Source organism: Epinephelus lanceolatus, chromosome 6 (genome assembly GCF_041903045.1).
Source record: "Epinephelus lanceolatus isolate andai-2023 chromosome 6, ASM4190304v1, whole genome shotgun sequence".
NCBI lineage: Eukaryota > Metazoa > Chordata > Actinopteri > Perciformes > Serranidae > Epinephelus > Epinephelus lanceolatus.
Window position 1 is genome coordinate 24,386,660 of NC_135739.1, and position 144,179 is coordinate 24,530,838.

At 40.6% G+C, this 144,179-nt stretch overlaps 6 protein-coding genes, 1 long non-coding RNA gene and 4 other non-coding genes across 14 annotated transcripts; 4 read left to right on the forward strand and 7 right to left on the reverse strand.

Moving 5' to 3' along the window:
• Window positions 1-19,946: 19,946 nt before the first annotated feature.
• mfsd8l1 (major facilitator superfamily domain containing 8-like 1) lies at window positions 19,947-29,900 on the reverse strand. The gene is made up of 12 exons (XM_033620877.2): window positions 29,482-29,900; window positions 27,422-27,607; window positions 27,246-27,308; window positions 26,156-26,275; window positions 25,787-25,866; window positions 25,342-25,690; window positions 25,141-25,214; window positions 24,648-24,861; window positions 23,849-23,971; window positions 23,527-23,657; window positions 21,448-21,549; window positions 19,947-21,195 (listed from the first exon to the last, which is right to left on the reverse strand). Exons 1-11 carry the CDS (start codon window positions 29,555-29,557, stop codon window positions 21,469-21,471), a joined length of 1,497 nt encoding a protein of 498 aa, XP_033476768.1. The 5' UTR covers window positions 29,558-29,900; the 3' UTR covers window positions 19,947-21,195; window positions 21,448-21,468.
• A 3,401-nt stretch (window positions 29,901-33,301) lies between these two features.
• polr2h (RNA polymerase II, I and III subunit H) lies at window positions 33,302-37,264 on the reverse strand. Of its 2 annotated transcripts, none has more exons than XM_033622366.2 (6): window positions 37,088-37,264; window positions 35,696-35,787; window positions 35,448-35,531; window positions 34,972-35,065; window positions 34,322-34,405; window positions 33,302-33,688 (listed from the first exon to the last, which is right to left on the reverse strand). In XM_033622366.2, exons 2-6 carry the CDS (start codon window positions 35,766-35,768, stop codon window positions 33,571-33,573), a joined length of 453 nt encoding a protein of 150 aa, XP_033478257.2. In that variant the 5' UTR covers window positions 35,769-35,787; window positions 37,088-37,264; the 3' UTR covers window positions 33,302-33,570. The 2 variants fall into 2 exon arrangements, with proteins under 2 accessions (XP_033478257.2, XP_078024969.1); XM_078168843.1 differs by having other exon boundaries at window positions 37,219-37,252.
• Window positions 37,265-37,651: 387 nt separating this feature from the next.
• On the forward strand, window positions 37,652-71,888 carry armc9 (armadillo repeat containing 9). Of its 3 annotated transcripts, XM_033622320.2 has the most exons (26): window positions 37,652-37,790; window positions 38,128-38,274; window positions 38,514-38,639; window positions 38,918-39,088; window positions 39,511-39,666; window positions 39,868-39,960; window positions 41,314-41,338; window positions 43,843-44,000; window positions 44,334-44,432; window positions 45,067-45,102; window positions 48,184-48,218; window positions 48,317-48,428; window positions 48,788-48,880; window positions 51,370-51,460; window positions 52,073-52,196; window positions 53,525-53,664; window positions 55,264-55,340; window positions 55,880-55,954; window positions 56,296-56,386; window positions 56,493-56,545; window positions 57,408-57,506; window positions 59,189-59,304; window positions 60,119-60,288; window positions 60,772-60,877; window positions 64,608-64,801; window positions 70,732-71,888. In XM_033622320.2, exons 2-26 carry the CDS (start codon window positions 38,200-38,202, stop codon window positions 70,752-70,754), a joined length of 2,538 nt encoding a protein of 845 aa, XP_033478211.1. In that variant the 5' UTR covers window positions 37,652-37,790; window positions 38,128-38,199; the 3' UTR covers window positions 70,755-71,888. The 3 variants fall into 3 exon arrangements, with proteins under 3 accessions (XP_033478211.1, XP_033478212.1, XP_033478213.1); XM_033622321.2 differs by lacking the exon at window positions 45,067-45,102; XM_033622322.2 differs by lacking the exons at window positions 60,119-60,288; window positions 60,772-60,877; window positions 64,608-64,801; window positions 70,732-71,888 and having other exon boundaries at window positions 59,189-59,308.
• Window positions 71,889-77,457: 5,569 nt separating this feature from the next.
• trnah-gug (transfer RNA histidin (anticodon GUG)) lies at window positions 77,458-77,529 on the forward strand. The gene has a single exon. It is a non-coding gene; the product is annotated as a tRNA-His (tRNA).
• Window positions 77,530-85,987: 8,458 nt separating this feature from the next.
• b3gnt7 (UDP-GlcNAc:betaGal beta-1,3-N-acetylglucosaminyltransferase 7) lies at window positions 85,988-89,939 on the forward strand. The gene is made up of 2 exons (XM_033621044.2): window positions 85,988-86,234; window positions 87,285-89,939. Coding segments are annotated over exons 1-2 (1,257 nt in total). The 5' UTR covers window positions 85,988-86,232; the 3' UTR covers window positions 88,540-89,939.
• Window positions 89,940-96,581: 6,642 nt separating this feature from the next.
• On the reverse strand, window positions 96,582-106,173 carry ncl (nucleolin). The gene is made up of 16 exons (XM_033622184.2): window positions 105,976-106,173; window positions 104,852-104,953; window positions 104,645-104,759; window positions 103,836-103,964; window positions 103,199-103,447; window positions 102,801-102,944; window positions 102,327-102,410; window positions 102,026-102,149; window positions 101,488-101,624; window positions 100,908-101,034; window positions 99,581-99,717; window positions 98,977-99,109; window positions 98,475-98,614; window positions 98,074-98,200; window positions 97,546-97,823; window positions 96,582-97,353 (listed from the first exon to the last, which is right to left on the reverse strand). The coding sequence occupies exons 1-16, from the start codon at window positions 105,991-105,993 to the stop codon at window positions 97,292-97,294; spliced, it is 2,106 nt and encodes a 701-aa protein (XP_033478075.1). The 5' UTR covers window positions 105,994-106,173; the 3' UTR covers window positions 96,582-97,291.
• On the reverse strand, window positions 98,766-98,899 carry LOC117254525 (small nucleolar RNA SNORA75). The gene has a single exon (XR_004501482.1). It is a non-coding gene; the product is annotated as a small nucleolar RNA SNORA75 (small nucleolar RNA).
• Window positions 101,220-101,357, reverse strand: LOC117254514 (small nucleolar RNA SNORA57). The gene has a single exon (XR_004501472.1). It is a non-coding gene; the product is annotated as a small nucleolar RNA SNORA57 (small nucleolar RNA).
• Window positions 103,550-103,689, reverse strand: LOC117254527 (small nucleolar RNA SNORA57). Its single transcript, XR_004501484.1, has one exon. It is a non-coding gene; the product is annotated as a small nucleolar RNA SNORA57 (small nucleolar RNA).
• A 10,478-nt stretch (window positions 106,174-116,651) lies between the features above and the next one.
• nppc (natriuretic peptide C) lies at window positions 116,652-120,307 on the reverse strand. The gene is made up of 3 exons (XM_033622550.2): window positions 120,083-120,307; window positions 118,680-118,973; window positions 116,652-117,183 (listed from the first exon to the last, which is right to left on the reverse strand). The coding sequence occupies exons 1-2, from the start codon at window positions 120,173-120,175 to the stop codon at window positions 118,701-118,703; spliced, it is 366 nt and encodes a 121-aa protein (XP_033478441.1). The 5' UTR covers window positions 120,176-120,307; the 3' UTR covers window positions 116,652-117,183; window positions 118,680-118,700.
• A 14,113-nt stretch (window positions 120,308-134,420) lies between these two features.
• On the forward strand, window positions 134,421-138,375 carry LOC117253734 (uncharacterized). The gene is made up of 3 exons (XR_004501421.2): window positions 134,421-134,486; window positions 134,571-134,696; window positions 137,404-138,375. It is a non-coding gene; the product is annotated as an uncharacterized LOC117253734 (long non-coding RNA).
• Window positions 138,376-144,179: the final 5,804 nt, after the last annotated feature.

Below are 144,179 nucleotides of genomic sequence, written 5' to 3' on the forward strand. Positions count from 1 at the left end.
AAGCGCCAGATTTTGATGACTTCGGGTTGATTGAACTCATATGGCATCATCATTTGTTAAAGGTTCAGTGTGAAGGATTTAGGGGGGAGTATGTTAATAATAAGTTTGTTTTCTTTAGGGCATAATCACCTTAGAAAATAGAATCTCTGTGTTTTCTTTCTCTTAGAATGAGCCATTATGGAGATCGCAATGTTGCCATGTTTCTACAGTAGTAAGAATGTACAAACCAAACACTGAATCCAGATGGGGCCATTCGCATTTTCACGTTTTCATGTTGGCCGCCATAGTTAGAAGCCAATCTGCAACAAGCAGAGTAAAAAAACAACAACACTAATTTATAATGTTTAACTGCTTCATTCAGTGTTTTAACTGGTTTAAATCATCAGGTCTGTCTATTTATTTATTTAGACCTCTGCGGATAATTTGGCTCCTGGTAATAACCTCCTGAAGGTCTGGATCAGAGTAATGTTGCACACAGATTAAGTTATCAAAGGAAAAACATGAACATAGAATAGCATGTGGTGGGCAAGTTACCCATCTCAGAGTTGCCAAACAACATTGAAGAAGATAATTAAGATAAATAAGACCGCTGATAATTCGGCGTCCAGTGAAAACCTACTGAACAATGAATACTGAAGGAATTCTAGCTGGGAGAAGTTTCAGCTGGTTGCAATCTGCAATCTACACAGCTATATACCTCTAACTCTCCCTAAATCTTATGCACTGGGCCTTGAAGTCACAAGCCTCACAGGTATGACAGGGTAGTTGTGTATCCTGCCCTTCCCCTGCAATACCTCCCCCTCCCTAAAGGTCCTTACGGTAAACAAGCGTGTTCTTGCCGGACTTGTCAGGTTAAATAAGGGGTTAACCAAAAGAGGGGTGGTGCTGAAGCTGCCAAGTGTTTGACGCTGGAGAACTGTCAGACTATTGGCAGGAAACCCCATGTGGCTGTTGTCTCAAATCCAATGGCAGCATCCCAAGTGTTTACTGCCTGCGAAGTCTGTGTACTGCGGTGGGCATGCTATCACTCCACTAGCTTAATGGCCACAAACCATCCTTTAGCCACTGACAACCTGCTAGGTACTTGTTTTCTGGGTCAGGGATGGCCCTTGGGGAAGGAGGGCATGTTCTGTGAGCATGCAGGTGTCCCCACAGTTTTCCTGTTCTGTTTTTGTTTTCCTTTTTTTTTTTTCCATTTTGTTTCCCTTGTTACCGCCATCATATCTGCACAGTTTTGCAGTCCACCCAAACCCCCCCACCCGCTGCCCCCCACCCCCCACAGCCTGCCAACTCATGTCACTGCGATAAAGTCGAAACAAGCTGGGGTACCTTGCCAAAACAAATTCAGTGGCATAGCCAATCATAAAATTCCTCCTTCATTTAACGAAAACCCACAGAAAACACACTGCTCACTGACAGAGTGTATTAGCAGTGACAAGTGCAAGTGTGTGTCTGCATTGTATGTTTATATTTTTTCGCGTGAGTCTGTGCATTCGAGTCTCTGTGTCTGGGGGCCGCGAAGGCAGAAAATATGGCAGGCAGAGCCCATTCCCTAATCCCCATGTCTGCCCTGCCTCTCTTAACCTCAGCCTTCTCTCCACGCTCGTCGGTTGTTTCCGTCACACTGCAGACGTCTCAGCTGTCCTGCTCCTTCACTGTCAAGGTGCTAACAAACCATGAAAGGTGTCAATATGGAGGTCCTCTGATCAGAGTTTGGCTCGCACATGAAAGCTGTCATACATGTGTGTGCTCAGAGCTCGCCTGGCCCCGGAGCGCTGTGCGTGATGGCAGGTCTACGACTCTGCGAGGAGAAACTGATGGTGGGCCAAACGGCTCTCTCACTCGGGTTCTCAGCGACCCACTCACCATGCAGATGTGAGCAATACTTTGGCTCCAGCCCGCACGGTGCTGATCCAAACCTGTGAATCTGATACCAATTAGTGGCAGCCTAATCATGTGCCTCCCGGTCCTGGCTTTTGTTAGGGAACGAAATAAAGAGATGGAGAAAAGTAAGGAAAGAGAGCCAGAAAACGTGGGGTAAAAAAAGTCCAAAAATGGAGCAAGATGAGAGGCCAAGGGATTGTTTAGAGAAGTGATCTGGCAGCAAAAGGCTTAAATAGTCTCATTTTAATCTGTGAGGAAAATGTTCGGCGGGCTTCATCTGTAGCAGTAAGGAGGGATATGACACAGTGGACAAAGCTGAAATGAGGGATGTACAAGACCTTGTTTTTGCTGCACTGCTGGCCACATGTTAGCATGATTAACCACACCTAGAAACTCAACAAATGCTCACTTACAGAAGAATGCAAATACAAACACATGGACAAGGAATCGCCGTCGCTCACACGCATACAGATGCATAATTGTCACTGTTCTCCTCTCGCAGGTGGAGGGTTGGCATTTAACCAGTCAGCAATGCCCCGCTGAGCTCCCAGCAGATTTGCAGTTCATCACAGGGTCATATCTCTCTCACTCTCCTTCTCTATTCATTCATTACTCTGCCCTTAACAGCAGCACGGCCCAACATGAGGTAATACACTGCCCCCTAGTGGATTGTATCTGTCACATAACAAATAGCCCCAGTCGGCCCTGCAGAATCTTTCAGCTAATTTGAACCAATAACCTCTGGGTGAACCCTGTGTCAGTCAGAGTTCATGGTGTCTGAGTTTACAGATAAGCTTCTTTTTATACTCGAATAATACAGCTTAGACACGTGTCTTGCACACTGTATGAGTTGGGAGCTTTTGTTTGTTAGTTTAAAGCATCCAATCTGTTGGTGATGATGTGAGTGGACAGTGTTCTCATGCTCCCAGGCTCAGCCCGCTGCATGGATGCATGGAATACACACACAGATCAGAGAAAGAAGAGACCATTACATTTACAGTATTTGGAATATCTGTATTTAGAAACAGTCTCCTGAGTTATCTTCTATCTCCTCCAGTCAATCCATGTAATTCAATACAGAATTTTTACCAAAAGCACATCTAAATTTTCTTACTTATTTCCAAATTTTCTGATTTATTGTTATTAATTATTTGTGAGCCTAAATAAGACATGTTTTTTATTTAGAATTAAAACAAAATAGGCTCAGAACTCTTCTAAAGAAACTGAGTTATATTACAAGAACACATGCCTACACAATTTAACATTTTGATGTGGTTTCATCTAATTCTACTTCTAGTTGTCTGTTTTTAGTATTTAGTATTAATATACAAGTAGGACGTAAGTACATATATTATGCAGAGACTGGATGAGTGCATCCCATGTATATGTCCTTGTTTATGTATGGACATATACAGTACATGTATATATGTTTTGTAAATGCATGAGGCAGAGGCACTGTGCACTATCAATGAGAGTTTATTAATTATTATTTATTTCAAAGCTATTATTACTAGTATTGTCTTTTTTAGCACAATATTTAATTAAAATTCTCCATATGAGTTACTTCTGTCTTAAAATATATCAATTTATTGCTTACTTGATTATTTTAGCTGTACAGAATTTTGAATTTTGCTTTAGAAATGTGATTAGAGACACACACAAAAGAGAAACATCAATAAAATTGACACATGACAGAGAATCCAAACAGGCTTTTACTGAACAAAAGCAAAAAGCAAAAGTAATTCTATTGAAAAAGATTTAGTGGCAAATTACCTCTGCTTTTAAACTCTTCAAAGGTTCATTGTGTTTCATTGTGCGCTGTCAGCTTTTATAACAAAGCAAAACAGTGAATACACTTTTAAGAGATGAACTTCAACATATATTTATAATTTCTCGTATTTCTATTGAAAGTCATGCCTTATTTGATCATATCTTAAAAACGGTCCTTTCCATCTAACTTCCATTTGTGTTTGCAGTTGTGTTGTTTGTATTTTATATTATTTCAATATACATTAGCCTGGTACACTTTGAAACCATAAGCTTGAAACTGTGTTTTAAATAAGCAGGTGTTATTCAATATTCATTAACATTTAAAATTCTGGACTATAAAAAGGAAGAAGAAAAAGGACATTGATTTATTTCTAATTATTGTTGCTGCGGTAAATAAAATAGAATAAAATGAAATAAATACATAAGATCTATACTATGGGGTGTAATTTGTGTGGAGTTTTTTAGAGGTTGTCAGTGTTGTTTGTCCTGATTCTTTAAAAAATATTATTACTATTTGTTGATGTCACTTGTTGTATGTACTCTCAAAGTAGCTGCTCAAAAAGTGCTGTATAAATTAAACTGCCTTGCCTTAAATATACTCTAATTTTTTTTTTTTTTTTTGCAAAAAGCTGTTGCACTTGTATATGACATGCATAACAATGTTGTAAAATTACTATTGTATTTGATGTGAATTTATTTTATGAGAAAATACACAAACATAATAAATATTAAAAAGTAAAACACAACTTTTTTTTTCATTAATAAACGTTTTAATCCCATTATTATTGTGCCAGCTTCATTTGTGGGATAAAAACTATTTTTATTTTTATAATAGCTGATCATAATGATGTTGGTGGTTTTATATATTGTTTATAAACAGCACTGAAATTCTTGTGCTTTTAATTTGTAACAGGAGACACAACTGGAGACAAATTATTGCTCAATTTAAAGATACTAAAACTGAAATAGTTAAACAACAAGCAAACAGTATGTTGATGTTTACAAGTTTGCCAAATTGCGATGTGGAACATTCTGTCTAATACTGTTGTCGAGAGTGAGCTGACCTGGGAAACAAAAATTATAGTTTTATTTTTGAATTTGCAGAAACAAGTGTTTTTTGGGGGTAGTTTGTTAGACCCAGCTTCTCGGTATTACTTCTGCTCTGTGGCACATCAGGAAAACAGCCGGGCCTATTTGTCAATGTTTATTATTGCTTTCCCACTCCTGTCCTGACATATACACATGACCGGCAGCGATGTGGACGTGATGAAGGGGAATGGAGGGGAGATGCTGATGAGCATGCTCAGTACTAGCAAAGACATATGATGCACTGGAAAGGCACACAGCTATTTAGAGAGAGAGCAAAGAAAATGGGCCATTGCCTCTCGGCGGCCTCTCTGACAGCATTTTCACATAACAACTGGTCTGCTTTCGTGGACACTCTTATCTTAATGAGGCCCAATCCTTTGTTTAGCCCACAGTGGATCCACAGATAGGATTGTTTTTAAATAGGTCTCCCCCCGCCCCCCCTCCCAGCTTTGCTCGTGTACCTATGTTGGCTCGCTGCCTGCGCTGTATCAAGCCTAGGCAGGCTGCCTTCCATGTCTGAACTACTGAGACATGATACATCAGTGTCAAAGTTGTCATCTATTCTGGGACAAAGAGCCTGTTAGGAAAGATCTCTCTACTTTTCTTGAAAGACTGACAAAGACATTTTGGCATAACTGTCCCCCTCAGCCATCCTGATACATATTCAGGAAAAGAAGGCGAGACAGTGCGCTGAATATGCTGAGAAACCCCAGAGAGCCAACTTTGGGTCGATTATGATGTTACACATGAAGAGGAGTTTGTCAAGTGCTGTGTCTGTTTTTTAGAGGATCAAGAGCCCAGTGAACACAGCACAGAATGGCAGAGGTCAAGAAAAGGTTACGACGACTGTTGACTTTTATTGTGACTCCGTAGGCCTGGAGGACTTCTTCAGTGGGCACAGAAAGACGTATATCCCTATGCAACTAGGGCACCAAGTCATCCATAAAAGGCACAGCGAGCTCAGTCTATGTTCCTTGTGCACAAGTCACCACTTCCACCTTGACTCTGCTGCCCACTGATCCAAGACCTCTGCAAACCTCCTTTATCTCTGTTCTGCTAGCTGGCGGCCATTTACAGACGACAGCCTAACCACCGTCGGCGAAAAACGCAGGGTGAATAGTTCATTCAGAGTGTGGCACTTGAGGTCTTTTCTCCCTGTATTTATACTAACACTTACTGAAGGCAGCCAGCACTGGTGCCATGGAGTGAGATGTTAACTCCGAGGCACAGTGTGCTCAAAAGAAGCACAACCCTAAAGAACCCCTTTTACTGTATCGTCTGTGAGATACCTTCATGTGAGAGCATTTAGAGACAGAAATGTGTCTTCTCAAATGCTTTTAAGCCACCCAGTGAGATTATAGTGGAGACAACCTGTCCTGTTCGGGGCCAGTGGACTCAGGGTGGGAACACTTGACTTTCTGGCTGCAGGACTTAGTTTTCAAAACTTCACAGTTAAATGGTCAGGGGCTAATGTTTCAGATACAGTGCAGCACTACAGTCTCGTCATGGGGAGGGTTGTTCGGGGGATATTGAGTTTCTCTGCAAAATGTTTGAGCCTCTACTTGAGTGATAAATGTTGTTACAATAAAGGCATTAGGACAAATAATAGTACAGACAATGCATGGCGGGTATGTACATCAAATACACTTACTGCCAGCGATATTAAATTACAAGTATATACAACTGAGTTGGCACGACACCAACACAACTTTAGGATACTGCACAGTTTTAGAAAATTAGGTATGTGGATTTATTATCTTATATCATAATATATCAAAACAATAAAATTACATGAAACTTCAAACCAAGAACTGTTAATCTGTTTTATTCCACATCACTGTGTAATATTAAATGTTGAATATATGTCTGTAGAAAAGCACAGAAAATGTAATATGACTACTTATGAAAATATAATGTAACACAGTACAGAGCACTGGAAATAAGTCTTTGACTGCACCTTGCCATATTTTTTTTTATTACATTTTGATTTAGTAATTTAATAAAGTTTGAACGAATGTATTGTAATTGTAAATTATTTATTCGTTTGTAGGTGGGTATTTTATTAATTTATTTATTTGTATCAAAAGTTGTAAAGTAAATGTATTAAGTTAATGTTAAAATGTGCAAATTATTCTAATTATTATTTTTTATCATATGAATTGCCTCACAAATGATCTGCAACTGTGCAGTATATATTAAAACTGTACTGCACTCATGGCTATAATAAATAAACATGTTCAAATAATTTTGTAGATTGTAGTAATATGCTGTGTTTTTTAAATATAATTATTTCTTAATATTTTTTTACATTATTATTTTTTAATATATACTGTATATAATAATATAAACTATTATCTAGCATTATGTGAGAGGATGGTGGTAATTTTTTTATTTTTTAAAATACCCTCTAACTTATCTTCAGAAAATGCACAACATATAAAAATTACAATATGTGCAAATATTTTAAAATAAAAATAAAAACACAACAAGATCAGAACTAGCTAAACTGCACTATAGATGCACCAGTCAGAAACAATATTCCTGTTATATCAGCAGGCTCCTGAGCCAAATGCAATTACATTTTTAATTTAAAAAAAAAAACAATTAAAAATACCAAGTTGGCCATCAGATCTCTTGCTGACCATTCAAAATTATCAAGAGACACCAGAACTTTGAGTTTTAAATCATTTTCCTGTGGCTCCTACAAGAGGAAAGAGAACCTAAGAACATTTCTGCCAGAAGTAATTCAGCCTGACCGAAGGGACAGATAACCAAAGCAGCTCCTTATGCCATAAAAAGTCATTTAAACCAATGATTTTAAAGATATAAAAGCCCAATATAATCTACATACAGACACAGAAGGAACCAGTAAATGTCTATACATAGTAAGGTGAGTGAACGTTTTACAGTCTGTGATAAACATGCACCAGTAAAACGAAGACATTATAAAGGAAGACTATGATCAGAACGCAGATAGTGAAGAATTAACCGGAGTGCATTAAACAGGAAAAGGCAAATTTGTTAAATGAAAACCAGACGGGCTCAACATGTCCTGCATCCCAAGTTTCCATAAAGTATGTGGGTCTAATATTGTATTTAAAAAAAGCCATATTAAAAAATACAGTCAATATGATATAACGTTAACCAGCAAATAAAAATAAATTCCAGTTGCAATATAAAAGCCAGTAAACATAAGGATTGCTTATAAACACTGTGATAATTTCTCACCACAGTCTTACTTTTCTCACAAAATATAACTTAAATGCTTCAGTTGTGCACCCAGAAACTTTCTGACAGTAATTAGTCACCTCATCTCAACTCTGTCTGTGCCATTTATCCTGATTTCACTCTGTTTAGTTGACACAAAAATGGAACAAAATTTGTCATTAAATATTTATTGAAGTGCTCAAGAGGAAAGTCTTTCATGTGTATGGTCTTGGGCAGAAATGGATTTTCTCAGGGATATTATAAATGCAGTCTTCCCTCGAGAATATGTTACCACACAGTACAACATGATAGAGTCAGAGGTGTTCCACAAGGCTTCACCATTGGCCCTTTGCACTTATGAAAAAAGTAGTTAGTAAAATGTTTTGACATTCTGTATGGAGGTTCATTTAAGACACAGTGTAAATCTTGCCATAATTAAGTAGCCTTTATACGCAATAATAGAGTTAAAGGGAGTTATGGGGAGACAAGGAGAAATGTCACCCCACAAATCATTTGTCCCTCTTAACTATCGTGTGACAAATTTTCCAATCCCCCACTGTATGGGAGAAAAACAGATAAAGACATAAGCATAGATTTCAGTGGGGGGTGCAAGGGACATGTCTCCTTTAATATTTGGAACAATAATATATGAAAGTAGCAGAGGACTTCTGTTTTGACAAAATTAAAGACATTTACATCATAAATTGATTACATTACATGTACACACATGTACATTACATGACATTTAGCGTGCTTTATTGACTGAATACAAATTAAATTAAATACAAATACACAAATATTTCTCTTATCTACATAGTGTTTCTGGAATCACTGTGGTAGAAAATTAAGAAAATTAATTTGGAGACCTGAAATACAGCTCACATTTTATCCTTTAGAGTTCAACATAGAGGGTTTTTAAAAATGAGGTACCAGTATATTTTAGACAGAAATTTGAAGCAAGAAATATTAGAAAATATTGGCCAATTAAAACCAATTTTACATGGGCAAAAAGGTGTACACAAATTATTTTTAATAAAAAAATCTGAATTACTAATTAATGAATTACTATAAACTTTTCATACATTTTCATATATTTTTTAGGCTTCTTCAGAAAATATTTGCTGGACATACAGTACATGGCCTAGGTATTCCTGTTTGCCAAAAGCTGATGAAAAACAACCTTTGGCAAACATTCACATACAGTAAATACAGTAAAATAGTGCCTGACTGAATTGCCTCATCCATTGTTGATTACCAACAATACCAGAATGTTCCAGCTGTATTTGATTACATTCAGAGGCCACTGCATAGGACAAACTTTCCTGGTGTCACTTTGACGTCAAAGGCGTTTCAGTTACCAGTGTACAGCTGGTTATTTTTCCAAGGCAATTTAAATATTTTGAATACTTGAACAATTGTAAATGTAGTTAGACAAGCAGGTCCACTCTGAAAGTATTTTTCGTGCCAAGGTCTTAGGAGTGGGGTAAAATACCTTTGACAAAAGGGCAGAGGATTTGGATTAGAGAGGACAGGCAACACAGAGATGTGATGCATGAATCACAGATAAGGGACAAACAATGGAACAAGAGTTGGAAAAACAATGTGCATTAGAGCAGCAGTGTTGTGACAGTCTGGGAAGTAAACAAGAATGAACTCACAGATCACCAAACCAAATGAGACTTCATGAGAAGAATGACTAAGTTGTCAAAGTCTCTCGTAATCCATCCTTGTTTGTTTGTGCCTCAAACCATGGCACTCCATTTCAGAGACAAAAACATTATAAACCATGAAAACTGGAGAGAAAGATTAAGTTGGGAAGAAAGTGAAAAGGAGAATGGGCTAAACTGTGGATGGATTATTAAATCCTGGAGGGTTAGGGCATTTGTCCACGGTTAACTTCTTGTGTGAAAGTTTAGAGCGAGGTTACGGAAAGGCCACAGCGGGATGGTGTTATGCTGTGCAATTGTGTGGCATTTGTCTTGGCAATGCTCTGGTGTGACTGTAGTGTCTCAGCACCACATGAGAGCAACACTCAGGCTGTAGTTTCCTTTAATTTGATGAGACATTAATTGGCTTGACAGTGTATTTCGCATGTAAGGCTGGTTGGGCTGATTGCTGTTTGACGTGTCAGCTGTGTCGCAGGATTGTCCAGCGCCCTCACACCTCACTGCACAGCTCAAAGGCAGGAGAGGTCGCAGGTGAACGTGGTGAGTGGGCAGCTGAGAAAGAACAAGGGGAGGAGAAGAAGGGTGAAAAGGAGCGAAGAAGTGGGGAGTCCCATGGCTAGGTCAGGAGTTCGGAGTTTGAGTTTGTCACCTGCTCGGCTTGGCACGCAATCCCCCTCAGGAGCAGCGAGATTTAAGCTCCACTGCGTCCTACACACCCCTCCATCCTGTCTCCCTCTACCTCCCGCTAATTGGATTTAATGAGCGATTTAACAACACAGCTCCGCCCGATCAAATCAAACTGCTACTGTCCGCTGCGCTTAATCCTGGGTCACTGCTTTGTAACACTAGCATGTCCCAGGACCCTCCTTTCATTGCAACATTCCTGCAGCCTCCTTGCTAGCTCATACATGCTCTTGCTGTCTGTTCCTCTTAATGTCCACCTTGTCCAACCTAGAACAGACTGCGTAACACCCTGTCCAAAAGATGCACTGGCAAAGTTCTCACAAGACTGGTCATATTTGAAAAAGGGCGTCCTTGACTGTTTGTTGTTCAGCTCAGGGTGAGATCACACCTACAGGTCAAAAGGAATCTGATCTCCGGCCTTGCGACTTGAGCTCAGCAAAGCTGGAGATGCACCTTAAAAAGAGTTCAGAACAAACTGAGGTAAAAACTTAGCTGAGGAAACTGTGCTATTCCAGCCTACCCAAGGGGGATCAACTGATGCGTAAAATATGTCAGCTACTGCCCTGATATGCCCGGGTTTCAGCTGTTGTTTTTAGTTCAGGTTAATTTCTCACATCTAATTAACTACCCTGCGGTCCAGCTTTTTATTTTGTTCTCTAAAAATATCAGACTAGCAATGTTCTCACTTGACTAAACAAGATGAAGTGAGTTAACACCCCAGAAATCTAACGGAATCTGCCCAAACAATGCAAGATATACTTCCCCAAAACAAAGTCTCCATATAGGAACATCAATATTTTATATTTTTAGCCATTTGATACCCAAGTCAACACATCATCGCTATAGTTTATCCTTTTGCTTAGATTACTGGGAGCATTCATGCATGTTTTAACTCCTTAGAGGAATACTTTACACCGCGAAATGACCATTCGTAAATCAGTTAGTCATGCTGTGCTACTTTGAATTCTTAAAGAAAACTTTGTTTGCCTCCACAGAAAACCACAAACGTATTGATTTACTGATTGACTGGAGACTACATTTAACAACAAAACTATATCAAAACATTCCTCTACAAACTCTCATGCAACTCAAGTTTCATTTGTCCAGTCATATGCTCAGTTCTTCCCAGACACATGCATTTTCGGTAAAACATTACGATTTAAAATTAAAGTTAAACTTATCTATGTTCTCTTCAAAGCCAGACTCCAATACTGAAGTTTTTTTAAATGACAATGGATGCGTTTGGGAAGCACTTAGCATGAAACTGGATAAAACACACTTAGATTATACTGCACGACTTGTGTGAGAGTTTAGAAACTGATGTTTTAATATGGTTTTGCTGTTGTTGAATGTGGTCCTCGAGCACGGTTGGATCCTCCATTAGCCAATGCACAATCAAAAAACCTTGCAACAGACTGTTCAGAACTCAGCCGCAAGGCTTTTAACCAAAACCAAGACCACATCACACCAGTTTTAGCCTCTTTGCATAAGCTCCCTGTTTGACTTTAAAATCTTATGAATTACTTTTGAGGCTCTTCATGGCCTGGCTCCAGACTACATTTCAGACCTGTTAAGGCTAGCTCACATTACACGATTTTCACCCTGATTTTGCATCATGGAGACTATCGTAATGTTTTGGTTGTTCATACCTGGAGACGTGTGTTTCTGTCATCGGGAGTCTCACCAACTGCATTACGACCTGTGTGTGCACACCACAAGATTTCTCCGCTGAGCCCTCGCTGACAGAGCCCCAAATAACACGGTGATGTCACCAAAATTGGAGACAACACATTATAAAGGCATGGATATTCTTCCCAGTGTTGAATCAGATCTGCCACCAGATATCCAGTCCCAGTCGCAGACGAGGGGGCGACTTGCTCATAGGCTTGTTCACACATGAGGACTCGTCGTGGCAGACTATCTGCCGACTCACCTCCGACCCAAGGTGGCTCTCAAGATCCTCTGCAATGTCAAAATCACGGTGAAAATCGTGTTATGAGAACTAGGCTTTAGTCTCTTATGAACCTTTACGTAGTTTGAGATCCTCAGGCAGAGGTCTTCTGCTTGTCCCAGAGTCCAGGCTGAAGACCAAGGGAGACAGAGCGGTCTACTTAATTGGTATCTTAATGATTTTAATGACCATTTATTATCCTGATTTTAGCTTTGGCCTTCCTTGTTTTATCTTTTACTCAATGACATTTTATGACATGTTATTTGTTTTATTCTTCTTGTGTTTTAATTGTGTTTAGTTTTATTGTACGGCACTTTGTAACTGTGTTTTGAAAGGTGCTATATAAATAAAGTTTATTATTATTATTATTTTAATCATATAAACACATGCACACGCATATGCATTAAGTGCAATGCTTGGACATACATGTGTGGACATGTACACATAGAGACAAACACGCACAGATCTCATACTTAAATAACATTCATTGATGGTTGTTTTTTGTCACAGACTGAAGCAATGTCAGTTGCATGTGTTCTTGTCTAATAAACAAGTAAATAATAAAATAATAATAAATATGATTACCATTTTCCATGGAGGCATCCAAGAAAGACAGTTTCCTTCATGATTTTAAGTTAACACTGCATGACCAATTGATTCACAAATTTGTGGGTGAAATGTTGCTTTAAACGATGTTTACTTAACATTCATGCAGATCATTTTGCAAACTGTGCAGCACTGTTTCAATAAAGGAACAATGAACAATAAAGTAACTCTATTGAAATCAGTGACTGTGATAGATTATATAACTTAAGCAAGTTTAAAGAGTCTGCAACTGATTTTTCTGCCATATGGAATTGAATGGAAACCAAAGGCTGCCTAGAAGGCAAAGTACAGAATCTGAAACACTACACTATAATTTGCACAAATGGTTTCTCATAATAAAAGGGATGTTTGATCTGAGATAAATGGGCAAAACATGCTAAATCACTGGATCACACACACTGGAAGTTGTGACGTTCAAACTTGTGACTATTTCGTTACTGCACACACCATCTAACCACCATGTCCTCCACCTTTTTCCATCTTCCTCATACTTTTCTTTGCCTTTACTCTAATTTTAATGACTTTCAGTAGATGCAGACTCCTGATACAACACAGCTATCACTCACACACTCATGTGGGCAATGAGGTAAAAATACCTCATTAAAATTTCTCACATTTACAACACGAAACACACTCCGCACTTGGCTGTTTATGATATTTTTGCGCTCATTCTCACAGATTCCAAATGTAGGATTACGTCCTCAGTGGGATGATAAAAGATTTTGGAGGTTAACAAGGGAGCGGGGAAGCATCCATGCATTGCAAGTAAGACAGAGGCAGCCTCCGCAAAGCAGTGGTTCGGTTGAGAGAGATTTGTCACCGCAGTTGGGCAAAGCTGCTTCTCAACTTATAATGCCGCAAGCTGCTTAATTATTAGGTCAAAGGAGAAATAGCCAGGGAGCTGAGGGAGGGAGGGGCCTGCTGGGGTTGTTGCAGGGTTCAACATGTTATTATCTCTGCATTTGTTTGGGGGTGTCATCGCAAATACACTTAAGGTATTACTTTCTTAAAGGGTGCAATAACAACATCCTGAAAGCTGCATGTAAATAAGTTGATTTTAAAGCTCCTTTTCCCCTTTGACACATATATTATTTATAGATTTTATACAAATTCTCTAGCATGCATAAATGAAAACTTTTTTTAATACAAGTATATACATAAATGCAAATGCAACATGATTAAATCTAATACAGCTTCAAATTTAAATTTTGCAAACATTTCAAAGTGTCATTTCGTTTTAAGAGAAAAACTGAAACTGCATTTAAAAATAAAATAAAATGAAATAAAATAAAATAATATAAAATTACATTAAATTAAGTTAAAATTCTACATAAAATAAAATAAAAATAAAATGAATTTTTTTTTAGTAAAAATAAATTTAAAAAATTAAATAAATCGAATTAAATTAAATTGAATTGAAGTGAATTAAATTAAATTAAATCAAATCAAATCAAATTCAATTGAATTCAATTGAATTAAAATGATTACACATTTATTTTAGATAGAAACAGACTAAACAGGAATGCTTGGATTTTATAAATTTATAGGTGCACTTTTATGGGGGGGACTGGTAGACATGTCACACTAGTTATATTCCATACATAATGCATGTCTTTCAATCAAGTGTCAGTTATAATCTTACGCTTAAATTGACATAGCAATAGATACAAATGGACAAAGATGCACTGCAGTCCGTGAACTCATTCTTTCACACATCATGTTTGTTCACACTTTTGTCAAACACAGCTGCACAGAGGAGCTGTGGGTTAATCACAGAGGAAAATGTCACAAGGTCGTTCAGTCAAATGGCTGTGGACATGGCGTTAACCACACAGCTGTGTTCAGCACATTTGTATCCGTCATGAACATTTACTTATTATTCATCTGTTTGAATAACGTGAACAGTTGACCACTCCCCGAAATATAAAATTAAAATTGCATATATTTAATAAATGTCTACCATAAGAATTAAAAACATTTGTTTTTTTGCCTCTAAACCATATGTGCTTAAAATCAGCACTGGAACATTCCCTCATTCAAGTGCAACAGAGCTTGTAGGTTGAACATCATTATGTAAAAACACACTGGCCCATATTCTGTTGTATTTTTTTTTTACATTGAGCTGGAATTCAAACACACAAGACCAAATCCTGCCAGGCAACATGCATGATGACTTCCTGCCAGCTTGGTCCAGCAATATGTCACAACCAAAATATCAAAGCTGGCATCACCGTTGACATATGGTCTAACTTGACCTTTCAAAATGAGCCATTGGCGGTGACGGATTTCAAGGTACAAAAGTACATTTTGCAAAAGCACCTTAGTGTGCGAACAATAACAATTTCAAGCTCATCCGTGAGGAATCACACAGAGGTCATCCAACTGAAAAGCATTTAATAGATCATTATCCTTGGCACAGTGATGATTTAATAAGAAGTGTTATATGGAGTCTGTGCTCGTGTAAAAAGTTCAAATGTCAGCTGACAAGGAATTTCACTGTGTTTAATTATTTAACGCTCCATGTAAAAATATTCCAGAATAACCAAGATATGAACATAATGGTGTTTTTACAAGAGAAATGCATTTGAATTTCATATCATGTTATGTCATGCCTCGGGGATAAGACATGACTGAATTAATATGCGGAGTAAAGTGAACCGTGTATGCAACTCCATATGTCCCCATCTTTAAACTATGCTCCAGTTCATGCTATGCAGCACACATCTACACTGTCTTCTCTGAGTAATGATAATCTCACTGTAGTAGTTATAACTGAATCTTTGATGTCCTCTGTTGCACCCAGCAGCTCTACAGGAGCCCACCACTGGGGCCCTGAAAGTCATAACAATTTATGTTTTACCACCGGAGCCCATATCGTAACTGACACCCAGTTTTTACAGCACTAAAACAGAGAAAGATATTCATGTGCATATATCCGTTCCTCCTGTTTAATCTTTAGTAGAAGCTTCAAGCCGCCTTAATCTCTCTGCTATCGCTCTGTCTCTCTTTTTTATTCCGTTTTTACTCCTCTTTTTTTCTCTCTCCTGGCTCCCGTTCTCACCCGCCCTCCCCAAGTTTGCCCAATTCCCCCTCGGTTCAGCGGCAGGGCACTGGGTCACGGCACTGGCTTGATTTTCACACTGTTCCCTCTACTGAACGCCACATCAAGTTAATCAGGGTTAACAATTGCGGCGGTGCCTTGCTGAGCAGGGCTCCCATCGGCTTAGCGTGGCCTGGCTCTGGTGATGCAGATGGGCTAGTAATCTCTGCTCTGGGAGCAGAGGGGATGGGTGAGGGTGGAGGTACGTTGCACCCATTTGGGTGGGTGCAGGTGCTGCGTGGTGGTGGTCAGGACACAATTAAATCACAGGATAGAGTTTGTCATAAAATAAGGAGATGAGAGTTTATGATATTTACTGAAAGCAGGGCTGATGCAGAGTAACGGAACTTGAAAAGAAGATAATCCCCCTTTTTCGAGAAATACTGCATGCTAGCTTTCTAAACAACAAAAGACCGCTAGACACATTATATCTCAGCTCAGTGCTTCACCAGAAACACTTCTTTTTGGCTCCATTCATCAAATAAGTTTATTTTCATGCATCCAAAGCAGACCTATCTTCAAAACACATCTACTAAATTTTTAATGTTGGGAATTGAGTAGAGACGCATCAAGAGAAATGAAAAAAGTGAGCATATAGCTACAGTGATGAGCACTAATTAGTATTCTTGTCACAGACTTTGAAAACCGGCCAAAATAAAGAGTTTGAAAAGGTGTCAAATGTGGCCTAAGTATCTCTAATCCCTCATGTGCCGCTGTGCCCTCGTTGACCACGTGGGTCAAGACTTGAAACAGAACTAGTGTGATGTCAAGGGTCAAAAAGACCATCAGAATTTCAAATCCAGAGAAAAAGTGTGTGATGTTTTATGATCAAAGACACGGGGGAAGAAGAACATTGTGAGAAGAAAAGCTTGCAGCGCTGAAGATGACTGAAGCGTGACTCATTTGGAAAAACAGGACTCTCAGTGCTACAGCAGCTGGCTAGCTTGCACAACACAGCCCAGGGTGCCCCAGCTATAGGCTACAGTCTTAATTATTCATTCAGACAGAAGAAGCATTACACAACCGCACTTCCCCGATAGGACCAGTGGAGAAAGAATCCTCTCTGCTTGTCACACAGCCTTGGGTGACAGAAATGGAGCTGTTGGACTTCAATTTCTTACCCCAACTGAAGCAAACTCTCCAGATGACCTTTTCAACTTTAAAAAAAACTAGGTTAAAGTCGAACTTTGGTATGAGATTGTCTTGTATTTTACTGTCGTGTTACGGCAGACTTCCTGTCGCATCTCTCCTTCCCCATTACTCCACAACTCAAGCACTCTGCTTCTCCATTTTTCCCCCATAACCGCCTTGCTTTTCCAGATGTCGCACCTCTTCGGAGTGACACATGTATTATTAACACAAGATTCAAGTGCTACCTATGCAGGGACACTCACAGACTTTCACAGGTTTCTGTCGGTGCCACCATTTTGATTTGACTGCGGCTCGGATGGTTTTTGCAGAAACATTAAGAATCCGTGACACCAGTGCACAAACTGAATATTTCATACGCTTGAAAAGCTTCGCAGCCTAGGTTTGAGAGCGCTCCTGTCCATTTATTACCCATCTCAACTAGCATCGTGAAAGTCTTATAATGACCAAGTTATAGGTGTTATTCTCGAAACTGCTAAGTTGTGCCATGAAAAGCGGGAAGGGTCTTGTAAAGTGCACGTGAAAGGGCAAGAAAAGTGGCTGCTGATGCTGCAGAGTGGCTTTGTCCACACTCCCACGAGTAAAATATGTATGTTAGGCTGAGCTGCGATGTCCCACAAGCCCCGGTGTCGCAGCGCATCACCCAGATTCATTCCTGCACTACCCCAGCCCAGTTTGTGAGGGTCAACCAGTGATCAAGCCTGGGGAATGAGATTAAAAAAAACCCAAAACGTTTGAGTCCCATTGAACTCCACTTGCCCTCACTGCCCTCTCTCGTCAAAGAAAAACACAGTTCAGCAAAAGTTCACATCCATTATCGTCGTTGAATTTGGACGTATAAGCCTCATCACGTATCCCTGTGATTGGTGGGGAAGGAGGACGAGCAAGCTTACCAAACTTACCCCGACAACCACTGCTGATATGACACACGACGTGTTCTACACTTCTGACCCTGATACGCAGGGTCACTGTTCGGTCAGACTGCCGCTGTAGGCTGTGTATCTGTGTATGTGTGTGTGTGTGTGTGTGTGTGTGTGTGTGATGGGTGGTGGTGGCGGTGGTGGGGGGTGCAGTTAGGAAAAGAAAAAAAAAGCAGAACCCCAAAATATCTCTGTTACTGGCCCTGTGTCGTAACATTTCTGAGCCTGCCCCGCCCAACGTCAAAATGGGTTCAACTAGAGTTCATGTCTGAGGCCACGCCCCCTCGCCACCGCGTCACCAGGCAGACGGCATGTCGTCATGAGTGAGAAAGACCCCAACTATGCCCTAATTTCTGGTTCGGTTGGTGAGGTCACAGCGTCCCCCAGTGGGGCCTGGTCCACTTGGCTTTTAACCATTTCTACTCCAAGAGCACCAAACTAAATGTGCTGGTTTGCATTTAATTTTTGTAAAAACATGTTGCGGCCTCTGTTCTACTAATTTAATCAAATTCCTTGTATGTAAAAGAAATATTTTACAACATATAAATCTTGTAAATTATGTGAATTTGACATAAACCACCTGCTAAATAAAATATATTTTTCATTTTTCACATTTAATCTAGCATGCTATTTTGAAATATTATTGTACAGACACCATGAAAATATATTTTTAATGTCATAAACACAACTAGTAATTCAATTAATTCTGCATTTAACAAATCATGATGAGGAAAATAAATTAAAGGTAAATATCTGCAATATATTTTCACACTCTAAATTAAACATTTAATTTTTGGACTATTTTATATACATATTATACATTTGTAGATTTGTATTTAAACAATATCCATATTGAAATGACTAAAAATGTATCTTAACTTGAAAAATTATTTTACACGTTATTATTTTAAATTATTTTACATTATCTTACTATCGTGAATTTAATGTTGTGGTATATGAAACATGATGTATAAGGAAAATACTAAAAAAAAAAACAACCCCAAAACTAATTTAATTAGACATTACCCAAACATTTTGACTTTGGTTCTTTATATTTTACAGTACATTTTAAATGTTTTATTGTATTTGAAAATACTAGTCTTATTTACTATTTTTTTTAGTATTTTAGAAAATTTGTATTTTATGGGAAAAAAAAAAAAAAAGAGTTAATTGTGACTGCAGCTGTATATGAGCCCTGGCATAAGCCTGATAAAATTTGTTTAACATAAATAACACTTTTGTTTAATATTTTGATTCATGGTCCATGGAAATTAAATAATAAAAGAATGTAATAAATCATAAAGTAAATATAAAATAACATTAAAAAATAAATGCATAAAATTTATGTATTTGTATATCTTTAAAAGCAAGGAGGCAACTTTATTACATTTTATCATTATTGTTAAGCCAGTTTACATCCTAAATTTAATTCTGAAAATAATCTTTGTATGTTTTTTAAATAACAGTTAGAAAAAATATTAAAATGTCAATGACATCAACACACATAAAAACACACATAAAATGCATAAATAAACAAAAGAAAGAAAGAAAAAAGATGAATTCATAGTCATGCAACAGCATTATCTTTGACACACAGCACTGTTTAATGCTGTCATGGACGGGGGGTTAAGAGGAGTTGTTTTTTTTTTTACAGTATTTTAGCTAAGTATTTACATTGGCAATTTTAGTTTAGTTAAATACGTAATAATATGTTCTAAATATCTAAATATGCATAAATATATTGTCGTTTCAATTTGTAGGCCATGCATTTACGCATTATATCAAATATAAATGTATAAAACTCCTACTTTTTTCTCGTGAATTCTATCATAATTATGTTTTTTAAATGTAATTTATTGCACACACACACACACACACTTGCTGTTTTCAAGAGAATAATGAAACACAAGCCAGTGAAGTATGGTGGAAGATTTTCTTTTCTGTTAAGAGACAAATAATACAAAAAAAAGTTAACGTACATGTTAGATGCCCACATGTTATCTAATAAATAAATGCATAATAAATAATAAATAAATAGTCCCATGGTACATAACCTATTTTTGGTTTTAATGATTAAAAAAACGGAACAAATTATCAGGAGTTACAAAACATAATGTAAAGCCTTTGGGTTTGCATTTTCTGTACTGTCACCTAAAACAAATACAAAAATATTTTTGTCCAACAAGTTCCCAAAAAGTTCCCTAAATGTGTATTTGCAATTGTGCACTCGACCTTATGCACTGAGATCAGACGTACAGATATTCTTTGGTAGGAAGACTAAGAGCGCCCACTAGTGTTTAAAATATGTACGACATCAGCCTCAATCAATTTGAAATTTGTCCTTTTAAAGTCAGGGAACTTGAGATTTAAATTTTAATAATCACCTTCAATTAGGGCCTAACAGATATCCATTGTATTTAGTGTTTCCCTGCGAATTTTATTACGGTGAGGTTTCAACTGCCACTGAAAGTGCATCTTAATCACAAACACGTACAACCCACATTGTTTCAATTTTTAGTGTTAGTTCTCTAAGACAGTGACCCCACGTGTTGCTTTAATAGTAGAGGCCAGTATCAAGTCATAAAAGCACATAATTAAAATCTGAAATGAATAAATACAACTTACAGAGAAAATAAAATACAATTTTGCAAATATTTAGAAAGAGAAACCTTCATAATGTCATGTGTAGATGGAATGAACGAATCCTTCTGACACATCAGCAAAGTCTAAACTCTAAGTACTTCACTTCAGAGGGCAATAAAGCCTCATTTTCTACCTGGAGTATCAAGTATCAAAGCTGAACAGCTAATTCATTCTCCTGCAGGTCAGCTAAATCCACAACCGTTTGGCATGTTCGTTAATGGCTGAATGTGCAGCTGGTGCTTGGTGCGGAACACAAAAGGGCGGAAACAATTTTCGCCCCACAGCTTGCACACGTGGCGTCAGCAGGATTCCATATTTCCATGGGAAATGTACATATACGCCATATCAGTACTTTGATCAGCCTCTCTGCGCAAAGCTGACAAGTCCAAGTTTAAGGTAAAGCCCTCGGGTAGGTGGTGAGGTTTGTGCTGTTGGTATGTGTGTGTTGTCACCCTGCATGCTGGTCCCCAGTGCAGAGAGTGAGACTGTGGAGGGACTGGAAGGTGCTGGACAGAGAAGCTCCCGCTGTGCACAGAAGATGAGAAGCAGTCAGGAAGTTATGTGACAAAAGTGCTGTCTACCACGTGACCAATAACATGGAATATATCAGATTATCATTACAAAAAACAGCGTCCAAAATCCCGTTGTGACTTTTACTGGCTTATGTATGCATGCAAAAACAAAAATGTTTTTTTCATTTCTACAGTGCAGGTCTTATTGTAAGCCTCTTTGGATAAATAAATGTAATGTAATGCCTCTATATTTGTAAAAAGCTACCTTTCGTAACCATCGGGTGGATTAGCCGCTGTTGTCCGAATCATCCACTTGCTCCTCTGTCGCAGGTGCAACCAGCCGGTCATATGAGAAAGCCAGCATCATCTATGATAGACAATATTAGATAAGTTTTAACACAAGAAAGACAAGAAGGGAGGAAGTGTTTAGCAGGGAAGCTCATGGAGTTGGATTCGCTTTTGTGTTTCTTCCATTTCTATCATTCTCTGAAATCTGTCTCCCTCAGGTGCAAAGTGAATCCTGAGCACAGATTTAGAGAAACCCTGAACCCTGACACGCCGCCTCAGACCCGTCAGTGATGTAACAGCATGTCCTTTCAATGAAAATAATGAAAGACGGGGCTGTGAAAGGAGCTTCCTGGTGGACCTCATTTGAAAGAAAGATAAGAAAGGTGCACTCCCGTTCACCTGTTTGGAGGCGCACACGCCGAGCCCTTCTCACACGGGCTCATGCTCAGGTTTTGTTTTCTTCTTTCCCAATGATAGTGGAAACATTTGGTTGCCGGGCTGCGGTTTAGCCCACGCTTCATTACAGGCATTACAAGGATTTTATTATGCTTGTTTGTTCCCGAATGTAAGAGGAGCTGCTGGCTATAAGATGTCAACTTGCATCTCCTGTTCCTTACTTTAAATGCTTTTCTGTGGTTTGTTTGTTTCTTATTTGTTCTAATTAGATTCTCACTGCCAGAGAAAAAAAAGACCTCACGATTTAGTTTGAAACCGAAATGAGACCACATTTTTACAGATAATGAAGCGTAATTTTAACCATTCCGAGGGCTGTGTCTGATGCACATGGATAATGACGGTGAATCAAACAGTAATTGTTATCTATTCAGGCGCAGTGCAAAAGGGATTTGGGTGAAAAGAGGGTGTGGTGATGACTCATGACCAGTCACATTACTCATACTTAATAAATGGAAACTGGAAACCTACTAAAGAGCGTAATATTATTGTCACACACAAGGCGCCATATGGAGCACATAAACGGTTCTTCTGTAAACTGAATTTACATTAATGGAGATACTAAAAGTGACCACAGATCCACTGACCCACAAAATGTACAATATATGTAACTCTGTAGTCAAGTAATTATATAAAATAAAAGTAAAAACTGAATTATGTTACATTATTTTTCAGATTTTCTAATTCTGATTCTGATTACTGATTGTGATTCTAATAACTGAGTTACAATACTTTGTCTACATCTTAGTTTGGAGAAATAAAAACGTGTTCACCAATTTTTTTATTCAACAAAATAAACTTCTCAATTTTCCTAATGCTGTTTAATAAAGAACACTGCCTGTATAAGAAACACTCTCAAGTTCGAGAATGAGTTCTCTTCATCCAAGATTAAGTAAAAACCAAGCCTAAGAATTTGGCTGAGCATTTGATGACAACCTTGATACCTGACACCCTGATTCTTGATGCTATGGACACATTATGTAATAAATGTATTGAGATGTGATTCTAAGCTCAAGTGGCTGATTGAGTTTAATTAAATTAATCCATTAAATTAAATTAGATTTGGTTGAATTTAGTGGAGAACGTGTTTGTTTTAGTCCTCACGTGATTGCATAAACTACAATTCCCCAAAACACTTATCATGATCTATACCATAAAACTTAAATTAGTAGCCCGGGCTATTATGAAAAACCCTTTTGATTCTTTTGATCTGAGGACCCTTAAGGAGGACTAAAGTAATATGAATATGTACAGGGTAATCGAGGATTGGACACATAATTTAAGTCATCCAACAATTCCGTCTTATACGTCCAAAGAACTTCTACAAAAATGAACTGCTTGGCAACTAGACCAGGCGTCTAATTGAGACTGACCTTTATTTGTCAAAATGTGTAGCCACACCGGGCTAGTAAAAGGCACTGGGTGTTTAATTGGGACTAGGCTTTAAATTAAATTATTACTGTCGTACTTGTCTTATCTACATGTCTAGTTCCATCACATCAGGTTTTCATCACAAATTAAAGTCCATCTCCTTCACTCAATCACAGACATGATGATTTGGACATAGACACATTCTCTGTTCTCTCAGTTGTCTTTTACATACCGATAGCAGTGCCAGCAGTGCCATCATCACCCCCATCATGATGTACAAGTTCTCAGTGAGGCCGCCAGCCCACAGCGGGCCCAGGATGGTGGCTAGACCTCCCACCGAGCGACGCACTCCCTGACTGAAACCTGCAATACGATCAAGACACGAAGACATAGGGGCTTCATACACCTACAGGGTAAAGGACTTAAAAAAGTTACATGTTGAAAATGTGCAGTCCATGTCAGCCTGAATGAGCTTCAGGGAAAGAGCAACAAAATCAAACACCTCCAAACATGCAGTTCCACCTCTTTACCCACAAGATGGTGCTGTTTCTCACCTTGTGTTTTCTCAGAAGTGACTTTGGAGAAGAGGGAAACCTGAGCCACAGCTACAAATGGCAAACCCAACACCTGCAGGAACACCCCAATGATGAATTCAGTCAGCGGCCAGGGGAAACCACCTACAGGACAGACACAGTGCAACAGAAAACACCACATTAATATGCATGATACAGCCAAGTTCAAATGGAGCATTTAAGACATTTGATTTTGATGATTGTCATAGAATTTAGATTTGAGGATGTTCTATACTTAGCCAAGTTATTTATATAAACATGTAAAACTTCTTAAAGGTAGGGTCTGGAGGATTTTCCAGTTGCTGTTTGTAAACACACATTCAAATTTGGCCCCTCCTATCAGGCTCAACTCTCCCAGGTGTACGGAGCCCGGAGGTACGGAAGAAGGCTTCACAGAAGAGGTTCAGGCAAGGTTCGCGGTGGTGCACGCTCGGACACGCTCGGGCACGGCACCTGCGCTCTCTCATTGGCTGGGGAAATCTCCGCCCAGAAGCGGTCCGAGCTCACAAAAACATCAAAATACAGTTAAAGGGCAGGAGCTCTGCAAACAGAGTCACCGCCACACGTGAGTAGAAGCCCATAGGTGATGATTAAGCAGGATTTCATTTGTATATGTCTATATTTTGTTTTGTTTGAAAATCCTCCAGATCCTACCTTTAATCAAACAGGCCTGATTGGTAAATAATGAACCATTAAACATAGTGGGAGATCGGGCTTCTATGTTGATGAAGATCTGTGTGTGCATTAACAAAAGTGAAAAGTTTCTCCAGTGCAGTCTGACCTAGTGGGCTAGCCAGGAAGATGAGGCACCAGATACCGGAGATGTTACAGATAGTCAGACCAATGGCAAGGACAACACGCTCAGCGACCCGCTGGCTCAACCAGCGCACAAACAGAAAGCCAGCGATCACCTCCACACCGCAGAGACAGTACATCACGCTGTTCTCCAGCTCCCCGTAGCCGAAGTACTTCTGGGTCATCGGAGTGACCATGGTCTGCAGAGGGAATGTGTGCAGATGTTAAGTATAAGTCAATTTGTCAAAAGTCTTGAAAACAGTAACCTCCTCAGTAAAAATGTCTGACAGTATCATGCCATAATTCCTATCCCAGCATGTTTCATTTGTTTCTGAATTATTTAGATACAAGAATCAGTATCTTGAAAGAAGTTCTTACTCCACTAGTGTCAGGAAAGTGATCTCTGGCTAAAAAATATGAAGAGATAATATAATATCTATGTGTATATGTGTGTTTCTGACTGTATGTGTTCACTGCACCTCCAGTGCTGTCTGATTGAAGAGGGTGATGAACTGAGCAGCCAGCAGCACGACCACTTCCTCTCTCAAGAACTCTACAGAGACAAAGAAAGTCAGATATATTATTTTGAAATCCTTACATTTAATAAATGTGTTTAACAGCTTCTTCCAGACTTTATATGGACCCCAGAATGACATATGCACACACTACCATGCACCAACCTCGGGACATGCTGAAGTTCTTAAAGGGGCTGGAAGACTCCTGGGACTCTTGTGGCACAGGAGAGGCAGGCAGAGAGATGTGATTCGGCGTGGCAATCGAGTCATCAGGAGTGTCATATCTAGGTGGGTTGGACGTCACCACTGAGCCGTAGGACCCACCGAGCTCCTGGGACCCCATTAGCGGCTTTTCCTCATCATTGTCCTCTTCCACAGGCCCTCGCTCATTATCCTCCTCCCTGCTGCTGCTCGACGAACTCTCCTTGGCCCTCCCTTTCTCTAGAGAAGGTAGGTCCCAGTACATGAAGATCACCACCAGTTGAAGGAGAGCCCAAAGCAGGCACATGAACAACTGCAAGAGGTGGAAGACGAGTGTTAGAGCTTTTTTTTTTTTGAGGGAGCAGAAATATGTGTTGCAAAGTTGTAACAGCTTGTTGTGGACCCTTACCCCTGGCGCGGTATATTTATTCACCACAAAGGGGCCCAGGTGGAAATCACACAGCCTCAGGAAGATGTTAAATGCTGGACCTGTGTCAAACACAAAGATAAAACATGCATTTTAACCACGTCATCCCTGAACCATGACAAATCATTCAATATAATCTACCATCATACAGGGTCTCTGTCTGATTCATTATGTGTAACTGTCCATGCACCCTTCTTTAACATTTGTACGTGAGCTCTGACCATCCACTGTGTGAAATGTATCGGGAAGCTAGATGGCCACTCATCTCTACCCACTTTTCTCTGTAGAGAATACAAAAACATTGCATTTCATACACTCAAATGATCAAAAGGCAGCTTTCAGGGCACTGACCGATCAGAAGGCCAGCTTGTCGGCATGCCATGACAGCAGCGAATGCAGTGGCGCGATCGTCTGGAGTAGTTATTCTGGTCAGGAAGCCAAAGATAGATGAGCCAGCACCTGTGCCGATGCCTGATGGAAAATGCATATTTCATGAGTAAATTTCATTGAGGTTGGAACCCAGACCTCTGGAGAGGACATGCATCGTTGTTGTGTTATGTCACTTTACTATCCTATTCCTAAAATACACAAGACAAGACAAGAAGAAGCGAAAGTGAAACAGGTAAAAGCTTCAAAATGTCATCAAAGAGTGCTCTTACAAACTAAAACAAAAAACTGTATCCAAGTATTTCCAGCAATTGGATATCTGACCTGGTCAACTGCGAAATTCTATATTATTACTTATCATATTTGAATTAAATAAGCATCACATTTTAAAGGTACTGAACTATCTGAACCATGAGCTATTAAAGAGGGATATGCCCATTTTATTCCTATGGTCTAGGACAGTCTAAAAATATTAGTAAACATAAACAACTCTCCCCAATCCAAAAGCCAAAGCTCAAATTAATTTGTGATGTCATAGGGTATAAAGTCTAGAGCTGCTTCTCCATTGAAAATAATACATAGGAAAGATGGTATAGATGACACTGAGAGCACCCAGGGAAGGTTCTGAGTATATGGGAACACTTCCTGTTTCAGAACTGAAAACACTACAATACAGTAAAGTTCATTTGGGTATAGAAAAGAAAACAAACATTCTGTGGGGCCCACAAAATCAAGCGCCCACTCATTGTCTATGGAGACATCATACCCAATGGCATCACAAATTTAAAACTTACTTCTCCGGTTTCTGGCTTTGAGAGGGAGTAGCTCATGCTACTCCCTCCTAGGTCACTGAAATAACATATTGGAATTCATAATTTTGGTGGTGTTCCCCTTTAAAATCCTCAGGCGATGATGCAAAATTCTACGTACAAGCTCCAATGTATACCTTTACATATTGATCCTGCCAAGTTATACTGATATGACGGGTGTATTTTACTGGCTTGCTACCTGCCAAATGATTAATAAGTCATAGTGTCACTTTCTGCAGACTCACCTGCTATCAGTCTGCTTGACAGTAACAGCCATTTGGAGAAGCCCATAAAGTACATAAAATTACCTGGAGAGCAAAAAAAGAAGCACAAATAGAGCAACAAAAGGAGTTTGTGTCTTTGACATGAGAATACTGTTTCAAGGCAGTTGTAGTCAAGTAAAAAATAAGAGTGGACTCACCAATAATCTCAAAAAAGTTAGCAAACAAGATGATCTTTTTGGTAGTCCGCGTTCTGTCGGACCAGTGGCCAAACAGTGGTGCCGACAGGAGGCCGCTCAAGCTGAATGCCGAGAGGGCCAAACCCAGGAAGTAAGGTGCTGCATCCAAAGTCTGCAGGTACCTCCATATTGTGGGCAATATTACAGCTGGAGAGACAGAAGGAAGTGAAATGAGTTATCTGCTTTCTGAAGTACTCTTTCTTCTCAAGTTATACCTCAGTGTCTGATTTGAGAACAGTTAAATGTATATACACAACACATATGAACACTGTCCTCCAAATCTGCTGAACCTACACTCAGTGATGCTGAGTCATCTGTGTAACAAGCCCTATATGGTGCCAATCAATCATGCTATAGCTCTGTGCAGCTTCATCCACATGTGTTTCCTGCAACCCTGTAACTACCCTGAGCCCTGTAGCGATGTTTATCAGAGGCTGATACACAGTATTACAGTAATAGTACATATTTATCCTCAGAACCACAGTTCCATGATAAATATTGATTTTATTTACCTAACATCAGAGATTCCCGATGACTACAAGTCTGTTTTAATTATGTTAAACCATTATTGCATTAGCCTTGTGTTGCATGCTGCATTCAAGATGAAGAAATAAAGTGACATGAGTGCGAAACAAGAGATTAAACGTTATCTGTAGGCTATATTTTAATTTTCTGTGTAACTTTAAAGGTCTAGTTTGTAGGATTTAGTGGCATCTAGTGGTGAGGTTGTGGAACTGAAACTTAACGCGTGTGCCAAACGTGTAGGAGAACTACATTGGCCGACACAAAAATGCAAAAACACAAATAGCCTTTCCAGAGCCAGTGTTTGGTTTGTCTGTTCTGGGCTACTGTAGAAAAACATGGCGAACTCCATGGAAGAGGACCTGCTCTGTATGTAGATAAACAGCTCAATCTAAGGTAACAAAACACAACTATTCTTTGTATGTAGATATAGTTATGAATATGATTAACCATTTATGCCAATATATGCTCCTAAATCCTGCACACTGGACCTTTAAACCTTGTCTATGACGGTGCTGGTGATGCCAGCAGAGCATGCAGCGGTGGCTCTTTCTCCTTGCCACTGCTCTCCAACCTTATTACCATATAGACAAAGGATAGTGCTGAGCTGATTCAATCTAAATTCTTGGGTCAGAAGACCTATGATAAAGCGCGCTCTCAGGAAATTCCAGCAAGGACATGATTGCTCAAATTTGAGGGGATGTTTCAACACCCTGACAGCGACATCTGTCTGCAGGACTGATGAAATAAATTGCGTCATGCCTCTGTGTAAGACATTATACGTACAGTACGTGACAGTGAAATAAAACCACTATACTGCAATCCAATACAGCTAGATTTCTGAATCTTTTGGAGAGAAGTGTCTGGGACCGAAACAATGTGCTAACACAATCAGGCTTCAGTTAAATATGGACTCATCTGCAGTTTGGTTCAGGTGAGAACATTGTGGTCATATCCTTGGGTACTGTGGAGTTTCATCAACCTGAAAAAGACTTTCTACTCCACGGGGTGTCTCTTTAAGGCACAATCTGGTATACATTTAACTTTTTAGTCAATAAATAACTACATAACAAAGCCAGTGTGGAGACGGCTTTGAGACAGAGCATGATGTAAGCAGATAAAATGAACACAACAGTGAAGAAGTTGAATGAAGTAAACGAATAAATCTTTTCCCTTTGAATAATTACATTAATATTGACTACAGTCCTGGTAAAAGTATTCTTTCCCTGACATGTTTATATAGCCTAATAGTTGTGTAAACATCTCCCCAGAAGAAGAAATGCAAATACTAATAAACATGTCAAACCTCAAAGTTCCAGTACAGCATGTTCCAACAAAAATCATAAACTAGGTGTGACAATAGGCTCCTAAAATTCACTCTACATGCCAATGAACATTAGGTGAATATGGAAAAGTGGTGTTTTTGTGTCCTATTCTATAACAGATTGTTAGTATCAGGGGTGCAGCACAAGTAAGCAATAACACAAAACAGATTTTACCATATTCCACACCGCTGAGAAGAAATATGAGTCCGATGGTGAAGAATGTCAGCTTCTTTTTCCGTCGATTATCCATCACGTTTGGCTGCGTAAATCTCCTTTAGTTATTCTTTAACATACATGTCCATTCTAGTCTCTCTACAATACACAGTTGATATAATCCCGAACGCAGTGCTTCCAATTAGATCCGGATGCAGGAACATGTCACTGAGCCTGTCTGCGCCCAGCTGGATAACACATACCCAAAACAGGAGCGTATATGACGCACCGTGTATTGTTCTACATGTCTCTGCAGTGGTTGCGCATGGTGCCAGTTTGTACCCGTGCAACGCAGTAAACGTCCTGAGCAGGTAAAGCTGGAGGCACCAGCCCTGGAGTGCAAACATTACACAAGTAAAGGTCCCCAGGATGCTCCTGCGCAGTGTAACGCAGCCTACATCACTTCCGGTAGATTAACATACACCTTGGAACAGTCCCAAACATGGGATCCACACTCCTCCACAGATTTAAAGCGCAAGTGTCAGAGTAATAATGCCATTATCACGCGAAATGCGATGAATCATTTTGAGGAAGTTAAATTTGATTTGCACAGTAGAGTGATTAGAAGCCACTGCATGACAAGAAGACACATTTTAAAATCTAAAGAACACTGTGAAGTTATAATACACAGATATATGAGTCAAAATTAATCTTATTATAAGATGCACAAGATGTTACAATGGATAAACCACAAAATATAAAGCTTCCTCCGCCTGAAGTTAAAAATAAATGCCACAAAATCAAGTCAGCAGCATGATATGCCACAGGAGAACATGCTCCAGTGTGGTCCAACCAATGTGCTGACTCTGTTATTTCTTGTCTTCAGTTTTAACCCTTTCCTGCATGAATTATGACTACTTCAGTCAAGTGTTTATATTCCTCTTTAGGCATGAAAACAAAATTGAATTGCATTTTATCAAACATGCATTTTTCAAGGAATTTTTCATATGCCCACTCAGGTGGACAGGATGCATTTAAGTTTTCAACTGAAGAAATATAAACCGATGAAAAAAAATTGATGTATTAAGAGAAACTATAAAAAATATATTTTCAATGCTGTTAAACTAGAGTGTTTACATATTTTGATGTCCTCCTGAAACCCTGCGAACTCATATGAGGACACCACATTTTGGGTTTACCTGACCTTATACTTAATTCTTAGGCCTGCTGTCCTCATGGACACTTTTTTGTCCCATCTAGTGGCCCTGGCAGAGTTTCAAGAAGATGATCAAACTTGACTATCTAGAGAAAGTAACAAGGTTTCCATCTGTGAACGTGCAGAAGGATAATCTGCACAATGCACTAATCCATGTAAAAACAAGATGGCAGCCATCTCTGCCAAGTCAGTCTGCAGCTGATCCCAACACAAATGTGGACACGGTCCAAAACTTGATCACATTTTATTGTTGAAACTTGTTTATTTGTGATTAATAATGTTTGATATGCCAACAAATTTGACCAATTTTAGCAACAGTAACAAGATAAGATGCCCTTAATTAGGAAGTACTCTTTTGAAGACACTGAGACTTTATTATTGTTGACAATGTTTAGTTTTTTATTCTTATCAGATCCTATTGATCCCAAATAGATAGGAGAAATAAAAAATGCATACCAAACAAAAGTTTGGGTCTTAGGAGGATATACTCCAATACTGTTCAATGCATGTGCAAAAGCATTAAAGCTTCCTTCTGACTCCTCAGTCTCCCCCCTCTTTCTACACCTCCTTCTTGTATCCTCCCTCCCTCTTTCAGCTCCTTGCTCTTGACTCCTCAGGCTACCACACACACACCTCCCAGTTGGTAAAATAGCCAGTAACAATCTTTAACAAAATATGTTATAAAACATGCCTACTCTCCATTAACTATATACAATACTATATACTATATACAATTAAATGACTAATACCTTATTTCCATTGGTATTTTTGTCATATATGCAGTGATGATTTCTGGGTAATATGTATGTAGGTGTTACCCATATCAAGTCTCTAATTGATCATGTGACGATAGTAACAACCTTACACCACTGCTTCAAGGTGTTATTACAGCAGCTGTCACCAGTGGGAAAATGATTTGCCTGAGAGGGCATAAGTTATACTAAACATTCACCTGATGGAATGTCAGCAAGTCACCCACAGTATCTGCTGTTTTGTTTCACAGGCGCAGACACTGATCAGTGTGGATCTCATGATGGTGAAAATGTTGTTTCAGAGGCTTCTCTGCCCTCACAAGAGTATTCTGATGCAAAACATTTCATATTTTACTTGTTTGACCAAGAAATGTGTTACTGATCAGCACAAACGCTTTCAAAAACATACAGTACACCATTCAAATCCAATATTTTCAATAGGACTTCCATACGTTTCTATAATAACTTGGTGTGGTACACATGCAGTTACTCTCTAAAACTTTATACAGCCTCACCGCTGACCTTTTTCCTAAGGCTACAAGCTTACTCTACTGCATCACTATCTTTAAATGTATTTCAGGCTTTCCGTGCACATATCAGGAGTCTGTGTGAGTCACTGACAGTGTTCCTCCCCATCCTGTGACATGCATTACCACTGACACTGAGACATCTGTGTCGCACACAAAAGCTGCCTCTTCACCCTTAATTCAATCTTCTGTCTCCTGAGTGTCCACATTTTAGTTTGCTGCCATCTAAGCAAATAGCCATGACATGACATGCCTATAACATGCTGGGTAATGAACTCTCATCTGTGAGCTGGGAGAAAAATATCTGAACTTCCTGAAATATTTGCCCCAAGGATCTAGTCGACGTTTTATTTTTCATTATACATATATTAGTATTGATTTCAAAGCAAATTTTAATTGCAAGCCTTTTTGAAACAGCTATACGTTTCATGTGCTTTTCTTGTTATAGTACTTATTTAAAGTTTAATGTGAAGGCAATACACCGAAAACCCAAGCACATTCCTTGTAAGTGAAAATAAACCTTATTCTAATTCTGATTTTTAGCTTTGGATGTGAGCTAGGGCTGCAACTGACAATTATTTTCATTACTGATTAACTGTAGAACATTTTCCTATTTAATTGTTTGGTCTACAAAATGTCAGAAAATAGTGAAAAATGTCCATCCAGTTTCTCAAAATCCACGGTAATGTCTTTGAACATATTGTTTCGTCAGTCCAAAACCCAAATATATTCAGTTTGATGTGATATAAAACAGAAATGCAGGAAATCTCCATACTAATGTGAGTTGATTCCAGTTACTCTGGACCAACTGTCCTCATTAAGTTTTCATAGACACTAATAGTGCATCGAGTCCCTTTACTGGGACTCTGTTTTAGGAAAGAGATGTTGCTGACTGTTCTGTTGTTGTAAAAGTAACTTTTCAAAGCTGTGTGTAGTCAATCTAAATCCTTCTGGATTACATATCCATCAGACAAGTTAATAGTTCAGTCATTGGTTATAGAAATGCCAAAATATTGTATTAATTTAGTCAAAATTAATATTAATTTGATGATGTATAATGTCTATCAATTTTATGTTTTCCCAGAGACAAAGCAGTGTTCCAGATCTTTGTCCTGCAAGCTACAGTTAGCACCAGCTTCTTTATATGAGCCATCTTCACTGTAGCACACAGCTTAGCTGCAGTCCAAATACTGAGACACAGTGTTACAAAATTAAACCTATTCAACAAATTTGAGAGACCACCTAACAGTTGCTGAATTATATGGTGTCCTGGAAGAAACCAAAAAGAATAAACATGCCAACGTAAAGAAGATAAAAGCTTAAAAAAATGACTGACCATCTAACAATCACTTTGTATAAAAGAAATCTTTATTTACAGTTTGCCGCAGCAATTCTGAAGTATCACAGTCTTTAATCTGTAGTCCATCTCCTCCGAGGAAACGTTTTGGAACTACAAGAGTAAAAAACTAAATGTTTTCTTCAGCCCCCGTGTGTTCTGTGAGCTGCTCTCTGATGATGGTCACATGCTCCAGACTTGGTGATACGAATGTTTTCAGTTTGCAGTTCATTCTGATTTTAAGGTTGACTGTGGCAGTGGAACAACCAGGGTTGGGTTTTAGAAGGCCAGTTTCTTCATGAGGAGGTAGACCCTGGAGTCCACCTCAAAGCCGTGGAGGTTGTTGGCGTCTCCTTGGAGCCTCATGAGGAGGCCGCCGTAAGACACATAGGCAGAGCTGAAAGGAGGAGCACATCCATGCAACTCGTTTAAATCTGATGAATCAGAGATTAGAATGTCTCTTTTTAAAAAATGATAAAAAATGACATTGTCTCATTATCTCTCACTCACACAGACTTTTGTTGGCCAGTTAATGATTTTCACTAAATTTTCAGAGAACAGTATGTTAATGATAAACCCCTTACATACGCCTACAGCAGTGGTTCCCAACTAGTTCAGCCACAGGGTCCAGATTTGTTTAGTCATTAGTTCAAGGTCCACACAGTTCAATATTTTCAGCGTCATTGCATTTGGCCATGTCGTCGAGCTTGTTTGCTGTCTTTGTTAAGTAGCTGTCTGTTGTTAACTCACTCTACAGCAGGAAACAGCACTTCAGAATAAAAGCTCTGTGTCGGATATTTGCTGAACTTCAACTTGGATTTTTTACAAATTTGACACATTTGTGAGTCACTTGCAGTCCATTTAGAATGGACCTGTGACCCACCTGTTGGGAACCACTGGCCTACAGTGTATTCTTATACTGTTTCTGTGTTGATTTCAATATGATACTGTGGCAGTGACTGGCAGTTTTTATATTGACATTTATAAGCTTAACTTCAGAGCCTCATTTACAGCAAGTAATATGACTCACAGGCGTGTGGCTGCTTCTGTTGAAGTCTCATCACCCTCAATCTTGTAAACCTTCCCATACATGACGTAATCAAACTGGTCCGCTCTGGAAATGTAGAACAAAGTTAAATGAGAGCACATATTCAAATCAGCAGAAGACACTGCACATCACAGGCAAAAGTCACATCTACAGAGGAGACACACAAGTGCTACTGGATCCTTTCAAAATAAAAAAATATTAAGATTTTGTTGGTAATGTTTGATGCATCAATATGTTGTGACCTCTGCTGTTAGTCAGCATCATCTGTGAACTGGTTGTGTGTGGGTGGGATGAGCAGCTGATTAGGACTCTCTGCTGGCTCCTGGGCCCGGTGCTCCCTGACAGGCACCCTCCCCTGGTGATGTGTCACCCTAAGTTCACCTTTGGTTCCCTTTTGCTTATTTTGTAGACTCTACAACATTCCCACACTACACTGATCACACATGCACTCCCTTCATTACTGATCCCACTGACATCCACATCCCACTCATGTTCTGTTCCTTCTGATTGCAAATTCAGTTACTTATGTTAAATAAACTACTTTGCGTCATTGTTTAAAGATGTGTGTCTTTCATATTTATCATGGCTCCAGAGCCAGGCTATGACAAATATATGAAGAGCAACTGTTTTACCGAGATGGCCGATCATCCTGAGGATTATACTCTCCGTCGTCTGGTGTTCCATCTTCATAGAGCGTGCTGGCAATAACCAGTCTGAACTTGTCACCTTAATGAAATGGACACGTGAAGAAAATGAGTTTATATTGTGCACTTATACATCTTGGGTTAGCAATGAGTCTTTGATGCATGGTGCTTTGAGCCTTTTTTTTAGGTGCTCTCACATGTCGAGGTCATAGAGGGATATTTAGCTCTTTGGCTTTTCGTAAGCTAAAGCCAAATAGTGAGGGTGCAAGTGAGTGTACACAAACTAATTGCACTTTTACTGTAATGACTTGTGGAAATATAACTGATTTGTTCTGGTCATGCTGTATCCAAGCTGAATTTGAACATGACTGTGTTACACAAAACGACCATTAAATGACTTCCAAACATTGACTTGGAAAAATATTTAGAAAAATATACACAAACACAAAAAGGTTGCTCCTTACCAAGATCAACAGGATAGATCTGAGTGTTCACATCCAAGATTAGGTCCATCTTAAAAGATTCACTTTCACAATGCAGACGAGATACTGTAGAAAAAAAAATAGTGGAAAAGTTTGGGTTCATTAATTTGCACTTTTAACCAGATTAACACTTTTTGAAAACCACAACAAATACAGGACGGTAACCAAATTGTACGCGATTATAATTTCCCACTTGCTTTAACCTTGTTTTATAAAAAGATTTCACACACCTCTGTCAAACTTCTTGCCATCTGGATCGATGTCCTTTACATCAAATATATCCTCAAACAGAATTCCTGCCATCGCTCTTCTGGTCTATGAACTTGAAAAGGAAAAAGGAAAAGCATATCATTAAGCCAGTTTTTAACAAGGGGAAAAAAAGGTTAAATGAAAACAACAGAAATGCCAAGGAAGCTTTTCACTTTAATGACAACTGCTCATATTTTACAAGGGTGGAAATCATAAGAGGCCCCACAATATGATATTATAAGGATATTTAAGTACAGTATTATTGTGATTTTAAACATTTTTGCAATAACCTGAATATTTCAATAACACATACTGTGATATGATTTCATTTACTATGTTTTTTCCAACTGCAAGTTATGTCCCGGATGGTTTTTTATTTATCAAAATAAAGTTTTCAGTCTGTTAATCTAACTTCAATCATTTTAATTGCAGCAAAATGTATCTAGTGGACTGATAAAGCAATAGGTTATATTATTCTAGTAGGCTACTAAAAGCCTGATTTGTATTTGCAATATTCAGAATTTATCTTAAAAAATCCATACATGGTGTCCCTGTATCAATATAATATTACCACACAAAACATGATAATATGCCTTACCGATTTTCCTACAATGGTGAAAGTATGATCTTACAAATTAAATCAATACTTTCCAAAGCCATTTTGATGCCATGTAAAATGATGTATCACTTGTTTTAGTCACATTAATATAAATATATATCAGGATTTGTAAAAATACAAATGGTAATGCTACAGTTTACATGCTCATGTTGCACAGAAAGGACTGATATTAAGAAGTGCACTAATAAATACACATTCATCAGCAGAAACAGAAAGAAAGGTGAAGAGGAAAAGTACTGTTTTAAATGCATTTTTAGCAGTTTATGGTTTAAGACCAGTTATATCAAACTAGAAGATGCCGAAATTCAAAACAAAGCTTTACAGTTAATGTTCAGTGCATCTCCAGACTACAGTCTTCCTGACACTAAACATTTGTCACGATCATTATTCTAAATCTAATCAACTATCACCACATAATGCAAGAAGTGCATTATGTGGTGTAGCTGAATTAAATGAGACAAAGCTGCCACAACACTGGCTTTGACTTGTACTGATGAAGATGCAATCCCACTCAACACAGTCCATGTGGAACATGATTATCAACACTAGCAACACGTCAAACTTAACAAATTGTGGGTTACTAAAATAATACCACTCGACGTTAATTTAACAGCAGTACTGCCTGGCATAGCTGAATTAGCCTTAGCCAAAGTTATACGGTCTTGTCATAACGTTGACTACAACTTCAATAGTGTCTCCTATTCAGGCTAGCTGTTAGCTTTAGCATGTTGTGCACACACTTCCTCAACCTTACCTCAAATACGATGAGGTTCTTGTGTTGTATTGTGCACAGAATAACGTCGCAGTCACTCGGTGTCTCTCGGTGGTAATGTTTGTTTTAAGTGTGCGCTAGAAAGCTTATTAAAGTAAAATTTCATTCATTACCGGTGAAACGGATTGTACCGCGGAGAAACAATGTGCTCGACCTCTGACACGGGAACTACTTCCGGTTGAAAATAAAGCCTAGAAGAAAAGAAAATTACTATTGTCTGTGGTTAACAAAATAAACATATGAATTATGAAAAAAGTCAATATATCTGTCGTTATTATGTTAAAAAACATTATTATGCTTTACACGTTATTTGTTAAGTTTCCCGTGTGGCGCAGCATTATGAACCTTTCTTTTAGGAAACTATGACAATAATAACAATTATTAGATAAATATTACTACTGTCTCTTCTAGTTTCTTTAAGAAATAACTAAAAACAAACGGTGTGCTTTCACTTACTTACGACATTTCTCTCTACTTTCCAGCCTGCATTTCCCAACCATTTGGTTGCTAGGTGTCTTAGCGTCCTATCTGTGTACGGTTGCTAGCTAATGGTTAGCTAACTGATATCGATGTAAGTGGAGCCCATACGCTTTGTCGAAGATGGATTATTTAAACTTCAGTTACGGATGAAAACACCGGCAGCGATATACTCTTTTATTCACCTATTAAATGATGTGCGAATAAGGTGAGAATGACGTTGAGGTCCTCAGATAACGTTAACTGATTAGCTTGTCGGCTAACACTAGCTTGCCACATTTGTGCTAACGTTGATGTTGTTGCTAAAGTTAACTGTTGAAAACTGTTGAAATGTAGAAAAAAAATACATTGCGCTATTCACGGTGTGGCTATACAGCTGTAAAATGGCAGTTAAAGATGACTTGTGTGTTATTCAGTCAAGAATATTAACATTACATTAACACATATGTTTTGCAGCTTTGCCTTTATTTTAGTTTCATAATCACGAAGATTTTCGCATATGATTATTAACATTGCGGTGTAAAGTTACTGTCCTGTCCTTGCAGGCTCCACAGACTGCTTGATGAGAGCAGAGGTGTTTGCTGTCAGTAGGTGTTGCAAAGGTTTTGGACACTCACATGAGTTCCAGGGAGGCAGCCAAGATGGGGGACATCTTGGCAACTGAAGCTGATCTTCTTGGGATGATTAAGGAGGTAATAGATTCACTATTTGAAAATGCACCGCAGATTGAGCATTATTCCAAGTCCATTAAAATAAAATAAGATGCACAACTTTCCCCCCCATTAAACCATGTTCATATAGCATGATATTAAAGAGAATTTTGTCTAGAGAAGTGCGGCTTGTGTGATTTGAATGGCTTAAACCCCATCTCTTTTCTGCACTGGTTAAGGTGGAGTTAATGCCACTTGTGCTGGTTTTGTGTCTTTTGTAGTACCTTAAGTTTGAAGAATTTGAGGAGACGGTGCACAGTTTTGACAAGGAATGCAAAAGCAAAGGCAAGCTCGTCCCAAAGCCTCAAGGAAGTACTTTCAGAGACTCAAAGACTCGTGGCATTCAGGTAAATTCTACCATTTCTATAATTCCAGTTTGTTGAATGGGCAGCATGTTCCAGAGGACAGAGTCAAGACTGGCTCACTTGTTTTAAAATATATTTTTTGCAGAAGTATTTGTTACTAGCCCTATCTCTAAACATTACCAGGTCATTTTAAAATTATTATTATTATTGTTGTGTATCAGTTACTTTGTGTGATATGTAATTAAAATAATCATTAATCAAATTGTTCTTGCTGATGGATTTGCTCCCAACACCCTCTTCTTTACCTCCGACCTTTCTAGAAAGACCTCCTGAGCTCTTTTGTTGATGGAGACCACAAAGTGTTCTTTGAACTGTGGACGGAGAATATTCCCTCTGAGATAAAAGACACTGACACCGAGGCCCAGAGCCTGGAGTTTTACCTTCACATCCACTTCACCATCTACCCGCTGAGGAGGCACCCTGGTAGACATGTATGTAGATTTGGAAAGTTTCTATGGACTTTCAACAGGAGCATTACTGTATTTTTAGGTTATCTTCCAACAAAACTCAACCATGTCTTGCAACCCCGCTCTTCCCTGCAGCTGAATGTCATTACGTGCTGTTTTTCAAATTGTCCACTGAGCTGTGCTATAGGCTTGTTCTCAGTGGGCTGTAAATGATGTTGCTACACTTTGCAAGCAACCATTTCTAACCTCTTTGATATGCCAGTCTTTGCAGTTTGAGTATATATATTATTTACGTGAGTTACTTTCAGTGGGAGTAGCAAGTCATGAGACAGAATCTAATCGAAGAGAATGCGTGTGTGCAACAGGGGAAGTAAATGATGTAATAGGCTTAATGTGCATTTTTTTATTGTCGTGAAATAAATCTGTGAACCTGAATTTTTGTCCAGGACCGAGCTGAGTTTGAGGAAAGGATTTCCCATTTCAAACAGTACCTGGAGACCAGAGGAGCAGCACTGAGCCAGACCACAGAGTTTCTGCCTTATTACGCCTTGCCTTTTGTTCCCAACCCCACTGTTCACCCCTCCTTCAGAGATCTTTTCCAGGTACTTCAGCTGAAGATATGCAACTGTATGCACAACAGTTTCCTTCGGGATAAATTGTGTTTTATCTGTTCTTATCTTCACATCACCTGGTCAGTTATTGCTGGTCAGTTATTACATAATATTATGTAACAGTTTTACCCACTCCCACCTTCAGCGTGAACGTAACCATATTTTAATTCACCCTACTTTATGTGTGTTTAGGACTCTTGGATTCCACAGTTGAAGGATAAACTGGAGCGGTTTCTGTCAGTGACACTGAAGCCGTCCAACAACCCGAGGCTGCTGAATTTATATGTATCCTTTATCGTGACTCACTCACATGTCATTGCTGAGAAAGTCACAATAGCTGGACTTTATATTTTTGTTTCAGTGTCTTTGTTGTTGTCAGTGGCGAGATATGAGTAGATATCCTAACAGTGTTAATAGTTTTCTGCTTTACAAATGATGCAAGCTGTCACCACAGCACACAAAAGTTGTCGAGGAGAAAAAACTTTCAGCTATGAAATGCTTGATTCAACTTCTTACATGGCCATTCAGTTGGATATTTTTCAGTGGTTAACTCTTGAGCTGTGTTCATACAGCAGGTGACAGCCTTCACAGATGTGGCTTACAAAGCTGCGTAACATTAAGTAAAAGCTGTGTAGCCTCAACAACAGAGATAAATGTCACTATAAATTGTCTTCAAACAGTAAATCTGGATGGGAGCAACTCAGGGTTTTAACACAGGCCAAGTACAGAGCGGTTTTCATCACCTCCTCTGTCTGAGCTGCACATTTAAACCTCAAATAAACAGCCTTTCTGTAGGTGACTAAAGATTTAATTAACATTCAGACTGTTGCCCAGACCTGGTCATTTCATATCCTGCAAACAGTCCCTGTCTGATTTGCATTTATAAATCGCTGTGTTTGAGTATGGCAGAAACTAATCTGACACTAATTCACCCCAACCCTTTCAGAGTAGAAGGGCAAGTGAAGGATAACAAGGATTGTTGCTTTTACTGGAAACCCAGTGGTTCGACTTTCCTTCTTCACATGAAAACTAAACCATGAAACTAAACCCTATCCCCATTAGCTGATGATCAAAGCATACAGATTAACATAGTAATCATCATGTAAAGGGCTGACCAAAGAAAATCTCTCTTGTCTAGTCATATATAAAATATAAAGGAGCGAGGTTGTCTAACATGTATAATCCATCAATATGTGAACACTTACACAGGCAGACACAACATACTGCTTGTTGAGTGCCCACACACATTTACCTGCTTACGTGCATGTAAAGGCACTGAATAATGGCTCTGTTGGCCCACCCAAGGGTGTTGGTCATTGTTCTTTTCTATAAGAGATCTGTCCCTCCCTTTAAGAAAAACCAGCGCTGATCCCATGTTGACACATATATCTCTTCATACAATAAAACTGATTAGATAAATCCTCAACAAATGTTTTGATGATAGATTTCCTAGCTCCAAACAGGATATACAACCTGCTGTGTGTTTGTCTTTCGTCTTGTGAAACTCAGGCAAGGCATTGCATCTTTACGTACCTTTTTCCGTATGTGTATCTGTGGATGAGGAAAGAGATACAGTACAAACTGTAGACTTGTGTTCAGTTGAGTGCTAGAATGTAATCTTTAACAGACATCACCCAGAAGGAGGGAGGAAGGAGTACTAAAGGTAAATATCCCTCTCATGTAATTCACGTTTTACAGTGTATTGCAATAAATGTTTCTGTCCCCCCATTAGATATTACCTATCATGTGATAGCACAGACACCACCTGCAGACTGTCTATACAACAACGTGTTTGTCATTTCCACTCATGCAATTATTTCTTGAGTAGGTGCTTTCATTTTTGGATTTTATTTCACTTTCAAATCCCATTAATTATTTTGGAAAGGAGCAAAAGCATCCCATCTGCTGAAATCTTAATTAACACTGGTGAAGAAACACTCCAGATAAGGATTAAAAACCCTCTCTCTAACCAAAAACAGAAATAACAAAGTCATGCAACCCCAAAGTCTGCATCAATATATTGATTTGGTGATCAGTAATGATCGATATCGTAAATGCAAAGTCAATTCAATTTCAATCAGTTTTATTTATAAAGCCCAATATCACAAATCACAATTTGCCTCACAGGGCTTTACAGCATACGACATCCCTCTGTCCTTAAGACCCTCACAGCGGATAAGGAAAAACTCCCCAAAAAAAACCCCTTTAACGGGGTAAAAAAACGGTAGAAACCTCAGGAAGAGCAACTGAGGAGGGATCCCTCTTCCAGGACGGACAGACATGCAATAGATGTCGTACAGAACAGATCAGCATAATAAATTAACAGAAATCCATATGACACAATGAGACAGAGAGAGAGAGAGAGAGAGAGAGAGAGAGAGATGCAGGTAATGACAGTAGCTTACAACAACATTAATGAAAGTAATAATATTATAGTTATAGTTCTGGCTACTGTGGTACAATATGTTGAAAGTATGTATTAATATCTGACAGTATACTTGTGTGACAATAGTCATGTGTATAATAACAGTAGAAGTATGACTAATGACTAATGATGGCAGCAGCAGCAGGAGGCATCTGGCAGGACCACGGCAGCAGCACAACCACACACGTCACGCTGTCCAGGCACCGCTGCGATATGAGTTAATCTGAGAGACAGTGGAGCACAAAGGCTCCGGAGAAGAAGCCGAGTTAGTGACATCCAGAATGGCCGAGTTAGCAAGATGCAGTAATAGGATGAGAGAGAGAGAGAGAGAGAGAGAGAGAGAGAGAGAGGGAGCCCGGTGTATTATAGGGGGTCCTCCGGCAGACTAGGCCTAAGTCAGCCTAACTAGGGGCTGGTACAGGGCAAGCCTGAGCCAGCCCTAACTAAAGTGAAAACATCGATACATATCATCATTATTAAAGATGCACCTTTGTTTTGAAATTCAAATGGCATGTCTGTGTTACCATTTCTGCCCAAGCACACCGCCTTCCTAAACATTTAGCAGCCTTGTGCCAGGCCGACAGTGGCAAGTAGCCAGGAGAAAGAAATCTTATATTGATCACAGGCACCTGAATCAAATCAAAAGTCCTGTGATATCAGCAAATATTGTATTGTTGTTCAAAGAATCGATAAAATGTTTAATCTTGATAAAACTAGTGATTTACACTATTGATTATTACACAACTTCGGTCAGATACATCACATAGATTATTGGTTTCATTTGTATGTCTCATTTGTAAACTCATTTTTTGTGCTTAACTGTCAATTTCTTGTTAGTAAGTGACAGTCCACAGTATTTTAAAGGGACAGAAGAGATGATGGGAAGCTTTGCCAAAGAGTTGTGCTGGAGATAACTTCTGCCATTGTTGCCATTTGTTGCAGATAAAGGTTGATAAAGGTTAATAATTACTCAGTGCTCCCTTCAAGATGGAATTGACATCTGAAGTACTGGCTTGCAGATTTATCAGAGTGCATTGAGGTGCATTTTTGTAGGCTGACGTGGGAGTTAGCGTCACCCTTTTTACCCCATCAAAAAGCCTCTGGGATTTTGCCATTGGATTTTGGAGTATTGCAAAACAAGTTCTGTGGCAAACACAAGTTTGATTCTTACACATTTTGTTCAGCAAAATAATCTTTACAAATGAACACCACTTTTATGATTTGTGTAAATGCAATCACCGGGAGTAAAACGCTAATGTTAGGCTGTAAACAAACTACACTGCGGTTGCAAAACGTAATATCACTGTCACAATGATGCTGTAAAGCTGTCTACAGTATGATGATGTGTGGTTTCACGTAGCCACTTGATAGCAATCACCTTTTTTATGACACCTAAAGGCTTCAAAGTTTATGAGTGGGGTATTTACTGATTTGTTTTATGACGTAGAACAAAACACAGACCTTATTTCAGACATCGAATCAAAAACCCATCCAAAAAACCCACTGACTATGAGACAAGGACACCTGGAGTGCAAAAATGTTAACTCATTTCTGGGTTTTAGGACTCATTCCTGTACTGCTCTGTTTAAAAAGATGACAAACATCCATTCATTCACTTTGTCATTTAAATTTTCAAGTGAAATATTTAATATTTTGTTACACAGAGAATGTCACGTCTGATATGAATGTTGCTTTTCTGTGTTTCTATTTTTCAACCTTCGTGTGTGTGTGTGACTCTTCAGAGGCCATGCAGCAGCTACAGCTCCAACTGGCTGAATCGGAGCGGCGCATCACTAGCTACGTGCGTAAGTTCAACAAGATGCAAGCTGACTACCACAACCTGATTGGAATCACTGCTGAGCTGGTCGACTCATTGGAGGCCACAGTCAGCGGAAAAATGGTAGGTCAGCTTGGCTGTGGGGTGAACAGACACACACATTGTAACACACAGGCTACAGGCACACAGTAGACACACCAAACGAGACACACACACCGACACAAATGAGCTAATAGTGGTGTAAACACAAACACTGCACAGACACACAAGAATGGTGTAATTGAAACACTTACAATGACAATTTTTTTTTGCAAAGTTTAAGCAGACCTCAGTATTTTAAATGCACACATATGATCTTCACTACTGGAGAAACAGGGAGAAAAAAATGTCAGCCCTGCCCTTCCTATACCCACATACAGAATCTTAAAGCTCAAGGGGCCGGCTGTGTTTTTGCAGATCTCCCCTGAGTACCTGCAGAGTGTGTGCGTTCGCCTGTTCAGCAGCCAGATGAGGCAGAGCGTGGTGCAGAGCACTGACTTCACCAGACCTGGAACTGTGAGTGAGAACACACACTCCTCCTCTACCTCCTTCCCACCTCACTGGCAGAAGAATTACAAAACACAAGGCCTCAAGGCAAGATGATTTCGGTACAAGCGGAGTAAAGTCCTCACAGGGCCTAACATCATAGATAGTGGTAAAGTGGACATTGTGTTTGAAAAGGATATTAAAAAGTTGTTTTTAAAATGAGAGTTTATCTGCCCCCATCTCCTGCATCCTGTACAGAGTGTAGCCAACTTTAAGCCATGTAGTAACCCTGCAGTTTGTATCCTGGAAACAGGCGACGTGATCCTGGTGTTTTATTAATAACCACACACACTTGGAAGGCTTGTTGAAAAGTTAAATATGCATGCCACAGCTCTGAATGCAGGAACAAGTTCAAACATTAGTCACAGAAGGTGTTATAGTAGAAAATTCCAAATTAAACAGCAAGTAGATGATCTTGTTAGCTGTTCACAGATAATCAAAAAATTGCCCACTCTGAAAACTCAACGACCACGCTTACTGTCACTGGCTCTCATTGTGGTGTTGACCTCTAGTTTGTGAAATCTTTTTTCTTTCTGTGTTGAACTGAACAACCTCTTTCTGTGTGTTTGTGTTTTTGCCGTGTGTGATGCTCTTGTCCGCAAAGGGATATTACTCTATGAGTCCCTATGATGATGGCTATGTAAGTTTCATTTGTTTTCATCTTTACTTCCTGTCATTGCTCAGGTCCCCGCTTCTCATCTTGCTTGTGCCTCGCCGCATCTCCTCTTCCTTTCCTTTTCCTGTTGTCTGCCTCCTTTTCCTCTACTACAGATGTACATTTTTAGGCCTGCCTGCCTCAGTCTATATTCCCCTGGTTTCCACTAGATTGACCTAGTTTAAAGGTAAATTTGGCCTCGTTTGTTGTAAGAATGACCTCTTTTGCCAGGCCGCTTGTTAAGCCAAACAAGAGGGTCTCTCTCAGGGCGTACCTCTTCATTAAAATCATTTGTTCTCAAAGGCCGAAGTCATTGTTCCTTCTCTCCTCTTCTTTTTTTGAAAGGTAAATGCTGTCAGTTCCAGTTTTCTCCCCTTACCATTGTTTTTGACAGTGTAGTTTTGAATTTTTTTTGACAGACACAGTGACAGGAAATGAATATCCAACACAAGGCTCTTTGATGTGAAAGCACTTCTCTCAAGCTCAGGCTGTCAAACAGGGTAGATCAATTTACAGCTGTTTGAATAGAGGCAACTGGAACGCTTTATGTAATTGTGGTGGTTCTTAACAACCTCAATGGCAAACACTCAAGCTGAACACATGATAAAACATTCAACAATAATGCTGATCTGGATTATGCACTTGGAACATCAGGTTAAGCCTTAACTGTTGGGTGAGGCTAGAAATTGGAAAATAAATCAACCAATATTTGATGGATTCTGAATGTCAATTTCCTGAGATATTTCATGTCATATGAACAAGCAAACTGTTCTGTTTATTGCAACCTAACACCATAACTGACCATAGTTATCAGACTTTTTATACCTTCACAATATTGAGATGGCAGATTTTTTTTGCTACTCCTCTGTGGTTTATTTCACCGCAGGGAAAGAAAACAGGATAAGATCAGGGAGCAGAGCCGTCTACTTAGACAATAGCATCCACAATAAATGGCCTTCAGCTGTCCCCACGGTCATAAAAGAGTAAATAGTGAGAAGACACGCTAAATAGGTGAAGAGAGTAAGAGCACCTCTTATGTAAACTGTGCATTGTCAAGGAATTGGGGTCAAGCTTCGCTTTGTGTAGTCAACCAGCTGAAATCTGAGAATACATGTGGCCTTAAGAGCTACGTTTTATTAAAATGTAGAGGTGCCTTGTTGTTTTTGCTCCTGCTTCTTAAAGCATTGTGTTTGACACCACTATTTTTAAATTCAGCAAAGCTGTGTGGCTTTCCTGTTGAGACAGTAATGGAGAATAATTGTTATACATGTATAGGCATCTCTTAGGCCCTGTCTACCCTACATGTATACGGATTTTTAAAACTGATATTTTCCCCTTTTGTTTTTTGAAAAACATTCTATCCATATGACCTTCATTTTACAAAATATGTCTGTCCATACTACAACGCAGTCGACTCTAAATGCTCATCAACGTTAGCTGTCCAATCACACAAAGGTGGTTATGTGTACAGGCTGATGTTACCTTTTTTAAAACTGGAGCTCCAATCATTGTTGATTTCAATTGATATAAGGATGAAAGAGCTCTCTCAAAGATCCGAGATCTGGCCAGTTTAGTACCTGCACTCCTTCACTATGAAGCCACGCTGCTGTAACACATGCAGAAGGTGACTTGGCATTGTCTTGCTGGAATACATAGGGACAGCCCTGAAAAAGACATCATCTGGATGGCAGCATATGTTGCTCCAAAACCTGTATGTACTTTTCCAGCATTCATGGTGCCTTCACAGATGTACAAGTTACCCATGTCATGGGCACTAACACACCCCCATCCCATAACAGATGCTAGCTTTTTATGCTGGTAACAGTGTGGATGATCCCTGTTTAGTCTGAGATCAAAAAATATTCGCAAATCATTGCATCCCGTTTTTATTTACATTTTACCCAGCGTCCAGATTTTTTGGGATTGGAGTTGTAGTAACTAGATCAAGCAGTGCTAGCAAAATATAAATAAAAATAGTCTACCATTGCTGTTATTGTTTTTGGCACATGTTCGATACACAAAGAAACAGTGGGCACGCACGACTTGAGGGGATGATGTTATTGTTTCCCAAACACGAATACACAGTAAACAGTTGAGTTTTCAAAAAATTTCACCTTAGAAGGTGTTTTAAAAAATCTCTGGTTTAATGATCTAAAACTCACTTTGCATGTCGACAAGAAGCCAAAATGTAGAAGAAAATATCTGTTGACAAAAAATGTCTGTATATGTGTAGAAAGGGCCTTTATCAGGCCCCTGGGGGTCCAGACACCCCAGTGTCAAATGTCTCCTGGAAACGTGTCCCCCCTTGCCCTTCAGCATTCTTCTCAGCAACTGAAATGTTTAGAGAGGAAGGAATTTGGGAAGGAATCCAGGTATCGCTGTTCAGCTCTACTTCCGTATTACCTGCCGCTCACCAAAGCAAAAATGTAGCTAGGCCACCTGATACCCCAGACGACACGGATCACTCCCCTGACCTTACACTGCCCCCACTATAGGCCTAACCACCCAGGCTTTAGATTAGATTTCAGGGCTCAAAATCCCCTCACAATAGTAAAAAAACACTAATAATTAAATCGCTCACCCTTCCTCCACACACCCACACCACCACCACAGTGATATATCACTCTGTTCAGTAGTCTCCACTTCTTTTTCTCAGACCTTTAGTGCAAGGACACAGAGGTATGACAAATGAAGGGGTGGCTGTTTCACACTAACCTGCCCTCTCTTGTTCTTTGTAATTGCTGAATTATCTTAGCGTAATTGTCACTGACTGCATGGGCAATGGTGCCAAACAGTACATGTATGTGCGGGGATTTAGCATGCACCACAAGCATGATGTATGCATGTCCAAAATACACTACTGACTGACTGATTGTTGTAGATGGAGAACACTGGGTAAGTAGCACCGGCAGATAGTACGGATGATTAAACAGATGAACAGTAGCATGGGTTATGTTTTCTGCACTTTGAATTAAAAATGTAATAGTTTTAATCTGAGATAGTCTAATTCTGAAATATACTCTGCTTCTCTTTGTCTTCTTTTCTCAATTCTGCTCTCTCTTACAGGCCTCATCGATGCTCCGAGCATCCATTGCACCACAGTAAGTCTCAGATATGAAGACTTTTTTTTTTTGCTAATCTGTACAGTGATAAGCGCCATGATAAAACATGGTTGACATGTCTTTATATTCATCTCCAGGAGATCTAAAGAGGTGCCAATGCTGCCCTCACTGGACTATGAAAAGCTGAAGAAAGACCTGGTTGAAGGCCCAGACAGACTCAGGTCCCTGCTGCTTCAGGCACTGCGCTGGGTGAGTTTTCATATTCTTATTTACAGTATATTCACATTGTTGTAAGTGTTGTTGTGCTGTTTTTAAGACACTGTTGCAAGTTTAACTTATACTATTCCATGTTTTATTCTTTGTTAACCCAGTAAAAGTTTGCTGTCTTAGCATTCAGTATATGCTGTTCACACAAAGCTATACCAGCCCAGTACATCTATAGTATTCTACTGAGCAGCTGCATTAGTATGTGTGGAGAGAAGAAAAAGCAGGAGGTTGTACTTTGAAGCAGCTCATAAGTGCTGCAGTTTGTGAACTGTTCATATTCACTTTTCATGCCTACTCCTCAGAGTCTTCATCGGTGGGTCTGTTTCTCCCGTTTGTTTTAGAGACTGACTCGCTCTCTCCCCGGAGAACAAAGAGACACAGTGCTTCAGGCCTTTATCAGTAACGATCTGCTGGAGCGCTACAGCACAAAACAGGTGGGACCATAGGACTACAGCGTGTTTTAACACTCTACAGCAATTACCACGGCAGATTTTTTACCACTGATGGGAACCGAAATGACTGTGATTTTGTTTTTCCCAGTCTATAGTTAATGTGACCATCAGAGACAAAGTGAAAAATAACTTATTGTCCATTGGCCTCACTGCCTAATTAATCCCCATGGGCTCTAATTTCAGGCAGGCCTGAGTTGGTGAATAGGCACCTTTGCTGGATGCACATGGGTTTGTTTCTCACCTGCTTTTGACTCAGTGCTGCGAAATGGGTGAAGAGCATAAACTTTAGACAAACTCTATGTGGTATTTCAGATGTCAACCATATGCTTCTGGTATATTAATCTTTATAAATGATAGGCTATCCCCTGTAAATGGCAAGGACACGCTTTTTTATATTATTTTACAAAAGTCCCTTAATAAAACCCTTAAATGATTGTTAGCAGAAAATATGGGTGCTTACAATCTATTTGCTATCGGCACATTCTTCAATCATGATGACCCCAGGATGGATAGGACATAAATGCTAGTTAAGTCATATATAGCCTATGTCTCTCAATCATTGTCTTGACAACTGATCATATTTGACACCCTGATTTCCCACAATATTATCGACGTATGTCATTTTAATTACGTTATAGTGACTGTAGATTTCCTATGACATGTTCCCAGCCTCAGATCAAGGAGCATTCTCTTTAGCAATTCACCCTTTTTATATTTAACAAAAGGCCAGAGCAGGAAACACAGATTGTATTCCAAATTTCACCCTTTGAAAAGGCTTTCAGAAGCCATACGCCTTTCTCACACGCTTTATTGTTTTTTTGTTTTGTTTTCTGTTCTTTTCACGCTCCCTTCACCAAGCCTTTAGCCGTAGGGTGCCATGTTTAAGAGAATCCCTTTACAGAGGAATAAATGATCCTCACCTCACACCTGAGCTCTTCTTTTATGTCCCTAACACAGTGCTCAAAGCCACCCCTGACTAACACTACAGTCATTTACTGTAAGGGCCACAATAATAGCGGAAGGGTGTCAAAATGGCACCACAAGGAACAGATGTTAAGTTTTCCCGGTGCTCTGTTCAGCTTGTGGCTCAGCTGCTGTTTTAACAACGCTGATATCATGCCCTGTTCGGATTGATCAGGTCAGTTCCATAAAGGTCCATGCATTTATTTTTATTTTTTTAATTTTATTTATTTAACAAGGACAGTGCACAGCTATTTCGCTGCAGAGTTAGTTTTAAGCTAATTTTCATCTGTAGTCCCTGGGCAGGAAACAGAATAATTTTGCTGCTAGAAGACACTATTATATGAAAAACACAGTTACAAAATAGAACATATTAATGACACAGCAATAATAATAGCGAGACAACAATACAACTACAACATTAAGATGGAACAAGATTACGTAATGTTTGAGTTCATGTGTGACGGGTACGTGATTGAGTTGATTTTAGCCATGATTTCATCCGAAATTTAAAATCAGCAAAGCTGCTGCACTGTCTTATTTCACTTGGTGCTGAGTTCCAGTAGTTTGTAGCTCTAACAGAGAAGACTGATCTACCACACTCAGTAGTATCTATCATCTCTGTTGGTCGTCCTAGATGTCCTCCCATTGTCTGAGTGCAGTTGTATGAACTCTTTTAACGGAGGAGCAGCCAGATCATTAATCACTTTGTACACTAGACAAGCATCAGCAAGGCACACAAAGCTGACAAAAGTCAATAGATGATGCCTTTGAATGACGTTACAGTGGAGATTGCATAATGTTTTTTGTCCATTGCCTTGAGTGTTTGTAGTGGGGCAAGTGTTGTTTTTCCAGCTTGTGAAAGGTTTGTAATGCAGTATGAAATATGTGAAAAAAAACATTGAATGCATGTATATTTTTGCTGCATCTAAGGGGAGCTGGTTTCGAATATACCTAAAGTTCCTTAAATTAAAAATTAAAAAATTAAAGTTGTGCGGATCATCTCGTCTTTATCGCCATCATAACTTTACTTCAGGATATTCTGGTTTTTACACATTCACCTGTTGTTTGTGCAAAAATTTGTACTGATAAATTAAGATCATGCTGCCTTTTCTGCCTCCACAAGGCTTGTATGTGCACAGCTATGCAGCAAGCTAAACACACTTCCAATTAAGCCATGATTGTGTTGAGATAATGCAAATGAAACAGTGCCTGATTTCAAGCTCACCATCTGTTCTGAAATTTAGACTTGGAAGTTTCCACACTAAGTACAAACTGCATCATGTTATGTGATACCACACCTTTTCAGCTGGAAGTAAAATCTAAATGTATGAGGCTCAGTTCAAAGTTTCATATAATGTGTTTTTATTCCTGCATTAAATGGCAAATTGCTTGCAAAGCCACAATGAGGATACAGCTGGATGGTCATAAAATACTAATGTAATGCAGTGGAAACACATTGTCTTTATCTGCTGTATAAAAAGCATCGACACTGTTGTGTGTTTCCACAGAAAACGGTGCTCCATTTAATGAGATCGAAGAACGAGATTGTCCGTCAATACATGGCTCGTCTCATCAATGCATTCGCCTCCCTTGCAGAGGGTAAGTGCTCAAGCATCATTATTACTTTGTAGCATGAGTCATTGCCTGACTGGATGCATTTGGAGACAGAGATTCACGGAAGACATCAGTTGCTTTTACCATAACTTTCCATTCAGGTTTAAAACCACTAATGATCTGAGCAGTAGCGTGCCAGCAACTTTGAAGAACATTTCATAAACAGACTATGTTGTAAAGATAAATGTAATTTGAGCTGACATAAATGACTTTATATTATGTAGGAAGTGGTTGGAAGATTATTTTTTAAGAGATCAGTTAGTTAACATTCATTGTCAAAAACGTAAAAACCTTAAGGGTTGAGGTGTAGAACTATGTTTGCATCAGGTTTATGTATCATTGGTGATTCCACTTAGCTTTGCTTTTGTTTAGGAGATAATTCTGTTGTGTTGTCTTCATTAGTGTTCACAGTTGCACCTAAAATTCATTGTGAAATGAATTCCTTTTCATTGTTGAAGCATCTACTTGTAACTTAAATCAGTCAGGTGTATTTCTATTTAGGATGGCAATGTCCAGTGAGACTTTAAAATGCCAGATGTAAAAAAGGCCTCTTCCATACCTTTTAATCCCAATTTCATTTTGTGTTAATACTTTCAGGTCGGGTATACCTCTCCCATATCCCCATTCTACTGAAACTTCTGACAGAGGCACTCAGGACGGAGGAAAAAGACTCCCTGACCAGAGAGAATGTGCTAGTAGCCCTACAGAAACTCAGCCTCAGGTAAATTTTAAAATGACAAGTGTTTTTATATACCCTTGCCTTTTAAAAAATAAATTTTTTTTTTTTTTTACTCAGAATCAGTGAACCAGATTCACTACACTACTTTTGTAGTGAACAATAAGTCATCGGTTTTTGTTTTTAATATTATTTTTTACGTCTCCATGCCGGTGATAGCCGTGGCTGGAGGCATTATGTTTTTGGGTTGTCCATCCACCAATATATAAATCTGTCCCTTTCTCGTGAGTGCAATTTCTGAAGAATGCCTTGAGGGAACTTCTTCCAATTTGGTACAGACGTCCACTTGGACTCAGCAATGCATTGATATTTTTTGTTGGCTCTAGGTCAAAGGTCAAGGTCACTGTGACCTTGTTTGTCTCATTTTCATGAACACGATATCTCAAAAAAAAAACAAAAAAACTTGAGGGATTTTTTTATTTTATTTTATTTTTTTTCAAATTTGGCACAAACATTCACTTTGGATTAGAATTTGCTGGCCAAAGGTCAAGATCACCATGACCTTGCATCCGTCACATTCTTGTGAACGTAGTATCTCAAGAACACCTTGAGGGAATATCTTCAAATTTGGCACAAACATTCACTTTGAGTCAAGGATGAACTAAATAGAATTTGGTGGTCAAAGGTTAAGGTCACTGTGACTGTCTGTTGCATTCTCGTGAATTTGGTATCTCAAGAACACCTTAAGGGAATTTCTTTAAATTTGCCATAAACATTCACTTTGAGTTAAGGATGGAGTGCTTCGAATTTGAAGGTAAAAGGTCAAAGTCACTCAGACCTTGCATCCGTCTCATTCTTGTGTACGTGATAACACAAGAACAACTTGAGAATATTACTTCAAATCTGGCTCAAATATCCACTTTGACTCTGAACTGATCAGGATTTGATGGTCAATGGTCAAGGTCACTGTGACCTCACACTTAAGAATTTATATGCTTATTATGACAAAATTTCACACAAATGTCTTATATGATAAAATGATGAAGATATGCTATTTTATTTTCAGAAGGTCAAAGGTCAGCTTCACTGTGACATCATAATGTCCTGTAAAAACACTTTTCTGTCCATGACTCAATGTCAAATCTCAGGAACAGAAGGGGAGACATTGGATCAGACAGTGAATTGATGTCAGTAATCTTGGGTGTCCACCCGGAAACTGCGCTGATTGTATAGATCTTCTGTGCTGCTGGGGGGAAGATGTGTGTGAAGCATTAATGTTTTCACTATGTTTGCCTGGTCCTGTCCTGTTGAGCAACACAAATATTTCCATTCAGGTTGCTTCTAATCCGTCATTTATCTTCATGTCTTGGTAGGAGGAGCCAGCAGACTGCCATGATAGCAGACGATCTGATTGGCTGGTTGGTGGATGAGCTGCAGGACTCAGACTGCCTGAGTGACTACACCCTGGAGTACTCTGCTGCTCTGCTCATGAACCTGTGTCTGAGAACGAAAGGTAAAGGCGAAGCACTTACAGAACAGAGACACGGTTGAACAATTGTAGAATACCCCAACCCTTTTGAGATTTAGCTGATATTTTTCTCACAGGACACATTGCTTATACATTTGATCAGATCATGTCATCATATATAATTTTTAGACAAAACCATTAAAGACCAAGCCTAATGCATTGAAGGGGGTTTGTGTATCTAGTTTGATAATGAAGCACCCACATTTAAGCCCACAACCCACAATGGTAGTTCCCTTACAGTATAGCACTTTGTATATCTAGCTGGCACTGTGATGCTATTTTAGCGCTGGTCATCGTGGACTATATTGCTTGCACTGATCATTTTAGTCAAACCATACAGTTTGAAAGAGAGGTGCGGCTTCAACTAGAAAACACTGCTTTGGTGCATTGGATGTGCTGAATGTGCATATTAAGGCAGTACAGGAGGAGGTACTGTCCTCCAGGACTGTAACATGCTCATGTTTCACCCAAACAATGTGTCATGTGACTGCAGTTGGTTCGGATCAAGGTCGTAACACGTTCTCACCACAAATGAACCGCACCAGAGTTCATTTGTAGCCAGAAGGAGACCACCTCTTCAAGAAGGTCTCGGTCTGTTTTTTTAGTGCGCACCCAAGCACAATTGCTGCGTTCACACCTGCCCAAACGAACTGCACTTAGGGGGCAAACAAACTTGAGTTCAACTGAACTGAACCAAACAGGGCAGGTGTGAAAGCACACTTAGACCCTCTGTCTAACTTTGTTCCTGTTGGATGATGTAATTATGGGCAGAGTAACAGCCGTTTTGGGGTTGCATTTAAAACAATGTTTTAGCTTTTACAGCTGCTTCTTCCTACATCATATCTCCAGTGTATCTTTGTTCATGTCACTTCACTTTAATCTACAAAAACCTTGAAAAAAAGATACTCACCTTGTTTCTCAGTATTTCTTGTATTTTCATCTCAATTGCACCGGGGGCCTGCTTTTTATAGAATGCCACAGTAAAATGACGCACTGTATTTGCTTTATCAATGTTTTTATCACCTTACACACAGAAAGGTAAAATACAAAGCAAATTTGAACTACAAGGGCACTTGTAGATGTTAGACTTCTGCTAAGGCCAAATGCCCTATCTCACAATGCTGAATGTACAATATACAACCTTCTAGACTACTATTATTCACATCCCTACTGGCTAGCTAATCACCGCCACTCTGCACTGCACACTACCCGGGCTGGGCGTACTCAGGAGAGCGGTACGGTAAAAGCACACCTTTAGCTTTGTCGGCACTGTTGCTTTTGTCAACACTTTTAGCACTGCTGATAACGCTGTCCAGACCAATAGCGACAGGTTGCCCTCATCACGGAGCGCAATGCCCAACCTCCGCTCAGACACTGAGCCGAATACATGATCAACATGGCAGAAGTAAGAATGATCGGGCTCTATGGAATCATTAATTACTAATCTGCGCAAAAAGTCATCCTATCTTAAAACGAACATGAAAGCCACATTGTAGGAAATTAAAGAGTTTTGGCTTGTTAAATTGATTCGTGTGTATGTTGTGTGTTTGTGTGTGTGTATGTTGGATGGCTGTCTTTGCACAGGAAAAAGGAAGTGTGCAGAGAACGCCAAGCATGTGCTAAAGGTTCTAACTGACCTCCTTGGACACGAGAACCACGAGGTGATGCACAGATCCGTCAACACTCGCACCCAGATGTTACACACATTCATAGAGGCTGGAAAACATGGATGCACTATATATAACATATTAACAACTGCATGCGATATAGGGACTTACGTATGCATTCAGAAAATACCAAGTTTATGATGCCTTCAGGAATGTTTGGGTGTTTTAATAGAAATGAGCAGTGACTTTAAGTAGGTCTATAAAACATACATCACAATAGCTCCTTTCAGTTTTATAAATGGTTGTCAACAACTTTGAGGACCATTAACTGGAGCTGTTATAATCTCACCACTGCCAGGATTCATATCTTATTACCTGCTGTGAAATATTGTATGTCTATAAAAATATATTTGTATTTGGAACCACCGCTGTATAAGAATTCTTCCCTCTCTGTATCCAAGTTTCCACACTGCTGCACATATATACAAGCTGTTACTAGTTTTGGCATGAGACCATAAAGTTAGAGGGTGTGTGTGTGTGTGTGTGTGTGTGTGTGTGTGTGTGTGTGTGTGTGTGCGACTTTGCTCTTTCAGATTCGACCATATGTGAATGGAGCCCTGTACAGTATCCTGTGTATTCCCTCTGTGAGACAGGAAGCCAAAGAGATGGTGAGATAGCAGAAATGTCTTCACCTGCTCAGAGGAAACAGACGTAGTTTGTGTGTTTTTGCTCCGCATTTGTCTCTTTATGTCACCACGCGGCCAGTGTTTGGAAGGGAAACAGCAGGTGTTCACAGTCATATGACACAGTCACTGGACCTAGACAGTGGTGAGCTGGTGCGTTGTGTTTGTGCAGGAGAAAAGCAGATGCCTCAAACATTAAGGATAATAATTAACACAATTACAATATAATACGATAAGCAGTTTTGACCCTAGCTAATTATTGTGTAATATAGCTGTAAGGTTATGAGCGTACACCATGGTGACATGTTTCCCTCACGTGTGTGCAGAGTGTAGAGGAGATTCTCCGCTGCTACAGCAAAGAGGAGAACCCAGACCTCAACAGACAGATTGAGTTCATCATTAAACAGCTAAACTCAGGTTGGTGAAGTCAAATTTGCTGTTACAATGGATGTATTCTGACCCTTGCTGCTGTGTCTTTTTTTGGACTTGTTTAATCCTCATGCTCTGACTGTGTTCCACCCAGCTGATGATGAGGGGCCAGAGTCAGACGACGAGGAAGAAGAGGATGACAATGATGTAAGTCCTTCTCCGAGCCCATTAGACATTGTTATTATATACCCATCTACACATTAATTTAACACAGCTGTAGGAATATGATCACAAAATCAGATCAAAAGAACAAAAATGAGATCCTGGATTAAAAATGATTGTGAGAGGAAGCACGACCAAACCTGTAGATAGCAATCTCAGCATGACACAGATATTGGATGTCTACCACCTGGGTGTTTGTGTGTGTGTGTGTGTGTGTGTGTGTGTGTGTGTGTGTGTGTGTGTGTGTGTGGGGTGGGGGGGGGGGGGGGGGCGCGGGGGGGGTCGTGATGGTCTTGGCAGATTGGATTCTGTGGGAAAGTGGGTTATCAAGATAAGGTATGTGGTAGTAAGTCAACGTGGGAGTGGCTGGAGACCTAGATGTGTGTGTATATGTATGTGTAGGCCACAGCATGTGTGCCCCTCCAATTCCCCTCGTGGGTGCATTAGAGTTCCTCGAGTGTGAGCGCTCTTATTCTGCTGCCTCTGATCTCAGAGCTGGTGTTTTTGTAGCTGCTATCCATTTACCATGCCTATAAGGGTGAACTGATATATGTTCCAGACTACACTGGTCTCCTGTTGGTGCTGTATGACTCGGTGCCAAGCTTTGTATTAGTGTTTAACCCAGTTTTAGGCTCACATCAATGTTGTTGCGGAAGAGTGTCTTTTAACAAAGTGAATAAGGCACCACCAGCCTGCATTCTGACTGTTAAAAACATCTGAGTCACTGCCACTGCATACTTTGGTCGTCATTTGTGACCATTATGTTTCAGAGTCCTTTCAAACACACCTTATGTCCTCAACAAATGATGCCATTTTGATCTGATTTGCTCTCATTGTCATTTGACAGGAAGACTTAATGGAGACAGAACTTGATATAGAGGAAGTTCTCCAACCACAGCCCAGGGAACTGTCTGGGGAGAGTCTGCTCACCACGGAGTACCTGGGTGTAAGAGCAAAACACATACACAAACTCACTACACCCCCCACTATTCACAAGTTACATAATCATGTTGTTGTTTGCTAAGCAGACACATAGAATGCTCACGGTAAGGTTGCTCATTTCTTCTTCTGGCAGTCTGCGGACAAGCCAGCTGCTCATGAGCAATCATTGAGGCTTTGTGCTTCTGTGTGCCAAACATTTCCAGCTAGAGAAAACAATACCTACGATAAGAGGAACCCATAATGTTTGTATTGTTGTGTGTGTAAGCAAATCAGAAATTAGATGCTAACCCCATATGAATTGCAAGATTTCATGTCATTGTGAAACTAAATGGTAGATGGCTAGAGGATGGACACAAGAAGGTCCTCACCTTTAAGGAAGCTGTTCCAATACTTTGTTTCAAATGGTAATATCTACAAACACAGACTGCAATTCACCTAAGTTGGAAGAGCTTTAAGACTGATGTCATCATCAAGCTGCATTTACACTGATTTAGTTACTGACCGCTCCTGGAACATCTGTTAGACCAGTTCCAGGGCACACACTTGCCCATGCACCACACTCGTATGCAGAAGTGTTTTACAGTGTACGGTTCTAGGGAAAATGCCTGTGTTTGAGAAGTACTGAGCATACGACTGGATAAATGAGACTTGGATTATACTGGACAAGTTGTTTGAGAGTTTGCAAGCCAATATTTTGATATACTTCTACTTCAGTTCATCAAGAACGTTCACCATTTTTGGATTTGTCACTCATAAAGATATGCGAGAAAATCAAAGTTTTCCTCACGTTTAAAGTAACATGGGGTGAGTAATTGATTTAAAAGTGGTTGTTTTGTCAGTGAAAAATTCCTTTAGATGTAAATCAGAAAAGGTATAAACAGACCTTGTTATACACCAACACCAATGTCTCTCAGTATCTCTGTGTCACACCAGTTACTCTGTTTTTTCTAGTTACTGTAGTTCAATCTAGAGAGACTTGTTCTGCAAGAAAATATTATTTGTTTCCATGTGCACGTAAGTATGAGAAATGTGAAACGTCTGTGGCGATTAGACCCCATCATGATGTCATATATTCCAAGAGGGTGGTAAAGATGAGTAGATTAGGGATCCCCTCCTGAGGAGTCTAGATGCTGGTGGTGGTCATGGTGTTGATGAGATGAGATGAAGAGGGAGCTGAGGATCTGGATGTGAAGAGGAGAGGGCTTTTGATGGCCTGGAGGTGAATGGGGTGGAGGAGGGCGTGATGATTCTGCCTAAAATGACAGCTAACAGGAGCCCAGAGGAGAACAGATTTAACGTTTGGCAGCGGCAACATGAGTGGCTGAAGGAGACTGTGGCAAAGTTGGATTGGCTAACGAGGAGATGGAAGGCCCATAATCAACTTATTGGAGAAAGTGATGGGAGTGGGATAGAGAGAGAATGTGAATGAATGTAGCATAAAGAAAGTCTTCCCGACTTACACTGAGCTTCATTCACTCATCACATGCAAATCCAAGTTTGACAATGATCTTGTGATTGGATGTGTACATGGGGCAATGGACACAGGAAAAGCTCTCTACACTGGCAGACAGTATTTACTTTGGTTCTGGATGACTCTGTTGTTTAGAGATGGCAAATTCCCAAATAAACACAGATATATAAAATGTATATAAATTGTGGTGCGTGTGTATGTGTGTGTTTGTGTAGATTATGACCAACATGGCAAAAGTGAAAAGGAAGTCAACCCCTCTGCCTCAACCAAATGTTGATGAACCCCTACAACGGCCAGTCACCCCGAGTTCTCATCGTAATGTCACCGCTGTGTAAGTTAAATACACACACAGTCAGTATCAGACAGTCCAAACAGCAGTTCACACTTACGCTGGCATGCTCATTGTGTCTGTGAGTATCGGAGTGACAGTCTTTTCCATATGATGTGTAAAATACCACACAATACTACATGTAGATAAAGTCACAAGATAAAGTTTGCCCTCTTTTCTCTTAAACAAGATCAGTTTACAAATCTGGCAGTCTGACCTGTAGGTCATTTTAACAATGCTTGTGCTGCCCTCTTTGTTCAACCACGTGGATTATGAAGCACCTGCATCTGGTAAAACTAGTGCAGTAGGTCAAAGCAAGAATGGATTTGAACGCATTTTGCCATTAATCATAGCAAAGCCCGACTGAATTGTTCATGTACTGTACAGGAGTGAGTCAGCAGGAGGAGACTGGAACAGGAGCTGCTTTGCACTGAAAGGCAGATCATTGTCTGTAAAAACTGTACGCCAGACAGTAGTGTTGTTTTAGAGTAATAGATATGAAAGCTATGAGGGATCAGTGTGCTACACATGACCTGGCCCCAGAGATAAGGGAGCATCATCTCACAGCAAGTAATTGATACCGTGGATTTATACCTTACTAACAAGAACCAATGTTAATGCTGATCTTTATTTACATAGCAGGCTTTAATATAAAGTTAGTGTTGTACAACTATGAAAAAGTGGCACTGATGAGGGTCAGTAGAACCAATAGGATGAAGATTTTAAGACATATGTATGTAAAAAAAAAAATAAAAAAACAGAACCATCCTGATTCATTTCTTGCCAAACCTGAGCTGTTTGTTTGTGTCACATGCAGGGATTATCGATCCGGCAGTCAGGGGGGTGAGGGCAGCAGGGACGGGGAATACCCTCTGAGCAGACAGAAGAGCGAGGAAGGAAGCCTGCCTCCTTCTCGATACAACTCCCGACCTCCCACACGCTCTGGCAGTCGCCCCAGCACTGCCGACTCCCTACGTCACAGTATCGGTGGGTGGATGCCATTTACCGTTTAGAATTTTGAAACAGTTACATGATACTTGCTGTGGCTGTTAATCCAACGTTTGCAGTTAGATTACTTACACTTGATGCCCATTTTGTGCGCTGAAAAGCATATTTGTGGGACAATTTAATTTCCCTTCCACCTGCTGCTCTTTATTCGGTTTACGTGGATTTATTTGAAGTGTTGCCCAGTGTCCACCAGGCAAGGAAGCTCCTGCAACTTCCTCCGAAATCATAAAGGATAAAGACTCAGCAAAATGGGCACCAAATGGCTTATGACCTACTTTGACTTTCCATGAAACTAACGTCAGCGTGGCATCAGGTTGTGCCCATGTGTTCCCACAGTGACCATGAATATATAACAGCACTGTTACATTACAGCCAGATAGTTTGGTGTAATTCCAAAAGTAGTGTGATGAAGCTGTAATATTTACCCCCCTCTCTGTCACACACACAAACACACACACTCAGACTCAGAGTGCGGCCGGTTGTCCCAGGAGTCAGAGTTGGACGGGCCATATGAAGGACGAGCCAGAAAAGGACGTCCCCAGGAGGAACACAATGGACACCCTGCCAGGTAAAGTGACTCACAAATGTTAACTCCTCACACACACACACACACACACACACACACACATATAATGAGACTGCAGTTTAATGGCTGAAACAATGAATAATGTTCATGTCTACATTTCAATTTTATTGCCATGTGCATCAGAAGCCGTGCACTCAGATCAATTAAAACTTTGTGCCCTGGCTATCTAATGACACATAACATGAGATATAAAACACACTTATGGAAGCACTCCAGCCGCAGCAATGATTCAACAGGCACTGCAAATGGATTGAGGATACTGTGGCAAGAGGGACATCATCACTTCTGAGAAGGAGAGTCCTATCATGACCGCAGGCTGGTTCAGTGGCTGAAAGAAGGTGGATGATAAGTTATGGTACAGCGGCCATATATATACGGCCTCCTCCTGAAAGGGGCCTGTTGTAACTGCAAATTTTCGGGTCAGTGCTCAACAGAGGGGAGTGGGGAAGTTTATAGATGGCTAAAGAGTGAGGCCTGTGTGAAATCAATCCAAGCTGGTCCCATGCAGCACCATATTTTTGTTCTCGGTTACAGACTGGATGTCATTCTTTCACTCATAAAAATAACAGAAGAGATGGCTAAAAAATAAAGAGTGCAACATAAGAAAGAGAATGATGAGTGTGTTATGTGCAAGTTAGACACATGTAAAAAAAAAAAAAAAAAAAATACAAGTGTCTAACTTGAAAAGAAGTACAAGATTGTATGTGAATTTAGTCACTAGTTTTGTAGCAGCCGCCTTAAAGAGAGCCAGAGTTAGACTGTTGGGGAATTATGCAAAGACGAATAAACAGTGTAAGTCAGCTGAGGTGCCTGCGAAAGCCTGCAATGTGTGTCAGCATATTTGTGTGTCTGTGGAGAGGGTTGGCAAGACTGTTGTTCTACACCGATCAGTGACTCAGCACTGCCAAGCTGGTCTGTGAGACTGTGACATGCGTTTAAACGAGCAGTTCCCACAAAGAGGCCCATTCAATCAAACCTCCCCTGCTTCTCCTCTGCTTTAAATCTCAGAGGAACTTGACTCCTGAATCCCGCCAGCAGTAATGAGTCCCAGGAAACCGCTTCAGTTATCCCCCCCCCCCCGCATCAAAAAACGTAAAACACTTCTACAATACCGACTTCAGTAACCTTATTTCACCCCAGTTTGGAGGCAAGACTTTTATACTGAGAAGAGAATTCAGGACACGGCATTGATATTTCGGTGAAAAGAATCTTAGCAACACAGCAGTTTGGCAAATACCAAAAGAGAAGAAGCATATTTGTGCCTTTGCGTTAAGATGAATGAATTCCTCCTTTTTCCTACTTGGTTATTTGACATCAAAGCTAAATACTGACACCCTGGTACTGACTTCATGGGTATTTACGCAACTTTGTGGTCATCTCTGCAACATGCAAATTTCAGGTCCCTGCTGCACAGGGCTGAGCACGCAAGTTTGCCGAACCTCTTAGAGGCTTATACCAGATGATATCAGGGATGCTGGAGCCACTGTGACGACTCTGAGCAGAAACAAGAATGAGTGGACTGAAATCCATCCATCTATTATGGTATGGGATTGCTCCACAGGATGTAGGTCATTTGGCTCCTGCCTGATAAGGACATTAGCAGAGTTTGAGCCTTCGTTGTGTGAATGGAGGCAGAAGAGTCATTTATTTATTGTGATCCTGTTTCTCAGACTCACACGGACATGAGTACATATTGCCTTCTTTGTGGTTTCAGTAACACAATGGGGTCTTATTCCAGTGCTCACCATTTAATCAGCAGATGCAAAGTAGCTGCCAAATATTGTGTACTCTGCATAAAAGGATGTAATGATGTGTGTGTAAATACATCCCAGTGTCACAATAGAGCATGTGTTGGATGATCAGAAAGTATAAACATGCAGGGAATTTGCATGTTTTGTTTTGCATGTCAGTATGTCAGTAAAGGAGATTATTGCAGCAGCCAGTCAGGCAAAACCTAAGCTCTGGCTTTATCTAAATTTCAAAGTTTGAATGAAAGAAACTGAAGCCATCCATCCATCCATCCATCCATCCATTTTCATCCGCTTATCCGGGGCGGAGTGGTGGGGGCAGCAGGCCAAGCAAAGCACCCCAGACTTCCCTCTCTCCAGCAATGCTTTCCAGCTCCTCCTGGGGGACCCCAAGGCGTTCCCAGGCCAGATGAGATATGTAATCCTTCCAGTGTGTCCTGGGTCTGCCCCGGGGCCTCCTACCAGTGGGACGTACCCAAAACACCTTGAGCGGGAGGCACCCAGGAGGCATCCTGATCAGATGCCCGAACAACCTCAGCTGACCCCTTTTGACACGAAGGAGCAGCGGCTCTACTCCAAGCTCCCTCTGGATGTCCGAGCTCCTCACCCTATCTCTAAGGCTGAGCCCAGCCACCCCACAGAGGAAACTCATTTCGGCCACTTGTATCAGTGATCTCATTCTTTCGGTCACTACCCAGAGCCCATGACCATAGGTGAGGGTTGGGACATCGATGGACCAGTAAATCGAAAGCTTTGCTTTCCAGCTCAGCTCCCCCTTCACCACAATGGTCTGGCGCAGTGCCCACATCACTGCAGACGCCACACCAAACCAGACCAAAAAGATCCATCTCACGCTCCATTCTACCCTCACTAGTTAACAAGATTCCCAGATATTTGAACTGCCTCGCTTTAGGCTGCAACTCTCGCCTAACCCAGAGGGGGCAATCCACCAGTTTCTGTCAGAGAACCGTGGCCTCAAATTTGGAGGTGCTGATTCATCCCAACCACTTAACACTCAGCTACAAGCCACCCCAGTGCATGCTGGAGGTCACGGTGTGATGAAGCCAACAGAACCACATCATCTGCAAAAAGCAGAGATGCAATTCTGAGGTCCCCAAACCAGACTACTTCCTCCCCCTGGCTGCACCTCAAGATCCCGTCCATGAATATCACAAACAGGATTGGTGACAAGGGACAACCCTGGTGGGTGCCAACACCCACCAAGGCTAGAAACTGAAGCTTGGTGGCAAAAGCTGTCATGGAAACAGAATATTCACCACGATAAATACCAAAGTAAATTGCTGAGGAAGAAATACTGGAATCTGGAAACATGCCTGTTTAGATCACTCACCCTTGAACACCTTTCTTATAATACTGAATGTGTTTATAGTATAAAAACCTGCCATTTCTAAGTTAAAAAATTAATAGAAGTCACAAAAAACATAATATAGAGTTGCAATACTTACATATATGTATGAAGTCGTGCGGTATGAATGACCCTACTGATAGCTATCCCCATTGGGTATCTCGGAAGTATTGATAAAAGAGTCTGGCGTGCCATCACTAGATATGGAAGCTATCGACTGAAACAAGTGGAGTAATGCTATCAAGTGTCGAGGGCAGGAGGATTGTGCAAGGTTGATGTTGTACTCAAGAAAGCTATAATTTCTGTGCCATGAAACCTTTCGTGAAATGAGATCTGTTCATGGCTGTAGTGTCTCACGGCTGCTGAGCAGCTCATCAGATAAAAGGATTAACTCTTTGAATGGTTCCTCTAATTGTAAGCAAGCGTACCCAGTTTAACTTTTAACTTGTCTTTTTTTCGTAAGCCAGTGTTGTTTAACTGTTTTCACAGCACTTTTTTTGTATCATGATCTGTATTATGAATAGTGATTTGTGACCCCAACGAAGCAAAACTCATTTATTTCTTCTTCTTCCTCCTCTTATTTTTTCCTTGTTATCAGTGGTGAATATATCCCTGCATTTGCAAGCCAGCCTAAGATTCCCCGTACACCTGACACAGCAGCCAGCCAGAACAGCAGTGCTCACCGGGCTCGAGGTCCGGCTCTGGCACCCCAGTTTTCCCAGTCGGAGCCGCAGCAGAGCAGCAGGCCAGGCTCCGCCAGCTCCACAGGAGGAGGGGGACGACAAAGTGGAAGTAAGCATATGTCCGCCAGCCAGTGTTGGCAAATTTTGGCTCTGGGGGGTTGCTTTGTCTACACTGCAGGCCACTTTAGAAGATAACCAACTCTATTCAATAGAGTTCATCATATCACTCAATCATAGCCATCACCTCAAACTCTGTCTGTCTGTGCCACCTATTTGACATCCAAGGAATATGGTAATTTTCCTGCTCCTTACAAACAGGTTTTACCAGAACTGTCCACTTGAGTTGTTCTGAAAACAAAAGGGGACTTACAATAACATGCAACAAGACAAAAGTGGGATTTTCTGTAAAATGACAAATCAGTCTCCAGTTTCCCTCGAGCTCACATCTTGAGTTACACATCAGGATTTCAGCAGTATCAACTGGAATTCTGTAACAAAATCCACCATTACTTTGTTTCAAAGCTTGCATAACTCTGTTTATGCAGTTGCCAGTATTTTGCCAGTAGTGACACTCAGTTATCAGTTCACAAGAAGTAGTTTAGACACTTAGATGTTGGACTTCCTTGACTTTTGGAGTAGAGTCAGGGTAGTATGATTGTATTACCTTTCCTTTCCTTCTGTTTTTTCACTAATAACAAAAGAGTCACAGAGATGGACATGGGACGTACAGTAAGTCTGATCGGATTCCCTTCAGATGGAGAGGACAGTTTTGTGTAGGGCAAGCAGGTGTCAAGGCCACCGGACTGAGTTGGTGGTAAATATACTCTCACTGGCCACTTTTGTAGGTTGGACCCCTTTTGCCTTCAGAACTGCCTTAATTCTTCATGGCACAGATTCAACAAGGTGCTGGAAACATTCCTCTGAGATTTTGGTCCATATCAACATGACAGCATCACACAGTTACTGCAGACTTGTCAGCTGCACATCCATGATGTGAATCTCCTGCTCCACCACATCCCAAAGGTGCTCTATTGGATTGTGATCTGGTGACTGTGGAGGCCATTGGAGTACAGTGAACTCATTGTCATGTTCAAGAAACCAGTTTGAGACGATCTGAGCTTTGTGACATGGTGCATTATCCTGCTGGAAGTAGCCATCAGAAGATGGGTACACTGTGGTCATAAAGGGATGGACACGGTCAGCAACAATACTCAGGTAGGCTGTGGTGTTTAAACCATGCTCAGTTGGTACTAAGGGGCCCAAAGTGTGCCAAGAAAATATCCCCCACACCATTACACCACCACCACCAGCAGCTTGAACTGTTGATACAAGGCAGGATGGATCCATGCTTTCATGTTGTTTACACCAAATTCTGACCCTACCATCTGAATGTGGCAGCAGAAATCCAGACACATCAGACCAGGCAACGTTTTTCCAATCTTCTATTGTCCAATTTTGGTGAGCCTGAGTGAACTGTGGCCTCAGTTTCCTGTTGTTAGCTGACAGGAGTGGCACCTGGTGTGGTCTTCTGCTGCTGTAGCCCATCTGCTTCAAGGTTCAAGGTGTTGTTGGTTCAGAGATGGTCTTCTGCAGACCTTGGTTGTAACGAGTGGTTATCTGAGTTACTGTTGCCTTTCTGTCATCTTGAACCAGTCTGGCCATTCTCCTCTGACCTCAGGCATCAACAAGGCATTGGATATTTTCTCTTTCTGGGACCATCCTCTGTAAACCCTAAAGATGGTTGTGTGTGAAAATCCCAGTAGATCAGCAATTTCCAAAATACTCAGACCAGGGGTCGTGTTAACCGGATATTCTCGGTCATTGACCGTTTTTTTACAACAATGACCGGAAAATCTGAAGGCCGTCGGCCATTTTGACTGGTTGCAATTACCACCCCTGCCCACTTGGCGGCGGAGTGCACAGTCAGTGGTTTAAGTGGCTGCCGTTTTCACACTGCAGAGAAAAAGTCATTCATCTGCTTCATGTAGCGTTGTTGACATAACGGCCTGGACACACCGGACGCGTTAGTGCCGCGCGCTTGACTGTCCACACCACAGGCAGCGCATTTCTCCTGCGCTCGACTCTGTTCCTGTCAGTACTCGTTTTTTCACTTCAACAGGTCATGTAAACATGGGTAAGGCCATATTTTAATCGTTTTTTATAACATAATAAGTTAATGAGAATTTGTCATTGAATGTCCATGTATTGAGCGTGTTGGATAAACACTGAATGAATAGGGCATATTGTTCTGACCATTTTATTTATGTAGTTATGTCTGTAAGCTCGGTGACACAAAATTAAAATTGCAATGAAGTGATTAAGGTATTGAAAATGTGTTAGGTTATGCACTGTTGTGTTATTTTAAATTATAAACACAGTATTTTCTCTTCACATTCCCCGTGCTGTTGTTATTTTATTTTGAAAATTGGCCGGATTCTCTCGTCTTTTCTGTGTCCGACTTCCTGTTTGGTACGATCTGCTCTATCCACCTTGACAGAAGCGCTCGCGGCACGGGTGTGTCTGTTCTTTTCGTTCATGTCCTTATTAATGCACACTTTATAACTTGCTTGTTGGATTTATTTAAAATGAACGAATGAAAACTAAATGTCTTTGAATATCTTTATTATCATTTAAAAACGAAAATTAAAATGACCAGTAAAAATAGATTATGACCATATTTTTACGACCCTGTCGTAAAAATACTTTCTTTACGACCCTGTCGTAAAAATACGGTCATAATTTTTCATCAAAATGACCGGCGACGAAAAAGTCTAGCGCAACCTCTGACTCAGACCAGCCCGTCTGACACCAACAACCACGCCACATTCAAAGTCACACCTTTCTTTCACATTCTGATGCTCAGTTTGAATTTCAGCAGCTGGCCGTTGAGTGTACATGTATATGGCTGTTAGAACAAATAAAAGTAGAACATTATTTTTTCCAGCCCATTCCTACCATAGCCACATGTATTTGCTGTAAACGTCACATCTCAAACACAGAACTTGAGTCACTGCAGGGAAGATGGCCTGATCAGCTGCTCTGGTGCTCTTAGTTGGGTGATAACATCTCTCCATGCTCTCATGCGTCTTAACTGCATTTGATGAGCAAGCACCTCCGGCTCTTACACCGGGTGCCCTTACCATAAAGCCTGTAATAGGGCCTAATGGTTTGTCCAAGCCACCACATCCTCCTGTGTGTGTGTGTTGTAATTTTGAGGTCTGGCAAGTGTCAGACATCTATCGACTCAAGGAAGTCACTTAATCGCAGCTCCGCTTTAAGGGCAATAAGCAGGCGCACATGACAAACAAAATTAGTACTCTTTTACTGTGAGCATCTTTAGCTTTAGCTGTTCCCTGCTATTTTTTTCCCTTAAGCCTCTATCTTTTCAATTTATTTTCACTTGGATCCAGCTTCTGTTGACTGTCAGGCTTTATTATGCCTAATGTTTGCTGCTTGGTGGAGTCTGGCTGCAGAGACACACGCTGAGACAGGATCCACTTTAGGCCCGCTTTTGGTAAACACATCTGTTGTGACTGACAGAGACGCTTTTCTGGCTAAGGAAAGATAGAGGAGGAATTTTGTAGCTGACCACCCACTCAGCCTGCGCAAACAAGAAAGGGAGCTGCTGCTGCCTCGCCATGTTGAGAGGATGGAAAAAGCTGTATTATCCTACCAAAGTCTTGTCAACAGGGTTGGCGTCACGGGATGACAGATCCCCGTTATGTTGCCATGCTGCTAGAGAAGGTGTGGGAAGTGAAGCGGTATCTTTTAGGACTTTCACTCTCGCCCTGAATGGGAGATGTGATGAGGAAATCTGATTTTCTCATCACATAAACAGGTAGGACAGAAACTAACAAACAAAAGCGCTACTTTTAAAGAAACAGGTACTTGGGTCATCTAAAATGTGTGTAACTTACATAGTGATGGAAACTGAAAGCTGGTTCCAGTCAGAAGCAGTACCAAGCTGTCCAGTTCAACGGAAGCATATGCTTTCAAGCTTATCAGTTAATTTTATTAATGCTGGCATGTTTTTCTGACAGTAATGCAGTGCAAAACAATGACGTCAAACTCATGCATCCATCCTGCATCCTTGCTTGCAAAAAGGATTCATGGCAGAGAGGAAGAAATGGTCTAAAGCATGGCTTCATTTCACAAAGAAAGATGTCAACAGTGCTGCTGTAATGTCTGTAAAATGATCATTTCAAGTAGGGCTGCCCCCAACTAAGAATTTTCCTTGTCGACTAATACTCGTCATTCAGGGCCATTAGTCGACTTGTCGCCCGCATGTTTACGATATTAAGTCAGTTATTAAATTATATATTTTGGGCGGGGCAACACAATGGTTTGAGTTCAAGGTGTGTGAGTATATTATTATATTTTATCTACAAGTGCACGTCACACACTGAGCGAGCCGCCTGTTAATGACGCTGTCGGCAAAGCAGTAATGATTGTGCTAAGTGGCTAATGGGCATGTAGCTACTTACATGTTTCAGATGATGCGTCAATGATCCCACACTTTGGATTTCCTGCCCGACATGTTATTAACTAGCCTGTGGAATAACTACAGGTACCAGCCCTGGAAATTAACCTGACTCCTGTCTGACTGCTGAGCGTGGACACTTCCTGTGTCTGTCCTTTCAAATTAAATTCCCACATGGTCCATGGTTCTTTTGTCTGCGACTAAGCGACCAATGAAATCTTGCTAAATTGACTAATGTTTGGTCGACCATTTGGGGGCAGCCCTAATTTCAATATGCAGAAACATCTCTCTACAGAACATGGGCTTAAGTTTCAGGAATGCCATGTATTTGACACTTAGGTCTTTTTTTTTTCTCTCTTTTTTTTTTAAATTATCTTTTTATTATGTTTAAAGTCAACATATACAGAGTGTTATACTTTGTACACTTTTTTAACAATTGAAACAGTACAAATTGGACAAACAGAAAAAGAAAGTAAGAGAATTAAAAATAGAGATAAAGTAAAGTAAATAAATAAATAAATAAATAAATAAAAGGGGGGCATGTAGCATACAAAATACATGGGGGTTACATTACAAATGATGTTCCATTATAACCTGAAGTCTGATCTATGTGGGCTAATGAAATCAATCCATCCTTTCCAGCATTTTTTGAATTGGTCCATTTTGAGTCTTAGAGCGAATGTTAGTTTTTCCATGATGTAAATTTGATGCATCACATTGAACCAGTCTACTAGTGTGGGTGCTCTTTGATTTAGCCATTTTTTTGTGGTCGCTTTTTTACTGGCGACCAGCATTATGTTGAACATATATAAATTTGAGAAACCTAAAAGTTGGTGTGGCTTTTTACCCAAATACATAACTTGAAAACAAAAATCAATGTCACATCTTAATACACACATTTCAATCCAATATTGATGAATCACAGTGCATTCCCAAAACACATGAAAGTGATTTGCTCTGTCTCTCCCACAGCCTCTCCAGCATGTCGTCTGCCTCCCCCCAGGGTGCTTGAGTGCAGGTGTTAAAAAATATCTGACCCTGTTTTTCCAATTGAACTCTCTCCATGACAAAGAGTTAGTTGATTTCCATTGCATGTCATTTAAATTTTCCCACTCCTCTAGTGATAGTACAAAGTTTCCTTCGTTTTCCCATCTTTCTTATATGTAAGATGTATTGGTCCCACCTAATTCCTGAAGGCCTTTATATAATTTGGAAACAGTCCCTGCACCTAGGTCTGCTCTGTATGTAGATTTTCCCAGATCATCTTTGTTAATTATTCTTTCTGTATGGTGTCTTAACTGCAAATATCTAAAGAGGTCCTGGTTGATTATTCCATATTGATCCTTCAAGTTTTGAAAACTTTTAAGAGAGGTTTTTTCAAAGAGGTCCAAATAAATATTGATCCCTTGCTGCTGCCACAACTTAAAGGTTGCGACACTTATGTCTTTAAAACATATCTTTAATCAAACAATTTTTTTTATTGATGAGTTTAAATCTGACCGTCCTCTGCCTTCTCTTCTTCTCACACCCCACACCCCTCCCTCCTCTCTCTCCTTTAGGCAGCCAGTCAAAGAGGAGGTGAAGAGGGAGCTGTCACCATGGAGTAGCGCTATCTCCCCGGGAGCATCGCGCTTCCTGTAACATCATCCCCCCCAGAGTGTGATCAGGGTCAGGGCAACAGAGATGGTCAAGGATCAGCAGCAGCAGGAGGAGGTGCTCGGAACAATGCGGAGGATTGTGGCACTGCATTTTTTTTTCTCTCTCCCTTCAGGTTCAGCACAGACTTCTGTAACATAATATGGATGATAATCACAACCCCCAGCTGTCCGAACCTTGTGCACCTTGTAGCCTTAGTTGGCCCTGAATTTCTCCACTCTCTCATCAAGGTGATAGTTGGCACACCTCAATACGTGCAACATCCTCCAGCCATGACAAAATTCCCGTGAAACAAGATGTGGGTATTCTAACTTGGAAGTACAACTACAAGTCGGGGCAGGTCAAGAGAAAATAGTTGATCATCTTTCTAGTTTACTGGCACAGGTACATTACTCTTCACATCAGCAGGGAATTGCTTGAGTCTAAACACCAGCTGAGGTGCTCAGACTGAAGCACAGCATGGTTTTACCTGGTTTTAACTACATGTAAATCTTTCGTGTAATTCAGTAAATATGAGGCACTGCCACAACTTTTGTCGTCTTTAAATTGTACAGATATTTATAAAAAGAGTAGTTCTCATCTCTATTCCACCGATGCATAACCTTCTGACTTTCACTACATACTGTATATATTGATTTTTGACTGTGGTGGAAAATATCCGTCCATATGAATAAATAATCGTACCGGCTTTACTTCAAATATATGACATGATCTCTTATCAGAGTAGCTGCTCTTGTTGTGCTCTAGGAAATGTTTACAATAAGACACAGGTCCCGACACAAGTTGTCAGGCTGGTGCATGTTTTATTAAATAAATACTGAGAACTGCTTGTTGCCGTTAACATTCACTACTATCCATAAAACATCTGACAGAAAATAAAAACTTGAATTGGTGTGAATGTTTTAAATCCAGCATTGTTTGAATTGTACATTTGCACTGTTTTCCAGGTGGTGATGTACAGCATATTTATGGTAACTGCGACATTTTCACTGGCATGCATTTTGATAGTAATTGATTTTTGTACTTTTTAAGTGGTTGTAAATAAATGTGTGACATGTCACCTGTTCTCTGGTTTCAGATATCTGTATTCCTTCCCTGTTACTGCTATATTGGATTCCTCAATTTGATGGCTCTTGTTGAATGCAGTGGTGCAATGTAACTAAGTACATTTACTCAAGTACTGTACTAAGTACATATTTGAGGTACTTGTTCTTTACTTCTCCACTAGATTTCAAAGAAAAATGTACTTTACTCCACTACGTTTATCCAACAGCTTTACTTACTTTACAAATTAAGTTACAAGCCATACAAAAGAGCTTAAAAATATGATTTGTAATAAAGTAAACTACCCAACAGTATATACAAGTACAGCTAAAATGATTAGTTGATTAATCAATAAGTCGACTGACAGGAAGTGAATGACCCTGAAGTCTTTTTATTTATATGTAGAAAATATTTTATGATTCTAGCTTCATGTGTGTAAGGATTTGCTGATTTTCCTTTTGTTTTTAATAATTTTCATTAATTTATTATTTTTCTGCGGGGTGTTACTATTGGTTGGACAAATCTACAATTGTGGAGATGTTACTTTGGGGTCTGGGTAATTTTTTTTGTAACTTTTTTTATTCAAGAAACAGAACATGAGGTCGTCATGGTGGTTACAGGGTCAAATCATGGCACATTTTTCACTTACCTCCTGGCATACAGTGTCACACTTTTCTCAACGGCATAAATAGATGTAAGTCTTTCCATACAGTATATTTAATTTATTATCCCTAGCCACTGGGCCAATGTTGGAGGATCAACTTGCAACCATTCGCGAGTTATGGCTTTCCTGCTACTTGTCCAAAGTATCTTCAATAAATATTTATCTTTAAGTGAGACAGTTTCAGGTATTTTTCCTAAGTAAAATATAACAAATGAGTGGGCTAAATCCATCGTAATTATCTTATGAATCTTAGCTGCAATCTCTTGCCAGTACAGCTTTATTTTTGGGCATGTCCAGAAAATATGATAATGATTGGTCAGTGAGGTTACGCAATGCCTCCAATAAAAGCCCTGGCTCTGTAGGGCTGTTCGCAGTGCTGTTAGTTTAGAGGTGATAAAGAATCAGACAAGGTTTTGCCAACCAAACTCCCTCAGGGACCTTGAGTTTGCAGTAGTTGCCTATGTCTCACATATCTCTGTCCAGTCTTCCTGTTATGTGTATGTCCGATTCTTTCTCCCATTTTGTTTGATTTAACTCTTTGAAATTTGAATACTTCCGGACAATCTCAAAACTAACTGTAGTATCTGGGGTCTGGGTAACTTACAGCATATCTCACTGTTTTAATTTAAAATACTTTTCATACTTAAAGTACATTTTCCTGAGTACATTGCTTTTATTTAAGTCATATTTTCAATGCAGGAGTTTTCCTTGTAATAAAGTACTTCTGCAGTGTGGTATTAGTACTTTCACTCAAGTAACGGATCTGAATACGTCCTCCACCACTGACTGAATAATTAGCTCTGTGCTACATCCCAGTTGGCTGCTGCTAAGAGCCGCAGCTCAGTCCTGAATCACAAATCACCTCCCCTGACAGACTCTAATTACTGCCAGCCAGTAGTTGGCATATTTTGCCCACACAGTGTTGTGGCCTCGTCTTTGTGCCGCACTCTGCGAAGAAAAAACTCTTTGTGCTCAAATCATCAAGACGTCACACGGCAGGAAGATTTCTGCTCTCATACTGTGTCGTAAACTGAAAGCTCTGCCACGCTCGCCAACTCACCTGACAGCTGCGCCCTTACAAATGTTCTGGGGACATGCTGAAGTCTCCATGAGTAATAATCATTAGCACTGAAGATCGGCTGGATACTTAACAGTCAGTTTACTCAACGACTGCGTCACTTGGTGAAGAAGCAGGGGGTTTACATGCAGTACTTTATTAACTACTGCCCAGTTCACAACATCAAAATCAGTCCACCACATGTGCCTGTGGCTGCCCGGCTCCTCCAGCACATGTCTCCCAGTCCATTCAGTTTTATACCAAGAACGCAGGCAGTGTCCTTCTCCTTGGTCTGGGCTGCAGTGTTCTGAGGGCCAGCACACTACTGCATGAAAAGGGAGAGATGTAATCAGAACAAACCTGCAGCAGGTGTGTCAATCAACTCACCTGGTACTACTCTCATGAGCCATCTCCCCCACACCTCTCCCCTGCAGCTCACTACTAACCACACCCACCTACACAATCATCTTGACAAGGTACATGTCAGCATCTTGAGTGTTGCCCTCCTGGTCATGGATGTACTACTGAACAGGCCTGCCTGGCACAGACCCAGGGACCCAAAGTGTCAGAACCCCGTGGCCATCACCTGCAAAAGGTCACTCATATTAAGAAGTACCAACCAGGAAAAGACTCCAAATGACCACAAAGAGACAATGGAACTGCAAAGAGACACACAATAACTACAAAAAGGGGCACAAAATGGATTATTTCAAAGGGTAACCAGTGACAGATGATTTGGATAGTTTTATGTCTGGAAAAGATTTGGGATTAAATGGTTAAGTTCCTGTGACCGATATGTCAGTACCCAAAAATATTTGCCTAGCTAAGACATTAATAGTCAGCTTCCCTGTGATATGTCAAAGCTGCAGGAATTATCGCAGTTTTAGCTGAGCAAATCTGACTCATATGTGGTCCCCCGAGGCGTGACATATTCAGCAATTAATATTGTGTGCGCTGTCAGTGAGCGGCAGCACAATGCGAGGAAACAAGCTGCACATGACACACTGACGCACTTTCAGCCAGGTGGCTGTGTAACCCTGAGTCAGAGCCACGGCGGTGCTGTCCAGCTGTAACGGTGACAGAGAGGAAGCTGCTGCTTTCTATCAAAACAAAAGTGTGGATAAAGACGAGGGATGGGGCTTACAGATAGGGAAAAATATCAAACGAATGGCTTTTTATCACACTGGAGGGATTCGGATTTTGTTTTGTGACTCTGCAGGAGTGCAGGAAAACACATTTCATCTGATGTAGCCCTTCAGTTTAAAAGGCTGCATCAAAACAAGCTGTAAACTGTTGCATTGTCTACAAAGCTGGATTATCATTAAAGCAAAGTGGTGAACTCAAAGAGCCATGAAAGCTCGCAGTTTACTTATTACCTCATGCTGAGGCCATTATTGAAGAAGGTCAAAATCTGTTTTCACAATCTTCATTATTTCAGTTTTTTATTCAGTATGCACAGAATCTAGTGTGAAACAGTGGAAGAGAAACACCTCTTTCATCAGTTGTTATCCAGGATCATAGGAAAGATTATCATGTCTTTCTTGTCCTTCAAAGATAATTTAGCCTTTTAATAGCTGGGTCTTTATAGTTTTGTCCATCACTCCACTGGGTCATCCTAACAATTTACCCACTTTACACATCAGATCTGAGGAAGCAACTGTCCACAGCACAGCTTTACAGCAGAATACGCATCATGAGCTATTAGATATTGGAGAGATTTTAGTTTGCATTTGCGTCCAACTATCAGCAAATACAGTGGGGCCAAGGTGAACCAGGAAACAGCTGTTTACATTTGCAACAGCAGGATCATGTAATGATTCAGCCTTCACCTCTGACTTTCCTTGTAAAAAAAAAAGTGGTTTAGTTAATATAGTTAATCTGGAGACTTGTTTATGACCTTGCTCCACACTTCCTCAGAAGCAACGCTGGACTCACCACATCCTTGTATCCTGTAATCTGGTGAGAAAATGTGTTCTTAGGAATGACGGCTGCTACAAACCAAATCTCCAACAACAGGCGCGTCCTCAACTGAAGAGCCCAAACTGTCGTAAGGATCACTGGCACCCCTTTCAGATGTGTTTATCAGTACAGCCATGTGCTCCACTGATAAAAGGTGACGCCAACCAAGAAAAGACAGCGTTTCAGTGTCTCCCGAACCTCCTGTTTCCTCCCAACTGGGCCCTTTGAACGGATAGACACAAGTGACCCCTGCGACTGCCCTTTTGTCGTAAACACTTGAATCTCTGTCTCTTTCCTTTCAGGCTCATTAAAAAAACATCATTACATATTGACAGAAGGCGTTCTTGTCAGAGCTTTGGATATTTTCAAAAACATGCTATTGTTGAATTTTAAAGGGAACGTTCATCAAACAGACTAAAGGCTGAAGCTTATTTGGAATTCACCTTTTACATTTTTGACCTTCTTAGGAATGTGCTCACAAACTATCCATTAACCTTTAGCATGAATGCGCCTATACTTTCTCCGTGTGTACACTAGAGCAAATCCAAACTGTGGGTTAGCATGTTGTGTGGGACACAGTCAGTGGTCTGAGGTTGTTGGTTCTTGAACAGGAAGGGGTAAAGGATTAATCACTGTTACAGATGACAGCTGCAGTTTAAGAGAAAGCCAGGCTTTGGGCTTTCCTGCACACACTAAAGGTGACTTATCTGTGGATGTCCTCAACTCGCTTGACAACAACAGCTCATTATCTCAACTCAAGGGTCACTTTTTTTGCTTTTGTCTGTATCATATGGCCTTCATCAGCAGATGGAGTTTGCCTCATTGAAACTGTAGATGCTCAAACTCTCCATTATACTGAGCACCTTTAGGACTTCTGTCTTGGCTTAAAGTCCTATAGTGTCTAGCAGAAGCTGCCCCATTTGGTTAGCTTTTTGCCACCCGATAAAGGCCCACCTAAAATAATCTATATCAGTTTAAATGTACGTTATATTTAGTATATTTTCAGGGCTAACAGGCAACCCTTTCCAGTGGGAAGCCATTATCTCAAAGCCACCAGACTCCGTTGACAAAAACATTTTAGAACTGATGGTTTGCCATTGCCTTGATGAATTAGTGTGGAAGGTAAAGCAGCAAAGGTATTCCAGTACATAAAATAAGCAAGGAGAAATATCAGATAGGTCAGACCACCATGTTTAACTATATATATTTCAACGTAAGCTGCTGAAAACAATAATGAAAATAAACAAGTTTGCCAATTTCACATATCTCCACAATTTAAAACAATTGCCAGTTTTCTACCCCGAAGTGTTAGCGTGACATCACGGTGATGCGGCCTATGAGAAAGCTCAGGGAGTCAGCTGTGTACTGCTCTTAAATAAAAAATGGGGAAGTTAATTAGCCATACATTTGACAAAACACCCAGTTAGCCTTGTTGATTTTTACCCATTCTACATCGTACCTATTTGTATTTCAAGAGTAATACTGTCTCTTTATACAAAGTTCTGCTGTTGTGAACACAACTAGTGCATGAATTCTTTGCCTCTCCACTGCTTTTGTGTTGTGTTGTCCAGACCCTGCATTGTCTTCTTAGTCTGACTTTCGCCCGATGTTGGCAGTGGGAGGACGGTAAGCTCACCTCCCAGCCATCCTGTTTACTGCTGGGGACTATGAATAGAACCATGTCCGCATTCACTCTACCTTAGGCTGCGACCATCATAATGGGACTATTCCATGAAAATATCTTCCAAGATGAATTAAGATCCGAATACTGAGATGGAGATTATATCTTATGAGAACATGACATAAAAACCCGGTAATAGCCTAGAGCAACAAAAGGCCTCTCTGTCACGGCACGCTGCTCTGCAGCAGGTGTTTAGTCAGTGCAAACAGCCTTAGCACCAGCTCGCCGTGATCGTATAGTGGTTAGTACTCTGCGTTGTGGCCGCAGCAACCCCGGTTCGAATCCGGGTCACGGCAGGTTTTTGAGATACTCTTGTTTCTGTGCTTGAGAAAGTTCTTGGTATTACAGTGTGACTTTACAAAATCAGTTGCACTCCAGGGCCCTGTTTCAGGAAGGGGTTTTAGTGAAAACTCTGAGTTAGTTAACCCTGAGATGGATTAATAAAATAGGAAGAAAGAGAACTTGGAGCTGCAACCAAAACAGGGGAGGAGGAAAGAAATGTCTCGGCGTTCAGACTTTTCAGAGAGGACCAGATGAAGAATATCCAAGTATATAGTAGCCTTGTGAAATTAATGTTTGAGTCAAAGTTTTTTAATGTGTGTCTCTTTTTTTCTACAACTTCAAATAATTTCTGCACAACTTTGACACCGCAAAAAAACTAATATGAGACAAGGAGGATTTGTACCCAGGTTCATTGTAAACTCTGACTTAAACATCTCACTGTAAAGAAACAGATAGATAACTCAATCAAAGCCTGATTTCTTTCTTAATCTGCAACACATTAGTCTGGCGGTTTAAACTCACGTCTCACAGAGTTGGTTATTAAAACTAAACTTTTATCTCCGTCAGAGAAAACTGATCTGAGTTCAGACTGTTTACTTACAGCACAGATACACTCACAGATAACTGAGCCTCCTAGCTGCCTGTTAAAGAACAATCGACCTGAGTGGAGTCCTGCGGGGTTTAGCTGTGAAGTCCAGCGGCCGGTGGCTGCTTGCTTCGCTACCGTTCAGCAGCTAATGAGCGGAGCTAACTGCAAACAGCCACCGCTGCAACTAACAAACTCCACAAATTCATTCCACGCACTTCCACACATCCACAGTCAGACACACATGACTGATTATTTCCTGCTGAATTACAACTCATAACTCACACCAACGGCTGATGCTGCTCTGATATTAGTCTGAGTGGGCGGAAGTTTGCTGCAGAGATCAGCCTCTCATTGGGCGGAACGAGCCACCCGCTGAAGTCCCGCCCTACCACCTCCGGTTGTGTAGCAGTTTTCAACCGTTTTCAACACGTCCTATACTAACTTTTGCGGTGTTTGATCTTGCGGGGATGTAGCCATTTTTCTGCCATGGTTCGCGTCCTGTAGGTGATATTTTTGTGGGCGTGTTACACCAAAACCTGTTTCCCCCCAGCAATATTTTTGCAAGCGCACCGTTGCTGTGGCACCGCCCAGAACGATTGTGATTGGTTGAAAGAAGTACAAGCAGCCGGGGCGTTTTTTCTCCAATCTCACAGTGAGAGTCGGCCCAGCCAGACCTTTCTTTTCTTGAGAAAGGTCTGGTGAGCGAGACTACTCTGATATAAGTGTTTTTGCTTGCCAGTGAAACATCCTGGTGCAGACTATTAACTGGAGTTTACCAGCCTGTCACTCATGCGGCATTTGAAGATAATTACAAGCACAGCCGGTCTTGGCTTTCAATGTCCGATAGTCCACACTAACATTTTTGTCACATCTCGTCTCGTCAAGGAAAATGAAGCATAGATTTCGTCTTAGTTTATATTATTAAGATCTATTTTTGACTCATTGTCTCGTTTTCGTCATGGAAAAAAGGTCGTTGACAAAAAATTTTTATCACAGTTTCGTCAACAAAATAAAAACTGCAAATAGACCTTAAGTTGAGATTGTTTTTATCGAATTAAACAGTGAACAGTGAACACACCAGGTTCCCCCAAATAACATCATGTAAATCATTAATATATTTCTTGTGACTTTGCCTGTTGGACACTTAATCATTAATATCTTTGACATGAAACAGGAAGGTGTGTCAGCATCACTAACGCCTTACCAGGAAATTATTCAGCAAAATCAGCAAGGCATGAAGAAATTCCATTTTTAAGTGAGAAGTAGTATTTCAGATTGTTCGTTTCAGCTGGGTGCTGCTGAACATGTTAGAGTGTTTACTGAAGCCATAGGGGCCTCTGGGTGGTTAGAGAGGAGGCAGGTGTTTACCTATAGCCACAGTTGACAGGGACATTCATAACAGGCCGATCACCTCGCCTTTGTTCTATCAGCCTTTTCAGAGGGAAACATCCTCAGTTGACGGCTGAGTGGAAAAGAAGGAGGGGGAAGAAAAAGATCCCCTCGAGCCACCTTTTTCTTCCCCAGCAGTAAATTCTTTCATGGTGACTGAGGAGTTAGCAGCCAGGGCCCCTCTCTTATCCGAAGGAGGAGGGGCACATGACCTTTCTGAGGCTCGTTCATCCTGGTCAGACACTTGACAAGAGTCGGACAAAACAGAAGGTAATCCTCTCTCAAGTCCCTCAGGTGTTTTAAACCTAACAAAGGATTAGTGCAGACTTCCTCCCGGCCAAAAGTAGCTGCAAGATTTTCCATTTCTTATCAACAATCTATTTTTTTTACCGCCCCCCAACCCTCGAGCTCGCTTTGACCACCTTGTTCTCCCGTGCACTATGACAAGGGAGCAGGTGATTAGGAAATTATCACCTATGGAGTGACATAGGGATGGACAAGAGTGGGTCAAATTGTGCAACTTTACCCGTTCAGGATAAAGATTTCACAACTCTGCTCATTTCCCAGCAGCAGGCGCTTGTTAATTGTAGACAGATTTCATCAGATAGGGAAACATGACTAGTCTTCTGTAATCATTAACTCTGATTATTTGGCAATGCCTACTGCTCAGCAGATGATAAACTTTGTTGTCCCAAATGGTAAATTTGATTTGGGCACATAGGGCAACATCTGCATAGCAGTTACAACCATCATATACAAAGGAGACACACATTAGACAACCATGTAGTATAGCAAGACGCAGATTTGAATAACATAATTGTAGCCTATAGATTATATAATACTACTTTTATGTATCATTATTATTACTTTTATACACTTAGGTTACACATGAAAATCAACAAAACTGCAGTTACAAGGTCATATCCTGACACCAGCAACATGGTACAATGTCTCACTGTGCTCCTAGGGCTCAGGTTTCCTAACTGGCTGATGCTACTTTTGGACATCAGTGACAAACACTGCATTTCCAGCCAAGGGAAAGATGGGGGACTGTGGCGTCCATCACCACCTCAGTCCTCTACAGCACTCATGGAGCCTGAATCCACAGAGAGGGGGGAAAAAAACAAAACGGGAAAAAACACAGCCAGCAAGCAACAGGATGCACATGGCCCTGAGAAGGATGGCTGGCTGGATCCAGGAAATGGAGAGAGAAGGAGAGGAAGGAGAGATTTTGGATCGCAGCTGTGTGTTCGGATTGAAAAATTCCTGTTTTGAAGCACAGAGAGACATTTTGTTGTTCTTTCCCCAGACCATAAAGAGGCGGAAGACACAGTTTGCAACAGCAAGGGTTAAGTGCGGTTGTAGTGGTGACAGCTGTGCAATCAGCATTTCACCCGTCACCAGTCCTCATTTTATTCTCATATCTGAGAGACCTGAGGTGTGAAAATTATTGACATTTGTTTTATAACTGTAACTGTCGGTGATAAAGTATCTTTATTATTTCTCACTCAGCTCAGACTAGGTTTTGATTTCCAGTAAATGTTCGCAAGATTCGTGATTCATGTAGCAGGAATGCATTCACCAAAAGCCTAATCTTCTTTGACCACTGTTTCCGACAGTGCCAGGACTATTAAAGTGACATATCAAGAGACGTCACTTTAATGGGTTGCCAAATATATGAAATCCTTAGTTACACAATGGCTGTGAAAGGTGTGGGGGCTAATAAAAGTCTATGGAGTTTGCTCTTTAACACCAGGGCCTCTTGCTGACGCCAGTAGCATACTGGGAAGCCTCTATAATGGGCTTAATAATATTACTAATAGTTCTGTAAATCATTGTTACCCTGTTAGATATTTAGGCTGTCTCTGAAGGCCAAAGGTTTATATAAACCTAAGAAATTCGTAAATCCACTTCCTGAAGTTTCCATTGTACAAACAGAGAACTGACACACACCTTCCTTTTTATGATTCCTCTTCTATTTATTTTAATGCTGTGTTCCTATTATGGTTATGACAGAGCTTTGTATTTGGGGTCCAAAATGGGCTTTTTTTTCAAACAATTATCCACTTACACATTCAAGAGACAGAGGCCCTGTTAACCTCTTATTAACATGTGTCTTGGGTGATTCCATCATAAGTGGACAGCCCTAAGTCATCTGTTCACACCTGGTGCTAGAATCCATCTCCACATGCATCTATAGTGACAATTTGTGACCCACTCTGTAAACATTTTAATTTGCACAAACCAAATGCATTGTCGTTCTATTGGCACACTTCAGCACCAATTTATCAGTTTGCCTCCAGGGGACAGACTGCGGGAGACTGTGGGTGGCTTTGAAGATGGATGGTAACGGTAAATGGACCTGCATTTGTATCGCACCTTTCTAGTCATCCGACCACTCAAAGAACTTTTTACACCACAGGTCACATTCACACACACTGGTAGCTGAGGCTACCATATAAAGTGCCATCTGCTACTCAGTTCTTAATACACTCACACACCGATGGATGGAAGCATCATCAGGAGCAATTTGGGGGTTCAGTATTTTGCTCAAGGATACTTCGACATGCAGACTGAAGGAGCCGGGGATCAGACTGGAGATCTTCTGATTGGTGGAGGACCCGCTCTACGTCTGAGCCACAGTCGCTCTCTTACCCCCATCACTGCCACCTCCAACAACGTAAAGGATTACTGCGAACGCAAAGGTAGTCATTCCATTATCTTATAAGCTGTTGTGGATCACCTCTCTCAGTGAGTACCACACACACACTCACAAATACAAAGTGGATATTAATCTAGAAGTAGTCTCTATATACAGACTCTGTATATATATAGTCTGTAGGCAAACCCCGGAGATCTTGCCTCCGGAAGAAGAGCGGAAGAGCCCTGGTTTCCAGTTGTAGGCTGTTTGTAGTCCGCGTGATATTGACCAATCATGTTTGAGTCGGCTGCAGTTGTTGCCAGGTTAAACGGTCCGTGTGGTGAACTAACGAGGCGGAACACAATTGGCGTCACTGCAAACTCTGAATCCATCGCGATGGTTCAGCATATTTACTTATATATGAACGGAAGTCGGAAACGGAAATTCGCCTCCTCTGCCCAAATCAAACCGGAATGCCAAAAAAATCAGGGGTCTGCCTCCAGAGGCTGTATTGCCGTCTGCCCGAAGTCAGACGCCGAATACAGCCGATGGGTTTCGAGAATGGTCTAGAAGGAAGTCCTTCAGTGTGGCCCAGGACACATTAGCGTACATGATTCTAAAAGAATGTGGCCATTTGCGGGCCAGATCATCTCTGAATGTGGTCTGAGTGATCAGATCTGAAAATGGTGAAAATGGTGCCACAGAGCACCTCTCCTTTTTGCTCTGTTTTGGTCTCCACCATCTGTCTGCTGTGTACAGTGAAGAGATAAAAAGCGGTTGAAAAGCTAATATACATAGAAGAGCAGAAGTTTGTGCTAATGCCATGTGACTACGTTTATCAGTAATGCAGTTTAGGGTAATTAATTAAGGTTGGAGAATTGAATACAGTGCTATGCTGTGTGGTCCAAATCAACACAAAGTTACAGCGGCACCAGTGTGTAATTTAGCAAACAAAGTAGCCTTTCACCACCTGTTTGTTGTGTATACAGTTAAGTCACAGCAGCAAGTAACAATAGGAGGAGACAGACATAATGGCCACAGTAAAGGTAAGGCGGTATAAGTAGCAGAGTATAAGCAGACAATAGAATACAAGGTGATGATGGTAGCGGTACACTGCTACCTGTAGGACAAATACTGTGGGCTTTATTGTCTTTGTGTTGGGAAAATGATAGACGATATCGTTTTCAATGACGTAACATAAGTGGCCATAGGACGACAATAAAAGTTTTTCTTGTTCTTCAAAAGGTCTTTCTTCACTTCTGGCACATTGTGTGAAAAGAGGCTCGCTCTTATGTAATCAGTTTTGGGTTCAATTGTTGATTGATTCTCACATGTGAACATCTCTGGAGCAGTAAGGTGAGTTTATATAAGCGGATTTCTCTAATAAAACTTCTGTACTTGAAGTAAAAATGTTTAATGCAAGACCTTTACTTGTAATGGAGTATTTTCTATTTCACCTGTTTTACACAACAAGAAAAAGCTGACTGAAGCAGGAAATAGACACAGTAAAGGACACTATAGAGAATAATTTGGATTGTGATTAGAATACTAAATACAGAGTTTAAACTAAGGACACAGAAGTTATGTCATCATGATTGTGTAATGAAATTTGGGAGTTTTAATTATCTATGAAGGAGTTTGCAGTCTCAAATAAAAAAAAAAATATGCAAGGTGAGTTTTTAAGTCCAATTAATATATTTTTTAATGACCAATAATGAAAAAATGAAAAATGTAGTTTTAGGCCATAAGCACATGTTGAGTAACTTTTCATCACTGTAATAATTTGGATATTCTTTGCATTGGGGGGAAGGCTTTAACACCCAGACAGACAATCATAGACGCATTAAAGTTGTAGAAATATTTTAACAATTAAATTAATATTGAAAATCTATTAAAAAAAGAACATTTAACAGATTTACAGTGGGTGGCACTGGGATTGAAAACAGGCCTGACTACAGGATTCCCACACCTTTTTAATGGACAAAATTCCAAAACTTTTTCAGGACTTTTCAAGGACCCAAAATAAAATTTACTGAGCATTCACAATATATAACATGAACAGAACTGTACTCCAAATGCTAATTATTATATCAAAACTATACAGCATAGAGAGCTCACATAGAGAGAGTGGGCCCTTCAACCATAGGTTGGGCAGAGAGTGGACACTTATGAGTGACTGCCAAGTTGGAAATATGCCTGTGTTCAAAGAACTCTCATCAAAATAAATTAAAGCAGTGTCATTTGCTATATATGCCCTATGTGCCATCTTTGTCATGTGTTTTTTTTTTATTCTTTTTTTTTTTGTCTGAAGAAAGGTATTCACACATCTGACTGTCTCACATGCAGGTGCGTTGGACAAGTCTTTGAACAGAAAATCTCGCACACTGCTCTTGCTCTGCTTCACAATTTAGTAGTAACACTAACGTTTCGGTCCTCTTGGACCTTCGTGAAGAGTGTTCAACACCAATATTTCCAGTATTTAGCCTCCAGTTCACAGGTGTGCACAGGTATGTGGAAGTTAATCAGCTTTGGGTGTGTTTCTCAATAACTGACAACAGCCTGTGCATCATATGTCACATATCCCACAAACGAAAGAACAATCAATCAATCAGTTCAATCAATTTTATTTATAAAGCCCAATATCACAAATCACAATTTGCAAGGAAACAAGAAAAACATGGCAAAAACCTCAGGCTCCTTACACAATAAAGGCTATCTACAAGATTATTTACAAAAAATGTTGAACTTATGAATGAGCACATTGGCTTTGCAGCTTTCATAAATCATTCAAAATGTTGAACATTGTATAGATACTCTTATACCCTGTATAATAATAAATTGGTCTTTTGGAATCCCCAAATCCATTATAGCATGACATGCCATGGTATCTCATCATTAAATCCTTTGAGTTATTATGTATTATGTAGATTAAGTGTCCAGAACACGGGGCGGCAGTAGCTCAGTCCATAGGGACTTGACTTGGGAACCGGAGGGTCGCCCGTTCAAGTCCCCATCCGGACTAAATATGGAGCGTGGACTGGTGGCTGGAGAGGTGCCAGTTCACCTCCCCTTGACCAAACCTCCCAACTGCTCGGCGCCTGTTCATGCCCCCCCTCACTCTGACATCTCTCCACTTTGTGCATGTATAGGTCCAGTTTGTGCATGTGAGTGTATTTCAGACCTGTGTGTTAATGTGTCACAGTGAAAAAATTGAATTTCCCCCTAAAAATATATAAAAAGTTAAATACACTTCTCTTCTGCTAAGTATTTCTTCAATGTCACCACCTCTCTTTGGCAGAGTAACTTTTTCAATGACCAGGACCTTTTTTTTTATTTTTTATTTTTTTTTTATAGTCCATAGCATCTACACCTAATCTATGCTTCTTCCAAATAAACTATAATAAACGACTGAAATTGTTAAATTAAATGAAAAGTTTTTTATTTTCTTTGGTGTCTTTTGTCATATACAGATATGCAATGATGACTGTTGGGTAACATATGTTGATATCCAATGTCAAGTCTCTGATCATGTGACGGAACAATGTGTGCACAATAGCATGCATAGGGCCCCTCATAGTTAGGGTTAGTCTGTTTGCACTATAACAGGCTTGTAATTAATCAGTGGGCTCCAGTTCTTTCTTTTACAAGTAACAAAGAAAATCAATTTTGTCATTGGAGGTATTGTTAACCAATGATGGAGCTGCTTGTTTAGCAGGGATAAGTCTCATGTGCAGCCCACACGATGGTCGGACTGTTTCTTCCCTGTTCATTCATCAGCCGTGTGTGTGTGTGTGTGTGTGTGTGTGTGTGTGTACGTGGACTACGTCGTGCCGTGCCTTTAAAAGCGGGTGGCAGCGTGTGAGGGCAGTCCTCAGCAGCACAGATCACACAGCGCACATCTGCAGGCAGACAAGCCCCCAAACTCTCTGCTCCTATCTGTCAGCCAAGCAGACTGCTTCCATGGGAAGGATTATTGTGTCATTTTGTCCAACATCCGAGGAGACATAAAATCAAGCAATTCCACTTTCCTGGGTTAATTAATCGGGTTTTTATTATCGTCTCCGAGCAACTGTTACAAGATCGTCGGGATAAAAAAAAATGTAAGTGGAGTCTTCTTTCTAATATTTTATCATTGTAGGCAAGATTAACAAGTTTATACTATTCATATCTGACGTTTTTTTTTTTATCTTCTTTTGGTTGAATCTCTGTCTTAAGGCAACTCAAAATCTTAAAACTCTTCAAGGGACTCAAAATGCTTATTTAAATTAACTTAACATCATCTTATCCCACTTAAAGAGCTTGTTTTATTCAGAAGAATAAATACAAAGAATAAAGATTATGATAAGTGTTAAAGCATGTGAGATAATTCAGCTTTCAAGGTGATGCTGTGGATTTCATGTCAGTATATTCATCTTGGGAGGTGGTGAAAAGATTGTCAAGTTAAGGAGAATTTAAGCGTAATTATTTGCATTTGTTTCAAGATGTGACTCCAGATCCCAAGTAAACTTCAATTATCAGCAACTCTCTATGAATTAAGTTGAATTACTATTCTTTTTAAAGGCATGTGGTTCCAGGATTTACCTTGTTTGTGGTTATTCCCTAAATGGGAGTGCCCCTGGGGGTCGTTGACTATAACGAGCCCTGGCATGACATGCTGGAAATGTGAGAATTTCTAAGTTCCAGGGGTTACCTCACTTTCCGAGTGCATTCCGCATATTCTTCCAGCGGTGACATTGGTTTAATAAAACAAGTGATAGATGCTACTTCATAATGAAACCTAAGGAAACAACACACTAGGACGCATTCAAAAACTTACAGTCTGGGGTTTTATTTGGTGTGTCATTGTTACCACTAGACCTTGAACTTCTTTGGGGTTAAAACACAAAGAAGAAGGTTATAAAGAGCAACAAAACAACTTCTTTTACAATGTTTGATGCCCCCATTTGTAGCAGATAATTTTTAAGTTCATTTTTGGACACTCTTATTGACTTGCAGAGCCTCTCAGTTTATAGTAATGCAAGCAAACTCTAAACACTCCAATAAAATATTCATACAATTCAGCATTTAGCTTTCCGTCTATCAAAAGGTATTTGAGTTGGATCATTTTGTCCTATACCTGACTTGCATCTGTGATCTTTGTCTTTACCCAGGATGAACAACAGAGACCGCTGGAGGGTGTACAAGAGGGTGAGTGTCATGTTTTTCCTGGCTGTGGTGACGCTGACTGTCGTCCAGAGAGGCACCATCAACATGGGGGCTCCCTTTGAGTTCGAGAGGCAGGCTCGCATGGATGCCTCCGAGGGAGCGGAGCCTGGAGCCGCTCTGGACGTCAAAACTGACTCCTACCTGGGGATGAAAGGCTTCTGGAAGGCGAGCAAACGCCACCCTGTGCCTAAAGCTCGGGCCAGCACGCAGCAGCCCAGGATCACCGAGGACAGCAGCCCCAGAACCTGGGATGTAACCAGCTCCAACTGCAGCGCCAACCTCAACCTCTCAAGTCAGGACTGGTTCAAGGTCCTGGAGGACAATTTCAAGCAGTTCATGCTTTATCAACACTGCCGTTACTTTCCCATGCTTCTCAACCACCCGGAGAAGTGCATGGGGGACGTGTATTTGCTCATGGTGGTAAAATCCGTGGCCACGCAGCATGACCGCAGGGAGGTCATCCGAAAAACGTGGGGCAAAGAGCGGGTGGTTGACGGCAAGAAGATAAAGACTCTCTTCCTTCTTGGAAAATCCTCAAGCGTGGCAGAGAAAGCGAATCACCAGAAGCTAGTGGAGTATGAGGACTACATCTACAGGGATATTCTCCAGTGGGACTTTCTGGATAGCTTCTTCAACCTCACACTTAAGGAGACTCACTTCCTCAAGTGGTTCCACATTTACTGCCCTAGCGTGCGTTACGTCTTCAAGGGGGACGATGACGTCTTTGTCAGCGTGGAGAACATCTTTGAGTATCTAGAAAGCAGCAACCATGGAAAGAACCTGTTTGTGGGGGATGTGATTTTCAAGGCTAAGCCCATTCGTAAAAAGGAGAACAAATACTACATCCCCCAGGCTCTGTACAATAAGACGCACTACCCTCCGTATGCAGGTGGAGGGGGGTTTCTGATGGATGGGACCCTGGCGAGGAGGCTTTACTGGGTGGCAGACACCCTGGAGCTCTACCCCATCGATGACGTCTTCTTGGGCATGTGTCTGGAGGTGCTTCAGGTGACTCCTATAAAACACAACGCCTTTAAGACGTTTGGCTTGGTGAAAAATAAAAGCAGTAAGTTGAACAGAGAACCTTGCTTCTTTAAGAGCATGATCGTGGTGCACAAGCTGCTCCCGTCAGACCTCATGCACATGTGGAATCTGGTCAACAGTGACCTGGTGTGTGCGCAGAAAGTGGAGATCCTATAGCTTGATGGGAACACTGGGTGAGGACAGCACTCGCGAGCTGAGCTGTAACTTGGTGGTATGATGCATGAGAGTCCAAGTGAACTCTCTTTTATGTGGAGAGGGACCGTGGACAATATTTAAATTTGCTGTTTCTGTGCAGTAGTGCAATTTTTGGAGGAGTTTCCTCAAAAGTCCAGTAAATTATGCAGTTATACAGATATTTTTTTTAAAAGGTTGACTTAGAATTGTGTATTTATATTGGCATTTTGAAGGACTCGCACTGTCAGATTCAGAGACGACAACCAAAGTTGCTGCATCACCGGGCGTGCTAACGAAGACAGTTACTCACTTTAAGATTACAGGCTTATTATTCTGTTGTTGGCCCTGGTGCAAAATTTGTGATAGGTCTCCACCTTATCACAGCCAGACCCACACCCTTCCCTCTCCCCTCCTCAGTGGCCAACACCTTTTTTTCTCCTTCCTTTTGGTTTGATACAGTGGAGGTTTGAAATGCAGGAACCTTGTGGCAGTGAGCTGCCACCAAATCACCAATGATAACAAACCCATTAATGTGAATACCCATCAAAAATGTAGAATTTATGGTGAAGACAAGTGGTATACAAAACCATGAATATGTATTTGTAGCATATTGTACTTTGGGATAAGTCTGAGGGAAATAATATTTGGTTAAGTTTGATCTTGGAAACAAGATCTGGTCGGTGCCCTGGAGGCTTGGGTTCGAAAGCCATTGTACATGCTGCGCAGCCTGTAGCCATGCTAGCATATTGGGTTTGTACTACACATCACCTTCACTTGGACCAGTATGGCATGCTGCAGTGGCTTCAAATCAAGTAAGAGAATGAAAAAACTCTCTCTACCTCAGTAATCTGGGAAAAAACTCTTCATTTCATCATTGGTCACCTTTTCTACTGTAAGCGTAACCATGATATCTTCATCTTCATATGCAGTACATGTTCTTAAAGTAAGATTTTAATCTTTTTTTGTATCGTAGAGGTCTTTGCACTCATTTTTTTTGGAATGTGACTGACTTGATCTGGACGTCTACTACTCCTATACTACTGGAAACATTTAAAAAAAAAAATTGTTTGCTATCTGTGGATTTGAATGTGCTGATATACTTGACATGGATTTGGTAGAGGGTGTACAATAACACTGTGAACTAAAACTATTGCTGGTACGAGTATATGACATGTTAATTTAATCCCCAGTAAAAGGGGGCAAATGTGGGGCTCTTGTATTTAATTTAAAGTGTGAGATGAGCATATTAATGGGATGTTCAATGATTCGTAAGCTGAATGTTGTTGGTGTAGCGGGTGATGATTATCTCTAGGTGATGTAAATATATGTAAAAAATCCAAATGTACATAGAATGTCATTTGTAAATAAACATCTTGACAGGAGAGTTGTCTTTGAAAAATCTGTCCTAGATTGGCTGTTGTTGTGTTCGGCCTTATCGGTATCGAGCATCTCTGTGAAAATCTGCATCGGGTCACCCAACAATGGTGTCCAGTGTTGACATGTGGGTGTCGGTTACGCAGCTTAACAGTAAAAAAAACATAAATGCTCAAACAGCCATGAAAGTAACAGTGGTGTACTCAAGATATAATATAGAGAGCGATTATTTTTATCAATGTTCAGCAACTAAACCCACAAGTTCTGTTTCCTCTGTCAGCCTGTGATAAGATATCAAAGCTGTCATTTTTCGTTATTCTAACAGTTTGAAAAGAAAACGAAACAGAACGTTCTTTTTTTTGGCACAAACTCAAAAAGAAATGCTTCCACCAATTATCTTTTATGATGACTTTCAGACCACGTTTTCAGAAGGCAACTGTACATGCTTACGACTCGGTGTGACATTTCACGCTGTTTATGTAAAGTGGCCCTGTCAAATATTGTGTGTCTTTTCATCGAGCACAACCTCTGAGACTGATACTGAACACTGAAGATATTGTTCGGAGCTTTAAGTTGGCCCAAAAAGACAAAGAAGGGCATCGCAAAACAAAGCAAATACCTTCCTGTTGTTCCTCACAATCTCGTTCACGACAAAGACAAGAAAGCTGAACAGAAACTGGATCCTCTCTATATATTGTGTTTCATGAGGGGTGCACTTGCCAACACAGAAGCCTAAGTCAAGAAGATTTATCTCTTTAAAATGTCCTGTGTTGAACACAATGTACAAGTGATATGGAGTCGAACCTATCAAGAAGATGTGCTGAATTATCTCTATTATTGTACATTCACCAGTGGAGTTTATGTGACTAAGATGTACCTATCGTTTACTGTCAAGGATTACGTTTCTACTGACGTCTAACACTGTAAAGGCAGTTTAACAAAACAGAACAAGGGAAAGGAGCAATTGTGTACTTAAAGATGTTTTATTGGCAGCTGTTAGACCATTACTCAGATTTCCTCTATTGTTTGGGGTCCTGGGGGTACCACATACCGGTGACACAGAGGTGTGAATGAGGGTTACAAGTAGCGTGCTGGTGGAAGTAAATTCTTGACAGAAAGACAAAGTATACGTGGGTGAGTGTGAGTGTGCGAAAGAAGCAAATTTTACTTTCATTTTGAGATTGGGTTGCACCTCGTGGCAGCTAGAGGGTTTTTTTTTTTTTTACATTTTATTTTATTTTATTTTATTTTATTTTATTTTAATTTAATTTAATTTAATTTAATTTAATTTGATTTTGTTTTATTTTTATTTTGCTTTATTTTATTTACTTGGGTTTTTTAAATTTTATTTTCTATTTTTTTTTTAGAGAATAAGGACATCCTTTTTTAATATTGTGCAGTATAAATGTATAAACATTTATTGTAGTGCCATCGTAGTTCATAAGGGAAAAAAAGGTTTAATTTTAACATTTAAGTTGTACAGATGTAGACTAACTAATAGTAGAAGATAATAACTAATAAGGTCTACTATCTCATACACTGTACACATTTTCATACATTAAATACAATGACAGTACAGTCACAGTCTCCCATCTTCTATAAGCCACCTTGTCTCAAACACATCTTTCCATATTTTGTGAGTCATTTTCTTCATGAATTTTACTTCTTGAATCATACTTTTCCTTTTTATTAAATCTAGGGGAGCTGTTTTTTTTCCACCCTGTGGTTATCTGTCTCAGAGCTGTGAGACTCAAGATTCTGAAGACTCTTGACTAAGAGTAGCTGGAGGATGGAGGATGCACTGAGTTTTAATGGTCAGGGCGTACTGTATGTGTGTGTGTGTGTGGGACACAAAGAGAGGTTATCTGATAAAAGAAAAATAGAAGATGATGATTCATATCTGACTCACTTCTTCAAAGCTCTGCCTGGTAATCATTCAAGCAGAGAGGAACCTTTAAACCACCCTCAAAAGTATGCCAGTGACATCAAAGTTATATAAAAGAACACACTATCGTTGCTGCGCGGTCAAGTAACAGGTGAATTCTACATTTTTTTCACTCCAAAGTTAGCTGGAAGAACTGACTTATTAACCACCAGCAAAAATTCACTATCATCTAGTGTAAATTTCCCACTGTGGTGAGGATATGTGACTGTATGCGAGGCCACACCCAGCTCTCCAACCTGCCTGCAGACCAGGAGCTGCATATTTGTTGATGCTAATTGGAGGAAGCTTTTGATGTCAGCATGGTCAATGGGGTCGGCTGGAAGGGGCTGCGGGCTTTCACACTAGCCCTCTATTTTCTTCAAAGGCCTCCGTAGCACCATCACTGGCATGGCTGAAGATGGGAATGTTGTTGCTTGGGCTAAAATTAAAAAGGACATTCCTCAAGCTATGCAGGCTGCTGGCTATAGCATCTCATGTAACATGCTGTGCCAGTTATTACAAACCATGCATACTGTAGATTGCATTACTGCAGATCACTTAACAGGATATAGCGCTGCAGATCGCCAAGTGTGATAGTGGTGTAGTTTTAAGCAGATGACGTATGCAAATGATCAACAAGTGTTAATGTGACTTGTGTCCTGTTGAAAAACAGATGACAAAACCCACTTAAATCATCTAGCAATCATTTGGAAAGACCTCGACTGAACAACAAAATGATCATGGAAATTAGTAGAGAACTCTGTATGAGAAACAGGGGAATAAGAGATTATGTAGAAGCTGTGTCCAATATACCATATAATGCCAGGAAACAAACTTACACTACCTTCAGGCTGCAGTTTAAGGAATAGTTTGGCATTTTGGGAAATACAGTTTCTTGCTGTGAGTAAGATGAGAACAGCGATAACACCCTTATGTCTGTATGCTAAACATATAGCCACAGCTAGCCTAGCAGCAATTTATCTTAGCACCAAGACTGGAAATGGGGAAACACCTTCACTAATGACTCTTAAACGAATAGTTAGACATTTGTTTTCTTGCTGAGAGTTAAATATGATTGATGACCATTCTTGTGAGGCAGCATGGGGGTGCAGTGGTTAGCACTGTTGCTTCACAGCAAGAGGGTTCCTGGTTCAAACCCAGGGTGGGGGAGCCCTTTTGTGCACAGTTTGCATGTTCTCCCTGTGTCAGCGTGGGTTTTCTCGGGGTACTTCAGCTTCCTCCCACAGCCCAAAGACATAATTGGTGACTCTAAATTGCCTGTAGGTGTGAATGGTTGTCTGTCTCTATGTGTCAGCCCTGTGATAGTCTGGCAACCTGTCCAGAGTGTACCCCTTCTCTTGCCCAGTGTCAGCTAGGATAGGCTTCCAACAGGATAAGCACTTAAATAACGAATAAATAAACCACTCTCATGTCTTTAAAGGTACAGTGTGTAGGATTTAAGGGGATATACTGTCAGAAATTTAATATACTACAACATATAATGAGCTTGTTTAGTGTATAATCACTTGAAAATCTGTATTGTTGTGTTTTCATTGACTGTAGAATGAGTTGGTGATATCTACATAGGGAGCGGGAGATCGCAGTGTTGCACCTCCATGTTTCCACAGAAGCCAAGAACGGACAAGCCAAACACTGCTTCTGGAGACGAATGTGGGTTTTTCGTATCAGGCACTGGAAAAAACCTCCTTCATGTAGTGTTTTTACTGGTTCAATCACCAGGTCCACTTGTTTTTGTGAGGGAGAGACCTCTGTGGATAATTTGGCTCCTGGTAAAAACCTCCTGAACGTCTGGATCTTATCAGAGAAAAGATGTGAGCACACAAGCAGGTGCTGGTTGAGCCAGTCTCCAACATGCCAAACAGCATTGGAGGAACACTGATTTGTAACATGAAACGGCTTCATTCAGAGTTTTTACCACCATTGATCCCCTTGTCTATTCATTTTGGAGAGAAAGAGACCTCTGTGGAAAAATGTGTCTACACCACTTCCTCAAACAGCACCATTCAATCAGATAAAAAAGGAACTGGACATTTTGAAATAACTGAATTCTTAGCAGTCTACTGGAGGCAATATTATGCAAATATTGTTATAGAAGTCTGTCCTCTATTTACTTTGCAAAATACTTCCAAACTCGTAATGCTTCTGTGAGATTCAGATTATGGCAGAAAATGATGTACAAACATGAGCATTTGGTCTCCATCTGTTTTATAATGCTGGAAATAATCAGTGTTTGTATTCAGCAATACAGATTTAAACATGTCCTGTTGTCTAGCACTGATGAAACTAAACAAACAGTATGTTCGTCTCTATCATATTCAAGCAGATAAATTATGATTTGTATGACCACTCAGCATATAATGTAGTCCCTGGCTCCTTGTATCACACTGGAAAAGAGGCCAAGGCCATGCGACTTGTTGGTACATCCGTGCTATAGGACACCATGCACTTGACAAAGATTCATTGTGAAGAGAACTCTGAGCTGTATACTCCCATTTAAATAGGGTCCTATTTAGATCAGCCACTAAGAAAATATGATAAAGAATCAGTCACTGTCCTCTCTGCTCTTCACAGAGCCCCACTGACTCAGCATTAAAGCTGTTAAAAATTTGTGGTTTGATATTTACAAGTCTAAGAGGGTGAAATTGAAATAGCTGAAAGAAGTTTGCGCCTTACATGATCACTCTGAATTATGCAAATAGCTTGTAAACTACTGTCTGCTCCCGAGGCTGTAAGAAATAGTGGAAATATGAATAAATAACAGTAGAAAAGCAGTAGAGAATTGTAGCAAGCATGAAATGGAGCTGAAGTGAAAAACAGCACTCAAAGAGACGAATTCAGATATGGAAAAGAAAGCACAAGGGTCATTCTAGACGGTTGACATAACGCCACAGAGAGAAGTTAGCATGACCTCTGTCACTGTTCAAGGCGGGGGGCAACAAATCTCTAAATGGAGGTATTCAGCGGTGCCATCATCAGTGCCTCCCGCTCAGGCACCTTCAGGAACAAAGATCCCTGTTCAGCGACCGGGGCCAAGGGATGACAGCATACTGCTGTCCCCTGTACGGTAGTGTCACTAACAAGAGAGACCTGTCCGGCAGCTCAGGGTCACTGTTAAAGTCACACTACGTCCTGTTTGCTAGTAAGAAATCAGAAATATAAAATGGAGACTGTGCTTACAGATACAGATACTGCACATTGGCACTTTAGGTATACAGACAGCTGCAAGGAGCCAGTTAAAGTTCTTGTATGCCTAAGCATACTTGACAAATGAAGCAATCAGGAAGACCTTTCTCGTGCTCACCCTTTCACATTTTCTCCATCCCACTCTCACTACTCCCTCTAATCAGCTGACTATGGGTGTTCACTCCTCTAGTTATCCCACACTTTGCCACAATCTCTCAGCCAATCAGGATGCCACTGCAAAATTTTAAATCTGCTCTCTTCTGCTGATGCCAGTCATAATTTTAGGCAGAATCTTCACACCCTCCTCCAGCCCGGTCACCTCCAGCCCTCGAATCCAGAGTCCAGGTCAAGCTCTCAAAGACTCATTCCCCTACTCATCCAGATCATCGGCACTTCTCCATCTCCCTCTCATCTCATCCTCAGCACCTCTACCACCACCACTCTCTAGCCTCCTGGAGGTGTTCCCACCTGATGACCCCAAAGATGTGTTCACTGCTCATTGGTCTGTATAATTACGCCTTGCCATAGTAGCTTATCATAGGTTATTCACTGAGCGCTCATCCTTTATCTAGAGCACAAATTTCTTGTGTTTATTTGAAAATGTCCATGAGCCCCTTGCATGTTTTTGGAGTGCCATAACTTCGAGGGGAATTTAGGTAAGAGACTATTGTCTTCGCCCAGTTTCGCTGCTAGTTGTAGGATTTGAATTGGCAAAGTCCCTCTAACAAATGTTTGTCAACATGATGAAACATGACTTGCAAAGACAGTTCCAATTTACAGAACACTGACCATTGTCTGAGTAGTCATTGCACGAAAAGGCTACTTGACGGACACTGCCACCTTGTGGGAAAAAAGGCTCATCAGTAAATCATTTGCAGATGATAGTAATGCAGAATTTTAATGAACAACAAAAGGTAGTAGCTTGTGTTTAACTTTGACATTGTTGCCCACAGACCCAATTATTTCAGGATTTAGATTAACTGTTTTTTAAGGCTCTGACCACCCACACAGGCTATCTGGCTGATTGGACAATTGCACAGCACTGTGTAGGTGAACAGACTGCAACTGACTGTCAGCTTCCTGAGTCTCCTGTTAGCAGTGTTGCATCTGGTAAGGCAGAAGTATTACCCCTTTATCAGTAGATGGAGGGCATCAAAGCTCCAGCCCACCTTCAACTTGAGCAGCGGTCTAATCGGCCAGAATAACCGAAGAAAATGTGGGTGTTCAGAGCTTTTAAATAATCTGTCCTTTCCCATTTATGTCAGATGGGTTGGACACGACTATGAACACCTTCCAACATAATGCAATACAAGTCAACAGCACCGTAATTACTAGAGTCAAATGGACAACTGACAGTCTCGACACTGAATGCTTCAAGCTTCACAAAGGTAGGATTTATTGCAGGGATGTTGCATTGCATTGCATTAGACGGGGTTAGCTGTATTAAGTAAAGGCAGCAACTTTCATGTTCAATAGTATTCACTGCTGATACTTATCCAACATGGGTGCAATGAGGACAGAGTTTTAAAAATCACCACCTACAAGGTTTTATTTAATCACGTGAAAATCTTAAGATTCTCAGATGGGAAAAAATTAGTCAATGCACTACAAATATTTTATGTTACATAGATAAGAGGTCTTCTATCCTCTGTGACTCAGACACTGACTGTGCCCCACCAAAAACATGACAAAAAACACATTTGCCATTATCTTAACACCCAACTCCTGAGCACTGACTCAAATCTTCTATGAAAATATGCTTTGCACATTACAGTAAAACGTGGCACCTAAAGCAAACTAAATGACCAACAAAATAAAAACAAACATGGATACAAGTGTATTTTTTTGTTTTTTACAAAAGGTAAAATGAAATCATACAAACTGTTTAAATTTACACAATGTATCTGACAAGGACAAACGTATTTTTCACAGCAAACTTGTTTGCCAGACCCGTTCCATTTAACTCCTTCGGAAAAGCAAGTTAGCTAATGAGGGCGAGAGGTGCAGGTTTGCGTTTGGGACATTCAGTACTCGCACAAAGCACTTGAGCTGAGAAGGTCAAAAGTTCCATTCTGGCACAGAAGGGTGGGGGAAGGACTGAGGGGGTCTAAATAAAGGGCTAAAATGCCCGTTAACAGTTAAATATATATCAATGACGCTTTCTGGAATGTCCAAAAGCTCTGAAAACTGATGAAACCAGAGTCCATTCAAAAAGTAAAATAGACTAAGGGTTTAGTCATCAAACTTGATTTTCTTCCCCTGGGGTTTGCCGAATCCGCCGCCACCTCTTCCACCTAAAATGAGAACAAAGGCAACTTCGTTAGCTGGGTAACATCTTAAAGCGTGATCCAATCCAAGCAAAAAGATTATGAAAGCAATACAACTTCAGATTACTTAAATTGCATTTCAACAACTTAATGTTAGCAGCTGAGGAGACATTAGCTGATGGCTTTACCCTGTGAGCAAACAAATTTGATTTGCCTTACCTCCAAAGCCACCACGACCGCGTCCTCCTCCACGGGGGCCTCCTCTTCCCCTGCCGCCGCCACCCCGACCGCCGAAGCCACCTCCGAAACCGCCGCGACCTCCTCGGCCACCACCACGGCCGCCAAATCCACCACCACCTCGGCCTCCGCGGAAGCCGCCATCACCCTTGGGCTTGGCATAGTCCAGGGTCACCTTGCTGCCATCGATCTCACCATCTTCCATGGCCTCCTTGGCGGCCTTGCAGTCTTCCTCGCTGTGGAAGTCCACAAAGCCAAAGCTGCAGGGGAAGGCAGAGGGGAAGAGTTTAGTTATTTCACTTAAGGTGGAAACTAAATGAATTTAGTCACCTTCCAACATTGCTAAGATGCTAACATTAAATAAAAAGTGATTTCACGGTAAAGCAGCTCCCTGTTTAACTGGGAGTTTGCTCTACTTCTCATGCAAATCCATACACTGTCACTTCTGGACAGAGCTGTGCTCATAAGAGTAAACAGCCAGAGGGAATATTTACAACTCCACAAACTTACCCTTTTGATGACCCTGTTTCTCTGTCTGTAACTATCCTGGCTGCTGAGGCACCCTCAAACGCATCCTTAAGTGTCTGGTCTGTTGTGTCCTCAGAGAGACCCTTGACGAAGAGGGTTTTTGTTGGACCTGGTGGGAAAGAAAAGCCATTACTAAAGCTGCAGTTTTTACGGCTCATTTAGATTTTATCCACTAAATGATCCTCATCTAACGAATTAATGAATTAACAAGTTGAGGCTACATGCATAGACCAGATCAGGACTTGACTATCTTATTTCATCACAGAGTTTCTGTCGATTCAAGTTTTCATCACATCTGGCCATGATGACAAACTAGCTACCTCTGCAGCTCTCAGTCAATTGAGATCCAAACGCAGACGCATCAGTTACGTTAGAGGACCTACCCGAGTTTCCCCTGCCACCATCTCTGCCACTGTTCTGGCTGTACTCCAGTCGGATTGACCGGCCTTCAATTTCTGTGTTGTTGAGGTTTTCCAAAGCATCCTTAGCATCCTCTGTGCTCTCAAACTCTACAAAAGCAAAACTAAGGAAAGAAGCACAACATTAGGAACCATGGTTTAGTAGTATAACTTAAAGTTAACTCTTGTACATCAAAATAGGTGTTACAATAGGATTTTTCCCCCTCTCAAAAACTTGCCAATGTAAAATCCCTTTAAGACCATTTAGACATTTCTATTTGTTGCACAGCAGACATAGGCAACGCCCTTATGCAGGTAGGGTGAGCCTGTTCTAACTGTACATTGGCTCTGCTTCTCGTGCGAATCCATGCATAATCATGGGTAAGATTAAGAGGAGCTCATGAGAAGGTGCAGCAGTTTCAAGTGTATTGCTGGAGTTTAGAGGCTGAAAAACAGAAAATCCTCCATGGATCCATCAGATACTCACCCTTTAGGTCTGCCGTCTCTCTGTGGAATCCTGATGGAGACAGCTTTCTCGAATGTGGATTGCAGGGCGTCCTCTGTGGCACTGAAGGCGAGATTATTCACCACCAGTGTTTTACAGGCTGCTCCTGCTCCTCCTGTACAGGGACAGAGGGAAGAAAGGAGAACGGTGAGATGACTACAAAGATGGAGAAGCACTCAATCTCCAGGAATTATAAGCTGCATTTGCATGGCCACATTAAGATGCAGCTTCTCCCTTTCAATTAGAATGCACAGCCCTCAAAACATACAAATACATGAATTAGATAAGAGCTTTATTATCTTAAAATAATCAATTTATATCCATTTATTTGTCTGATCAAACTGCACTGTCACCACTACAATAAGAGGTGCTGAGCAGCGCCCTAGTATAAATTTAGCTTCCTTATCAACCTCTTTAAGTCACCCACACCTCAGTACTGCCCTGCTTCTGATACACTAAACATGCTGCTATAATCACAGAGCAGCTATCTAGTGCATACTACTATAACTACCACTTAACTACAATCCCATACAGCTCAAATACCCATGCTAGTTTCATAGCTTTATAAAACATGCAAGGAGCTTACCTCCTCCCATGGCCCCTTTCTGGCTCTTGTCACCAACATAGTCAACCATGATGGACCTGCCCTGTACATCAGCTCCCTGAGCCTCCTCCAGCATCTTATCTGCTTCAGCCTCAGTTTTGAACTCGATATAGGCAATGCTGTCAAAAGGAGAGAAGAGATTACTTGTCTACACTAGGGCTAGTATACTGCCAACTAAACTGCTGGTCAACTGTATATGAATGGCAGGTTTGAGTAATGGAAACATATCCAGAAACTTGTACACTTTAAAAAAAAAAAAAAAAAAAGGTGATACATTATTCAAGTTAAACAAAAACACAGGTTTGGGGGGGGGATATGTATTAAACACAGCAACATTTGTCATTTAACATATTTCCTACACATTTATTCATATGAAATTTACAAGAGACATTGGTATTAACTCAATAAAACTACACTGATAAAATCTTGACATTTTAATCCATTAAAAAAACATATGTGCAATTAAATGGAGTTACACAGGAAAAGTACTGAACACAAACGGACATGTATTGAATAATTGGTGGTGAAGCTTTTGTTTGCAACACCAGCTTTTGAGGTGCTTCCTGTACTTAGAAATCAGTCTCTCAGTTAGATGGGATTTTGGTTCAATCTTTTAGAATCTGTTGCCATCAACCAAAAGAAGATGAGAAGCAGGTGGAACTTCCAGCAAGGACAATGATGCAAAACATACTGCAAAGACGACTGTCAACTGGCTCCACAGAAGAAAACAAAAGCTGTTTAAATGGTCCAGTCTATCACCAGACTTAAACCTAAGAGTACATTTGTGGAAGAAACTGAAGATTCACAAGCAGGTATCCAAGAGTCTTCTAGATTTCAAGTTTGCCTGAGTGGAAGAATGTATGAAAATCCTATTTGAACACTGTTAGAGATTAATTTCCTCATACAGAAAGCATCTCAAAAACTGGCCTTGTATACAAAAGTGTCTTCACCAAGAAAAAATACATTACGTGTGTTCAATATTTTTTCCTGTCATTTCACTTTATTGCACTTAAATTTTGATTGAAATGTTCAGATTTTTTTAGTGTAGTTTTGAGTTAATACCAATGTCTGCTGTAAATTTAATTGAAAAGCTGTATTGCAAATACGTTGATGAAAAAAATCTTGACATGATGAATCCTTATTTCCCTTGATTTAAGTCGATTTCCAATACTGTTTAGGATTGTAATCCAAGGTTAGCTTGTGGGAATCACATTGAGCTTTCTTGTGTTCCTTAAATATTCATCCTAGCGACATCTGAACATAGAAAATAAGCTAACAACTACTTCTATTAGAGGCAGCTTGTTCTTACCCTCTGTTTGAACCGTTCTGGCCAAGAGGTACCCTGACGTCAACTGCATCTTCAAAGATTTCTTTCAGGTCATCTGCTGTTGCAGAAAATGGAAGGTTCTTCACAAAGAGTGTCCGTGCATCCCTCTCTGTGAGACAAAAGTCAGTGTCAGTTTTGGGGTAGTGGGACTTTACTTTTTCAGTCTTCAGAGACATTTTCACATTGAAAAAGTACTGGCTCATCTTGACAAAATACATACAAGAATAATAATGTTCAAGTATAAAAGCAAAAATCTGCCGAGGCAAACTCTCCCATAAGAGCCACACAACTTAAGAATGTCACAGCGATTGAGGATAGAACCGGCAGACGATAACACACACCGGTACCGAAGACATAGCGCTGCATTTTCTATTCCTCCGTACATTACACACACAAGTACTGAACAAACATATGCATGCCAAGAAATGGAGGTGTGTGGCAATTTTCTTCAAGTGTAAAGTAGAAATATTTACATAGCCAAATTTGGCTGCCTTGAAACATCCCGATTTTATCTTTCCTTTACATTCACAGGAACCATGTGGATGCTTTTTTCCCTTTTCACCTTTCTTGCCCTCCTGTGAGCTGTCTTTGCTTCGGGCCTTGTCCAACTTCAGCTCCTGACCCATGACCTTCTTGCCATTGAGCTCCAGTGCCTTCTGCATATCCTCTTCGGATGCAAAGTCCACATAACCAAATCTCCTGTTGAGGCAAGTCATGCAAGGTCAGTTAGACATTCCTGCTTAAGACAGGAAAGAGCCAAAAGAACTTACCTAAAGTCATGTTTCTAAAACAATATACCGAGTTGCAGCTACAGGTCAGTTTAACTTTTTGGGGGGGATTCATTGTTAAGTCTGCGATATAAAACAATGTCTAGCAACTGTAAAAGAGCACAAGGTAACTAACAATTGCCTTAAAGTGTTACCAGATAAATCAACTCTCTGGATCCAACCCTCTTAGATGACATCCAGTGGTAGTAGACATATTGGCGAAAACCCTGAGTTTATGTATTTCACAAACACATCTATGTGAAATACAAACAAGAACTGAATGACTGTATTTGCAAAACGGGGGCTTAGATGATTTTTCAAACATTTGCTTACTTGGAACCACCCAGCCGGACATCAGAAACCTCAAGACTGTTCTTTGAGAAGAATTTCCTCAGGGCTTCTTTGATTTCTTCAAAGTCTTTGTTGGCGTTCAAGTTTCCAACAAATAGACAGAACCCTGGTAAAAGAGGTACATTTCAATTAACTCTCATTGTGGTGCAAAATTTTAAATTGTATTCATTATACCTGAGAGATTCAGAATAATAAAGGTGACATCACACATCAGTATTAAGTCCCTTATTATCATCATGAAGTAGGTTGGAATGTGATTGATGGGTCAGTGGATAATTCATACCTTCACCATCTGATTTTGCTTTCTTGGCAGGTGGTGTGTCCTTCTTGCCTTCTGCCTTCCTCTTTGCAGGAGTAACTGGGACTTCTGTAGAGACAGGAGTTGCAAAATCTTAAATTCAGACATTTATTGAGCCAAAACAGATGAAGAAATTCTGGATCAGGCATATCGTGTTAAACTTAACTACAGGCTGCACTAAATCTAATAAACATGTTTCAGTTGCACGTTCATGTCATGTCAATGCTGCATTATGTGCCTGTTTCCATTTGCCTTCATCAATACAGCAATCGTTTCACCTCAGCTTGTCTGCAAAGCTTTTCATATGGTCCGAAACTTTACTTTTTTTAAATTTAAAATTTAAATGAAAACTTAAATGTACTGTTACACAAATAATACTGTGGAGAGTGACACGTCCACTGAATTAAGACAAGTTTTACCAGGTGAACGGCAGTAAATTTTCTCATCACCAAAACTCACCATCTTCCTCCTCATCGTCGTCGTCGTCTTCGTCATCATCATCGTCGTCGTCGTCCTCCTCTTCAGACTCTTCCTTGGCCTTGACCATGCCTGCTTTCTTTGCCTTTGCTGGCACAGGAGTGGTGTCCATCTCCTCCTCAGAGTCTACAGAACCACATTCATGATTAGAAATTATATTTAAGTCACTGTGACCAACTTCAAACCACTGATGATCATTAACTTGTATCAGATCAATAAAAAAAGGTGACATCACACAAAATCAGTATTAAGTCCCTTGTTGATCATCATATACTCTCCTGTGACTGCAGCTGACAAGTAAGCCACTGCACACTGACTCAGTATTACCAATGCTAAAGATGCTCTCAAAATAAAAGAATTAATCAAAGGTTTGCTCTAACCATCATCATCATCGTCATCATCGTCGTCGTCGTCGTCAGACTCCTCTTTGGCAGCCTTTTTGGCAGCTGGTTTAGCAGGAGCAGCCTTAGCAGCAGCCTTCTTGGGAGGTGGAGCCTCTTCTTCTGAGTCATCTTCATCATCATCATCGTCATCATCAGAGGCCTCCTTTGCAGGTTTAGCCTTCACTGGGGCCTTGGCAGCAGGTTTAGCTGCCTTCTTGGGTGGTGGGGCCTCTTCTTCAGACTCATCTGTACACAACACACACATGAGAATCATTAATTTCAGCAGACTGAATGCATGGAATTTGATTTTAGGAAAATCTGCAGACTTTCAGACTCCACTGAAAGCAAGAATGTAACAGCGATTGAGGATAGAACCAGTGGACGATCAAATACACACTGGCACCGAAGACATAGCACTGCATTTTCTTTTCCTCCGTACATTACACACATGAGTACTAAACAACCACATGCATGCCAAGAAATGGAGGGTGTGTGACAATTTTCCTAAAGTGGTGAGTTAGTATGACTTAGAAATGTAATTCTATGACCAACTGTTACAAATAATTTAAAGTGGAATAAACCAGTTTTACAAAAAACCAACAACAAAAATCGTGTCATCTGCTGTAGGTCCTACCATCATCATCGTCATCATCGTCATCATCATCTGACTCCTCTGCCTTTGCGGGAGCAGCCTTGGCTGGTGTAGCTTTAGCCTTTGCGGGGGTCTTTTTTGGTGGGGGAGCCTCCTCTTCAGACTCCTCCTCTGTAGGTTGATTGACAAACACAAAACCTTATCACACAATGTTATACTCAATTTAACATGACGTAAGATGAACTCCCAATTTGTGGTTAAGCATGAATGTGTCAACAACGTGTTATCTGACCTGACTCAATATCCAGCGTACAAAAGGCTGGAGTATCAGATCAAACTCAAGGTGCTGACCTCACTGTGTGGAACTAATTAGGATGTTTTCTTTCCATGTGTACTACTTGAGGTTTTGGCTAAAACCCCTTTTAACAATGGTGATAGCAGCAAACAATCTTAATATTCATAAAGGATTTATTATATCTTAGTAGTGTTTAACAAATACGTCAGAAAATTTACTTCCTGTGTACCCATCATGTCTCACTAATGCCTAATCCATCAGATAAAGTCAAAATCAGTGCCTCACTATTTCCCCACACATCTGGATGGCCCATCCAAATAGTTTGATTTGCAAATTTTGTTTCTTTTTAACTTAGTATCCTTAGACTAGGAAACAGCAATCCTTATTACAAGCCAGCTCTCGGATGTTATGCCATTTTCAGCTAAAACATTCAGACTGCTTCACAAGAGTGTAAGTTTTATTACCAAAGCTGATACCAATTGGCTTTATGACTAGTTTTGCACACTGTTTTACCTTGCATCCAATTAATTTGGACGAGTCAAATGTCATTGCTTACCAGAATCATCATCGTCTTCATCTTCACTGTCTGCTTTCTTGGCGGCAGCACCATTCTTAACAACTGGGGCTGCTTTTGCTGGTGTGGCTTTCTTTACCACTTTGGGCGGGGGCGCCTGGAATTTAACAAAACAATTAAAATCTTAATTAATTTAAACATCTAAAATATCCTGTGGTACTTTAAAACAATTAAAAACTCAGACTGTACCTCCTCTTCCTCATCACTGCTGTCCTCTTCACTGGATTCCTCCTCCACTTCTTTGGGGGGTGGAGGGGCTTTTTTCTTTTGAGTTACTTGCTTGTTTGCTGCCTGTAAAAAGTAAGATAAAATGCAAATGTAAAAACTCCCGCTGTTCAAAGCACAAGTTTACCTACAGGATCCCCCCGTGGTTTATGTATTCCGGGTTTACCAGCACTGGGGCTAACAGCACGAGGTGCTTCACATTTCACACCAAAACCCCCCACCTCCACCAAAACTGATTATTTAATCATTGTTGTAATGATTTCCTCTAGTTAAACGCGAGTCATTTGAAGCGATAGCCGTCAGCCTGGGCGGTAATGTGGTTCCTCGGTTTGTACCTCGTGTGTCGATCCGAGCAGGCGCACAACCCACGTGGAGCTCAGGAGGTCGGGCTGTTAGCATGTTGGCTAATTTTACCGTCTGCAGACGGGCTTTTAAACGCATGCTATAACAGTTGGCTGCATGAGGAACGGCAACAAACTGATTCAATATGTTAACGACATGATATAAGTCTGTTAAACACGGTGAATTATAATTAGTATGCCAACAACTCGGTGTAAATCAGATTCGTCTCTGCACTCGGACTGATATATACCGGGCTAATGCTAACAATTACCGAACGGTACATGTTAGCTAACGTAGCCTGCATAAATTCACTTCTTCCAGTTATTCTCTAATTAACTGTAGTATTAATAGGCACGCGTGTGTGACCTGCCACTCAATCCATTTTCTATTCATCTCTAAACCCCATGCTTAACATCGAGAACGCGCATGAATGCCATCTTGAGTAGTCGGTAAGCGTTAGCGGGCCGAAAAACCACCAGCAAGGCACAAACATGGCCGACAAGACGAAACGTTACGTTTTCAATATCACCATTTTTTTCGACTACGTAGTCTTTTGCAGTCACTGTGTAATTAAGAAAATGAATGAATTAGCAGTGAGATAACGAGCAGACATTTTCCCCTGGTGTCAGTTCCGTCTTTTCACACAAATGCAGCAACTTCTTCGCAAAGGCCTCATGCGTAAACACCGCTTTCTCTCACATACGCACACACATTAAAACAGTAAAATGGATGCCATATGCTCTTACCTTTGCTAACTTCACCATGGTGCTGCTGTGTGTTTCAATGAAACACAACGAACTGGACGTTTAGGAAACAACTAACGAAATAGCTAACACAAACACGTGCCTCTGCCTACTCGGTGGGACATTGGACAGGAAAGACAGATAAGTGGAAGCCGCGCTCGTTACTCTCCTGCTCTGCGCGTCCACGCCGACACGCCCACATGACTGCTTCCACCAATCACAAGTTGGAACATATGCATCGTGCCCGCGCGTCGCCTACATCCACCAAGCCATGAGAGAAATAGGGAAGAAGGTTTTGTTACTTAAAGGTACCTAAAAATAAAACATGAAATGATAAATGAGTACTGTTTAATGTGTTATTGACGAAGATTCAATCAGATAATATAAAATAGTAAGCTGTTGACAGTTTCATGAATGCCACGCTTACATTTAAGATAAGGCCACTCAGCACAATATATCCCATGCAGCTGTTTATATGAGCCACGTGGTTTGTCAGTTGCCATCACCAATCAACCACATGTCGCCGCGAGTAGTCCCTCCATGCGGACACTGCGCTAGTAGCTGTATAGCGCAATAACGCAAGTACAGTTAGTTAAGTATTTTACAGATTGTGGTAAAATTTTACTGTAGTACTAGGCTAGTAGTAAATAGTGGTAAATTTACTCTGAACTGCACTGTATTTATTTACCATATCAGTTGCTTTGAAGATGAAGATTATATACATTTACTACTATACATTGCTTAAAAATTATTTTAATTGATAACAATAATAGGCTATATAAAACAGAATAACAGTATGACAGGTTCTGATTAATAAGGGACATGTTTAACCATATCACCCAAAAAGCACCAGCCACTTTAAACAGACTACCCGAGCTAACTCATATACTCATTCACCATTTACTGTTCTTGTCTGCTATCCAAGCTTCTATTCAAATTGTTGAATATTTGCACATTTGAATTGATTGCAGTTAGATCTTTGTACTTTGCATTTTTTATTTTGTATTATCGCTTCAATTTTATATTTATCCTTTTGCACTGTCTATGGGTCAAACAGAGTGAAACATTGTGTAGACTCTCTGTTTGTCTGACAATAAAGCCTCTTGAATCTTAAATATTGAAGTTCCAATTATTATTAGTCATTATTGATGTATTATAGATGCATTTTAGACTCAAACGTCCATAGAAAAATACAGAGGAGTCATGAAGTGGCATAGCCAACTCACTAATGGTGCAAACTATGAATTGACACACAAATGACAACAACTAGCATAAACCATCATGTTCTGAAGAGACACACCGTAGACAATAACAAAAAATGACATTTGTGTAATGGAACAGAAAACAACAAACTACTCAGTCTCGGCATGCTGGGAAATGTGGGTGTCACTACAATAATTTAACGTCGACCACCAACAACGTGGTTTTACATTAATGCATCACAAATAGAAATAATGTGTGGAGTACTTTTGATAGTTTGAGCTCTTTTTTTTTAAATATGTTTTTGGGCATTTTTGCCTTTAATGGATAGGACAGCTAAGTGTGAAAGGGGGAGAGAGAGGGGGATGACATGCAGCAAAGGGCCACAGGCTGGACTCGAACCCGGGCCACTGCGGCAACAGCCTTGTGTATGGGGCACCTGCTCTATCCACTAAGCCACCGACGCCCCGTTTAAGCTCATTTTTTCATGATATTTCTGTTTCTGCTCAGGTAAAATTTGAATGCAAAATTAGTTTGTGGTATAAGTGCTCTTATGCCAGCAAAGGATCTTATGTGCTTCCATCATTGATGAAAAAATAATAATAACAAATGCAGGCTATAGAATAGATGGCCACCAGCAGGAGGAATTCTGAAGTAACTGACAAAACTCCATCCATTTATTCACAGGTCTGAAGCTTTTGATTGTATTACTCAGTCTTCTTCAGCAGATGGAATTTGACAAGTTGTTATGGGATTAAAGATGTTCAAATAACCATTTTACTGAACATTTTAAAGGTTAAATATGAAAGATTAGGGGGATTTAGAGGCATTAAGATTTCAGATTGCAACCAGATACTTCTTCTGATTAAAATTCCTGTAGTGTTAATTGGTCAGGAAGTTTTTACCAGGAGCAATATTATCCTCAGAGGTCTCTTCCTCTCCAAAACGAACAGACCAGGGGTCTTATTTCTAAACACTGTGTACGCATAAAACCTGGCCTGAAAGAGGTGTATGCCACTTCCCACGCCTAGTTATAGAGTTTGGAGACGAGAAAATGGCAAGGCAGATGGTGAGGTGGAAGCATGATTGTAGAAACTGACAGTATTTTTGGTACACGCCATTTTTGTCTTTTGTCTGGACATACATTTTTAGTATGGATCCTATGCATTGTTTTATATACAGTACAGGCCAAAAGTTTGGACACACCTTCTCATTCAATGCGTTTTCTTTATTTTCATGACTATTTACATTGTAGATTCTCACTGAAGGCATCAAAACTATGAATGAACACATGTGGAGTTATGTACTTAACAAAAAAAGGTGAAATAACTGAAAACATGTTTTATATTCTAGTTTCTTCAAAATAGCCACCCTTTGCTCTGATTACTGCTTTGCACACTCTTGGCATTCTCTCCATGAGCTTCAAGAGGTAGTCACCTGAAATGGTTTCCACTTCACAGGTGTGCCTTATCAGGGTTAATTAGTGGAATTTCTTGCTTTATCAATGGGGTTGGGACCATCAGTTGTGTTGTGCAGAAGTCAGGTTAATACACAGCCGACAGCCCTATTGGACAACTGTTAAAATTCATATTATGGCAAGAACCAATCAGCTAACTAAAGAAAAACGATTGGCCATCATTACTTTAAGAAATGAAGGTCAGTCAGTCCGGAAAACTGCAAAAACTTTAAATGTGTCCCCAAGTGGAGTCGCAAAAACCATCAAGCGCTACAACGAAACTGGCACACATGAGGACCGACCCAGGAAAGGAAGACCAAGAGTCACCTCTGCTTCTGAGGATAAGTTCATCCGAGTCACCAGCCTCAGAAATGGCAAGTTAACAGCAGCTCAGATCAGAGACCAGATGAATGCCACACAGAGTTCTAGCAGCAGACCCATCTCTAGAACAACTGTTAAGAGGAGACTGCGTGAATCAGGCCTTCATGGTCAAATAGCTGCTAGGAAACCACTGCTAAGGAGAGGCAACAAGCAGAAGAGATTTGTTTGGGCCAAGAAACACAAGGAATGGACATTAGACCAGTGGAAATCTGTGCTTTGGTCTGATGAGTCCAAATTTGAGATCTTTGGTTCCAACCGCCGTGTCTTTGTGAGACGCAGAAAAGGTGAACGGATGGATTTGACATGCCTGATTCCCACTGTGAAGCATGGAGGAGGAGATGTGATGGTGTGGGGGTGTTTTGCTGGTGAGACTGTTGGGGATTTATTCAAAATTGAAGGCACACTGAACCAGCATGGCTACCACAGCATCCTGCAGCGACATGCCATCCCATCCGGTTTGCGTTAGTTGGACGATCGTTTATTTTTCAACAGGACAATGACCCCAAACACACCTCCAGGCTGTGTAAGGGCTATTTGACCAAGAAGGAGAGTGATGGAGTGCTGCGGCAGATGACCTGGCCTCCACAGTCACTGGACCTGAACCCAATCGAGATGGTTTGGGGTGAGCTGGACCGCAGAGTGAAGGCAAAGGGGCCAACAAGTGCTAAACACCTCTGGGAACTCCTTCAAGACTGTTGGAAAACCATTTCAGGTGACTACCTCTTGAAGCTCATGGAGAGAATGCCAAGAGTGTGCAAAGCAGTAATCAGAGCAAAGGGTGGCTATTTTGAAGAAACTAGAATATAAAACATGTTTTCAGTTATTTCACCTTTTTTTGTTAAGTACATAACTCCACATGTGTTCATTCATAGTTTTGATGCCTTCAGTGAGAATCTACAATGTAAATAGTCATGAAAATAAAGAAAACGCATTGAATGAGAAGGTGTGTCCAAACTTTTGGCCTGTACTGTATGAGAGCCCAGATAATTAAAACCTGTAAACACTGAATAAAGCAGTTTCATGTTACAGATCAGTGTAACTCTGACGCTGTTGGGCATGTCAGAGACAGGCAGCTCACCCATCACATGCTATTGTGTGTTCACCCTTCTTCTCTGATAACAGATGTTCAGGAGCCATATTATTCCCAGAGGTCTCTTCCTCTCCAAAACAAACATACCCAGGGATTTAAGCCGGTAAATACACTGCATACAGCAGTGTCACGTTGCAAATCAATAATTTTTCAGGTGCTAGTAGGCTTCTAACCATGGTGACCAACACAAAAACCAAGAACATGAAAACGTGACTGGCCCCCTCTGGAGCCAGTGTTTGGTTTGTCAGCTCTGGGCTACTGTAGAAACATGGCAGTGGACATGTCATTCTCCATAAATGAGGACTTACTCCCCATATAAATATAAATAGCTCATTCCAAGGTGACAGAAACACAGCTATTCTTATTTGCAGGTGATTACAGTAAAGAAAATATAGTTATTATGTTCCATTTCTGCCATCATATCCCCCTAAATCCTATACACTGGACCTTTAAAGACTCCTCATCTGAAACATGTTGGCTTTAATGTTGAGACTGAAAGTTCACTCTTGACTGTGTAAATCAGCAACTGACAAAATATCTGACAACAAGATCAGTTTAGCTGAGCTTTCAGTTTTATTTCACACTTCCTTTGTAACAGGATGGACCTGTGTGGGTGTATGTGTGTGAGCAAGAGGTGTACAGCCATTCCGAGACTCAGTTGATTCCCAGGGGACACCAATAGCCCATTTGAGTAATTAACCCACAACACCACACAGAGGCAGCATTGCATTTTACATCCCTCACTTGTTTCACAGAGCAGTGAGGAGAGAAAACCTTTCCATTCCAACCAGTTGAATCCTCCTTTACTGGAGTCTCACAGTAGGTACAATAAAGCCAGTAGGCTAATTAAGAAGGATTTTATCAGTGACGGGTAATTTAATGTTTGTTTTGTTTTATTTTACTAAAAAGACATTTGAACTTTTTACTTTTTTTGCATTTTTTTGGGGGGGATCACCTGGAACATTACCTTTTATAGTATGTTGCGCGTTGTGTAGACTGTATTAAGTCTACTAAACACATAAATCTTGTCACTGAGCCTGAATCTAGTAAACAGCATCGTAAGCTTCTATGTCAAAAACCTTTAAAAAACTGTCACTGTCACCTCACCCGTCTAGCAATATACCTTATAGCTCTCTTTCCTTTTCGGCCCGTCTATCCATGTATCCGTGTGTATTAGTATAAAGTACAGGGCTCCCTGGTGGCCTCGGGGTCAAGGTGTCGACCATGAACTGCAACATCCCCCAGTTTGTGTCGAGCTAGAGAGCTTTGTTGAATACCACTCCCCATCTTGGTCTCCCTTTATTGTCTGTCAACTCTTGTAGCGTAACATTAACTACACAGTGACAGTACACTCTAAAAAAATGATAGGCGCTACAAATAAAAATGTTTTTCAGCATAAAAAATAATATGTTTTAGTCAGTTGACAACTTATTTTAAGATGTTGGTCAAAATCAAAAACATTTTGACATTTTTGAGTAGGATGGATTAAAACAAATAAGTTGGTATCACTAAATATCACCACAACTTTTGGATAAATGTTAAGTCTGTTCAATTTAATTAAGCCTTTTGAAGTAAAAGCAAATCATGTTGGTTGTACTAAACTAATTGAGTGTCAGATTATATAAGACAAGTTGTAAGTTGTCACTACTTAAAAAGGTGCTGCAAATTGTCGCTTTCATTTTTTTCTTGTTGTAGTTGAACCAGTGGTTTCTCACTATAGCTATATTGTTGATTTATTTGACAGTCTCACTCATAATGTGACACTTATTTTGTAAATTTAAATATTTTTGACAGGGCTTGGTCTAGTATTCATACTGTCAATGTTTCTTCTCTGCACAGCCATCCATCCATTTTCATCCGCTTATCCGGAGCCGGGTCCTGGGGGCAGCAGGCCGAGACCCCAAGACATACCCAGGTCAGATGAGATATATAATCCCTCCAGCATGTTCTGGGTCTGCCCCGGGTCCTCCTACCAGTGGGACGTGCCCGGAACACCTCTAACGGGAGGCACCCAGGAGGCATCCTGATCAGATGCCCGAACCACCTCAACTGACTTCTTTCGATGCGCAGGAGCAGCGGCTCTACTCTGAGCTCCCTCCGGATGCTCCTTACCCTATCTCTAAGGCTGAGCTCAGCCACCCCACGGAGGAAACTCATTTCCACCGCTTGTATGCACGATCTCATTCTTTCAGTCACTACCCAGAGTTCATGACCATAGGTGAGGGTTGGGACGTAGATGGACCAGTAAATCAAAAGCTTCACCTGCCAGCTCAGCTCCTTCTTCACTACGACAGACCGGTGCAGTGCATTCTCTGCACATACAATGTCTTTTTTTTTTTTAATGCAAAATACTTACCGGAATATAACAGTCCATGTTTTACTGTAGAATGGTTGAGGGTGAAGGTGATCCCCAGGGAGAAATTTGATCAGCTGTAGCAGGCAGTAAGTAAAGTGTGAAGCATAATAACAGAATTCAGCATTTACAGCAAGTGTGATTTGCAACCATGTCATCAACATCAGTTGTGTGTTGCAGCATTTTAATTCCCTCATGTTTCAGTGTTGATTCAACACTCCCCCTCAGGTGACTGGATTGTTTTCCACCTGACTATTTAACACAACATGTGGTTTCAGAGTCTTTCACCTTCATGCGTTTAGGTACCTGCTTCTCGCTGTCTTTCAAATGAGCTTTGCTGAATTCACAGGATGAACAAAGCTATTCTCCTGCACCTGTTAGTTCCTGCTGTTTTGCAGGGGTGGATTAAATTGAGTGAGTCAAACAGAAGCACAGGGAGGGAAATAGATGCAACTGGGGATTTTAGGTCAGCAGGGATTTCCTTTATCACAGGGAGATGCGCATTTATTTTTGGGCAACCACCCAAAACAAAGCCAGAGTAAGATTTAAACTCAACTGTAAATTGTTGGTAAAAGCACACAGTGGTAAATCTTTGGTAATGTTTCTTGAAAAGTCAATATTTTTGTCAGTGGTTGCATCATTGCTAATGGAATTAAAACTCTTGTCTGCTGTTATGAGTTACTGACTGCAGTAGCTCTCAGCAGGGCCAGTGTGTAATGAGCCAACATGATACAGTCAGCAACAAAAGAAGAGCTACTCATTGTTTTTAGAGCACTTTCATTCTCTTTCCTTCCTTTCCATTGTTCTAGGAGGAACACCATTCACTTTAAAAGGTACACCTTCCTAATACCCTTTTGCCTTTAGAACTGCCTCAATTCTTGGTGGCATAGATTCAACAAGGTGCTGGAAACATTCCTCAGAGATTTTGGTCCATATCAACATGATAGCATCACGCAGTTGCTGCAGATTTGTCAGCTGCACATCCATGATGTGAATCTCCTGCTCCACCACATCCCAAAGGTGCTCTATTGGATTGAGATCTGGTGACTGTGGAGGCCATTGGAGTACAGTGAACTCATTGTCATGTTCAAGAAACCAGTTGGAGATGATTTGAGCTTTGTGACATGGTGCGTTATCCTGCTGGAAGTAGCCATCAGAAGATGGGTACACTGTGGTCATAAAGGGATGGACACGGTCAGCAACAATACTCAGGCAGGCTGTGGTGTTTAAACCATGCTCAGTTGGTACTAAGGGGCCCAAAGTGTGCCAAGAAAATATCCCCCACACCATTACACCACCACCACCAGCCTGAACCGCTGATACAAGGCAGGATGGATCCATGCTTTCATGTTGTTTACACCAAATTCTGACCCTACCATCTGAATGTGGCAGCAGAAATCCAGACTCATCAGACCAGGCAACGTTTTTCCAATCTTCTATTGTCCAGTTTTGGTGAGCCTGTGTGAATTGTAGCCTCAGTTTCCTGTTGTTAGCTGACAGGAGTGGGACCCAGTGTAGTCTTCTGCTGCTGTAGCCCATCTGCTTCAAGGTTCAAGGTGTTGTTGGTTCAGAGATGGTCTTCTGCAGACCTTGGTTGTAACGAGTGGTTATTTGAGTTACTGTTGCCTTTCTATCATCTTGAACCAGTCTGCCCATTCTCCTCTGACCTCTGGCATCAACAAGACATTTTCACCCAGAGAACTGCTGCTCACTGGATATTTTCTGTTTGTCGGACCATTCTCTGTAAACCCTAGAGATGGTTGTGTGTGAAAATCCCAGTAGATCATCAGTTTCTGGCACCAACAACCATGCCACGTTCAAAGTCACTTAAATCACCTTTCTTCCTCATTCTGATGCTCAGTTTGAACTTCAGCAGGTCGTCTTGACCATGTCTACATGCCTAAATGCATTGAGTTGCTGCCATGTGATTGGCTGATTAGCTATTTGCATTAACAAGCATTTAAACAGGTGTACCTGATAAAGTGGCCGGTGTGTGTATGTAGTTCTTTGAGTTATAAAGGAAATGGATATCTCTACCTGCCACCTTACTATGTGTGTTTGGATTTCAAGAATAATGACATCAAATCTGTATGATCTGTATACAACAATACAGTCCCATATGCTGCAATAACATGGTTTGGAATAATTTAGAGTAGGCAGTAACAGGAATATAATCAGACTGCTTATGTTTTGACACAAAAACCTAGAAAGTAGATCCCAAAATGATTTAAATAGCTGAAGCATTCAGTTTCATCCTGTAGTTTTGTTTTTTGGAATATGGGAACATTCTGATGGAACTGGGTTTGAGCCTTAGGGATACATATTCTCTACATACCCTGACTGTTATGGAACCTTCCATTTGTCAGACTTTACAGCCTCTATGAGACTTAGTGATTTGTGCTTTCACACAAGCTTATTTATACTGGCCTTTGATGCAACTTTAATGAATGGCAGTCCTGCCACAAACATCAGTTTAACAAAGCTAACAGCATGGAGCATTGAGTTTGGCACAGGGGTGTTGATTATGTTCTGTGGGGCAGCTGTCCTGTTCAGTGTCGTCCTTCTATCCAGGTTTGACAGGTGTTATCGCTTTTTCCACACTGCTTCCTTTCTCAGGTTTTTGTGAGCAGTGCTCCTACAGTTTGGACACCAACTACAGTACATGAGGTGCGTGCTGCCTTTGTGTTTTCCAGTGTGAATGTGGCACTTATCCTCGTGTCACAGTTCGTGACCAGTCTGTACACAACAAGTGTCGCAATTTGTTCTTTTCAACTAATAGGCTACATCATTATGTGTTTGTATGAGTGCTCAGTAAAAATGGTTTGCTATCGGGCAGTGAGCCCTTGACAGGAAAGACATGTGCCACTCATAATAAATTACATTTTCATGTAGACAAAAATCTCACTGCTGTAAAAATACACCATAATGGGGTGAAATTATTCCCCGTAGATCTTGAAAAATACGATCAATGAAGTCATTCAGTCATTACAAATGTTATATTTTTCATAAAGTGGTAAATGATGGGGTCCATTGTGAGTGTGCAACAGGTGTCTTCTCCCTTTTTGGCTCCCTTGGCTCTATGCTGCCCTCTAGTGTGGGAGTATATAAGTAAAGCACTGTATATTAGTGCAGGTCATTGATGTTATACTTGGATGAGCACTAATTGCATGCTGAAAATACCATGTTTAAGTAAGTTTAAAAAGCTTTCCTTAAAAACCATTTGGACATATAAGTTAGATATTCAATTCAATTCAAATTTTCAGATCTACAGGTGACCACAGTAACTTGAGCTCTGTGAAACACCATCAACACCAAGGTCTGACTATGGCCTCTCTGGCTCTCTCCTCCCCTCTGGATGATTACGCCATGAGACTGTGGAACAACCTGTCTCAGAAACTTCAGCGAGCTAATTCATTATCACGCTTTCCCCATAAATGCACTTTTATGGACTCGCCTTTATATGTTTCCATCTTACATTCTTGACTTGCCTGTTTGTTTCTTTGAATAACTCAAATATTTATGCCCTTCATTTGTATATTTTACTGTTTTCTTTTTATGCCTCTCACCCTGGAAAACCTGCTTTTATGCGTGCCGTATAAATAAAGATAGGTATTATTGTTACCATCATAAAAGCTGTGGAAGTAAGGGCTCGACTTGCTCCCAGGTTCCAAGAGTTAGTGCAAAAAACTGCTTGAAAACTTTAAGAATCTCGTCATCTCCTTTGCCCCCTGTATCCAACCATATTGCAAGCTATTACTCTGGATTACGAGGACATCATCCACATGAGGCTTTGGCTCACTGACTTCCCTACAATTACTGATATATGACATGTAATGGCACAATGTAAGCAATTCCTTTTCATTTGGCTTTGTCTGTATGGTACCTAATGCTGATTAATTGCCCAGCACCAACTGTAAAAGTGGCACCTAAGAAGGTTGAGATGCCATTAATACATCTCCAGCTCTGAGGCACATGTCCCCCAACATTGCAAAAAGGTTTGCTACACTCTCTGCTAGTGAAACCTTTTAAAAAATCTGCATAGAAATGAAGTAGTCGAGGTGAAAACAACTTTTTCTCAACTCTAACAAGTTTGCAAAACACCACCGTTTTACCTGCACGCCATGCAGAAAATACCCAATATTATAATTTTACAGACTCCACTGAAACATAAAACCCCGAGAGGATGTGTTTAAGTGCACATGGAATGTTCTTTTTATCATTTTTGAAAACATTTACAACTATTTGAGACAAAAAAAAAAGTTACAAACAGAATTGACCTGCAGTTTGCATCCATTTTCAAAATGTTACATAAATAAAACTCATATTTATAAATATCTCTTTTTATAAACATATAAATAGTTTTTTTTTTTTTAAACATAAATACATTTATGCAGGGGAAGATGAAGTACATGAATGTACAGCAGCAGCAGCAGCAGCAACAATATACAGCTTTGCGGGTTTTGTAGTTTTTACACCATTGTCCGCCATCTTGTAGTATGCATCTGTCAACCGTTTGTATGGTATACACATATGTATATATGTATATATACCTGCATATTTATTATATATATAGTTGTATGAGGGTTTCGTAGCATTGTTGTCTCAGTCTTTGTTTATGCTGGTCGTGTTGACTTTCGTACCAAAAATTTGTCACTTGGTGAGTTTTGCTTTTTTTTCTCCCTCAGGTGAGAACAAACTGAATCTTTGTTATCCAACCCATCGTCCAGAGATCTAGGGAAAGAGAGAACAGGAGAAGGAAGGTTAGACTGAGCCTTCACAGACAACTCTATTCACACAAGTTCATTAAGTAATTTAGCAGTTTTTATCGACCGTCTAGTCATCAGCGTAAATTTACTTTTCAGTTTCATGCCTACATTAAGTGCTCCCCTGACTCTCCTCCTAACTGTTTCACCTTAAATATACATATCTAACACAGACATTCAGATACGCTGCAGGCCATGGGAGTAAAGACGAGTGTCAGCGGATGAAAAACACCCACATGCACACACACACACTCACTCAAGTTAGTCACAAACTCACACTCCTTCATGAGGATTTCACAGTTTGCCACAACCACAAAAAAGGTCTCAAGCCTCAGGACTAATTGTGCATCACCTAGCCTAGCTTCCTCATTACTTCATTCACCACCACAGCCCCTTTGTTGTTTTTGTTAAAATCACTCGGGTAAAGAGGTTTCCCAGAAAGAACCTGGCCACAGCAGGGTGCCGTGCGTTTATAATGTGCGTGTGTGTGTGTGAGTGTTAGCCTGTCTGCATCCCCTCTCCCTTCCTCCATTTCTCCCGGTCCTGTTTTTTTTTCTTCTTAAACTTGATATATGCTTCTTGTTTTCTAGATGAAGCAGTTGGGATCATTCACAATGATAAATACAACTTTCTAAACATCAAATGGATTGTTTCCCATATATCAGTTTACATCAGTTTAAGTGGGCTTTCCTGCCGTCTTTAGGGGAGTTCCCGTCTTAGGAGGGAACACTGGCGGACTATAGGTTGATGTTTCATGATGTTACAAGTTTTACACAAGCATCAGCTTTTCTCACAGTGAGGAGTCTGTCAGGCAGCTGAGGTTACTGACATACAGTAACAGAATGTGTAGTACTTAATGTGATTTCTTACATCATGTTGACCTTTGACCCAGACTGTGAATTCATCACCTACAGGTCATCACTCTTCACTTGCTATTCTGTGTGTAGCTGCCACTCAGACGTGATGTGTATCCTAAACTTGCCTAACTGTAGAAGCAAAGCATACATGGGTCCTGAGACGATCGTTAAGAACAAAAATCTGACTTTAACATCTTTACTTTGTTTGTCTTTCTTTCTTACTTTCTCTCTCTTCCTTCCACCCTTTCCTTCCTTCCTTCCTTCCTTCCTACCCATTAAAGACCTTAGATGAAACTGAAAACCTTCCGTCTGTCACCTACAGAGACTTTAGATGACCACTGACAAAAGAGAAAATTCTGAAACAAAAATGCCTTCCTCTTCCATTTCCCTATTCCCTCCTTTCTGTCCCCACATCATCTTCCTACTGCACCATCCTTCCATAAACTGGACCCTTCTCTTTGCTCTCTCCTCCCCATCATCCGTGTATTCCTCCTTTTCTACACATCCTCTCTTCCTTTTTGTCCTCCTCCTTCTGTTTATATCTCAGCATGTCAAGTTAAAGCCAGACTAAGCGTTAAGTGGGACCGTGACTTTCTCGAAAACTCACCATCACAGCGCTGCTCCAGCCCTAGCAACCCATGCCGCTGATGGTTCCTATCCTGTCCATCTTGTGTCCGAAGCAGCCACTCCGCGACGTGGAACCCCCTTTCTTGTTTCCCGTTTTGTGTCTCCTTGGTGCGGGTTGGTCGTTGAGGAGACGAGCCCACATCCCTCTGGCACGGGTGTCCATGCGTAAATCTCGCAGTAACCGTATCCGAGAGCGCACAGCGTCTAGCCGCCTCTCCCTCTCCTCTGACTCCAGAAACTCTGCCAGCTCCTCGCCCAGCAAACTTCTAAGAGACTGGAACACAGATTGAGAGAATAAATAAACGTTGTCTCCCTCGGGCAAATGCGTTGTGCAAAGATATGTTTTCGATATGGTTGAAATACATGCTTAATGCCTTTTCGCGCAGACCAGGTAATACTTTATTTAAAATAGGGGAAACCGCAACTTGCTGCGTATGTTAAGCAGTTTCAAATACCATGTGCACGGGCAGAGATGGCAAATATAATCATATTTGCCAGTTTTTACGCACGGTGCTACAGCATAGACTGAGATGGATATTTGTCTTGTCTAACCAAAAACCAGCCCACAAGATAATGCAGTTATTGAATTCAAACCCCAGAGGACATCTTTACCATGGGGGGTTCTGTGCTTCCATTTTTTACTATGTGACCGTTCAGCTCTGACACTTCAAACCTCGCTGTCGCCTTCAATGAAGAGTCAGGTGCCTGTAGCCTGTTCCTGTGTTCTGAACGCAGGCTGTGGCATCAACTTGCAGCCATCCTAAATTCTAACCATCTGAGCTGATAACTACAACTTTATTTCAAATGATCATTTCTGATGTCTCAGCAAGTTGTATGCGTAATGGTGATTTTACGCACGAAACCGCTTCGTTGGTTTTAGTTTAATTTTTGCAAACAATTAAACAAGATTAATTCCAAGTTGAAGCGGAATATCTTGAAAGTGTAAAGCAGTTTCTTATGTCGCTTAAAAACGTTTCAGTTTTAACAGTTTCTGCCCAAAGGCCTTAGTTTGCTTGTCAAAGGCTTCACTTGGCGCTTAAATGACAAAACTGACAAATGCACAGAAGCAAAATACTGTGCTGGGATGTCAGTAGGAGTCAGACATCACTGACTTTAAAACATGCTGTCTTCTCAAAAAAATAGTCTCAGAAAACACATTTGCCTGGATGTTTTAGATTCAGGGTGTGGGAAAATTGCCCTCCCTGAATTGCTAAGCATGACTGAAATTATGAAATATGATGCGTAAAACAACAGTCTTGAGCGCCTGGACCACAGAACAGCTGTTCACTCCTGAAGCAGCCCTCAGCTCCCAACGATTAATACTGCGAAGCAAATAAATGTATTTATTTCTCAGTAATAAGAATATAAGTGGCTTCTTCTTACCTTCTGCTGCGCCTGAGATAAAGGTTTTGCCCCCATCCTTACTGAAAGCAGGGTGACCAAAAGTCCACACGCTACCAAGTACGACAAGTTCATTTTGACAAGTCTTGTATTCTTTAAGGGATTCCTCTGCGCTGAAGTTCAGAAAGAGGGACGGTTGCAGCAGCCAATCAGCTGTTAAACATATGAGGCTTCAGTCCGTCCTTTACTCCAAAGCTCCTCAAGTGCTCCTCTAACTCTGTGTATTAGTCCTCACCGCTTTATAGTCAGCCCGTGGTGATGTCATGCTAACCTGCGTAATGGTCCTCCTTCCGCGCCAACTCCCTGTTTTCTCTACCTGCCTCTGAGCACGTCATGCCAGGGATCAATTAAATGATAAAAGCTTCGGTCATCGGTGTTGTGGAGGGAATGAGATAGGTTAGGAGGAATCGAAATGCCCTTTTTTCAACTTTCAGACCTCTGGCTGAGATGCAGCGGCTGAAATCGAAGGTGGTTTCAAAGGCTGCGCGTCAAGAGCTGAAGAGCGACTTTGGCAGAGACATTACCTCCGAGATGCCAGCCGCTCAGGCATTTAATTCTACTGTGAGAGTGTGAATGACATATTCTCTTTAAAGAAGGGGTGAAAATACAAAGTCTGCCACTGGAATTAAACGATTTAACGGCTTTTCAGAGAACTTTCTATCATCAAGTGTCTTTTTCTAAACAAACATGTTCTCAAACAAGTGGAATTGCGCTCAAAATACGTACGTGTGCCTTTGCCTGCACGGCAGACCCATCATTCGTTTATTCTAATGATTTTTTTGCGGTGTGATAGCCTACAAAGAAACAGACCATGTATCAGATTTAACCATCTGTGCGTAAAGAGGTTACTGGAAATATGACTTTGCGTAGAGCGTACATCTGCCACCATTCAAAAGTAAATGGATCTGATGGTTCTTGCGACAGGAATTATTCTCATTAAGCAGGAAGCCTCATTATGAAGGAATTATGAATTTGACATTGTGCGCAGAACCCCATACGTCATTATTAGTTTATATTTGATTTGTGGGTTTGTTTTGTGGATCCTGGAGATATGTTAACCCGTGGGGTTCACGCAGACCTGTCGCACAACACCAGGTACTCACAGTGGAATCACAGAACAAGACAGACACTTGCTGCTCTGCCCACCATGAGTGTTTAGACTGAGGATGTGTGAGTGTGGCTCTGTCCACACAGCAGGCACCTGCAAACACTCAAAAAAGATGTTGATTTAGTCTCCTTTGGTTACATTTGGTCACTAATCAGGCATCAGTAATGGTGCTATAGCTTTATACAGAAACGTAGACACTAAAATCTCCTCTGAATAATGAGTTTAACCACAAGTCAATCCAGAATATTTGTTGTTGACTTGCCATTTTGCTGATTTTGATCATGTCTTTACTGCACAAAAGGTCAAGAACAGAATCTTTTCGAACCTGCTGGTATAAAAATCCCTTTTAAATTATTTAAATGCTACATGATCTCACTGAAAAAGACCCCTTTAGTGCTTTAAGAATTTTTTTTTATCACATCATAAAGGATTCTTAGGACCAGCCCCTTATTTTAGGGTTATAAGAAAAAAACAAAAAAAAACAACCTTTGTAACGCTAAAGAGAAACAATGAATAAATAACTTAAAACTTAGAGTAGGTGGTTTTATTTAAGTAGAACCAAAAAGATAGAACCTTTAAAGAACCATCTTCTACCTGACATTAGTACTTCATCACCTGGTGACATTTAATAGCATTTGATATGACAGTGTAATGTAATCTGACTATTTGAACTGTATATTTATTCATTTTTTATTTGAGATAGAAGGTGATAATTCCACTTATTTGACTCATGATAGCCACATGTTAAAACAAATCACAGCTGGCACGTTACTCAATCAGCATCAGCTGAATAACAACAGTGAAATAGCTTGAACTGATCTCGTTTGGCCCTCAAACACATGGGTTCACACAGTTTACAAAAAATGCACAATTTAAGTGAGATAAAAAGTCAGTAAAAACTGATGAACTTCTTGCAGTGTGGAGTGATTCTGGAGCAGTCTGGGCTGTGCAGAGCAGAGCTGCAATCTCAGGCAGCACCGTCTGTTTTGGAACACAGAGTGGCAGTATTTGCTGTGCCGAAAAGAGAATACCCCTCACAGTGACATGTTGTCTGGATCAATACCATTCTGGAAAGATATCGCATTATTCACGGCAAATCACGGCACTTACTTGAAAATCCCTAAAAGGATTGTGTAGAGCAGAGTAGGCATGTGCAATGTGATGAATGAATATCAGTAAATCCCTGATTTCACGTGGGGCATATCATATTTGTCTTACTATCAGAGTTCTACCTGTCTTAAAACTTGTATCTAAAAAGTGGGCTTGAATTGTGTTGAACTGTGTTGCACAGGTGATGTTTGGATGAGTGTCATCACATCTGATAATCACTTGCTTTAGCCGCTGTGTTTATGTCAGCCTTTGAAACAGACAGTGCTCTCTCTCTCTCTGCTCTGTGGCTGCATCATATCAGGGCTGATATGGACCAGTCACGTTCTGTGTGTGTTAAAGTTTGCAATAACTGGCAATGAGCTTAATGTTTGGTTTTTTCATGTTCAGTCTGTCATCCAACATCTGTATTCGACTGATTGTAAAGTGTCTGAAACTGCAGTTTGGCAATTAACCCCAAAAGTAGTGTCTTAATTAGAAAATAAAATGTGCAAAACAACTTGCAAACAGGCCGACATCACTCACCGGGCAAACACATTGCTCTCATCCTGACACACACACACAGGCATACACTCAAAAGAAAGCATGCACCCTGTCCTTTAATCCCCTGCACTGTAAGAGCTGAGCCAGAAGGGCCCTGTCCAGTCTCTATTATTTGGGGGACAGCAAGTTTGAGTTTCCTCTGCTTCTGCTCAGCCATTATCATCACTCATACCAACTAACCCAGTTCTTCTATTCATTTCTTTATGCCCAGGAATAAGACAGCCTCAAAACCTCTCATGAACTGGGAAACATGACTGTATTATATCAATCATTCACAGTGTGTAGCAAACCAGGCATTTACTGATATGAAAATATTGCAGATTGTTACTATAAATGATTGTGTAATGAAAATTAAACTCCCAAAACTGCATATATGTATTTGTTCATGAACTGGGTCTGTAAGCACAAAAGAGTTCACGTCAAACAGTTAATTCAGAGTATGTTTACTGAACATGCATGCTCTTTTTTCTCCTATACTTTGCCCTCTTTAACACAGCACAGAGGCACAGGTTCACACCCTGCTACGTGCAAGCAGTGCTCTACCTTTCTGCAGCTTCACTTGGGAACTTTCAAGGTCACGTGTCTGGCTCTGGGGCACTTTGACACTCAGTTACGAACATAGTCATTCACTCCTTGCCCAGATTTTCCCAGTGATCTGGGGTTTTAAAGGAGCCGTGAGTAGGGTTTAGTGGCATCCAGCGGTGAGGATTGCAGATTGCAACCAGCTGAAACTTCTCCCATATGCCAAGCGTGAAATTCCAGTTAGGATTTTTTCTATGTTCCTTGTGCAGGAGGTTTTTACCATGAGCCGAATTATCCACAGAGGTCTCTTCCTCTCCAAAACAAACGGAACAGGTGATAAAATCCTATAAAAACACTTAATAAAGCAGTTTCATGTTACAAGTCAGTGTTTCTCTGATGCTGTTTGGGTCGTTGCGGACAGGCTACTAGCCTAGCTTCTGCTAACATGTGCTGCTCAGCTTTTTTCTCTGATAACTTAAGATCCAGACATTCAGGAGGTCTTTACCATGAGCCGAATTATCCACAGAGGTCTCCTCCTCTCCAAAACAAATGGATTCAGTGATTTAAACTAGCAAAAACACAGAATAAAGCAGTTTCATGTTAAAATTCAGTGTTTTTCTGATTCTGTTTGGGTTGTTACAGACAAGCTGCTCGCCCAGCTTTTGCTAATGTGTGCTGCTCACCTTTTTTCTCTGATAACTTAAGATCCAGACGTTCAGGAGGTCTTTACCATGAGCCGGATTATCTGCAGAGGTCTCCTCCTCTCCCAAAAGAAATTGACCTAGTGATTTAAACTGGCAAAGACACTGAATAAAGCAGTTTCACATTACAATCCATGTTTTCCTGATGCTATTTGGCTAATTGCTGAGGGGCTGCAAAACATGAATGGCCTTACCTAGAGCCAGTTGTTGGTTGGTCCATTGTGGACTACTGTAGAAACATGGCAGCAACATGACAGACTCCATGGACAAGGACCTGCTCCCTGTGTAGATATAAACAGCTCATTCTAAGGTAACAAAAACACGACGATTAAACACTAATGAAAACATACTTTCTATATTATATTCCATTTCTGTCAATATATCCTCCTAAATCCTACAAAATGGACCTTAAACTAGCGGCCATAAAGATTTTGATGGCTATAAAATTGGATTGAGGACTTGTTGTATGGATGTGGTAATCATCTACACCTTTTAAGTGTCAACTAAACTAAACCAAACTAAACTAAACATGTGCTACCCACTTTGCTTTATGAAAGAAAAAAAAGAAAAACATATAAAAAGTTATTAAAAGACAACTGTTTCCTCAATCACCAACAACATGTAGCTGTCTGACATGAGTCATATATCCTCACTTCCGTGACAAACGTTGGTGTAACACCGCAATGGCACTACTTTCACTGAGTCACCCGTTTGTTGTCACAGACACTTCATTACTGTAAACTGTGTGAAACATTTGGCGCATAATTTGTCCGATGTTTTTCTTTAGTTTTGATTCACATAGATGCGTAGACTGAAGGTGAGTATCTTCCTCAAGTACACAGCTGGTGTTGGAATTGAACTTGTGACCTTTTTGTTAGTTGACAGTCTCCCGCAATGCACAGAATCTGCATATGGAAGCTTGCTGCTTTTTTCGTGCAGGAATATGCTGTGAAAATGGGCCATTTGTCAGTCACCACATTATATCCCTGTACATTTATTGTACTTACTGATGCTGTATGTTTGTGGCGAGCTGGGAAAGTTGGATGCAAAGGCCGATGAAAAATTCTGATATGTTCAAGTGCAAGTTTCCAGACCTGGGCTTGCCCTGTCATCAAGATTTTGTCCAAAAATGACAGTCTCGGTGCTCTTTTGCAGCTTTTTGTGGCAGTGCGGTGCCGCAACGCCAGCCATCATCAGGAGAGATGCTTTTGTTTCCCATACTTAAGACGAAAGGAAGTCTCATTGAGTTCTTTCTATGAACTAATTGAGGGTTTGCCCCTTTTAGCAACGGCAGCTGGAAAATCCCACTCACTCTCCGAGTTACCTGCAGCGAGCGTGAGCAGAGGATGCTGGGTCTAACGAAGGAGCCCCTTCACATCTTAACTCGTCTGCACTAAGCTTCACTTTCACAACAACAACACTGTGGAGCTGCTGAACTCTGCTGACCTTGTGTCCATGACGACTTCTCTGGTTTTTGCAGAACATTTTTCTCGGATTGCTAATTCCTTTATTTTGACTTTTAACAAGTGAGTGACACATTCTTCCTTAATGCCGCAAGTGTTGTGTCACAAGTCTTTTTTTTTTTGTACAGTTTAACAATGTTACACACTTTTCCATATGACATCACGCGGGTTAGTGAGAGCACCTACTTCGCTCTGTCCTTTTGTTCCCCCCCTTCTCTCGCTCTGCCTTTGCAGTAAAGTCTTATCCGCTTAATTTTCAATAAATCTCTTTGCTTTGATGTGGCCGAAAAAAAATGAAGCAATTTGACTGGTTTGCATCAGGAAGCTATACAAACCAGCAAAGGGGCCATGTGTTGCAGTAGCCTTAGCTGTGAGTGTCTACGGGAGGATTGAGTGTCTTGTTCCTCCTCTGGGGTTTGTGTAAGACAAACTACAAGGCTGTTACGGTCCTATAAATAACGGTTTTATTGCATGGGGAATTTTAATGCTTTTTACACAAGTGCTCTGAAGGCTTTCGCATGTTCCAACAACAGGCTTGTCCTCAATGGCAAGGGACGGATAAGACTCATGTATACACACATACCAGGGTCAAGAATGAACTTTTTTTTTTGTCAGGAGGTTGGTTTCGCCTTCTTGATCTGACGCTTTGTGGCGTTATTTTTAGATGGCAGATTTAATGAACTAAAAAATCTTACATTTGCTTTGCTATGAAGCAAAACAATTGCATATTTCATTTACATGTGTTTCATAAGATTGACAAATGTAAATGAGATTTTGTGAAAGGAAAAAATTGGACTGAATCTTTCAAGTACAAAACTGGTGCTGTGAGTGCACAACATTTGGGCGTTTGATGATCATCATTTGTGTATTTGTCAGTGTCATCCTGTAGATTCAAATTACACGCACAGGCACATAATATTGCATATCTGTTCAGTCAGTGAGCAGAAACACACAATGCTGAGAATTTGCACACAGAAAAGTACAACTATGAGTTTATTTTGTTGTGCACAAATAATCAGATACAGGTGCACAATAGCTTTCTACTTAATTTTTACATTTGTAAATCTAAAACGTGTGTAAATAACATTATTTCCCCCCCCCCAACTTTACATATTAACAAATGTCTTTCACTTTCCTCTTTCAGTTTTAGTGTGCGGTGTTTGATTTAAGTTATGATACATGGCACATTCCAGCCCACTCTTCTTTCCAGCTGGTGGAAAGCAGGCTTTGCTAAGCTGGTGGTTTGTGTGGGTTAAGCTTTTTAAACAGCTTGCTGTGTGGTGCCAACATTTTTTGTTGCTACAACATGTTAATTTACTTGTTATTTGGTCAAAAATGATCAAAAATCACTAAAGTTCTTCTCAACCAGGATAAGAAACTGACAGATGTGAAAGCCAGGGACCCCCAACAAACAAGCAACGATGCCTGGAGATTTTCCTCAGAAAGGCAGAATCCCTCCCTAAATATTGTTCAGCGTTGGTCATGCATGAAGCCAAATACAAAGGATGGAGAAGCCACAAGTGGAATATAGTCATATGAACAATAGAGTTTTATTGCCCGTTCCCAAACATGCACTTGTGCTTTGACTTTATTGTAATTCCATAACCAAAATATACTCATGATTTTTGAGCAGACATCAAAATGACTGAAACACGGAAAGATTTCAGTCATCTACAGACAACTAAAATGGTCTGCGAGATTTTACATCTCATGGTATCATCAAACATCTGTGGCACTGCGCTTCAAAACCACAGCCAAATTCCAAGCATGCCAAATTTTCTCATGTCTAAAAAGGCTACGTGAACAGCGCTACTTTCGACGGCACGACACTGCTGACTATTTAGCCTACTGTTCATATATTTAACTCTTGTGCCAGAAATACTCCGCAGATTGTTTCGTGTAATTTTTTGCTCTCATGGCATATTGCCTCAGTCAGAAAAACATTCCAATCTGGAGGCACGAGGAAAGAACATATGAAAGACGCTCTTAGGTCAAAAGCTATTCTTGCACTCAGATATTTTGTTTTCTGGACCACAAGAGATGCTGTCTGGCTTTTTTTTTTTTTTACTGGGTTTGTGTTGAGCAGTTGAAATGACTGTATAACTGCACATGCACAAATTGCTAACATCACCAAATACTGGGCCAATGATATCAGTGTGACAGCATGTTTCTCCTCATGGCATCATTTAAAAAATCATCACGATAATTATGTAAAACTAACTTTAAATTGCCCCCATTATTATTGATGTCACTGCCAATGTTACCATAACTATTAAAATTGTAAAAGTGAATAATATGCAGACAGCTTTAAGAGCATTTATTCCAGTGTTCACAGCATGGCCTCACATACTTGGTGGCAGAAATGTTTTTTTCTAAGCCACTCTAACACTGGTGTGTCACTTGTGTTTTTCAAACCATGTGGAAAAACGCATGTTTGGGGTTTGGGTGGCACAAGCTGTGACAAAACCACATGGAAACAGCACATTTAATCGCAGATATATAGTCCTGGATCAAGGTTCCACACGATTTTCTTGACAGTGAATGAAATCCTTTTGCTAGACAAATGCCACTGCACAAGAACACTGCAACACACTGTTTCCCTAATTATTTTTTTATTTGAGAACAGTATTTCCCCAATATCTAATTTATGGGTAATTGCTTTTAAAACTCACAGTGAGTCACGAGGATGTAAAATAAGTGATTCATGGTTTTGAAAGTATTAACAGCCACATTATCTGTGCTCAGCTGCATGACGTGCTGCTGTACACAACTGCACACCGTCCCACTGAAAAACAAACCTATAATCAGTGGTGTAGAGCAGGGTACATACAAGTATACTCACAGACTAATATGTTATATGGGCTACACTGCTGTATTAAACAGTTTGTGGACAGCATAATTTTAATTGATGTTAACTTTAAACACTTTTGGCCACTGACAGAGAGAAATCAAGGCAGTTGTTCATGGAAGGCCACACCCCAAATTCTGTGGTACACAAGTGAGTCTACTCATTCCTCAAGCATCCATTGATACATATCTCCACACATTACAAAGCCATTAAATGAGAAAAAATAGAGCCAGCCAACACACAGAGGTGGGATACAATTACTCAAACTATGACTAAAAAACAACATCTTCCTCCGTGAGGCAAAAAAGATTTAAATTCACTCTTGTCGTAATGTCTGAGCACAAACTCCATTCAGGCAGTGATGTAACCCAACATCAGCTGAACAATAAATCCAGAGCTGCAGACACTTCACGTGAGGTCACTACTTCACCCTGCTTGAAAAACAACAAGGAATGTGTGTCAGGATAACCACAAAGGAAATTCAAAGGCATGGTGAAGGGTTTTAGGGCATCGAGCTGGCATTTCTACTCAGGAGCCACTTAAAATGAGTCAACCGGCATCAATTTACCAGTGTGTTTTTTATATAAAAATCAAAAAGAAAAAAAAAAGAAAACAGATATTAAACGTGTCTGTTCTGAACTGATATAAAAATAGAATGACCTCATTAGTGTTATCTAAAGAAATTTATCAAGAATGTCAAAACTTTATTTCCATTTGCAGTATTACATTTGGTGGTAAGGCTCTGTACTGGGGCCTCTCTGTCCTTCCTCTGGTCTATGCGGAAAGCCTTGGAAAAGCCTAAGGCAAGAGCACACCTCTCTGCCCTTCCACATGCAAACAAGGAAAGCCTGAGGCAGAGAGCAAACCTCCCTGCCCTTCCATGTGCCTTTATGGAAAGCCTAAGGCAGGGAAAGCAGTAGCAAAGACGCCCCAGAGCCAGCATCAATGACAAACAGAAATGACAGTGATAAGTCAGACACAGCATGAAAGGGAGGAGCTGGGGTGGAGGCGGGTTGCAAAGTGGCTTGCAGAGGAAGCAGCAACAGTAGGCATGGCAGAGGAGTTTAAATAGGGTGCCCTGAATGAGATTTGCTAATTGGTGGCATAGAAAGGAATCATGTGATCTATCAGCTGACTCCCTTCCATCAATCAGCTGCTCCATCAGTTGATTGGGCTGTTTGGGATGGGATGGGAGCTGAGCTTGACATCTTGTCCTGCCTGAAAAGCTGAACATCTGCACACCTGAGAAGCTGAGCGAGAGAATCTTTGGCATTTAAATGACGGAAATGATTAACCAATTAATAGTTGATTACTTTTTAGTGGATCAACGACACAAATAGACATCGTTTCAGCTTGAGTTGCAAGCACAAGCTTAACAAGCCGTGAAAGCATAACATGATTTCACTTTCTTATTCCTGTTTTTGGCCTTCCTTACACAGATATCACTTAGGAAGACACCAAAGTTTGTACCTGTTCCTGGGCTGATTTATACCTTGGGCCGACAGAAATAAATCGGTGTCTGACATTGACTAAAAACACTTTCTTTCCTCAAGGTGCTCATGAGCAATGTCATTCTTAGTTTTACCCCCCAAAGCAGCTGTGTTTCCTGAGTTGCTTGGAGTAAATAAGCCCTTTAAGGAAATGCTGCGCCTCTGCTAAAGATGAGAATGATTGAACCGTTCTTGGTAAATGCAGCATAACAGAGCAATTTATATGTGCATAAAATTTTCCCCTTGTGTGCTCTATTACTCAGAATACGCTCATCATACAGTCATATTAAAAGACATCTAATCAGTCAGGGAAAATAATGTTTTTTTTGATGATAATACCATTTAAAGATTTGTCTGCATGTCACTATAAACCTACATTGCCACATGTCAGATCCTCTCTGTTGGAAAAATACAAGAATTTTCTGGCTGACTGGAAATAAGGTGCCATTATGGCTTTGCTTTTCACTGAAACCTGCATTTAGGCGTCTAGCTGCCACTTGGAGCTGTGATAGCCACTTGCACACCAGAGCAATTTCAAACCAGATGAAGAGTTTGACAAGTGGCGTGGTGACCATGTGAGGTCCAACCCAAATCACAACCAAGCCAGTGTGGCGATGGGGGTTTTCAAAATAACCTTCACTCCTAACTCCCATGTGCCTCCTATTTTGTGGGTGATTTCTGACGTCAAGTTAGGTAGACCTGCGCAAAGGCCACACAGGTCTATAATGAGCAAGTTAGCGCAGAGCAAAATACAGACTCTTTATATTTACAGTATGTGTGCGATTTGCATATTCTGTAATCTCTGTGTTCTTTGGTGGAGCATGTGTTTGTGTTGGTGAACGCAACACGTTCAAATTGTTTTGAAGTCTGGATTTGGCTCATAAACTTATTTTGCCTCAGGTTTCATTTAATATGCGTGGATTTAATTTAGTCTGGTCTTGCAGATGTAATATTGTTTAATTTTGTTTAATTGTCTTATTTACCAGAATGAATGCCTCATTTATATTTGTATGACCTAACACAAAGGCACTGCACAGTGACAAGGCAGAGAGGTCTGGGATCCGTATGCATCAAGAGAAACCTGTTGGCCGTAGACCTAAGAAAAAGTCCTGAGCTTGATGGCAGTTAACTTTACAGTCAGGAGCTAATTCAATAAAGATCTTTTTTCACCCCGTACGCCTCTACAGCTGAGCTTAAAATGAGAGAGGATAGAAGACAGTAACCCAAGTGCTATGGAAGGGCGTCTGACTCGCCACATTAAAGGAAAACTCAGGCCGCTGTCAAGCAGCGTTAAGCACCGCTCTCATAAACTCCTGTCACATACTATAGACTGGCTGTGAATGAACTGCACCATAACCTCCAGGTGACCTCTCTCTCTGTATTATAATTCAGAGGTCAAAGACAGTTCCAGACAGAGTGATCAGTGTTCTTCCACAGACACTATGTTATTTCATCTGACTGGCACATACTGAATCACACATTTCCCCACCCAAATTAACTGGAACCATTAGATAGACTAATAACCACACACATGCCACCAACCAGCAAGTGAGGTCATCTAGGATTAAAGTTCAGGATCATGGCCAGTGTGGCAAACTGGGGTGGGGATGTGAATAATGAAAGGGTCAATGAACATTTAGGCACTGGCAGTACATATTATTAACTCTACAAAGGGTTACACTCACATCTGTGGCACGATCGAAGGGATGGGGATAATCAAAGAAGTATTTCACTGCTGGAACGATGGTCTATGAAGAAAAATGAAAACACGTTTGAAACTGGTGATATATGACCAGAAAAAACTTAGAAAAAGGGTCTGTGGCATTCACTTTCGCCAAAGAGGTAGAAAACCTACAACTACCAGAATGCATTGCGCCGCGCTGGTGAATGACGTCATGCGGCGTTTTTCCACAGGGAACAAGATGGCGCCTCGCTGGATGAAAGTGATGAATTTCAGAAAAACGGTCAGTTAAAACATGTTTCTTAAAACATTTTAAGGAAGAAATAGGTAACAAGGTTACATAATCATGGTTCTTATTTTATCAACACAGCTTAGTTGTACCGTTTTTCAGCCTCCTGTTTACCATAACCGGAAACAATATGGCACCTGCTTCCGGTTACAAATTCATATATTGCAGTCAAACAGTACATTTAAATGTGCCTGAAAACGTTTGAAGCAAGAAATAGACTATACATTAACAGACTCTCGGTGTATATATGATCAGTTTTACACTTTTATTAAAGTTTGAGAGAGGGGCTCGTGTCTGTGGAGGCAGACATGAGGAAATACTACTTCTGTTTACAGTAAATAAACATCTGTCAGTTCATGTATGTTATATTATGACAGTAGCAGGACTAGGACATGACCTGGCGACCATACATGTGTCACATATAAGGCTGCAGTCTGGCATAAGGCAGAAAGGGTTGAGGGCAGCGCATAGCCCAAAAGGGGAAAAACATAAGCAAACTAATCTCTGCCACCTGGTACAGTGAGTTTGTTACACTATGTAAGGTTGTATGTGTATAATTTATATGGCTGGCAGTTAGTTTTGTAACATAAAAGCGGAGTCGACGGGAAAACTTTCATCAGACTTAACAGTGTGAGCTAAAAGCTATTTCTTGAGGCAGTACGTATCAGTTACAGACCTGTTATGAATGAAAGTTACCAGTAAGTATCCAAATAATTGTTCATTTTTAGCCAGCAGTAAGCCTACAGCATACCATACAGTCATTAATTTTCTGTAACCGCTTATCCTGGTGGGGGTCGCAGGAGGGCTGGAGCCTATCCCAGCAGACATTGGGTTAGGGTGGTTAGGTACACCCCGGACAGGTCGCCAGACTATCACAGGGCTGACACATAGAGACAGACAACCATTCATGCTCACATTCACACTTACGGCCAATTTAGGCCCCGTTTATACGACAACGATTTCAACTAAAAACGGTAAACTTTAGTTGTATTTTGGCCGATCGTTTACACAACAGCAGCATTTTGGGTGCCTGAAAATGCAACGTTTTGACAATGTTCCAGAGTGCAGTTTTTTGGAAACGACGCTGTCTCTGTTGTCATGTAAACTTGGAATATGCAGTTCCTCTGAAAACGGAGACTTTTTGCACATGCGCATTACGGTTCCAGTCACTAGGCATGCACGAAAAAGTTGTCCGTCACAACAACAATGCTGAGCTCTGTTTGTGCTGCTCACTCTGTTGAATTTATCAACGCTTCTCCAGCAAAGTGTAGATCTACTGTAGCAACTCCACCTCGTCGTCCATCCAGACAAAGTTATCTGTGCATGCTTTTGCCATTGTGTCTTCTTTGTTTTGGTTTGTAATCACCGCATTGTAGAGGGAGGTGCTTCAGCGCAGGCACGTGGCGTCATGCCGTGGTGTTGCTTTGCAAATTTACACTGCCACCCATTGGCCTGGCGTGCATACTACAGTGTTTCCAGTAGATTTTGTCTTTGGACTGTGGGAGGAAGCTGGAGTCACTAGTTTGGAGAAAACCCATACTAACACAGGAAGAAAATGCAAACTCTGCACAGAAGGGCTTCCCCTCTCCCAGGTTCGAATTAGGAACTCTTGTTGAGAAGCGTCAATGCTAACCACTACAACACTGTGCCACCTACACAGTGTACTAGTGAACTCACGATGTGTTAGACAATTTATGCGTCAGCCAAAATAGAGAAGTTAAAAAGTTCAAACATATTTCACATGCAAGATATCTGTATGCTGCACACTGGCTAAGACAACATTAGGTGATGAAAACTGTGCTGCTGCGACTGACTGAAATGTCTGTACCTACGCTTCCCACACAAACCTTACTTCTCTATAGTTAAGTTCATTTTCTCCTTATTGAGTTTGTCGACCTTTTGCACTTATGTACATTGCACATACATCAACAAACAGATGACACGCTTTTGTGTCATACATCATACTCATTGTTTAGTGTTGTTGGCAGTAAATTAGTATTTTATTATAAGACGCACATTTAGTTACTTTTTGTACAGTCACACATTAGTTCGTCTTTAAATAGGTTTTTTTCTGATTGCTGCTGCTGCTGCAGGGAAATCTTGTCAGGCTGGAGCGATAGACCTTTTTCACAGCAGACATTTTGACATGTTATGGGACAAGCACAGGTGTATTTAATAACAATAATGATTGCTGCATTCCATTTAGTGAAGGTCCTGGTACTTTGCATGCTGGCTTACTTATTGGCACACTAAATGGAACTGAGCCATCATTAATGTTATCAGTTTCACCTGTGCTTTTCCTCCGATGACAATTTCTTTTTAAGTGATTTCTTTTTTGATTGTATTGTGCGTTGGTGGTGTTGTTTTAGTTAATTACCCAAGTATTTACTGATAGAACCAATGTTTTAAATGTTTAATTTTTGGTTAAATAAAACCCTCTCTTTGAGAATCCACCAGCGATTCCTCCTGCCTGCCAGCTCGGTCTCTCGCACCATGAGTACACTTCTTTTTCTTTTTGTTTGTATTATGTTTATTCATCACTCTTCCCTCATTACTCCTCCTGTTTTAGGGCAAAACACCTGAAGCTAACACACCCGGACAAGTGTCTCCACTGACTGCAGAGGCCGAACCCTGGTAAGATAGCAAACAAGCTAACATCATATACCTCAAATACCAATTTGTTACTTTAAATAATATCCTTATAATATTTTCTCTAAGGTTGGCATTGACAACATTATATGACTGAAAGACAGTGACAAGGGAACTGCTGAAGTCACAGATGAACCAGGAGCTACCCAGATGAACCGGCAGCACTGTTAACAAGCTAATGGCACCAAGTGAAAGGTAAGCACGATAAACCACTTCATAATAATATAATAATAATGATAAACTTTATTTATATAGCACCTTTCAAAACACAGTTACAGTGCTGTGCAATAAAACTAAACACAATTAAAACACAAGAATAAAACAAATACTATTTTTAACCAATGTAAGGCATCTTTGACTACCTTGAAAAGCACTCAAAAATTAAATGTAATATTATTGTTATTAATTATTGTCTATCCAGAAAGTGTGTACTGCAGGTTAATTTATTTTATGTCTCAATCAGAAAGCCAAAGTACTGTTGAGACATTAGCGTCACGGTTCTAGCATTAGCATTGGGTGGAAAGCAAAGCATCTGCTCCAGCTTTAGCATCAGGTTAGAGGTACAATATTTGGCCAGGGAGGGGCAGAGGGCTGTCTCTGCCTAGCCAGGCCTGACGCCTTAACCAGGCTTTTACAGTAGGAAGGAGTGAAGCACACCGAGGTTTACCGCCATGCTGGGATCACCAGTTTAATGGAGGCTCGCCCTAGCCCACATTCAAACCCTGCATCTCTTGGCTCCCTTCCTGCAGCTGGGGTATACTGGGGAGCGTTCCCATGGAAAAGCTGTTAAACTGGCCACGGTAGTGAGGATGAGGAACAAGTTTCCATCATGTTCTAACTAGCTACAAAGAGATTCACATATTGCACTGCCATATAGACTGCTCTACTGTTGGATAGTTCTATTAGTTGTGATGTCGTGGGCTTTAGTGGGCAGTTGGAGGTTTTGTCTGCATTTTCTTCCTGCCTTTTCCATTCTGGTGGCTACAGGTGTGCGCATTGTCAGGTCTGTTTCCTCCTGACGTTTTAGCTGACCTATGAGGGGTCTGAGCTTGTTTTTGCATCGTCTCCGTGTTGCTATGCAGACTGACTTTTCCGTTGGCTGGGTTTTACCAGTCATCCTTAAAGACAAGCCTGGTCCTGATTGTTCCGGATCGTACGGCGGAATCAAATTAGGGACTGGTAATGGCCATAAAGTCCATGTCTGAGGCATTATACGCAAGGGCGTGGGCCCACCTCACATTTCCCATCCGCATTTCCTTTCGTCCCCGTCTCTGAGCGGGATTGTCAGCTTTTTTTCATTACCGGCTAATCTGGAGGATTTGTAACTAAAACAACAAACAGATAAAAAAGCACAAATCAACGGGAGAGAGTGATGTTCCACAAATCAACTGTATGTTCATAATTGGCCAACTCATACATCATGCTTGTTCTTCCATGAGTGGGGCCCCATGCTTTGCAGTTGTTTATAAGTCTAATGTCTTATGCCACAGTGATTCAAGGTGCATGTCCTGCTGTTTTCTTCCCCCCCTGAAGATATGGGACTCCCACAGCATTTATCCTCTTAGCAATAGTAGCTAAAATACCAAAAGTCTCTGCATTAACTTTCTTCCTTATAATAACCACAGGCACTTCACAGATGATCTGTGTCACATTGTGGGTGCATTTGAAACTACTTAAATATGTAAACAGTAGCCACCACACAATAACTAATTACTAAGTGTAGACTGTGGCTATAGTTTGATTAGTTTTATCCTTATTTACCCTCTCCTGTTGGCATGTGAACACTGAATTATTGTTTGCATTACATAAGAATTATTAAAAAAAAAGCCAGCAACCAATTTTGAAATGTTTCCAGACTAATACTTGTGAAATATTGGAAGCACTCTTGTTATCATAACTTTTTATTTCATTTTTTCCCTTCCCTGCAGGACCCTTAGGCTCAGAAATTATTTTGTGGCATTTTGCTGGCACGGGGATAACGCGTAGATATCAATCTCGCGTTTCTAAAAATGTGTTCCACACTCCTTTGCTTGGCGTTTGATGTGTCAGATCAGCACCGTAATGACTACCTGGTTGCTCAACGCCTGTCAATCTCATTAAGGTCCTCACATATTCTGACTTGCATAATTTTCTTGGAAATTCAAGCAGATATCATCTCTGTTTATTTTGCCATAGCTGAGTCAGTATCTATGCTCTGATTGCCCAGTTTACACACCTTCCAAGATGCATTACAGCAGCAGCAGTGTGCCAACACTTATGCTGTAATCAAATATTCAGATCCTCCCAAGACAAAAGACTCATCTCTCAATAAGAAATATAAGCACAAAGGAGATGGGTCCCTTGTTTAAATAATTATTTTTTTGCAGTACTTTATTCCACTTATTTTAATTAATTAAATTGAGAGGAAATAAAAGGAAGAAAAATATACACCTATATATTTTTCCTTACCATTTCTGTGAGGAATTTGGAAAGTTTGGTCAAACTGTGGCTTAGTGGTTACATTGCTGCCTCATAGCAAGAATACCCTGGATCTGTATCTGATCTAGTTCTTCCCTTTTTTTTGAGTTTCTCCCCAGGTCTGCGCGTTTACTCCAAGCACTTTGGGTTCTTCCCACAGTCCCAAAAAAATTCAGATTAGGTAGATTTGAGGGTCAGTATGGCAAGGCATCTACATGTGCAACCTAATCACCAGAGTAAATCTTGGCATTGTGTGTTTCTGCAAACCACGGATATGAAACTTTTGTATGGCATTATGTAGCGAATATGTTTTGACAATGCTGTGGTCAATGTGTAGTTATGTTAAGGCCCAAAAACATGTTTTGGCTTAGATGAACCGGTTTGGTGCCTCAGTCACCGCTGGAAATGTTGTGAGCTGAAAAACAACTGGTTTTGTTATTTGCAGGTCTCAAACAGTGGTCTGCGGCTTGGCAGCAGTTTTACATAGATCTCACACCATTCACCATCCCCTCAACCTCCTGATGACAAAGTCAGTGGAGCGTCGCGGGGGGCTGGAGCCTACACCCTGGACAGACTATCGCAGGGCTAACGCATAGAGACAGACAACCATTCACACTAACACCTACGGACAGCCCAACCTGCATGTCTTTGGACTGTGGGAGGAAGCTGGAGTACCCGGAGAAAACCCACGCTGATACGGGGAGAACATGCAAACTCCGCACAGAAGGGCTCCCTTCTGAGATCAAACAAGGAACTCTTGCTGTGAGGTGACAGTGCTAAGCCCCGTATGAAACGTACAGATATTGGTGGTTTGTAGAAATGTAAAATGTCAACATTTTCTTCTGGCGACTGGGCTGAGGTGTGAATGCGCTCATCTGTCTGTATGTATTGGCCAATTAATGACCGTATGTGTGTCTTGCAAACTCTGCTCAGTAAGATACAATCTATATACAGTAGACATACCTGCTTCTCCTCTATCATTTAGTATTCTACTGAAGTTCGAAGAAATGACCTTGTTCTTACATAAATGCGTCTTCAGTTCTGATACATGCATCATAACCTACATGTAACACTGTGGATAACAGTAAAATCCGTAGTCATAACTGACTATAATTAGGGTATACACTGACAACAAAAGTGATGTCACTATTGTGTAAAATGGCCCCGCTCCGTGCTCTCTGTGGAAAGTTTCATTTTCCTACACAGCCATTTACATAAAGTGTAAGTCAGGTCATGTCTGCTTTCATTATTTTTGTTCCAGTGTGACATTGAGCTATGTGACATATTATAAAGACATTATCTTCTTCCATCCAAACACACAAGCCTACATTGTTTTTCTTATTCCTTCACCTAGTTCACAGCTGAACTCTTAATTCCACCAAATGTGTCTTTCTCATCAAGGAGATGTGTTATTAATGTCCAGTGACCGCACGCGTTGTGATAAATTCCTTTTTCATGTTTATCTGCTCAATGAGTCACAATGCTTTTTTAAGGCCTGACGTTCTAGATTTAATATGAGAATTTAAAAAACACTCCACTTAATTCAGAGCATGTTAACATGTGGCGAGCAGTCATATCCAGAGTGACTTTTAGTGACTGAGTGGTTTCAGCATCTCGCCGGAGGGCTTTTGGCCAGAACATACGGCTGTTTTTGCTATTGAACCCTTGTCCTTTACATGATGGGACGGTCACTGTAACCGCTAGGCCACCCTACCACCCTGAATAATCGTTATTAGGTTCTCCAAATAAGTCATATACTTGTGGAACGGAAGGGAAACCTTTCGGTGGACGTTGAGTGGGTGGTTGTAAAAGCAAGACTTCTTCACTTTATAAGACCTGAAGCTGCCCTCTCATCTGGGAGGAGCTTTTTCCTAAATTATTGCCATAATTTATCGCTGCACCAGCAGCTGGCGGCGGACATTGGAAGTGGACGTTCCTAAAACAGTGCAGCACCGGATGATGGTGTCAAGTACTGGAGCGGTCAGGTTCCCCTGGCATGTAATTAGCCATGAAGCAGTTTGGTGACAGCATTGCTCCTTTGTCACACTGAGCTAATATTAGCTTACTTTACCTCATTGGCAAGCATGTCACCTTTTCCTGAGTTTGCATTAGCATAAAGCCACTAGCGACTGTGTGTCCTGTAAAGTTATGAGGCTGAACTCTCACCTGCTTACTCACATCTGTGGACTAAACTATATTTGTCCTCTTCTGTTGCTCCTCTGTAAAATCTTTCCTTTTCAAAGCCTCACCGTCACTGCTACAAAACTGACAAGATCTGAGCGGTGATCAGACAGCTTGGCCATCGCACAGTAACCCAGTCTCCAAAAACTCTGCAGAGAAGCCATAGCTTCTGCCCTGCAGCTATTAATGTTGCAATTATGATGTGAAAAAACAGGTAGTGAAAATATTATCTCCTAAAGACCAAGGGGAACTTACTGAAAGACATCGGATGTGTTTTTTACGGCTCATTTAAAACTCTTGTCAGCATTGTCACTGCAGTGATAAATGATGTTTAACTGTTGTTTACGGGAGACTTTTTGGATGATTTGAGAACTTAATGTGTTCATCACAAATGTGCACAGCTAAGGTGAACCCTGGTCATGTATAACACTGAGAGTGGCTTGTTTTATTTAATTTAATGAATGGAAGACAATATATTTGCAAAGTTATTGAGACATTCAGCTGTAACTTGTCCATATTTCTTGCTCAAGCTCAAGTCTAGTGATTGTTAAATGCCTTTGTATGTCATCACAACCAAAAGTAATGTGAGCAATACAAAACCTGACATGTAAAAATATTAACATTGTTTCTCATTCTCAGTGCTCCCACTCAACATTACATGAAATGCATTTTAATGAAGTTATCAAAAGTAACGCAGTAGTTAGCCCCCAAAGTCCTTCAAAATGAAAATGTGAGTAAGCACTTGCAGCAGAGGAAATATTTTTGTCATAAATTTTCCCAATAGACAGGCTGCTGTCTGTATAGTTACAAGACATAGTACGGATACTAGATGTCCTCATGTAAACACATAAAGCATGAAGCTATCTTGCGTCAGATTGTGTTTTCCATACTACATTTATATAATCAATCTGTTACTCTTGTCTTGTTATGTTCATTGGAGACATAAAGCTGCTGCAATGGCTACATGCACTGTGTGTGTGTGTGTGTGTGTGTGTGTGTGTGTGTGTGTGTGTGTGTGTGCATACTGTATGCAAGTCTTCATGGGAAGCTGTCCTGGCCAAAATTGCAAACTTGGCTTATGTACTGTGATGAAGCACTTGCACATGAGTACACATGCAGACACATAAATACAAAAATACACAGGAAGTGGTAAAAAATATTAAAGTACTTACAAACACACAAACAAAGTCACCTGTAAAACACACTGCATCCAAAACCATCCGCCCCTTCCAAGTGCAGTTCCTCATATCAGATCTCCTTCAACCTATCCGTCACACTATAGTTGCGGCTGTGCCTCAAGGATCAGAGTGGGTCCGGTGTCCACTAATCTGCTCACGAAGCAGGTGCAGGCAGCCTGTGTGTCCCAAAAATTGCATTGCATGACTGTATTTCAGCCATTACAACCATGAAAACTCAAAATCGATTACCAGTATATTGATGGGGTGTCTGGACACTTGAAGAAAAACTGCTGCTCTTCACTGAAAGCAGCCAGTTGAGGTGGTTTATGTATGTAATTGTCAAACTGGCAGGGGAATCCTAACTAGAGCCAGGACATATTGGGGAAGGATTATATATTGTACTGTTTTAAAGTACCTGTGGACACGTGTGTTAATGTGTGTACATGGTGTGCTGTTACTCTGTGTATGCAGAGTTTTAGTAACGTGTGAAACTGTTTCCTCACTAGTTTTTTAGTATTAGGGTTAAGGTAGAGATTATGGTTAGGCATATTAAAGCAAGGGGAAGGTTTAGAGTCTGGGGAATAAATAGAGCACATCAAAGTCCCGACATGATCACAAGTTTGGGTGTGCACTGCTTGTTTTTGTGTGGTCTGTCTAATACTGTCTGTTTTGGCATGGATTTTGTTTATATGGCACCGTGCCTTGTATTCGCATGGTGCTTCACAAGCCTAATATAGACCTCTCAAGTGTGTGCATATTGTGCATATTTTTTGTAAGAGCATTGTCATGTCTGACTGCATCTGGTCTTGATGTATGCACACTGTTTACATGCATGAGGCAGAGGGAGCTTGTTTAAGCGCAAAGCCCTGTAAGCCCTAACCGAGCAGAGCTTGTGTGGCTGCTGCAATGAAGTGCTGTGTCAGCCGAGGTCCGCTAAACTACTCTTGGCAGTTGGCCAGGTTCTTCGAGTGTTCCTGCTGCCTTTGCCATGTTGTCTCCTGCCCTGCTGTATCCTCCCTGAGGGAGATTCTCCTCCTCCTCCTCCTCCTCCTCCTCCCTCTCCCCAGTCCTCCTCTTCTCTATCTCTGCCTCTGACTGACAGACCCGCCAGGCTGCACATTTACGCACTATCACCATTGTTCAGATACAAGTTGTAGTTATACAATACAAACACTTTTAAATGACCTCATTGGCAGAGTTAAAGCTCAGCCAGTGAGCCAAAAAACCTCAAATTTTCTGGTTAAGTAATGTCAGACTGGCGTCCAGGGAGAAATGCATGTGGGAGGGGAGGTTGCAAACCTGAAGCCTTAGGCTACCATTACAAAAATACATTCAGTACTAGCTTAGCTTGCTGACCTTCAGCTACTACTTCTTTCAAGATCACGAATGAATTGTAAAAGTAGTCACTGTCATTCACATATTCAATTCACTAACTGACTGTGGTTCTTTGTCTCCGCCTGCTGTGGTTTTGAGGTTTAACTCAACAAGTGAGATAATCTCTTGCTGCAGAGAAATATTTGTATAATTAAAACCCATCCCTCTTGTTCACCTCAATGAAAATCTCAGTCTGATTTAACAGATCTAAAGGATATTGAGCTCTAATAAACAGGTAAGAACTAATACTACTACTGCCACCACTATTAATGATAAATAATAATTTAGGAGTCATGAGTTTTGTACTCACTTATCGGCCACTATAGTAATACTGTTGTTCTAAATTTCATGCACCATATTCACTCATTTCGAGTTGAAGTCAGTTGGTCAACTGACTGAACAGGAAACACACAGCAAAGAAAAACATCCAAAGTTTTGATCCGCCTTTGATCCGCTGAAACACTTGATGAGGAGAGGCTCCTCGGAGGGCTTTCAAAGGTTATAGGAAACACGGTTGGAGACCTGGGCTCATCCTGTGTGATCTGTTTTGAGAGTCATCTGAGGTAGACCATTTGTTCTGGGTGGGGATGTTGATTTGAACTAAATTAAGGGCTGGAAACCCAATAGTGGTGCCTCGAGTAGGAAGAAACACCCCAAAGGCGTCTGACTAGTGCAATTTGGCACTGAATAAAAGGCTTGGTGTCATTAAAAGCAAGACTATTAGTTTAGATCATGTATTTCTGAACTGTTCTGCACAAACATCAATCTGCAGAGTATTGTTAAAGAGGAAATTATCACTACCAGAGTTTGGATTCATATCAGTACATAGTGGGTGAAGGAGTTTGCTGCACAGTTAGTCTCTGTTGTGGTGTCTTTTGACAGATGAATAGATGCATTGTATGATGCGTTGACATGCCACAGAAATTTCACTTGTTACTGTGTTGAAAGACATACACATTAGCAACCATGGTTCCAGGCCATTTATCAGGAACTTAAAGGATCAGTTAATGTGCAATCAGTTTAAATGAAAAAGGCCAGGATATCAAAATATGAATTCTAAAAGGCAGTGTCACCCCAAAATAAATCAGAGAAAAAGTGAACAATGTCACATAGTGGGAAAGGAAGATATCCAAAGGTCTTTGAAGGGAAAAGTTTTTAAAGTTCATCTAAAAAATATAGAGTACTGTCAGTCCTTTTATCAACCAAAGATCTAAGAAACTATCCTGTAAAGCATATCCTGCGACTGTGTAGTTTTCAGTCAAAAGGAAGTGAAAAAGAAAACAAGAAGTCAATAAAAGAGTTCAGATGATGTTTATCTAATTTTGGAACAATTTTTCTCATTTGTTCTTTGAATGCGAAAGTGGAAATTCAAACGCCGTCACTTTCCACAAAAACAAAATTAAACAAATAAGTTATGGAGAGGGATTCTGAGGGCATGGTGGCATTTTTTGCAGCTGAGGAGTCGGAGCATGAGTCAACAAGAACAATTAAGACTACAGAGCATCAAAAACAAACCAGCTGACACTGTTTGGAAGTTTGTGGCAAAGATAGGTTTGGATACAGGAAACATGCCACCTCTCCAAGTAAAATCCAAGCAACTTTCCTCTCAGTGGTTTGTTTTGTAGTCAGTTTCTAGGTCTAAGTGCCCTTAATTCCTCCCCACACTTTACATTACTTTTTCTTGAAAGGGGAGAATATGTGAGGGGTGGTTTGAAGAAAATTGCCAGGAGTCAGGTCGTGCACTGCAGTCTACCTGAGATTTTGATGTGCCCTTTCGTTAAGCATTTTGGCACACAGCTCCTGTTGTTGTGAATGAGTCACTGTAAATGTGGTTGTCTTTAATATGGGTGACACCTTTTCCTGTTTGTAGGATACACTCCTCTGTCTCCAGATTCTGGTAATTGGGTAATTTTCCACACTTGTTTTTAGTGAAGAAAAACGGCAACAGTTATAGGCAAGGAGGCAAGAAAAATGTCTAAGCTGTCACCGCTTAAACAGGGCCTGTTTTCAAATGCATTATAATGCAGCGAGATGGTAGTCACAGTTTACCGAACAATATATCAGTATGACACTTAAGTGAGTTTTCAGTGAAATTCACATAAATACATAATCAGCCTGTTAATCATTGGTACTGTTTCAGACATGTCCAGCTGCACTCATTGAGGCTCCATATTTATTGCACAATATTGGATTTTCTGGCTTCAATGAAGTGATGATGATGCAAACTGTAAACCCAACTCCAGTCATCCAAAAGTCCCTTACCTATGTGTGATGTCACAAATGTGATTCATTTTTTTCCTGAAAGTTTATGGTAGTGGTTCCCAGCCTTTTTGCCGCTTTATTTACAAAGGCAAGGCGATGTAGTTCCTTGACACAAGTCGCATATTGTTGGCAGCTTAAGTAGAGACGATGGTTCCTTCTTGGATTGCCTCAATTACCTGGAAAAGCACAAATACGTATTCATGGTAAAGCATAATGGTTTGGGAGT

Coding starts and splice junctions, on each gene's coding strand:
- mfsd8l1 (XM_033620877.2), bottom strand. CDS start 29,557: ATGGATAATCGACGGAAAAAGAAGCTGACATTCTTCACCATCGGACTC. Junction 27,309..27,421: donor TAACTTTTTTGAGATTATTG/GTGAGTCCACTC, acceptor TTTGCTCTCCAG/GTAATTTTATGTACTTTATG. Junction 25,867..26,155: donor ACAAGCTGGCCTTCTGATCG/GTCAGTGCCCTG, acceptor TGTTTGACACAG/GTCCAGCATTTAACATCTTC.
- ncl (XM_033622184.2), bottom strand. Junction 103,448..103,835: donor CGATGATGACGATGATGATG/GTAGGACCTACA, acceptor TGTTGTGTACAG/ATGAGTCTGAAGAAGAGGCC. Junction 98,615..98,976: donor AGAGACGGCAGACCTAAAGG/GTGAGTATCTGA, acceptor TTCTTTCCTTAG/TTTTGCTTTTGTAGAGTTTG.
- nppc (XM_033622550.2), bottom strand. CDS start 120,175: ATGAACTTGTCGTACTTGGTAGCGTGTGGACTTTTGGTCACCCTGCTT. Junction 118,974..120,082: donor TATCTCAGGCGCAGCAGAAG/GTAAGAAGAAGC, acceptor TCTGTGTTCCAG/TCTCTTAGAAGTTTGCTGGG.
- polr2h (XM_033622366.2), bottom strand. CDS start 35,768: ATGGCAGGAATTCTGTTTGAGGATATATTTGATGTAAAGGACATCGAT. Junction 35,066..35,447: donor GATCTATCCTGTTGATCTTG/GTAAGGAGCAAC, acceptor CATTTCATTAAG/GTGACAAGTTCAGACTGGTT. Junction 33,689..34,321: donor ACAGAAGCAGCCACACGCCT/GTGAGTCATATT, acceptor TCCTCCTTTCAG/CTCTGCCTATGTGTCTTACG.
- armc9 (XM_033622320.2), top strand. CDS start 38,200: ATGAGTTCCAGGGAGGCAGCCAAGATGGGGGACATCTTGGCAACTGAA. Junction 38,275..38,513: donor TTCTTGGGATGATTAAGGAG/GTAATAGATTCA, acceptor TGTCTTTTGTAG/TACCTTAAGTTTGAAGAATT. Junction 56,387..56,492: donor CATTAAACAGCTAAACTCAG/GTTGGTGAAGTC, acceptor TGTTCCACCCAG/CTGATGATGAGGGGCCAGAG.